This window comes from Catharus ustulatus, chromosome 6 (assembly GCF_009819885.2).
Source record: "Catharus ustulatus isolate bCatUst1 chromosome 6, bCatUst1.pri.v2, whole genome shotgun sequence".
Taxonomy (NCBI): domain Eukaryota; kingdom Metazoa; phylum Chordata; class Aves; order Passeriformes; family Turdidae; genus Catharus; species Catharus ustulatus.
The window spans coordinates 58,121,761-58,265,939 of NC_046226.1; the positions used below are offsets into that span (position 1 = coordinate 58,121,761).

A 144,179-nucleotide genomic window follows, 5' to 3' on the forward strand; every position below is an offset into this window, starting at 1 on the left:
GAGCCTCATGAGTTAAGAGTTAAATTTCTTCATAGCAGCTTTTATGGGTCCAAGTTTTGGGTTTGTGATAAGAACAGTGTTGATAACAGAGAGCTGTTTTAGATATCGCGTAGCAAGGAGTGCTTGCTCAGCGTGCAGGTCCGTTCTGCTCCGGTGGGTGCACAGGCAGCTTGGGAGGGGACACAGCCGGCACAGCTGAGGCCGTATCAAACATAATCACGCACCCTGTTCTCAGGCACACCTCCTAATTTTCGGGGCTGTCCCGCCCAGGCCAGGACCCCCCCGTCTCTCCCCTTCCCCCGGCTCTCCCCGCCCGGCCCGCCCCGCCCCCGCGGGCAGTGCGCATGCATGGGCCGGCCGCGCCGCCCTGAGTCACCGCTCCGCTCCGAGCCGCGCCCCGCAGCAGCGGCAACGCGGCCACCATGAACCGCTTGGGCAAGAAAGCCAATGAGACCCTCATCGAGATGGCTCTGTCGGCGGACGGTAGGAGAGGGCGGGGAGCGGGGGTCGCGGCTCTGTTCCGCCCTTGCCCTCCGGGGGTCGGCGGCGCTTCCTGCCCAGCCCGGACTCCGGGCCCGTGGTAGCGGCGCGGGTGGGAGGCAGCGGAGCGGAGCGTGGTGTGGTGTGGGAGGTCTGGGGGGCTCTGCTTCCTCCCCAGCGTCTGTAGGTCGGCGTCTCTGAGATGGGGCAGATCCCGGCTTGAATCCTGACCCCTCCTGCATTGAGCTTTTAATCCTTCGGCTTCCACTTGAGAAGAGCAAAAACCACTTTTCCATGAGCATGAGCCAACTATGATTAAGTCTTTATAATCCCCAAATAAACCTTTAAATAGGCTCTCATATCACCACCGAGAACAAAAGAACAGGAACAAAAACCGGAGAATCCGCTAGGTTTTTATCTGAAGAGGCACAGCAGATAGCAGGCGCCTCAGCAAACTTCAGGTGCCCGGAGCAGCGCTGGGATGGGCGCTGGCTCTTGGGGACAGGACACTCAGGCTGCCCTACAAGGAGACTCAGAGCAAACCGGCTCACCTCACTCTGCAAGGTGTGAGCAGCCTTCTTCCCCATCCCAGATGTGCTGGCACCCCTCAGCTTCGGATAGACCCTGCAGCAGGGGATTTCTGTCAGGGCCTTGCTTTTTTTGCAATAGCCATGTTGCAGTTTCCACTTCACGTCAGTATGGTATGTCGTTACTTATAATAAATGTGGTCATGTTAGGGTTTTGTAAAATAACATGAAGCAAGTGTGTGTTTATCAGCACCTCACCTAGCAACGTGAATCAACAGCCAGATGTAATAGAGCACATTGATATTTTCAGAATGTGACTGTATAGGTTTGTTTGTTTTTTTTTAAAAAAGGAAAATGCTGACCTAAAAAAAATAGTGGGAATAATGCTTTGCCATCAGTCCTGGAAGTGAAAAATCTTAAAGCAGGAAAGAACCACTAAGTGTTGTCTTCTCAGGTTGTCTGTTCTCCTTTACAGCTTGACTACACAGTCTCTTAGAAAAACGTATATAGTGCCATTTTAAACTGCTCGAGCACTAGTGGCAAATAATGATTTTCAAAATATTTGGCAGTCTTGTTTCAGAGAGGTATGATGGCACTATTGACCGGGAAATTATCCAAAATAAGCTGTTTATAGCGACAGCAAGGAGGGGTGTCCAGTTGTGGGGATGCAGGCATCTGCTGCAAGGGTCAGACAAAAGTTTACCCTCTCTGGGATGGCCTGGTGGAGCTGACAGTATTCTTAGGAAGCTGAGCAGAGGGATATTACAGCCTCTTGGCCAGTAATCCTGTTCCAAAGGGGATGTGAGAGACCTGAGTCATCGCCCATTCCGCTGCCTGGGAGCAATGAAAAATGCTGGGACTGAGCTACTCCCTCCATGGGTTGTTCTTCTGAAGTACCTTGAGACTAAAAAATATTTACAGAGCACACAAAATACTCCCATTTAGGGAATGATTCTATGAAGTCAGATTTCTAAACTTCATTCCACAGTTATTCAGTTTTCCCATGAGCCTTGTGGGGTTTTTATAGTCATAATAGTGAATAAAAGGAGACTTGAGGGGTTTCAGTGTCCAAGGATGTTAAGGAGGATTTGCCCTACAATAGCACATAACTCTCCATACAAAATCATGTTCAAATTCGGTTCAATTTTGTTAATTAACCTCTTTTCTGAAATAGAAACAAATTAAATATGGGACGAAGTAAGTAGGCTTTTTAAAGTTTATGTTAATTTGTTGCCTGAAAGTCTCTCAAGGTTAAGAAAACCCTGAAAAACTTCCTTAAATTATTGTTTAGAAAAGTTAACGATGTACATACACTGCCAGCAGGACTTCTTACAGATCTAAATACTTCTACAGACTATCTTAATAATAAACACAGATCTATAGACTTCTTGTAGACCTTTGTGGTTTTAAGGAAAAGACTCCTAAGGTTCTGGATGTCTAATATGTACAGGCAGGGCCTGTGTAAGTCCATAGGAACAAGGCAGGAGAGAACAATCTGCTACTTATTTTAAGACATGTTTGTATTTGGATAGTATGTGAGTATTGAATTCTGGTTTACTATTGCTTTTCATTAAACTTGAATGCTGGGGAATAGGTAATGGGGAGGCAAAACTATATACCAGCAGTAGAAAGTTTTGCTTGCTTGTTTAGAGCCTGTGTGCCAAAACTTTTACCTTGAAGGAAGCTTACTGCTTCCTGCTGAATTACATCTGTGTGAGGTAAAAATTCACATTTTTGTGTGTGTGATACTGCTTTCTGTAGGAAGGTGTGTGTAATTTACCCCAGATATTTAAGTCTAAGAAAACTGAACTTGCAAAATTGGGATGTAAATATCAGAGGAGGAAGACTGCAATATGTTGCTAGGATTATTTATGTATACATTCACTTCCAGTAACTTTTTTTGTCCCCAGCATGTTCATGCTACAGTAGCTGTGTTGTGGGATATATCCCAAGCCTGCCAGTTTTCTGGAAGCTTGCATTTGGCTCCATGCCATGATTTGAATTATGCTGGCCTTATACATACACAGCTCCTTTTCCAGAGCTTCCAGGAGCCTGGTTTGTGCTGAAAATGCTCTAAGTGGTCTAAATTCAATTCTTTCTTAGATTGGTTGCCATCTTGCTTGTTTCCCTCTGAGAAAAGTGGAAAAACATCAGGGAAAGCCAATGGCATGACTTGCAAACGGTGCTTGTGCCAGAGTGTTGCCATCTTGCAGCACCTCAGCATCCAGGGCCAAATCCTGCTGTCATTTAATAAACTGATGCTGCACTTATTTGAAGAGAATTCATGGCAGTAACGTAAAATACAGGCCTCTGTTCAAAACTACATCTGTCTCTAACTCTGTCGCAGTGTATGTAGTAATTTCTGATCTATTTGTGGAAACGTTGAATGGGATATCATGTTCCCACAGGCTAAACCAAAGGGTTTGTTAAGAGGAAAGCTGTTCAAAAGTTTGTTCTTAGGGAATAAAATAAAAGCTCTATAAAATTTAGACATAGTTCATAATATAAAAGGCAGGGGAGAAAATGCTCTCTTAGCCCAACCAGTGTCTGGTTTCTGAGTGGAATTTCTTTATTGGCTGCCATGCATTACTGTGGGCACACAGTATAAATACAGGTTGGTTATTGGAAGTTAAACCTTTTTGTAACAGAAAACTCCCATTTGTAGGGAACCTGCTTTTGGGAACTCATTCCAACAACTTGTGTCATATCACTGTATAACTGTGATGCTTTTAATGTGAAAAATGAAAACATCAAGCCCATTCCACTGCAGCTGTTAAATACGGATTTTTCTCCAAAGACTGTCAGTTTTTTTAAAAAATTGCTCTTGGACAGCATTTTCACTTTAGGTGAGAACCCTGCAAGTGAGATTAAACTCACTGTCTGCAGTTCAGTGAGTAGCAAAGGAAGGATTAAGTCCCTTGCACGCCATTTAAATCCAGTAGCAATTACGTGGGATATTCAGGCCACGTTTTGGGAAGCTGGGAAATACAGCTGGATTCACAGAATCGTTAAGGTTGAAAAAGACCTCTAAGGTCCTTCAGCTGCAAAACTGGGTGATGGTCCTGCCATCACAGCTGAAGGTGTTTTAGTCCCTTTGTAACTAAGGGCTTACAATTGCACCCTCTTGTTCAGAATATGAAAGAAAATGCTCTGCAGCTGTCTCTCCCTCACAGCAGTTCCTGGAGGAATGGTTTGGCTCAGCTGAGGGGCAGAGGTTCTGGATTGTGGATGCCAAATAAAGCCATCAGAATCTCTTGTGGTGTAAGGCAGAGTGATGTTCTCTCAGTGGTTCCCTCTCCAACAGTTTGTTGCTAAGGCATTGCCTGGTGTGCTATGCTGTTCTGAGGTGCTCCCTGTGGAAATAAACAGATAACTGTACTATAAAATGAAAGTGCACTTTAACCTATACGTACAAAGACTTAATAATTACTGTGATACGAGGAAACACTAGGATAAGATAAAAGGGCACTGATGAAAATGTCCTTTCTTAACCATGCTTGAGAACTGTTGCAATATAATTTGTAAAAAAAAAAAAACAAACCCAAACAAATAAGCAAAAAAACCCCACTGAGCAACGAAATACCATTGTCTTCATATTTTGTATCTTTAAACCAGTGAGTTGCATATGCACATGGAGGAGACAAATAGTCATCTAACCTAAACATGTCATTAAGAAGTTATAGGTAATGTAAAAATGTGATAAGATGTTTAGAGACAAGGTAATATTGCAGTGAACTTTTGCACTAGTTTTTATTGCGATCTGGGGATTGAACCAAAAAGCAGTGTAATTACCAGGTTGTATTTTCTTATCTAGCAGTAATTTTATTGTATTTGGTGATAGCTTTCCACGTGCATATGTGTATAAATGCAGAAAGTGGAAAGAAGGTTCTAGTGTTGTACTGCTAGGGATAGGTCTTGCAATTGTAATATAGTTATGGAAGGATTTACAGTTATTTGTTATACTATTACTTGTTTACAGTTAAATGTGCTAAAGCTGAATAACATTTCAGGAATTATTTTAGGTTAAACATTGTGTGTATGGTTACACATTGTGTAATATTGTGTATTTTATTGTAACAGCTGTAACATTTTGTGTTTGATTAAACACTGTGTGAGGGAGGAGCTGAGTCTGTTGGGATTTATTTGCCTGGATTTTACTATATAAATGTATGTTTTTCATTGAAACCTAAAGCTGTTAAAGCTGTGGTGTTCATGCCTTTGTTCACCCAGGAGAACCAGTAGACGTGGTGAAGTTCCAAACACTTTTTTTAGGAAGTGAGTATATCTTTGCATGAAGGGCAGAATCCCAAGGGATTCCTGTCTTCTTCACTAGGCTCACATGGGTAAATATGAAATTTGAGGCCTTTGGCAAGGTAGCAGAAACTCCAACAAACCATGTGGTAGGACTCATGATGCAGATGGTTGTCCTTTCATTTTCTGTGCTAGCCCTAAATTAGAAAGGGCCCTCTGGCTTGTTATTCACAGGAGTTGTCCTAACTGTTGGGTAGGAAATCATAAGTCTATGTTTGCACAATTTGTAGTGCTAGAAATATACCATGCCTACAAGTAATGGCTAGCAGATGTGGTTTTGGACCACTTGGTTCTTCAAACCACTTTGCCTACTTCAATTCTTTTAGTTGAGTGGTGCTTACAGAAAAAAGTTTAGGCAATAGAAGCCATGGCCCATTGCCCTGACCATTTTCTTGATTGACAGGAACAGTTTCTATTTAGGAACAGTACAGGAATTCCAAAGTTGTTCCATCATTTTTAAAGTAACTTGGACAAAAATGCTAATTATTGCAATTCTTGTAAATCTTGCAAATCTTGCGTTTGTTTATAAAATGTCTTCCTATACTGGTATGTTTTTATGTTGTTCAATGTGAGAAAATTAAATACTCAGTGAATACAGTGGCAAAATTTCCAATGGTACATTTTATTGGAAGCATTACCAAAAAGTATTGAGTGAGGTAGATGATAAAGAACCAGAAGGAATAAAAATTTGCAGATTAAATTGACCATCTGAAGTTAAATGTCTGGATAAAATGAAACTGAGGAATACCACCAGAGGACAGTAAATTTGAGATGATTAATTTTAAAAAAATTGTTTCCTAGCTTATGTATCCCTTTTCATTTACAGCATCTATAGAAGATCTCTCATACAAGGTCAGGAATGTAATGTGTGTGCAATGAATGAATAGTGCATTAGGCCCTCCACTACTTTTGGGCACTTGTGTATTGCAGATGTGGAAATAAATTGGAAACTGTTGCCTAAGGGTTTACATCAGCGATTTCACTGGAAGTTGGAGAAATACATTAATGAATGATGCTTTGAGGTAAATCTCTGGGCACACTAGGAAAGCGGGTCTGTGCTTCACACTTCTTGAAGTGCTCATGGTTCCATTGACTGTGATAAAAAACATTCCCACAGTTCCTCTATCTTACCTTGAAGGAGAGGTGAGAGCACCTGGCACTTTCATGTATGTGCAAGGCCATTGCTGGAGTTGTTTGCCTGCCTCTGCAGTCAGATAGTGCTGATAACATCTGTCCCCAAATATATAAATACTCTTAAGGGCAAACAAACACAGCACTAGTGCTCCATGAGTTGTCAGAACTCCTGCAGTCTGGTGTTTCTACCACCCTGTTCTGCTGAGATTTCTTTATCATTCTAGTCCCTCTTACTTGCATGCACGTAAATGCTGTACAGTTCAAAAATACCTGACTTTATCCAACTATTCCTAGTCTGGGGTTTCTTTTTTAATTGCATTTGAACTTATTAATCAGTTTATGTGTATCATTCTGCAGAACAATGATACCTGGAAGGTCTGAATGCTCACAGCATGCTTTGAGTGCTGATACCTAAAATACAGCGATGGCTGTTGCTTGAATTGCTTTAAAATGCTGTGCTCATTGGTTTTTTTGCTAAACCAAATTTGCACAACTTCTCGTTTTATTTAAAGTACTCCCTTTTTTGCTATCCTGGTGGCTTTTAATCTAAAGCAGAGAGGTGGCTTTGTGGTTCTTTAAAAGGGAGGCAGCTGAGGGTAAACGTCCCGGTGTGGTTTAAAATGCCCAGTTACTATACTAGAGATTTGGACTAGGATTGCATGTCTTTTCCAAATGCTAAATGATATTTTCTTACTGTTAGGAACAGATTTCCAAATATTTATGCCTATGTAAAAGAGTTATTTTTCTGATGTGTTGATAAATAACTGTTCTCTGGAAGTACCTCTTTAATAGTAAAACACATGAAGAAAATTAATACATCAGTGAAGCAGCCTATACTCGAATGCAATCTTCTTCTTTTTAAGGGACTAAGAAAATCTTTTTAAATATTGCCAGTAGATTTGCTTGGATTCGCTGACAATGTTTTCGTTGTTAAATAGTTCTAAATCTTTAGAAGCATCTCTGTGTGTGCGTGAATCACCACTTCAGACATCATCTTAAGATTGAACCTTTGGCTGAGCAGCACAGTTATTACTCTTCAGACGATGCCATCTGGAGTAATAACCTTATTTTGCTTTCTCACGAGTCAGCTATGTGGGTCTCCAGTTCCCAGTGGTAATTCCATCCAGCTCTGGAGGATATGCTCAGTATGTGCATAAACTTGGTTGATAAGTCGTTGTAAAGCTGCTTTCCTTAGATATGGAAGCATTTGCAGTAGTCATTATGGTGCTTGCTTGGAAGAAGTGGATTTCTCTTTCCTGTTGACCAGGCCAGGTGATCGAATAATGTCAGGGAGTTTGTTAAGATGGTAACTTCAAGACATCTAGGGATAACATTTTCTTTCATAGCATGTTAAAGATGAATGTTGGGAATTTGCTTCATAGTACAAAGTAGCTACTTCATAACAACTGCAGTGTAAGTTTCAGGATTTGTTAGGATTTTTGTTGGTTTGTTTGTTTTCATTTTACCTGGACTGTCAAAGTTTTGCTCTGGAGATAGGCATGTGTGTTAACTAATATGCCAATATATCAAACATATATGGAACAGTGTCAGTGGCCTGCAAACTCCTTGCTTGGTTTTGTTGGCTGAAAAGGATGCTGCTGTTGTGTCTGAGAAAATTGTGGAAATAATTGAAAGCAGTATTTTGGAAACAATACCGAAATAGCAGAATCAGTAGTAATGCTGTCTTACTGCTGCTAAACAATGCAGTTTATCAACACCCTCATGAGAATCCTATCTGTGGCTTTTCCATTGGAATAGCTCTATCAGAGGTCTTAGGTGTGCAAATGCAGATGATTTTCTAGTTTTAGTTGCAAAACAAATTTTGATCCCTGGAAATGTCTCTTCACCTGCCACCTGATCTTGGAAGCATCTCATGTGTAAATGTTTTTTAGTGGTATAAACTGTCTGTCAGTTTGTACTTGGTGCGGATGAATCAGAGTTACAGAAGCTGGGAAAAAAGAAAACTTGAAAAGCCTTCTCTTACTCTGTTTTCTGATGCAGAGTTGCTCTGCACACCAGCTGCACATGCCCAGCTGTACCTCAAGTACAGCATCATCAGCCAAGCTTTTTTCTTTGCTGTCTCCCAGCAGACTTGGATTTACTGAGGATGCTGAAGTAAAAGGATTGTTGTCTTCCAGGGAAATTGCAGATTAGGTACAGTTAAAGGGGCTGGAACATCCATGGCTGTGACTATGCTTGTAATTAAAAAAACCAAGGATTTTATCAATGGCTTTCAAAGATGAGTAGCACAGTCCAACTACATCTGTATGGCTAAAATCCCTTCTCTCCCTAGCAAGGCAGACTTCTCCATGCTGTTTTGAAGACCAGGCTCCAGTGTCCTCCAGATTGTACTTCTTCTCTATCTAGGAGAATGCTGGAAGCTGAAACCATTCTTCAAAGTGCACCAATGGTTGAGTGAGAAGTTGTGTGGTTAGGTCTGTCCTGGGCTTTTACTTGCCTGGTCAAGGCACCACTCTGTGGCCAGGACATGACCTGTGATAAGCTGTATTTCTCCTGGAGAATGTGCAGTTCCTTTTTTGATGCAGCTTGGCTTGCTGCAGCTGTTACCAGAAAACAGGGTCAATGGGAGGCCTTGGTTTGCAATGCCGTTGTTACTTTTTTGGAGCAGCACTGAACACATGTACTTTTGCATTTTCCTAACTCATCAGTTTTGCCACAAACAGAAAAAATGATTCCAGCACTTCAAACAAATTTGAACTATTATAGAATTTCTGATTGTTTAATTACACAAGAAGCCATTTTTATGCTTGTTACAGAAATTGTAAGATTACAATAATGAAAGTACCTTTTATTGTGAGTAAACTATTTATATTTTAAGAAATTAAATCGATCTTGATTATATTCTTCAGTACTGAATGTTAATTTGTGTTGTGGGCTACTGTTGTTCTCATCATTTGGGTCTGTAATTGAAGTAGAAATGGTCTGTAATTCTTGGGGGTGGCATACCAAAAGTTTCTAAGTAGGTTGCCCTGTGGTTGGGTGTAGTTTGGGACAGCATATGTTGTCTTACACTGCAGAATTATAGGCCATACAAAGCTTGCTTATTTACAGCAACATGCACACTGCCAAGGCACATGTGTTTAAGGAGTTACAAATAGCTGTGTGAAGAATTGTAAGGCTGTTGAAGACACCAGTTACATTGGGAAAGAGGCATTTCTTTCAGCTAGGATATGTGCACTCCCATGAAAGCCAGTGATTTGAACAAACAGTAAAATGATAAATTTCTGAAATAATTTAGTGAGCTTTAATAGTCATAGAGTTTTGTACTGGAGTTAATTTTGAACAAAAAACATTTCAAAGAGTTTCTGCAATTTTTACAAACAAATTTTATGATAAAGGGCCACTAAATTTAGCATTAAGTGTCTTTGTTGTTCTTGGCATGCAGATATTTCTAGATCTGTTTATATACATAAAAGTATGTAGTGCTGGAGAACAAGGGCATACCCTTAAATATGGAATTTTATCAGAGTATTATTGTTTTACTCCATTTTAGATATTAAGCAGTAATTAAATGAAGAATTTTTAAGGCATTTTCTTGGCTGGTAGAAACTATTATGGTCCTCCCTGCTGCTGATAAGGAAAAGTGGCATCCTTGTTTGTGTTGTTGAATAAGGTGCCTGGACAAAAAGGTGAATGTTGGTGTTCCAAGAGGAGCCTGCACCATTTTCTGTCTAACTCACAGCCTCTGGTATCCAGGGCTTATTCTTTTGCTTTATATAGCAGCTGTATTTTGTAATGGATAGAGAGAATTAGGAAATGGGTTCATGTTAAAGTGAATTATACTTCTGGTTCTTACTGAAGTGTTTTCTCCTTTTAAAGATGACATTGCAATTCTCACCAAGTTCAAGCCATCATCCTCAGAAGGTACTGTAACTAACCCATGTTTTACCTTCCTCCCCTTTGTCTGTTTGCTCTGTCCTTTCTTTTTTTTCCTTTTTGCTGGGAGCCTCTTGGTAATCACACTTCAGTTAATGTGAGTCATTGGTATTGCATATGAGCCAGGCCTTTTGCAATGGGATTTGCAAGTCAATTGTTGGCTATCTGTTGGCAGCTGTCCTCGTTGAGATCTAATTGTGTATTTACATTCATGGTGCTTGGTGCATTTCTGGGATGGGGCCTCTTTACACCTTCCTACATGATTCTCGTGTACCTTGCTTGTGCTGCTCATGTTCAGAAATCTGATTACATGTTTTACAAGGAGTGAACATACTGAGTATAATGTATGTTTTGCATTCTCTTTTTACCTCCTCATGTGCTACTCTAGAGTTATTCAGGTTTATTTCAGTGGAACAGAGATAGCAAGAGGATTTCCTTCCACAAGTTGCATAAGTAATCAGCTATGGTACTAGGAAAGCATTTAAAATGTGGAACTCTGAATTATATTTGTTCTGAGGTTAGACTTTCACAATTAGAGAGGGGATAAAATCCAGAAAAACCCCACACAAAGGCAATTAGAGGCCATTGAATCAGTTCAAGTTCCCTCAGCAATAGAAAATAGAATGTTCCTGCTACAAGGACAAAGTGCCACACTGTTCCTGGCCTGGAACAGAAGAGTTGTGTGACAAAATGTTTGGGCTTTCTGCTCTTGGGCCCTGGTGGTACCTTTGGCCAAGTCTGCAGTACCCATTCTGAATAGAGACACCATTTTTAGGGGCATGGTCTAGATTTTGATCATGTGTTTTCAAATCTACTTATCCTTTTCCACTGGTGGTGGAGTGATTTAGATGCCTGATTGAAGAGACTGATCTACCTAATCTCTAGAGAGATGGTTGTTTACAAAAACCTTCTTGGAGCAGGAGCCTAACTTAGGAGCTTCAGAACTGTTCTCCAGAGGAAACTGGTGATAGTTTTAATTTAGAGGCAAAAACCCAGCCACTACCTTGATCCAGTTTAAGATTATGAAGGTACTAAATAGGATTTTCCCTTTAGCATTAACATTTTAGTAACAGTGTCTTTAGTGAAATGACTGTCTGTGGGAAAGTCATGATGGAGTTCACTACTGTTAAAATGAAGGCATATTTTTTTGTTTGGTTTATCATTGTTGTTGTTTTGGAGCTGTTTTTTTGGGAGGATTGTTTGCTTGCTTTTTGAACAAGAAGTTAATTACTTAAGGTCATATTACTATTCTTGATTCTGTTGTCATATCTCCATTACATGGGCATTTGGAATCTTGAGATTATACATCATTGACTCCTTAGCAAAAAACCACACCCCAGTTTGATTTTGAGCAAACACTTCCAGAGGTAATTGAACTTTCATAACCGAGGCAGCAAAGCTCTGAGTATGAAACCCTCTTAGACCTAGCAGATATTTGATACAAGAAAGCTAAGTGATGACACCAGATTTTTTTTCTGTCACAGTTAAAAATACGTTTCTGTGAATGCAAGGTTACACCAAGGTAGTACAGACTGAGTATATTGTGTCTAACAGCATTTCTTCCCCTCTGAAGAGCCATTCTGGAAGATTTTATGTATTATGAGTATTATTTTCCATCCTCTACTTGTTCATAGTTCCATGCCTTCAAGGTCCACATCATTTTTGGATACAACAATATTTTTAAAAATGGGATGTATTTATATGAATCTCTTTTTCAATGTTCTGCAGGGGAAGAATGCAATGGACCTGAAACTATTTCAACTGCAGGATCAGAAATCCCAAGCAGCTCTGAGGTAAGGTGTTAATTAATGTACTACTTGGTAGGAAAGAAGAAGAATGGTTGTTGTGAAAAAGACAATTAGTTTTCAAAACCAGTATTTCTTCTAGATTGTCTTATACCTCCTTTTTATCCGTATAAAAATTTTCTTCCTGCATTGTTTTGAAAGCACAAAACCATGAATATGAGGCTCAGAAGAGACTTAGCAGTGCTAGTGCTACAACAGACTAGTGAGTAGTGTTAGAAAACAGTATGAGCTTAATGGTGTTTCTTGTATCAGTCTTGAAATGAAAATCACACGATCTTTAAATGTTTTGACAATTGGAAAAACATACTGTTTCTGCACAAACCAAACGTTTTGTTTTGTGCTGTGTATCATGTTGCTGGCTTGCTGGGAAATCAAGAGTTCCACTGCTCCAGGAACCTTGTGACAGTGCAGCAAGATTCACGAGAAAGCAAATGAAGATTTGAGTTACTAGAGTACCTCTTTATATGCAACATGAAAAGCATCATCAGCTATAAATTTTTTCACAGTATCTCATTGCTTAATATGTACAATACACAGTGTCTTGAAGAAGTAGCAGTGTGTGTCCACTTGAGAAACTGGTTCAAAATTAGTAGAAAATACATGATCTTTACATTGGTATTTTATTGTATTGTTGTTTATTGTTGTTGCATGCTTAGAGGAAGATAGAAAGTTTTAGATAGGAAGAGAAACATCTGGTCTGTCACTATAGGGTCTCATACTGGCCGTGAGCACTGATCAGACATTGTTGAATTGAGTGTTGAAAAACTGCAGCTGTTCTGCTGAGCTTCTTAAAAGTAAAACATCCTCAGTGTCTTCTGAGGACCAAATCTGGAGATGGTCACACAAAGACAGAACTCAGAAGGACTTCCTAGATTACACAACTCTTTGTGTTCTTAGAGTGTACAGCCATATCATCCCAATGTTTTCATAAATTTACCAGTTCCATTTTAAAACTTGTTCACCCTATTTATTCCCTTCTGAATCTGTGGTAGGAGTTGTAATCATCTTTTTCTCCAGGAGAATTTTCAGTGAACAACCATATCAAATGCTTCACTGAACAATGGCCATCATACCATGATAAGCTGATTCTGAGCTACTTACCAGAGTCTCTGAATGGATGGGGATGACCCATTTCACCAAAACTTGGAAGAAGTCACTTCATGACTTAGGACATATGATAAGGCAGGAAGCATGGGAGAAAGAGTGCAATGTGTGTCATGTATGTAGAAATAGGATTGGAACCTTGTTTGAAGGATGAAAGATTCACAATGGGGTGGGAAAGGAGGAGATTTTGATTTTCAGCATGTTCATGTCTGGGAAAAATATATCTGGTTATCCTCTCAAAAATCTCTCCTTGGTAACTTCATGCAGCCTTTTCTCTTGTTTTCTACTTACATGTTTCCTTGCATAAGTATTTTTGTTTTACTTTGTTATTAAATATCACAAAGTATTGTCATATAAGCAATATCAGTAAGTAGTTGATAAATTGGGGGTTTTGTTTTGTTGTTTTCATTACTCCCTCTGAGACAGCTTGTTTGGCCTTAGTTGGTTTCTGCAGACCAGGTGGTTATCTGATGTTTGCTTACATTTCAGTTAGTACTTTTCTGTGCTTTGCCCTCTCCTACCCAATCAACCCTAACACATTCTCATTATTTGATTTTTGCTTTCTGTGCATTAGTCAGACATAAAGTTACAGAGTTACTCTTGATCTTGTTCACACTTATCAGCCATGACAGACTTAGTTCTTGATGATTAATGTTCTAGAATTCAGTTTAAGTCTGTATTTAAAAGTTTTTCTATTAATTAATTGCAATAGTAAGATAGCTCCTAATATTTATCGGATTTTTTTTATATAATGCTAATCTTCTGTTTTCATGTGCTGTCACAACTTCAGTTTTCTTCTGTATAAACTGGAAGAATTTCTTTTCCCTCAGTTCTTTGCTAGGCTGCCTTAACATCCTTGATGCATTCCTGTATGAATTCATCAGGATCTTCTATCCCAGCATGGTTTCTCCTCCTTTCACCAAGGCCTTTCTGAGCTCAGATCAATATGCTTTGTTCTTGTTTTGACAGGTAGCACATATCTCTATTAAATGATTTTACCTGCATAATAGGTTGGTAATTTTCTTGTCACTTAAAAATGTTTCTGCAGTTAAAAACTATGAAGGTTTAGAATTCCTAAACAAATTTAAGTCAAGAAATTTAAAACAGAAATGGAATTCATTTAAAAAAACACTGGGAAAGAGTTGAATGAACTTACATTCAGATCACTACTTCATTTTGCTCAGGCTGTCTTTTCTTTTGGGAGAGAAAAAACATAACATCCCCCAAGACTATGCTCCTGTTCAGCAGCACAGAGAAGAAGCTAAGGCCTTATTGTTGATTTAGCAACAGAGGAGGGAAAAAGTAAATCTAGATTTAATATGGAGAACGGAAACATTGCCCATCCATAATTCAGTGGGAGCTTGGGTTTTCTTCTTCCTTCTGTAATTTGCAAAGGAATATGTGATTTGCATATAAGGAACGATGCAAGAAAAACAAATAGTGAAGAACAGTCTGTAGTGAAGCCTGCCAGCATATTGTTGGATGAAGTCCAGGACTCAAAAAGCATTAGAGCACCAATCAGTGATGCATTGGGTCCTTCATGATTTTGCATTCTTGCATGTATCACCCTGGATTTTTTTATGTTTTTTTTTAACTTCTTCTTCTTGAGTCTCTGTATTTTTCTTATTCTTTAATATCCCACAGGAACAAAAGAAATATGATCTTGGACTTGGAGTTCATCAGCTTTTCATATTCCAATACTTATAGCATAAGTAATTTCTAGATGCTTTGTCATGCAGGAAGGCAAGAAGATGTTTTCCACAAACAGCAGCCTGGAGAAGGGGGAGAAAAATTTATATAATGGGGGTATTTTCAAATAAGTGCTGCAATGGGAACTGCTTCAAATTATGGCCTTGTTAAATCAGTTATACAAAGACAACCACTTCTGTTAGGGATGGGCAACTGACTTGAGTGAATCCCTGCATAGAATCTATCTGAATCAGTCTTTATGGAGTTCTTGTTCCAAGAAATACATAAATGCTTCTGGAAGTCCTTTCAAGAAAATTGGAAAATGAATTAAATAGAACCTGAGAATGGTTTCTTCCTCTGTGCTTTCTATTTGTGCAGAGAGCACACTAGAAAAATATACAATGGTGTGTCTGCTCGGGGATTGCAATTAGATGTTCAGGTTACTTAAGTAAATGAAGATGAAACACACTGACAAAATAGAGTTCCTGTGCCTAAGAGGAAAAAAGATCACTCAATCATTTCAAGATTGGAGGAAAGGTTAAAAAATTGAGTTTGTATTACATTTTCTAATAGTAAGAGTTCAGGCCATTCAGATGGGATAAATGTAAAATTAGTACAACTTTTGTGCAAAATGGAATCACCAGTTTATCAAGATCTGTAGAGGTCCAGCTATACAGAGGACTATTTTTTATTCCAATTAAGAAATAATTTGAAATGTTTGCTTGGTGTGCATGTGGACTCCACCTCATAAAAGGCAGGTGGCCGTACTGCTTTCTGAGTAAGGCTGCAGGAACTGTGCCCTATTCTACCTGTAAGGAGTGTCTTGGTTTAGGGCAAATTTGGGAGGAAACCTCCGAATGGGGCCCTCAACTAGTTCAGGGAAGAGTGGAGAGAAGTGGAAAGAAACCTGTTTATTTAACAGGCAAAGCACTTCCCAGCACAAAAATGAACAACACCAAACAACAAAACCTCTCTCCGCTCTGACGAGATGACAAATTGAGCAGAGTCCCTTCCGTGGGTGCAGCCCGGCTCACTCAGGCTGTTCTCAGTCCCTTCCGTGGGCGCTGGGAAATGCCCCAGGCCAGGCCTGGTGTGCCACAGTGTGAGCTCCCGGTGCTCCTCTGGGCTTTTCAGTCCAGAGCAGGTTCAAACACTTCCAAGAAAAAGGGGAAAAAAACCCCACAGTCCAGGAGCCCCCTTTTTGCCTCAGCTACCCAGAAAAAACTAACTAAACGCAAAGAATAGTTTCTCCTGCCAGCCACTGCAGCCAGCACAGTCTGTGTGAAGGATGCAGGGAAGCAAGTGCAGTCTCTGATAACGACTCTGCACCGTTTCCTTTTCCACTTCACTCCTGGAAGCAGTCTTAAAGCTGCAGAATTTAATATTCAACACCAGCAGATGATTTGGGGATACAGGCATCATAAAGTCACCCCAAGACAACGGAGATAGGAATTTATTTTGCGCAGTTATACATTAAATTTTTACCTTTCTCTTAATTTCACATCAGTGAAATGCTGAAAGTTCCTGTTAATCATGATTTTCCATAACGTAACTTGATCATAAGAAAATCTGTGAGCAAGCTATCTTTAGTAAAGCCAGGTTAGCAGAATTAAATTGGCAAATTTATTAAAGCAATGGATTTTACCACAATTATGGCTTGATTCATAGGTTGTTCTCTTTTTTTAGAGCAGCAGATACTGAAGGTGTTACAAATTAATTGGTTGGGGATTTTTTCTGAAGGAACATGTTGTGCATTACTTTTCGTGCTTGTTCATTTCGCAGTTCAGAGGGGTGGATCTTCAAGTAGAGAAACATGAAATGCCATTGTTAATATTGCAAAGATAGACAAAGTTGATTTCAAAATCTAGAAAGAAGCACAAAAAGACTTCTTCCAAGTCTAACAAAAGCACGGGGGCTATTTTTGGGAGATCCAGAGTGCATTAAAGACTAAAGAGGGTGGATTCCAGAGTAAGAGGGACCAGCCCAACACTGCTGCCATCACTGCCAACCTTCTTGGTTTTCATCTCAACAAAGTTGGATTGAGTTGATTGTTGTTTTGCATGTCATATGTTACCTGTGCTGGAGCCCCTTTGTGCTGTACACAGACTTTGGCATATCATGAAAAAGCAGTGTGTATCTATTAGAGTATTTGAAATGTGCAGGACAAGGTGTGAGCACCCGTTTAAAAATAGTTAATCCTAATGACTTGAGCTAATTAATTTCTGACAGTTGTACTGAACAGAGTAAGATCCCATGAGTAACAGGAAAGCATTTAACAGAATGCACAGGAATGTACAAAGGCCTCTTTTACTAGCTGTGCGTCATCACCTCAGACCTTTGTGTTTCACTACATGTAGTAAAATTTTGTCTCTGAGTGAAGCAGTGTGGGCAATGAGGACCCGTGGGTGGCTAAAACCTGTATTTGCATCTAACCATGGAGGAGGTGGTGAGCAGTGGGTGGGAGGAGTATGGGGTGGAGAGACTGGATAAAAGCAGATGGAAGGGTGCCAGTGTGGATGGGAGGAATGTGTACAATGGAGAAGTCAGGAGCCGCAGGGCAGCACTGAAAAAAGCAAGACCGTTTCATTGGTGTTTAGTTTGTACAGTACTTTCCATGGCAAGTATTTACGGTGTATAATTGGAGAAAAACTTTCCACATAAATGTCTCAGCCCTTGATTCTCTACTAAAAGTGCAACTTTTTCCAGTAGCATCAGTGACAGGAGGATTAGACCTCTAAATCCAGTTCAGACTATCGTATAGTAAGAGCACAGTGCAGGTATTTATATTTGCATTATTTCTCAGGGGGTTCCTTGCAAAAAAACAGATCGATCTTTTTGTTTATTTTACTGCATTCTGAAAAGGACGTTATTGATTTACTTAGATAAGCAAATAACTCAGACATGGCATCATTATAAAAGAATGTAAAGATGTGTGTATGTATCACCTGATGTGTAACCAGAACAGGAATGGACCTCAGTGGTTTCTCTCAAGAAGAGTTGTAATGAAAGTGAAAAATTATTTTAAAAATAATAAACTGTACTTTATGAAAATTGGGTTTGGGGTAATAAACTTTCTGAAATTTTACTACTCTAAACCAGTAAATGATACTATAATAATAAAATGCTGTTGGTATTCTGTTTCTATTGAAAGTTAATTTAATTCCACAGAGAACTATTGTGTTTTTATAATGGACTTGCACTGATTGGTTGCACTGTTAAAATCTGTCTGTGGTTTGTGTTCAAAGCACACAAAAACAAGACAAAACAAAAGTGTGATAAGTTATTGACTAATTAGATACTGAGAAACATTATTCATTCCAATAGCAGCACCTGATCTCAAAACCCATCACAGTGGTGGGCCAGGACCCCAGAGAGCTGATGGCCATGTGTGTAGGATGGCTGTGCTCTGCAGAGGCCTCTCTCTTGCTGTTCCTATCATACCTGTGTGCAGTCTGGCCTGAGGATGTTGCAGCAGCCTCCACACCAACATACAGGAAAACAGTGAGCGCCCAGGTCTTGTACAGTTAACATCAGGGTAGGGCATCATTGGGTGTGGATCAGAGCTGGAGACTGGGAAGCCCTCACTAGTCTCATTAGATGTAACTGCAATTACTGGTACCAATTTATCTTGTCTACACTGTGAGATTAAGGATTTGTCTCATTGCATTTTTTTCGTTCAGCGTACACTGTATAATTTCAGTTTGTAGTTAAAAAATAGCTAGGGAAGGGGAAACGCATTTTTTCTGAATGCACAGTCATCTATGCTGTGTACATTTTCTCTCTTGGGTATCAGAATAGATAAGAGTACTATAAACAGTTGTTCTTCACTAGTTTATAAATGGCAATCTGTACCAACTTGTTTAGACTATTTTTTCTAATGGAAATATTTAATTCTTATAAAAAATACATACTGTTTAACTCTTATCAAAAATTGTAATTATTAATGCTTAAAAGTCGGTATGGACCCGTGTAAAAGTTGCCAGTGTAGGCTAGAGACCAAGCTCCTCTGAGGAAGAAGAGGTTGGTTTAAACTCTGACTATCTCAACTGAAAATCCACCTATCACTCAGAAGGGCTTTTCAGCAACTTAAACCAGGAACTACACTGTTTCTTCTGAATTAGCCTTTGATTTTAATTCTGAGTTAGCCTTTGCATCATCGTTAATAACATTGTGTTTTTCCCGTGATGCCACTGGCAGGGCCTAAACAGCACTGAGACTACTTTACTCATCCCTGAACATCAAGTGGTAAGCAGTAAGAAGTATTCATGCTTCCTTGCATGAATTTGTGTGACGTCTTCTACAAAAGTATGCCAAAACATCCCTCACCGGAAAATTTTCCAGTTTCAAGAATGCCATCCTTCTAAAAACAATTTTTTCCAGTTGATAAAAATGAATGTGATTTTGCATTTATTCCTAGAGATGACTTAAAAGATAAATTGAAGTAAATCAAAAGGATAATAGATAAAATTGAAAAGTTGAGATTGGTGGAGAAAACTGGAAAGTTTGCTTTTTTATCATTGTTTTGGTTTGATGGGATATAGGATGTATTCTGACTCTGGTGTTATTAACAAATGTGGGATTCCTTTTTATCATGATGGCCTGTGGTCTCTGTGAGTCAGCATGATACTTTATAATGTTTTAAAGAGCAAGAAACAGATGTTGACATAATTTGAAATATGTTGCCTCTTTTTTTTTTTTTTAATTGTAGTAAATAATAAGGAAAGGCTCAGAATAGCCACTTACTGAAATTCACAGACAAGATAACTATATCAATTCTCAAATATATCAGAAAACTTAAAATTATCATTATTGTTTTATGGAGAAAAAGTACAAAAAGTCATTTGAAGTAACTGAAGAAGTACATGCTGAGGTGTATTAAAACTGTCTGCTTGCTTACCTTGAGCTCTGGTGTCTTCCTTGCTTCCTTTTGTCTTCTGGTGTCTAACACGTACGCTCTCCTAGCTTACTTTTTATTTTCCTTTGTTCTGTTCCTGTTTAATGTATTCATTTATCCAGAGAGGCTTTTTATGTGCATTTATATTTCAGCGCAATTATCTTGGTATCTTAAACTGCTTTGAAGTGCATGTTTTCAAGCTTTCAGATTTTAATGTGGTTCAGAATTGAAACATGGGCTAAGATGAAAGAAGCAGCTTGCAAGTTTTAGCTCTGGGAAATACATGGGATTTTGTGTTTCTTTGAATGGGAACCTTTGTATGCAACCTTATAGCCTGCATGAAGTATAACTGGAAATTGGGATGGGTGGTGCTAAGAGTGTTGTTAATACACACCTTTAAAGCGAGTGAGCTCTTCAGTTGTGTGGATTCCTTCAAAGAAGAATAATGACAAGAACATCATGGCAAGGGACTGGTAAAATGGGAACTGAGTGCATAAACCAGCAATATGCCATTTTGATTTTCAGGAAAATACTTGTATATTTATGTATGTTCTGTAAATGTATTTCCAGGAACATTTTAATTTTGGAAATACTTTTATATAATTTATATATGCATTTTTAAAGTTATGTTTGAGTTCGTATGTATGTATATATATATTCATATTTAGCATAGCAGCACTTAAAGCCATGTGTTTTTCCTGTAGCATGTTTTAATTCAGTGAAAAAGAGGAATATACAAATATTCCATGCAAACTGGGGCTCTGAGTGAAGGTGATAACTTTGTTTTTAAGCCGTGGTACATTTCCTACCCTTTCAGTTATGGAGACTTTTCTTGTATTTTGATTCAGCTTTCAAACCTTATATTTTTGTCCATTTTTGTGTTTGGAAAGTTTTTCTGCTGTGGATTGCTAATTCATAAATTACCTAGTTGCATTTTAATGTAGTTCTTTGGGGTTTTTACACTGTCTGTTTTACATCTAACTTTCTGTGTGATTATCAAAGTTAATAAAATAAATATTTGGTTTGTAGACTGTGTCTTTTAAGCCAGCAAAATGTTACAAATCAATTTAATATTGTAGTTTCAGGTAGTTTTTTTGCCTGGCAATGTAGGACTATGATAATGTAATTCCTTGATACGCTGATGGGGGATCCTAGAAACCATTCCATGGTATCAATGTAACCTCTTGTCATTCTATTTAGTCACAACCAGAGGTGCTTCCCTATACTGTAATTAATGAAGCTAATGGGTTCCTCTACCTCTACTTGGTATTGGTTGCTGCTTTGTAAATGAAAATGCTGCACTAGACCACCTTCCCACAAAAAAAAGGTACAAGATGCAGAAGGAGAAGGAGAAGGATGCTAAGATCTGAACCTGCATTCCCTGCTCTGTGAGGTTGGACACTTGGGAAAGCTTGTGGTCTGAGGCATTGAATTTGAGAAGGATGTTTCTGAACATAGGCCCTTTTCTGACTGAATGATAATCTGAAAAGTACTGCTCTAGGTTAAGTTTCCCTGTCTTTGAAGCACGGACATAGAGAAGCCTGGGATATTTAGTAGCAGGGTGTATTTGGAGGAAGCTCCATACCTACAAGGTGAGAGTTGTGCTAAGTGACCTGTAAGAATACATTTCCTGTTGGATGGATAACCAGAAATAGAAATCCCTCAGAGTCCCATAAAAACATACCGGATTAAATAATTCAGGTGTAATCCTTAAAACGTGTTTGCTTTTTGGGTACTGTGACACCACTAACCCTTCGGGGTAGCTGCCCACACTGCCCAAGGTCCACAGTCAGTGTGCCAGCAGGCAAATGAGGCCACAGAGATGTTTAGCACAGTGCCCATTGCTCAGTTCAGCCCACAGTCGTCCCTCTGAAGCACTCTCGGTGTCAGCGTTAGTGGTTGGTGCCACTTCCAGCAGCTGCTTTACCCTCTCCAGCTCCCCATGCCCGACTGTTTGCCTTGGCCCCAGAGAAGTGTCTCACAGGCACCTGTGCAGTGAGGCAGCCAAGCACTCCTGAGCAAGCATTCAGCAGTGCTGAAAGGCGAGTCTGGGTGGATCTGAATGTCGTGTGGGGCTGCCAGCCAGTATTTACACACCCAAACCAGGCTGGGCAGAACGGACCGTGGGCTCTTGCAGCCTTCATCTTGAGCTGTACTTTGTTTCCTTACTGAAATCTTGGTCTCTTCCACTCACCTGTCCTGTTGAGTCTATGTTTCCTGCTGCAGAGGATTGCTTTTGAGGTGAGGATTGCAATCCTAGGTACTTGGAGGGTTGTTTGCTTGGACATGGCCTCTGCTGGCTGTCTGGAGAGAAATCATGAAATACAGGATAACTAAAACTATTGCTATAATAGCATATGAAACCTGTAAGCTTGCACTTACACCACATGAAAAGAAAATTTCTTTCTTCATGATGGGCCATTACAGCGTTCAATTAGCACATCTGTCTGCAAGCTGAGTGGTCACAGTTCTGAGAAAGATAACTAGACTAATGAGGCTGGAAAACTATTACAGGGTAACAGGAGGACATTGCTTGTATTTTGAACAGCTGGATTTTGTAATTTGCTTTGTAGTTAATGGATTTATACAACTTTTTGAAAGCCCTGGTAAATGCTGAATGTTTGCAGTAACAAGGTTTCATAGAATCCTACAGTGAACTTGGATTGGAAGGGACCTCTGCATGGCTGACCGTCTCAAGGCAGGGCTGGCTTCAAATGCAGATCAGGTTGCACAATCAGTGAAGATCAGTCCTGGCCTATCTTAATCAGGCTGTGTGATCTCTGGGATGAAGATTATGCAGTCACTCTGTGCAATCTGTTTTACCCATTCCCACCCAGCCAGCCTCACATCCAGTAGGAATTTCTCCTGTTGTGACTTGTGGTTGTTGCTTCTTGAGTTTTCCCTGTACGCCTCAGGGCTCCATCTCTCTGTAGTTCCTCATTGGGTATAACTTAATTACTAAAAAGCTTCAACTTGCTGTCTGTACTGTGTGGGGAAGTGTTAATTTGGTTACTTGTATTGCAGGAGGAACACATTTCAGAATATTTTCGGTGATGAGGTGTAACTTCATTTAATATGGTTGTTGAGGATCATTAACTGCATTCGTGCAACTCTGGAAAAAACTGTTAAGAAATAAGATGCACAAATCCACAATGTTTAATGATCCACTGATAGAATCAATGCAAATTACAAACTTTTTATATATGTCAAACTTGTGTAAACCTTCATGAATGTGCAAGACTGATCTTGTTCTCCTTGTGAAATCCAAATGCAGAAAAATGGAAAGGAATAATTTATGGGTTTAATAAGCAGGCCTTTCACTATCTGCAATGAATAATCCTATGTATAGAAGGAGAAGGAAGTGATAAGTATTCCCCTTCTAAAAGCAGATCTGACAGTGACTTCTGTGTCTTCTTAAATTGATAGTTGGAACTTTTAATTACTGAGGATTCTGATACATCTTAGAAAACAACCAAATTTTGATGGCAATAAAGATAGAATAATTCTTCAATTGTATTAAATGATCTGATTATAACTATGCAACCCAAACAATGTGGGGTACTCCTTCGGCAGGAGGTTTTTTTTTTTTTTAAGTAAGTATTATTGTTTTATTTCTTCTTCATGTATATGAATTTAGTACCTAGAACAATTTCTGTGCTTATGAAGTCACTGGTTTTGTAAGTCAATGGTTTGGGCAATCGCTAACATTGCAGGTTGTTAGAATGCAACTTTGGGGTTCACTTACTGTAATGCTGAATAATTACAGTACTGTTGATTCTGTACAGATGTTAGTGTGGTTAAAACACGCATGCACTGTTTCAACTTGATTAACTTAGTATCTGAACTTGCAGTTTGCATGTAGTCACAATTACATTTGCAAAAAAAGACCTAAACCTGTAAATACAAAATAGAATAGAAAAATACTTTTTTCTTTTCTGTTACTGGATTCCATGATTTTTGTGAACCTTTTAATCATGCAAGATGATGTGCTGCATTTGGAAGCAAAAGCATTTCTGAGGTAGCTGTCCAGATTTCAGCCATACAAAGTAATATAATTGATCTTCTGTAAATATTTCTCAGTAAGATAAACAACAAAAAACTTAACAGAATTGCTGAAGAGGAAAGGCAAAGAACGGATGGCAGCATTTTGAGGAAATAATTTATTTTAGCTTTTTTTTTTTTTTTTGGTGCTGCATTGATTTGCAACAGTATTTTACAGCTCCCTAAGGGCTAAAATAGGAGCACAGGAATTCTCCTCAGTGCATGGCTGCTTCAAGTATCTGATTTCAGTGGTGACCAGTGTGTCTAATGAAGATGCATAAAGTTGTGCAACACTATGGAATAATAGGATTTTCAATAATTTTTATTTAATTTCAGCCTGTTAAACATATGACGTGTGTATTATTACTTGTAGTTTTGTCAACTCTGGAATTACATGGTTGCCATTTGTCTTTTTGTGTCCCAGTGGGTCTGACCAAACACAACTATAGCAGAAACATGCATGCAGTATGCATGAGCCAGTTTTGGTGTCTTTGCTCTACACTCAAAACCACTTTCTTACTGCTCTTTTTAAAATCTGCTTAAGTATCCAAATGATGGCAAGTAGTACTATAGGAGTCATTATCTGAAAACAATTTTTACTGTCCTAACAGATTCCAGCCCAGCTTTACCTTTAACCAAAAAGACATGATAGTCATATTATTTGTGGGCACTTGTGTTTTTCTGATGGTTGGAGGCCTTTCTTAGCTTTAAAGGATGTGGATTTCTCGCTTGCTGTATATGCTTGAAGCAGCTGGTTCTTGGAGAGAAACAGTGAGCCTGCTAACTACTTGTTGGTTATTCCAGCAGAGTGGAAGGAAGTTTAATCTGTTCCTGAAGCGACGTCTCAGGGTAAAGCAGTGATGAATGCTATTGCAAGTGGCTTGGATGCTGCAGTAATAACATGCTTCACTGTGTGATGCCTTTTGCTAACTGGGAGCAAGGTTCACAGTTACAAATACATATTCTATGTTTTCCCAGGGAGCACATGCATCCCTGCATGGTATGAGAGGGAAAAGACAGGGGCATAATACTCTCTTCTGTTCCTACTCTAATAAAATAAAACCCCAGTTCAACCCTACACAAATATACTTTTGCTGATAAGTGTGATTGAAAAAATAATACCAACCTTCCTCAGCACAGAGTTACATTTAAACCAGAATATTTGCTTTTATGGAAAGCACTTTGCTGTATGTCTTGTACGTGATTTGATAGAGCTGAATATTGATATGATAATAAATAATATTAATTAATGAGTTAACTTCCCCAGGAGTGTGGGGTTACAGACTTTAATTTGCCTGACATTAATTACTGTGGCCCAGTAGTTAAAAAAGGTGGATGTTGTTTCTAAGACATTCTGGCATGTTGGTATATTAAAATATGGCCTTTAATCGATCAATTGGAATACTAATTACCCTGTTACATTGATATATTTTATTAGGTACATTTTTTTTCCCCATGAAAAATATACTCAGTGTTGAAACATCACCCCTGTATTTTTGTGAGCTATTTCTGTATGTGATCATTGCTGGGACATAATGTCTCTCTGTTGTTTGATTTAGTGAATGTTGTTATGTAGAGGAAAATGCATGGAGTTTGCATTTTGCTACCTGCTTCAAGTATTCACAAGTATTGCTACACTAACATATGTATATTTATTTTTCACGTACCTGTTATTTACATGTAATGCTTGTGGACATATGCCATTAATTTTGAAAGTATTTAAACTAGATGTAGTCCTTGTTAAAACTTGCCCATATATGTCTTCAGCTGTAAAGAAGCTGAAGAACTGTGGCAATATGGGGAAAATGCTTTGTCTTCTGTTATATTTTAGAAAACCAGCAATGCTTGTTTTTTTATTCATATGCCTGTATTTTCTACAGATTGATAAAAGACATCAAAGCAAAGATTCTATATTCTTCAGGGATGGTGTCAGGAGAATTGATTTTGTTCTGTCCTATGTGGATGATCTTAATAAGGAATGGGAAAAAAAGTTGGTAAGTTTGTCTTTTTGAAGTCCTCTTAATTTTTATTTATAATAGGATGAATATCGATTACTAACTCTTTCAGATCACTCTTTCAGACTCATCTGGAATAGAATTTAGCTATGTGAAAAGCAATTCCATGTATGGAAATTTCTGTGTAATTTCTGTGTTTTTTGTCAGGACCCAATTTTATTAGCTTTTTATGTCTATGTTTATTGAATTGGTCACTCTTCATTACTTGGGCTGAGCAATATATTATACAATGGAGCAAAGTAATTAAAATTATTTTACTTCTTCATTTAACATTCTAGCTGAGAATTTGGAGAAATATTTGTAGATAATTGTATCTGTAAAGACTTTCAAATGAAGGAGGATTCTTCTAAATAAGCAAAGATCATCCAAACAAGATTTAATAATAACTATTTTTTCACACCCTTTGACTGTAGTAGGAGGAAAAATAGATTCTTAAGTCCAAGACTCAATGCCGCTTTCCATTAATACTTTTGAGACTCTCTTCTTAAAATATACTCTGTGTAACACAAATACAGCATGTCCTCCTGAAGCTTTTCCCTATGTTTGACTTACTGTCTACATTCTGACTTTCTGTACTCATTCTTTTAGAAGAATATTTAAAGTGGCTTTTATAAGAGCCTTCCCATGTAACAGAGCACAAGAACAAACTTTCTCTATAATGCAACTTAGTGATTCTCACTGAACTTACCAGCAAAACCCAGTTGCCTGAATGGTAATAATAGGTCAAATGGAATCAGTTAATGACACCTATTTGTTACATGCTCACACTGACACGTGAGTCTAACTTGGCTAACAGAAACTCAAGCTATATTAAAAAATCCAGTATGATGAGAGGCAGTCAAGACAACAAATTTTAAATTAAGCACAATATTTAAAAAATATAAGAATTTCAGGTTTTTTTCTCTGTATTTGCTACCTTCTTTCAGAGTCAGGAGAGCTTACAAACTAGTTTCTGCAATATATAACTCCAAAGTTTATTCATGATCAAAAGAATTGTAAAAAGGAGAGAGAGAGACCAAATAAAGTACAGTCTCAAGTAATCATTCTGAAAGATAAGGGTATCTGAAAAAAAATTAATTATACCAATGCTTATGGCAAAATCGTGATCAAAACTATTGGTCTTTGAAGCGAAGAACAGTTACAATCTATGTCTTGTCATATTGAGATATTTTGTAATTAAAAATTAAAATTTCCATTGGAAAAATACTGCAAGATTGGGCTGTTAAAAAAAAATGCATATAGCTTTCATTCTTTTATGAAGAAAATACTGTTTTCTTTAAGAACTTCTGCTCCCTGTCCTTGCATCCAAATGCAAGTGTTGAACACATCCCCTGCATCCTACTCCTATTACCTTAAAAAATCCAAAAAACTTGTCATGTCTCTGATACTTTTCCCAGATTAAGCATCTCAGTCTCCTTTGCTCAGCTAGTGACATTCCAAAGATTTTCTTGGGTGACCAGGTTATTTGATAGCTATGATACCATAGGTTGATATACAAGCATTCTTTTTCAAATTCATCCTGACTCTTTGTCAGGCTGTACTCCTAGCCAGATGCTTTCTTTCCCCCTGAAACAAAGTGCATTTGAAAAAGAAGGAAGAGAAGACCAGTCAATGTAGAGAGAAGAAAGATACCTATGCAAAATTTGTCAAAGCAAGTCTTAAACTTTTCCGTTATTCATACTTGAATTATTTTAAATGAGGGAAGAAATGAACACTATTTAGGTAGTGTTTCAAGTGGGAAGGAAAATGATTCAGATGTTCAGTCTAGTCACTCCCTCGTATTGTGTGCAGCAATTTCCTTTTCATTGCTTTATGGGTCATTAGGGGCTAGTCAGAATCTTTACCAGACCAGAATTCGTCCCTGGGTGTCATTATTGCTGAACAAGTCATGTGGGAAAAAGCCCAAGAGTTAGTAGCCAGTATTGTCTTTCCTCTTTGCGTTATAAATGCACTTCCTAGGAGAAACATCTCTGTCTTTCATAAGGCCTAAACATCCACATTAAGTCCTGTGAGATTTAATTCTGTGTATGTCTGTTCCTTGCAAAGGAGTTTATGGCCCCGTGGAGGAATGTCAGTAGCCCTGTAGATTAACTCTGTGCACATTGGACAGTCATGGAGATGCTAATTTGTTTTACACAGGTCCTGGGGCATCTGCATTTGCCCTATAATTATGTTCAGCATAGATCTTTATACAATTAGTACGTCATAAATTAGTGCAGACTTCTTAGCATAGAAGTACTGTGCCATTGTCTTTGTGGTGCCAAGATTTAGATATTGATGAACTGCAGCCTCTGAAATTTGTCTTGATGTACACTGTACTTGCTATTGTACAGTTATCATAGAAAGAAATGTTTCTTTCATGGTTGTACAATGATGCAGTGGAACAGCTAAGAATAGAAGTGTTCATATGAGGAGAATGACTATTGTGACAAAAGGTTTTGTTTCCTAGTCTCAAGGAAACAGCTTTATTCTGCATTTCTAAGAATGAGATAAATAACTTCTTTGTGTCTTTCAACATAGCCCTTATATATATGTAAGAGACAATCTGTTCATCTTCTCCCTTAGTTTCATGCAGAACAACTTTTAACTTTTTTTGATATTCCCAGATACATTCCAGCTTCAACACTGTTTTGAACTTGCCTTCTATAAGCTACAAGAATAGATCCAAATCACAAAGGTCTCTGAACAAAAGTTAAGATTACAGGTTTTTGAGACAGTATTGTTCCTTAAGGTCTCTAGCACATGCAGAAATACTTTACCACCGTGTGAAATGTATGTGAACATGAAAAAATAAATAGTATTTATAAAAATATCTAACAAAGTTGGTGGCTGCACCCCAGGTGTGCAGGAGTGGTTGAAAGCTGGGCTCAGTGTGAACTGGGACCTCTCTACACAGTTTTGCAGGAGTTTGGCCAATAGTTGGAGAAAAAATTGCAGCATATCCTGCATTGGAAGGGACTCAAAACAATCAACTCCAATGAGTCAGCAGTGCCCTGGCAGCAAGGAAGCCAACCCTGTCCTAGGGGAGCATCAGGCAGAGCATCACCAACCAGGCAAGGGAGGGGATTGTCCTGCTCTGCTCAGAGCTGGGGCAGTCTCACCTTGAGTTCTGTGTGTGATTTTGGGCACCACAATATAAAAAATTACAGAGGTTGAGAGACTGTCCAAAAGAGGGCCATGGGACTGGTGAGGGGCCTTGAGGGGAAGCCTTATGGAGGCTGAGGGCACTTGGTTTTTTCAGCCTGGGGGAGACTGAGAGGAAACCTCATTACAGTGTACAGTTTTCTTATGAGGGGAAGAAGAGGGAGGAGTACCAATCTCTTCTCTCTGAGACCTGTGAGTGACAGGATCAAAGGAATGGCATAAAACTGAGTCAGGGGAGGTTTAGGTTGGGTATTAGGAACTACAGGTTTTTTACCCAGAGGGTGGTTGGGCACTAGAATAGGCTCCCCAGGGCAGTGGTCACAGCACCAAACCTGACAGAGTTCAATAAGCATTTGGACAACAATTTCTGGTACATGGTGTGGCTCTTGGAGAGTCCTGTGCAGGGCCAGGAGTTCATAGAATTAGAGAGTCACAGAATATGCTGAGTCAGAAGGGACCAACCAGGAGTTGGACCTGCACTGTTACCCGTTATTGTATCAGCATTGTTATCACAATCGGGTTTGTAGAAGTTATCTCTCTTCCATAAGTACCTGATTATGCAGTGCTGCATTTGCATTGGGCATAACAGTACTGCTGGACTTTGGATCTTGCTTGCTTAATCTTAGTGGGATGGTTCATTACAGCCCAACACGTGTTAGATGATGAAGTTAGTCTCTCCTTATCCCACATTATATGGTGCATGTGATGACTTATAGAACTTCCCTTGTGCCTCTTTGACTGCAGAGTGACAGCTCTAGCAGAGTCAGAAATATATGCACCATGGATAGTTTATTAGGTTTGGGGCAGTAAGCTTAAAATTCTAACAAGTACACATTAAAAACAACCAGCTCTGGTCCAAGGATACGTTTTGTCCATTTTAAGCTTTTGAGGGCGACATGAAGGAATATCCAGTATTTGTCAAGAAAAGAGGGAGGAATTTTTGTTGTTATTGTGGCAGATTGATTTCCTATTAAAAATGTTTTTCCCATTAACTGGAAAGTACAGTACATTGCATGGAGGAGGGAGCTTATGGGAGAAGAGCAACATGGTATAAAAGCATAATTTCTATTAGAGCACTGCACTTCATCACACTAAGTGTATTGTAAGGAAAGATAAGTAAGATGGGGTCAGACTCTTTGGCTGTGTCTGATCCTGAGCTGCACAGCTAGAGAGCAGCTGGCTGATGTCTGGTGGCAAAGAACCCTCTAAGCTGGCTTGCTTGGTCCTCTTACAGTGTTTGCTGGAGAAAGGATGCACACCAGCATGCTTTGTTAGGACAAAAGGTAATCCAGAGTAGCATATAACTTTGGACACTAGGCTTGAATGTCAGCTTTTCTATAGCATCTTAACATACATTCTTAAATTACCTTTTGGTTGTGTTATTCTCTGAGTGTCATGTCAGCAAACCAGAGTTCTATAACATGTTTATACAGGTGCTTTTAGGCAGGTTTGTAGGAAAAATAGTGCATGGAATTGTTTTTGCCCCCAGCATGTACTAGAACTCAGGAGTTATCATATTCACAAGTTTGTACAGTCCAGTGTCTAATTTGTTATCTAGTAATATTTGGCAAAATCACATGTGACACATAAAAATGAGAGGCCACTAACACAGGAAAACGTTTGAGGGCTATGAAATCTGTTCTTCATTCTGCATTCATTTGTCTGAATAGGTTATACAAACTGAAGTGCAAAAATGGCAGTCTACTCCTCACAGACATGCAGGAAAAGAAAACTGGCTGAAAACGACAGTATTTTGGGTTTTTAAAGTATGTTTGAAAACTGTCACTTAAGACTTTCCAATAGAAGAAACAGTAGACAGTATGGCAGGGTTTAACCAGAAATAAGTTTGTTCATTTTAAAGAGGATAGGGCTCAATATTTGGCTTAATTTATTGTTATTCTGGCAGTTCTTCAGCAAATTTTATGTAATTAAGAGGAAATCAATACAGTCTCTCAATAGGAGCAAAAAGTATACAGAGAAGGAGAGGAAGAAGATGTTCTTACCTAACAATGCCACTTAGGAATTACTTTGCAAAAAGAAAAAAGAGTACAAGAAGAATGTAAAGCCAACTCAGGTCGTTCAACCTCCACACACTCCTCTAGGGTGGTTTGTTATCTCTGCATGAAGTCCATGCTGACTTTATGCAAGCTAAGCACGTGTGGTGACTTGTTGGTCTTATCAGTGATATTTGTAAAATACTGTTTGAATTGTCTGTAATCAGTACTTGAGTATCTGTATTGGGCATAATTGCATAACTAAATATACAAAATAAATAGATGAGGTAAACAGATGAGGCTGTAAGCAATGAGTCTTCCACGTGCTTCCAAAATTTTTCTTTTCATCTTTCTCTTGGAAATACAGCTAAACTTGAGCACACCCCACAAACCAGCCCCCTGAAGTCAGAAGTGCTGAAGACACAAAACATCAGTTCCTTCTCTGATGACCCAGATAGAACAGAACAAGCCTTTTTCTACCCAATGGGCGCCCTGGGGCTAGTCAGTACTTTCACTGGTGGGTTCCCATCACAAAGAAGTGAGAGAAGTGAAACACTGAGTCATCGGTGAGTGATACATTAGTTGTTAACTTCATCAGTTGCTAAAGTGTCTTTGTTTCTCTTCAGGAAAGGAGAAAAGAATTTGAGAGCAACCTGCAAAAGGCTGGTTTGGAGCTAGAAACAGAAGACAAGAAGGTAAAAAAAAAAGAAAAATTAGGACCAAAATAATAGACCTGGGAATTAATAAACCACTTTCTTTCTTTGAGAAAAATTATAAATTATCCTCATATATTTCAGTGGAGTGTGACTACTTTAGGAGAAACAAGGTTAATATGTTTATTTGAGTGCTTTTTCCAGATACATTGATGAAAATTGTGGAAGCAGAATAATTTTGATTTAAGAGGAAGCTTTTGCTTTCGTAATGAAAACACAGCCTTTGCTTTCATAACAAGAAGGCAAAGTAGCTGTGATTTGGTTTAAATCCATATAAATGGGAGGTATGCTTGCAGCTGATTTTAATCCCACCTAACAATGAGTAACAGGTTTGGAAGGCAGTGAGTGGATTAGTTATGCCCACTGGACATTGTAATTATGAGGAAGGACCCTGTAACAACTTGAGGATGTTTGATTAGTGGTGCTGTTTGGTGTAATAACTGGAGAACATACCATTTTGACTGATGCAGTCAGCGTCCCAGAGGCTGAGTAAAATAACTCTCAATGAAGTTCAGACTCTGTAACGTCAATAAGTAGGAAATCACTTGAGCAATATTTAAAATGCTTCTGATTGCCAACTTCTACTGTGAATGCAGAGCAACACTGCAAAAACATATATGTTATGTGAGGCCTATGACAAGGTTATTCTTCATATTTCCAGTGTAATGAGAATTTTCAGGCTGCAGTGCATGCGATTAATATAGTTTGAAAAGCCTTTGTGAGCTTTTAGTACTGCAAAGATTATTTTTATGAACAACCACTCGGATAAGCTTTTTAGTAAATAAATAAATATATATATATATACATATATATACACACAATTAAAGTCTTTCTATTCCCCCTCCTTCTTTGTTTTGAAATCCTTTAAAAATATGTAAAAGGCAATACATTTTATATGAAAAATATTCCCATAAATCTTGCAATAAAACACAGTTTGGTCTAATGTGTGATTTAACTTTTCTGGGGCAGGAATCTGAAGATGGCAAGATTTTTTTTGTGAAGATCCATGCACCGTGGGAGGTTCTGATCACATATGCGGAAGTGCTGAACATTAAAGTTCCCATCAAGGAAAATGACATTCCCCCCATGGTGGAGAACCCCCTGGACTGTGTGCTTTTCCCACTCAGGCTGCCCGAGAACGTGATGCACCCTGAACCGGATTATTTCACGGCACCATTCAGCAAGGACAAGCAAGAGCTGTTCCTCATTAACGATGAGAGCACTTTCTTCTCACCATCCATGAGAAACAGAATAGTACGTATATGAATTTGGCTACTTATGTGTACATGTAGATTTACACGGCCCCATCAGAATATTCATGCTATTGTGGTAACTGAGGTAAATACAGAGAGGCCTGGGTACCTTTGCATCTAGCCTAGAAATATAGAATAATTGTTGGAAGTGATCTTCTGGATGTCTATAAGGCAATTGTGCCCTCAGTGGTCTTATATGGGATAAGGCCTTCTGAAGAAATACTTTCTGCTTTTGCATGATGTTCCTGCAGATTATATGCAGTGCACATTCATTATAGATTTCTATTAAATGGCCTTAAAATAGGAAAGGTCTGAAATTCTCGTCCTTGATTCTCAGGTTAATTATATTCTTACACGTTGTCCATATGGAACAGAAGAAGGGAAGAAAAAATTTGGGATTAAGAGACTGCTAAACAATGGCACCTATACAGCTGCATATCCTCTTCATGATGTAAGTATTTCAGCTTTCTGCTCCCTTGAGCATTTCCCAGTGTTTGCACTCTTTTACCTGCTGTGACATTTGCTGTTCCAGGAGATACGAAAATAGACTCAAACCTTTCAATTTGTCCCAGTAATTGGTTCTGCTTTATAACACACAAGACATACTTGTCAGCTCTACTATTCGGCTTTTATGTGCTGAAATGTTTCTTCCTGTGGATGAGTGTTTAGAATATGTGTCAGTCAAATAATTTTTTAGAGACTTACTCCATCATATTCCTGTAATGTTGATGACACAGACCACGCAGTAGTACCTTGCTGCCTCCTTGTAGCAAGGAATAAATACTTACTGCTGCTGCATACATTCATCAGTGTGTGTGTGTATAGGGTGTGTACACACACATATTGTAGTTACACAGTGCACACTACATGCAGTTAGACAAAAACTCTTGGAATCACACCATTTTGGGACTGAAGTCAGGTGAGTTGCCTGAACCCTGCAGTTCAGTGTGTAATGGTGACTTGTCCATGTCCCGGTGAGCTTTGGGGTGCAAATACTGTAATACTGGACATGTGGTAAGGATAGTAAATACTGTGTTTAGTTTTACTGTAAGATCAGGTTTTTAATATGACACATGTGGATTTAGTCCTGAAATTCCATGGAGAAAACAAGAGAGAGATGGGTTAGAGTGTTTTACATGGGCTTTTTAACTTTAAATTTTTTTCCTCTTAAATGTTGTGTTTAATTTTTTGCTTAAATCTTAAATTCTCCCCATGTTTTTAGTGATTATTTCAGATGTTACTATGCTTTAGTGAACTTAAGTTGCTTTTTTAATATCTCTGAATTCTACCATAGGACATTTTTAAATACTGTATGTAGATTTATATTTTGAAATGTTTGAACATATTTTCATTAGAAAATAAATGAGTGAATTCCTCCAGTTTTCAGGAGGAAAGTTTGGCTGATTAGGATCTAGAATGCTAGTCTAAGCTGGGAAATACTTTATACTGTTGGGACTACCGAAACCAAAGACAGTAAAAAGCAAGAAACTCTTCTATACAACTATAACCAACTTTAAATGCTAAGAAATCTTATGAAAAAATTCTAAAACTTGTGAGACAGACTCAAAGATCTTTGTCTAAAAAATAATTATTTAATCTTTCAGAATATTTTCAAAATGCAAACTTTAGGTTGCTTAAACTTCTATTGGGTGCTTCCTATGTTCTCATGCTTTTCTTTGTGATGAGAGACATTCAGAAAAAAAGGAAAATCAGAATCACAAAATGAATAATTGACATAGCCAAGTATTTCTACAAACAGAGTTCTGTGGCACAGAATAAAATTACAAAAGCTGTCAGAAGCTGTGGTTATTTTACATTGTTTAATTTCTAGGAAAGTGATGAAGTTTCAAAATTTTCTTAGTATTTGACAGTTAAGCTATGTGACAATGACCAAGACCACAGTCTTGAGAGGGGTGCATCACCATTCCTGTTTGTCTCTTTCAATGTAGTATTTGAGCCTGTCGATGAGGTGTTTTCCCCTTACTCTGATTTGCTCGCAGTGCCAGTACTGGAAAAAGGCAAGCGACCCAAACTGTGACAGTGAGAGGTACACGCTCTACATGGAGTGGGCCCGCTTCTTGCGCTTCTACAAAGAACAGCCTTTGGACCTCATCAGGTGAAATACTGCCTGGGGGTTGTTATATTTCCTTGGTTTTCACTATAATACAGTGTATGTTCATTTGTACAGTAATTTCACAATTATAAGCCGCACCATTTTGACTAAAATTTTGGTCCGAACCTGAAGTGCGGCTTATAATCAGGTGCGGCTTATGTATAGACAAAGAACAAAAAGTTGCTGTTTTAGTTGGAAGGACAGATGTCTGCTGAGAAAGGCAGGAGCTTCTCTTTGAAATGGAGAATGTAAACCTCGTCCCTCCAAATTATTATAATTTTGAAATCAAGGGGCTTTCGGACAAAGATATGGGAATTAGGAATAACAGTTCTTTTCTAGGGAAATTAAAATAGAAATACAGTACTACAAAGAAACAAACTCCAAACCCTGACAAAGTCAGAGTACAACCTGACACCCCATCAGGCAGGGTGTTGGTAGCAGTCCCATTCCATGGTGGCTCCATCCTCCTGCAGTGACAGATGTGGCTCAGTTGGAGCAGTGCTCCTGTACAAGGTGCAGTTTCCCTCTGGAGGTCCAGTGGTGATGTGGAGAAATCCGGTTTTCCTCTGGAGTCCAGTGGAGAAAGGGGCTCCCTTAGTGTCCCAAAAACCTCTTGTTTTATCTTGGTTAGAAATGTTGGGCTCTTCCCCCTGGCTGGAGCAACTCCCAATGGGATGCAGTAATTTTATCAGTCCCACAGTGGGACTCAATGGCCATGAGCAGAAAATGACTGGCTGGAGGAAGGATGGGTTGTGAAAAGATAAAGAACAATGCCCTGCCTGGTTTCAATGGATGGCCCATTAGCAGAATATCTCCCGCAGAGATAAGGATCACTGCCCCCAGCCTCAACAGATGGTGATAGAACAGATACCTTTTATCACACTCAGTATTGTAACGTGCAGCTTATAATCAGGTGCGGCTTATGTATGGACAAAGAACGAAAAGTTGCTGACACCCGGAAGGGCGGCTTATAATCAGTGCGGCTTATAATCGTGAAATTACTGTAACTTGATCCTGCCAGGAAATCTTTGCCACTTTTAAGATCCAGTGAGAACTGGATATTAATTGGGCGCTACGTCCTGGGAGGACATGACACAGTTTTCTACTAAGAAGTGGAAAAATGCTTTATCTCAAATTAAACCTTGTTCTGTCTAGCCAGTTCCCTGGGGTCAGGTATATTACAGATAATTTAGCTGTGAAGAAACACATACATAGAATATCTCAGATTTTTTAATCAGTGTCTGCTAAAAGTGTTAAAGGGTTATTTGAAATGTTGAAATTTCAACACAGACTTGAAAAAATACTGACAAAATCAGTTTGGAAGTTTGCTTCTTAGTTCTAATCCCAAATTTAAACTCACTTAAGATCTCTTTGATTCAGCTGATGTGGTACAACAGAATGTTGCTTTGTTCACAGGTTGCAGTTCCTTGTTTGCAACACAAGTGGTTGTATTTCTGTGGGTTACCTGTTTGTTTTAACCATAGGGTCAGAATTGTTGTGCTGTTTCATTTGTGTAACTCCTTGGAAAAATGGGAAAGTAAATCCCCACTTACACTATCCCATAGACAAGAGATAAGAGTGATTTTAATGTTGGTTTCTGCTAGAAGGAAAAAAGGGACAAAAGATACCGTGTATCCTGATCATTCCCCTTGTTCGTGCAGCTTGAATAGCTTCTCATGGCCAGCTTCAGACCTCATTTTCCACAATACTTCAGTGCGTTTACTCTTCCATTAAAAAATAATTTTGCGAAGTATTTCACTTTTACTCTGGTCAGTTTGCTCTATCACAGTTTTAAATTTTGCTTTGTATTCCTCTTAATTGCATTTTCTTTTTTTTTATTCAGAAAGTACTATGGTGAGAAGATTGGAATCTATTTTGCCTGGCTAGGATTTTACACTGAGATGTTATTCCTTGCAGCAGTTGTTGGCTTAATCTGTTTTCTTTATGGATTGTTTACAATGGATGAAAATATGAGCAGGTAAGTGTAATGCTGAAAATCTCCTGGGCAACAGCTAAGCAATGTGAAAATTTTGTTCTTGCAAAAAAATTTATTCTTGTTGGTACTCAACAGATAACAAGCTTTTAAAGCTTGTCAGAGCAGACAAATTTTTTTCTTCAGCTGTCTTTATTGACTGAAAAGATGGTGGACCGCTAATGCAGAGCTTGTGACTATCAGTTAGTAAGACAGCTTATAGGTGAAAAGCAATATTTTGTTGGCCATAGCTTTCTGTATTGGAAAAGCTGCAATATATGAAGTCCTAAGAGTACTCTTTAGAGCTCTCAATTTTTTAAATTTATATATAAAGTGTTTATTGTTGCCTTAAGCTCATCTATTTAATCTCTCTTGCAGAGCAGTCTGACCTTTTTGTGTAGGTCATCATTTGTACTAACCAAAACCATGAGTAAAACAAATCAGCAGTGTTCTCCTATCAGAGAGGGATCCAGTATCTTAGAAACCACAGTTTGGTGGATTCTTTTAGTAAGCATAGTATTTGTTTTATCAGAAGTCCAAAGATTTATTGTATTCAGGGATTGGAGGTGGGGAGAGGAAGAGAGGGTTGACTTTTCTTTGCTCACTGTTTTCTGTAAGAAGGCTTCCATAAAATTTTGAGTTTTAAGCACAAAAAATGACTAGAAGTTGAAATTCTGATCTATTCTGTTGAATAACGTAATTTTGAGACTTGTATTTTAGCTAGGTTAAGAACTAATCTGGGAATACTGTTACACATATTAAGATTTCTCTGGATGCCGAAGGACTATCATAGGATTCTAAATTTTACCCACTGTCATTAAATTGAAGTAGCAAATTTTACTGCGGATATCAAAGTGGAGGTGGTCTCTCTGCTTTTAGAAAAGATGTTTTGATGTCATTGCTAACCTGATGAGAAACAGCATGGTTTACATGTTGCCTGAAAGCAGCGCATGTGCCGTGCAGCTCCTGACAGACTCCTGATTCATTGCTGGTAGAGCCAAAAAGTCCATATTGAGGAAATTATTAATTCTACTCCTTGTAGCAGCTGCATCATTCTTGGCTTGCCCTGACCAACCACTGGTGGACACCAGTGAATGTGACAAGATGTGGCATCTTTGCTGTGAAGCTGCAAATGTTGATTTTTGAACAAATGAAACCTCTATTTATTTTTTTTAATAAATTTCGTATAACAGCTTTTAAGATGCTGTGGAAACAGATACCTTACAATGTTTTCCTCCTTAGCAAAGAAATCTGTGACCCTGCAATTGGAGGAGAGATCATCATGTGCCCACTTTGTGACCGAGACTGTGAATACTGGAGACTAAACACCACCTGCGAGTCCTCACAGGTCTGTGTCTGGTTCTGCAGCCACTTGCCATTTTTGTTCATCCTGAAAACTGTCTTGGTACTGACCTCTTCCTGGCTATTCTGTTGCAGTATTCCCATTTGTTTGACAACGTGGCAACTCTTTTTTTTGCCATTTTCATGGGTATATGGGGTGAGTACCTTTGATAAGTTATATGTCAAAGTTATAAGCAGTGAGGAGATCTTGGCCAAGCTGCTGAGGGACACTGGAAATGGGAAGAAGGGGAATAATTGCTTCACCTTAGTATCCTGCCTCAGATGCTGAAGTGATGAACAAGTGAAAAGAATTTAAAGTTACAGAGGAATTAAGAAACCCAAACAGGCACCTAGGATACCATAAGAATATCATAAAAATTGTGTATTCTTAGCTGTTAACATTTTATTATTTCCTTAGTAACCAGAGAGGTCCAATCTTATGCAACCCATGTAAGAGTCCTCTCTGCTCAGCCCTACATATCATCAATGTCCCAGTGAGGAATTGGGGAGCTTTGTGTCCTTTCACTGGATGGATGGTGATCTGTACCACCACTAGTACACTGCCACTGTATTAGCTGTGCCTTTGGGATGAGAAAACTCATTGGGTTCTACTCCAGTGAACTTCATACATTGTAGTCTGTTTTGATGATGTAGAAATAGGTGGATTTCTGGCCTCTGTAATCATAGTTTCACACCAATGATACTTCTTTAGACTTTTAAGGATATTATGTTGAATACATGTTCTTTTCTTCAACTCTATGAAGTTCTAGAAATTCAGGATAGGATAGCTGTTATTTCCCTAAATACAGTTATCTAGTTTCATACTGTTTGTATGAAATATCATAATTAAATTTTTAACTTGTATTAGATATTTCATCAACTCACAAAGGTTCTTGTGTGCTAATAGAAAACCTGTGTATTTTTTATCAGAGGATCTAACCACTCACTTCTTTCGTATAGAATTATTTTTTAAAATCTAATAAGGTTTTTGTTGTATGGCTGTTTTGCTAAGCTTTTCTTGGTTTCTAAAAACTAGCATTTACATCACATGGATTAGTCATTCAGGAAGTACCAGCCAAAGAGTTTAGAACTGCAGAAGATAAGCTTTCCTGTGTTTGTCTAACCATAAAATGTCCCCAGTTCAAATAAGAACAATCAGATTACAAAATGTTTACATTTAAAGCTGTTAATAAAGGGCTCTTAAAATGTTATATAGTATTATAAATTTTATTGATGTTGATATATTGAATCAGTTCCCTCTAGTGTCTTAAAAAATTCTTAGACCAGCCCAACTGCTGATCATATGAAAATCATCAGACTTCCACTGTCTTTAAAACGACTGTGTGTCCTGGTTTAGGGCAAATTTGGGAGGTAACCTCTGAAGGGGTCCCTCCAGATAGCAAATTAAAGCAGCCCCTCCTCCCACCAGTTTGGGAGACATAAATATCCTTCGAGAAAAGTGGAAAAAACTGTTTATTTAACAACCAAAGTACTCAAGAACATAAAAAATGAATAATATTAAACAATGGAACATCTCGTTCTGAATAGATGGCAAATTCAGCGAGAGTCTTTTTTGTTGTGAGTAACTTGGCTCCCTCAGTCTCTTATCAGTCCTTCCTGCACTGGAAAATGCCACATCCCAGGCCCTGGTGAGCTCCCTGTGTTGTTCTGGGTTTTTGGTCCAGAGCAGGTTTGAACAGTTCCAAGAAAAACAAAAACCGAGGAACTTTCCTGCCTCAGTTAACTAAAAAAACTAACTAAAAGCAAATGAGAGTTTTTTCCTGCTCCCTGTCCGTACTGCAGACAGCACAGTCCATGAGAGAGAATGCTTAAGCTCTTATTTCTAGGTTTTGGAATACAGCCACCTCAGACATTTCACTCCTTCTCCTTCTCCTCCCCTTCACTCTCAAATCTAGTTTTAAAGGCAACAAAGCTTATTTCTGGGCTAAACAGATGAGTGGGGATACAATTTGGCATCATAAAGTCTCCCTAGGACACCACGATATCAAATAAGCATCAAAAAGCAACAGAAATGTTTGACCATATTACTTGAAAGCTGTTCTGCTTATTTGTTGTAATGGTTATTTATGTGTTACAGGTTTATACACAGCAATTAGTTGAATTATCAGGTTCTTTATCATGACTTATCATGTTGCTTTTTGCATACACAGAGCAGTTAATTGAACATGGTCACCATAACCTTGGAAATATCCATATCTTGTCTTGGCATCTTCCTTGTCAACCACTTCTGGAATTCAATTAGCTAACAAATAACTGGATTTGTATTGTGATCTTATCTGTGAACTATAGTAGGTAGTCAGTAAAAATAAATGAGTCACACTGTAGGGATAATAATAAACCACAGAAAAGAAGCCAGTACAGTGTTTTACTTGGTTCCTGAAATTGTTCACTTCTTCCTTGACTCTATTTTAACATTTGCAAATTGTAGTTACACTTTTCCTGGAGTTTTGGAAGAGGCGGCAAGCACGACTGAAATATGAATGGGACTTGGTTGATTTTGAAGAGGAACAGCAGCAGCTCCAGCTGAGGCCTGAGTATGAGGCAAAATGTACCCAAAAGAAGAGGAATCCTGTAACTCAGGTATGAACATGCTACGTTGACACATGTGCAAATACAGTGTGCTGAAAGTTTGTAACATGGAAATTTATATATTAAATCAGGAAAATAAGGGTGAGGTATATGGCTTTTACCCATTTTTACAGCATCTTTCACAATTTAGGGTATCAGTCTCTGAAACTTCATGCTTTAAAACCACTCTTTCTTATCCCTACACAACATACGAAGAAACAGTCACCGTGATCTAAAGTGATAAGTTGGTCTAGCTGTGATTCTGCTTCTGATACACAACCACTTTGTTTGGGGAGCACCAGAAAGATGAAGGTTGTCAAAGTCCTTTTTCTGAAATGTAATTGAGATACTATTAATACTTAACTCTGTTGAACACTCCATGTAAATATTAGATGTTAATTTAAATTTATTTTAGGTAGGAATTACTTGACAAATTTTAGGATCAGCTGATTGCTTTTCAACACAACATTTACCACACCTATTTGATGTATTTTAAGTCATCTTTTCCCTTTCATAGAATTGCATAAAAATAACCTATTGTCACTAGTCCTAAGTGTACTTAGATAACAGTCTTCAGAAAAGAAATAGAAGCTTAGCCAAGAAGAATCTTTCTTCTGTAAACAGTAGCTCTGTCTTTCAGGGCTTGTCTCGTTAATCATTAGAAAATCCGTATACTAATCTTATTTCTCATGAGAGAGAGTTTTCCCCCTTGCACATACTCAGCATTAATTCTGGTGTTGTAACTAGTGCTGTGTACCTTGCACAGGGCTCTTTGATAACCGTGCACTCTGTTTAAGAGTATAGCTCTGCTGAAGCATTAATTTCTGCATGTTCAGGAAAACAGCTTCAGGTAAATCAATTTTCATTAGTTAGCTCTACTAATTGAAAGCACACACCTGCCAGTTAGGTGTTATTTGCTGGTTTGCATCCCTGTGTATGCTCAGGCTCAAACTGTACCCTTTTCCAGGGCTGCACAGGGCCCAAACCCTGCCAGACTGCGGTTGTGCTGCAGCTTACAGAAAAAGCAGGACAAGGTCTGTCCAGCAAGCCCTTGTGTGCTCTGTGAGGGAGGATGATCATGTTAGGACAGGGCAATAGCAGGCTGACTGGTAGCAGTGGTTGTGTACAGCATGGGTCAAAACCTGTAGCCTGGTGAGGTGAATCAGCTGTACCAGAGCACAGCCAAAGGCTTAGGTGTGCTTGTATAGCTGTCCTGAGGGAGAAGGTTGTTCTCTCTCTAAATTAATCCAGATCCCTTAGGTGAAATAGGTTTTGTGAACTTTAGGAAGTAGAAATGGACTGTGATAGGCGTCTCTTATCTCAGTGTGAGATACTGCACTCTTCTGTACTTTATAAGTATGCATTAGCAATTTCAATAAAAATTCAATGACTATACAAGCCTTTATTTTATGACACTTCAATTTACTGTCTCAGTACTTTGTGAGAAGCTTTTTTGCAGTAGGGTTTATCAGTGATCCTTATCAGTACCCAATTATAGGCTGACTTGTACAGTAATAGTAGCTTAGTTTCCTTCTGTTAGAGCTTGTCCTATACTGAACACATGAAAGGCTAATGTTTTCAAATAAGCTAATTCTGTAGTAACTAGTAAGATCATGTGGGTACAGGACAATGACTTTCTTGTGTCCCACAGCTAGTTTTGCTTCACTCACTCAGAAAATTATTTCATCATTATTCATGTTTCAAAGTTTTAAGTGCACTGAAACTGAAATTGCTGATCTTGAGGCCATCATTAACATATTTGTTCATGGTGCTAAACTGGCCAACTAGATCATAGCTTAAATCTGGACTTTCTGATCACAGTAGAATTCTACTTTACATAAATAACGGATTCAAACTTGGGCTCTGTCATTGCACATTACATTTGGGATTGCAGCCATCTGTAGTATTCAGTGCCACTTAGCTCAAGAGGAGTCTAGGCATTCTACAGTGCCTTGTCCCTCTTTATCAAATTCAGGTTATTTTTCACTAGATCTTCTTCCACTGGCATTAGTTCATAAAGACAAGATTCTTTCATAAAACATGTACTCTGATATTTTAGGAACTATAATTGGTTGCACAAACTTTATGTGAGCATTGAAAATTGTTCGTGTGTTGTCTGGGGATACTGGCATTGCTGGTGCTGCAGCAGAGCCTGGCAGCTACATTAATAGCTATTTCTTCAACTACAAAAACAAAATAAAATTGAGGAGAGAGGAAAAATGCTCTCTGACTGGCGCATCCAAAGTTTTAAATAAACTTGGCATGAAGAACTTACGAAACTTGAGTCCGATTGAGGACTCAGAGCTGTTTGACTGCTAACCTGGCATTACAGTAATAGTTGTGACCTGACTCATCTCTGGAAGTTGGTCTTTTTCTTTAGCTACTGATTGATTTTGCAAAAGTTTAACCATTCTTTCCAGGTACTTTCTTGACTTGTAGCATTTTATGGCCACTTCTGTCCTGATCTTTTTGTCCTACCCGCCCTCGACCCCCCGCTTCCCCTCCCCACTCCCAGTACACTCAGAATTATGTCCTGTCTGCCATTTGAGAGAGGCAGGGTTCTGGATGGTTTCCCTTAGATGTGAGCACTGTTCACACAGCTGGTGAGAGCTCTGTGTGCTGCTTGATGTGGAGTAAGACCTGGGAATAACATGAGCTGTACTTGGCTGTTTCAGGAGATGGAGCCTTATTTGCCTTTAACCAGCCAGGCTGTGCGATTCTGCATCTCAGGAGCCACCGTGTTGTTCTGGGTGAGCATCTTTTTGAATCATAATTTTAACATGTATCAGAGATGCTGGTCATTGCCAATTATCATATTAACACAAATTGGTTTTAATCATGATGTTAACACATGTTTTCATTACTGTTCCGCAGATTTCATCCTGTCCTTCAAAGTGCACTTCAATTCTGATATTTTATTTTTTTTAAAGGCACTGGAAATTTGTCATTAATTAGTAATTTGATTGGACATTTTAGCATGGGGATAACTTCCTCTGTGACTTATTTGATGTTAACAGACATACTGAAAAATTGTAGTAAAGGCAAACAAAAAAACAGAATTCACAACAATGAATACAGAGTGAGTTTCAGAGTGGACAGTTTAATCTAACTTGTCTTTTCTATCTACTGTCTACACTCTTCTGCACTTTCTCAGATATTGGTATTAAATTGTCAGCTTTTCTTATGTTGTCAAATTTTGTTGGTTTTAATGTATATAACAAAGTATTTTGCCTGTCCACTTTTCATTTCAGTGCTGCAGAACTCATACCCACAAAGAATAAAATTTAAAAAAAAAAAAGGCATGATGGTTTGCATCTTGTTTTTAAAGCGGCATGCATATAGCTATTGTGTATAGCTATACTAAGCTGCAGGTGTATTTCAAATCTCCCTCCTTTCCTCAGGTGTCCTTGATCATAGCCAGCATGATAGCTGTGATTGTGTATCGCCTTGCAGTGTACGCTGCCTTCGCCAGCCTCATGGAGAACACTCAGACGCTGCAGCCCATCAGCGGCTTACTGACCCCTCAGCTGGCAACTTCTGTCACAGCCTCCTGCCTCAATTTTGTCATTATCATGATACTGAATTTCTTCTATGAGAGAATAGCCATCTGGATTACTGATATGGGTGAGCAGGGGTACTTGTAGGCAAAACTTGGAAGGAGTCGTTGAAGATTCCTTTGAAAATCATCAAGGTGTTCCATGCTGTTGTTCTCAGCTCACAGGCACAGTGGGAGCTCTGTAGTTTGCAGCAACTTGCAACAATGACTCAGGTTTATCCAGGTGATACTGAATATTTTCCCTGCATTTCAGTAGTTCTCATCACCTAGTTTCTCCTCATATAATGTTTGTTTATATTAGAACTAGTCTACAGAGACAGTCACAGAGCTGAACATAGTTAAAAATCATCTTGAGTCACCAAAACAAGATCAGACTGTCTTGAAGTAGCAGTATTTCAATTTAGAAATCCTGTAAATATATTTGAAAAATTAAATCACAGCTATCTTTACAAGAAAAAAAGACTAAGTAATCGTGACTGTTAGTCTGGGGAAAAGATGGGATGGGATAGTACATTTTCCATTTTTTTCTGAGCATTGTTTCCTCTAGCTCTGGCTGTACAGATCTGTAGTTACAAAGATGGAAGGCAGAGTTTGAGCAGGATGAGAAGCTGTGCCCAAGATGTGTTATTGTGGCAGCAGCCATTGATAGCAGTACCCTCGCTCCAGAACTGGAGGCCCAGAAAGAATGACTGTTTTTGTAGTATATTTTATGTTTGACTTCTCCTTGCATGCTGGAAATACCATTCCTGCACCTGGCCCAGGCTGTCAGCAGTGTCTGCCCAGACTTTGTTCACTCTTGAACTCCTTGAAATGGTTAGACCAGATTTGGTGTTCAGACAAAGTATAACCTGCCTCTGGTGCTCTGAACGTTGTGTACCTCACATCAATATCTAAAAGCTCACTGAAAATAAAAATGCTTTAGGGACCTGCAAGCTAATCAGACTGCCTCACCTGAGTTCTGCTTCCTCTGTCCTACATAGACTCTGATGTCAGGTTCCCAGTAAATGCCTCATGTTCTTCTGGCATGCAAACTTACACCAACATCAGTTTACTCAGTTATATGAAACAACTTTACAATAAGATAGATGAGTTCAATTCATCTGCCAGGTCCTGACCAATTCAGAGGGACTTGAATGTTTGCAGGGTATTTTCTTAGGCTACTTCCCAACTTGAATTGGTTATATGTTACCATTTAACAGGACATTTGACAATTATATGCGTAGGGCTTCCTGCTGCCTTCAAGAATATAAATGTGGCAGACAATGAGCAGCAAAATCCTAAGCAAAGGTCTGATCATGTACAGTAGCTCCAAGATGCTTGTACTGTCCCCTGTTCTGCCCATTATGAACCTTTCGGTGGCACATGGGCCGTGCAGTTTCTGCTGATTTTAATGATGTGCACATACAATATGTTGAGAAGAAATATTGTAACATACTTCTCTACCACAAAGAAAAAAAATAATCATGTGTTGCCAGCGATGAAATCTTCATACTACAGGAGATCCTTCTAGTTACTGTTTGAGATTCATCTCAGATCTCCTGAAATAGTGTAACACTGGGGATGGACAAGTGCTAATGGACAGGACAAAGAAGGGAAAACTAAATTTTATAGAAGTTTTAGATATTAATTTCCTTTGCCTTCCTACCTCAAATGTTGCATTTTAAAGTAAGGGTAGGGTGTCTGAAAGCAGGAACTACATCTGCTGAAATGTTTGTAGGTGTTCTTCTTTTCTATTTTATTTTCTTTAAGGTCACTGTGCATGATGAATATTTATGAATCTGTATCCTTTGAAAGGGAATAAAGGAACATAAAATTACTGTTTTCTGGTTTCACAGAGATCCCTAGAACTCACATGGAGTATGAGAACAGGCTCACTATGAAGATGTTTTTGTTCCAGTTTGTCAACTACTATTCATCCTGCTTCTACGTGGCCTTCTTCAAAGGGAAGTTTGTTGGTTACCCAGGTGCCTACACATACATGTTTAATCGCTGGCGAAATGAGGAGGTAAGATTTTCTTAATTAAGGTGGATTGTTCCCTGCAACCTACATAGTCGTAAATTTCCAAATGCAGGCTTGATCTGAAATGAGCTGGACCTCAGCTGGCTGTCCTGATGCTGAGGCTTCCAATGACTCTTCCTGCTATTGCTAGTCAGGGTAACACTAGCAGTGAAAATCTGTCAGTCAGAAATCATAAAACCTTTCTTGGTCCCAGCTCTCCTGAAATACAGTGGGTCTCACCATGGGTCTAAAAGAAAAATCTGGTGCTGAGAGCTCACTGAGTGCAAAAGATTCACCTTGCTGGAGCTGAGGGATGTGGGCTGCACGCAGGTCCTGCTGAAGCATCTCTGAATTATTCTGTCTTCATATGGTTGTTATGTTTTGGTGTGTGTTTTGTCTCACACTTGAAACATTTAAAGCCGTGCTGTAACAGCCTTCTTGAGAGTGGCTTAGCTGGCAGTCCATATGGAAATTAAGTATTGTCCTTACAAGTTTTAAGATCTCCTTTCTTGCATTTTTATAGTAGTAGAATATAGTTTATCTGGGTGATAGCCATTATTTGTGTCCATTAACACTCAGTTTGTCTCCACCAGTGTGATCCGGCAGGCTGCTTGATAGAACTGACGACACAGCTTACCATAGTCATGGCTGGCAAACAGATCTGGGGAAATATCCAAGAGGCTATTGTTCCGTAAGTTCTCTCTGACACTGAGGTGCCCATCTTATAGCCAGAGGAAATTGTTGGGAGATATGATTGCCATATGAGGAAGATAAGAAGAATTCTGTAAATTAAGCACAAATTCCGACACTTATTTCATAAAGACTTTCAACCTCTTTCATAAAAGCCACACTTGTAAAAGCATGTTGTATTAAGGAGTTTGTTCAGGTAAGGGGAGGGACTGCATTAGACCTGTAGTTTGCAAATAGAGATGGTGGGAGATGTGGTGGTTGGAAGCTGCTTGGGGCATAGTGATCATGAAATTACAGAGTTCTCAATATTTGGTGACATCAAGAGGAACATAAATAAGAACTTTTACATTAGACTTCCAGAGGGCAGACTTTGACCTATTTAGGAGACTTACTCAGAGAGTTCCTTGGGAAGCAGCCATTAGAAACAGAGGAGTCCAGGAAAGGTGGGCGTGCTTCAAAACAGATCTTGAGGGCACAGGAACAGACTGTCCCTGTGTACCAAAGATCGGTTGATGAGGCAAACATCCAGCATGAAGGAACTTAGAAATAAAAAGAGGATGTATCATCTTTGGAAGGAGGGTCAGTTCCATCAGGAAGTAAGGAGGTTGCTAGGGCATGTAGGAAAAAAATTAGGGAGACCAAAGCTCAGTTAAAATTAATCTGGCAACTTTTGTAAAGGATAATAAAAAATGTTTCTGCAAATGTATTAATGGCAAAAGGAAGGATAAGACCACACTTTGTTCTCTATTGGATGCGGGAGGGAACTAAGTAACTGCAGATGAGGAGAAGGCAGAAATGCTTAATGTCTTCTTTGCCTCAGTCTTTAGTGGGAAAATAGTTTGTCCTCAGGACAGCTGTCCTCCTGGGTTGGAAGATGGTGTCAGGGAGCATGGATTTGGGAGGAGGCAGTCAGAGAACTGCTGAGCTGCTTGGATGTTCATAAATCTACGGGACCAGATGGGAACCATCCCAGGCTGATGAGGGAGCTGGCAGGTGAGCTTGCAAAGCCTCTCTCCATCATTTACCAGCAGTCCTGGGACACTGGTGAGTTTTAGATGACTGGAAGCTGGCCAATGTGACACTCATTGATGAAAAGGGTAGGAAGGAGGATCCTGGTAATTATAGACCAGTTAGCCTGACCTCAGTACCCAGTAAGGTTATGGAGCAGTTTATATTGACAGGATGGTCAAGACCCAGCCAGCATGCATTTAGGAGTGGTAGGTCATGTTTGACCAACCTGATCTCCTTTTATGACCGAGGGACCTGCCTGGTGGATGCAGGAAAGGCTGTGGATGTTGTCTATTGGGACTTCAGCAAGGCCTTTGGCACTGTCTCCCACAGGAAAATCCTGGAAAACCATGGCAGCCCATGGCTTGGACAGGAGCACTCTGTGCTGGGTTAAGAACTGGCTGGATGGCTGGGCCCAGAGAGTGGTGCTGAATGGTGCTGCATCCAGCTGGGAATCTGTCACCAGTGGTGTCCCTCAGGGGTCAGTGCTGGGGTCTGTTCTGTTCAGCATTTTTACTGATGAGGGTATTGAGTCTTTATTAATAAATTTGTGGATGACACTAAGCTGGGAGCATGTGTTGATCTGCTGGAAGGTAGGAGGGCTCTGCAGAGAGACCTGGAACAGTTGGATGGATGGGCAAAATCCAATAGGATGACATTAATAACTCCAAGTTTCGAGTCCTGCATTTTGGCCACAATAACCTCTGCAGTGTTATAGGCTGGGGATGGTGTGGCTGGACAGTGCCCAGGCAGAAAGGGACCTGGGGGTGCTGGTTGACAGCCAACTGAGCATGAGCCAGCAGTGTGCCCTGGGGGCCAAGAAGGCCAATGGCATCCTGGCCTTTACCAGGAATGGTGTGGCCAGCAGGAGCAGGGAGGTCACTCTGCCCCTCTGCTCAGCACTGGTGAGGCCACACCTCGAGTGCTGTGTCCAGTTCTGGCCCCTCAGTTCAGGGAGGACCTTGAGTCACTTGAGCGTGTCCAGAGGAGGCAGCGAGGCTGGGGAGGGGCTGGGAACACAAACCCTGTGAGGAATGGCTGAGGGAGCTGGGATTGTTTAGCCTTGAGAATAAGTGACTTGGGGGTGACCTCATCACTCTACAGCTTCCTGAAAGGTGGTTGTAGTCAGATGGGGGTTGGCCTGTTTCACCAGTCAGAACGAGAGGACTGTCTTAAGCTGCACCAAGGGAAATATAGGTTGGATATTAGGAAAAAGATTTTTACAGAAAGATTGATGAAGTTTTGGAATTGTGTGCCCGGGGAGGTGGTGGAGTCATTGTCCCTGGATGTGTTTAAAAAAAGATCGGGTGTGGCACTTGGTGCCATGGTTTAGTTGAGGTATTAGGGCATGGGTTGGACTTGATCTTGAAGGTCTCTTCCAACCCTGTGATTCTGTGGTACTGATTTCACAGAATTTTCTGAGTTGGAAGGGATCCACCAGGATAGATCCAGCTCTTAAGTGAATGACCTGTACAGGGACTAAACCCACCAACTTGGTGTTATTAGCACCATGCTCTAACCAAGTGAACCAATCTGATCTGTTTCTCTCATGGTTAACTTTTTTCTGCATATGCAGCTGGATTTGTAACTGGTGGGGTCGCCGGAAAGCCAGAAATAATCCCGAAAATTTATACAGTCGCTGGGAGCAAGACCATGATCTGCAGACATTTGGACCCCTAGGCCTGTTCTATGAATATTTAGAAATGGGTAAGTTTAAAATTACACATTTGGAATTGAAGACAGGACACCTTGTACTGACACTTGGAAAAGAACACATTTTCTCAGTTAATTGTTGTGGGTTGATGCCATCACTTTCATCTGCATTTAGAGGACAATTAACTGCTGGAAATCATTAAATAGGTCAGCCCAATTAAAAAAAAAAAAAAAAGCTGTCTTTGCATCTTGAGCTGCTGGGAATTTCACAAAAACACTGCAAAGACTTTCTGTTTTCCTCATTTGAATGGGGAACATTATTCTCAGTGCAACCAGCTGCCTCTGTGTCTGTTCTTTTCTTGTTCCAAAGCATATTGTTAGCTGATTTCAGTGGAAGTTTTAAGTTTGGGATGAGTGCCAAATGTACTGCAGACATGAGATCTACAAACTGCCTAAAAGAGAATCCCTTCAGCTTTAGTCTTGCACTGATCAGTGCTTCAGTTCAGTCCATTAGACCAGCAGAGGGAGTGTGGGCAAGGGATATGGGTTTTCAAAGGCAACATGACCATGTCAGCATATAACAATAGTTCAGAAAACCTGAGAAACTGACACTAAAACTGAAGCCAAGCTAAATCTAAACGACATTTTAAAGAAGTTAATAGTTGGCTATTATAAGGATACATTTTGTTGAAAAATGAATCTTTGTATTGTTTTAGTTCTGCAGAAATAGCTTTCCATGTTCTAGAGATGCATAGTGTTACTATCTCTTCAATTTGATACAGGGCTGTGGTCTTCTGAAACTAATACACTCAGAACAAGCACTGTTGCCAGCCATGTCCTTGCAATTCCAGAATCAGAACTATGCTCCAACCTTGTCCCAGGGCTCCTAAACTACTAAGAATTTTGTAGCTTGTCTGAGGTGAAGATCTTACCACTGAAATCAGGGAATGTGACTGGTGTATGACTGAAATCAGAAATGACTGGTGTATGGGAATTTATTTTTATCCACTACCTAAACCAGACAAAATGTTCTGTCTCCTTTATTTGAAATATAGTGGCAGTAGTGGCTGTCTTCTGAGGATTATCACCTTCTGTACTGAAATACTTAATTTTGGTAACCACTGAAAGGATCATTTGTATATTTTATTTGCAGTTCTTAAACTAATGTCAAGACTCTCCAATGGAACTATTGCATATAGAATTGTTACGAGTGTTTTGATTAAATCAGTAGCAATAGGTGGAGGCAAGGTTGTGAGGTATGCACGTTGATAAGTAAAAGAAGAACAAGATAGTACAGACTGCCAGATAACTGGCCTGATAACAATTGAGAAATTTGATGGATGAATACATCTCAATGCCCTAGAGTTACACACAATTCATATGAGAACTGCAGCACCATGAAAGGATTGGTATCCAGCACTGCTGGCAGCATCATTTCACAGGACCCAAATGCCCATTCCTATGGGTGCTGCTAAATGGCAGCCTGAAGGGACTGGAGAAGTCTTGGGACTGGGCCTGATTGTCACTTAGCTCAGGCTAGGGCTGAAGATGACTTGTGCAGCCCGGCAGAACTTTGCCATTTGTCTGCTAGTGGTAGACCCCTCACTCTGAGGATACTTCTGGTAGGGCAGATTTTGACACTTTGGTTTTTTTTTCTTGCAGTCATTCAGTTTGGATTCATTACTCTCTTTGTGGCATCCTTTCCCCTGGCTCCCCTTCTTGCTCTGATGAATAATATCCTGGAGATTCGCGTAGACTCCTGGAAATTAACCACTCAGTATAGAAGACCTGTGGCTGCAAAAGCACATAGCATAGGGGTGTGGCAGGAAATCCTCAACGGGATGGCCATCCTGTCTGTTGTCACTAATGTAAGTACCTTAACTGTGCTACATCAACACTGATTCTGCCATGTATTTCGAATGTGGAGAATTAAAAACCAGCTGATACTTCTTCATCAACCCTGTATCACATTAACCTACAAAGATACTATCAAACCATTTAAGTGGTTTGGTTTGTCCATATGTTGACAGTGTGCAGCTCCCAATCCACATTTTATTTGCCATAATCTTTCATTCAGCTTTTTGTGTTTTTCAGCGCTTTAGAATGGCATAAGCTGGTATGAAGCTTAGTCTGATGAAGCACACTGATTGCCCAGAGGGAGCTGTATGGAACAGGATAGGTGGATTAATTCTATGGGTCAGATGCACTTTTGTCCTTGTCACTATGAGGGCTGTTCTGTGAGAATTGTGCTCTGCTTCTGGATGCCCCTGTAGGAGCAGTGACTCCAAGTGTTTTTTATAAGCTGGTAACTAAATGCTATGCCAGTATTTCATTGGAAACATACTGTAAAGCAAACTACTGAGCACAAGAGATGCCTCTTTTTAGTGTGTCTCAGGCAACAAACCCACTTGCAGGCACTGCCAAAGTAGCACGATACCTCAGCATCCTAAGTATTTCAGGCTTCCAGGCAAAATGTGCTGAGGCTGCAGTCAGCACCTTTTGGTAAAAGTGGATTAGTGCCCTAATGATGCTTCTCACCTGTTCTTAAAAGATTCTGGGTAATGCCAGAGTCACAGAACCACAACCCCTTTATAAATCTGCTCACAAATTTTGTGTACCACTTTCCTTATTTCTTTTTCCAATTTCTTTTCAGGCTTTTATTGTTGCATTCACATCAGATATGATCCCTCGTTTAGTTTACTACTATGCTTACTCTGAAAATGAAGACTCGCCAATGTCTGGATACATAAACAACAGTTTGTCAGTGTTTCAAATCTCAGATTTTCCTGAGAGAAATGAACCTAAGGAGAATCCAGAAAACTTTGTCATATGCAGGTTGGTGTAATAGTATTTTATCACTTTGTTTAGAACACAGCATAAAAAATCTATGCAGATCTAAGTAGTCCATTAGAAAATAAATTATGTCATTCTTATAATTCTGAAGTGTGAGAGGTAATATTTAGGCTATTGATGAGGTAATGCTTGAGGTGGTAAGAGATCAAGCCAATAACAATCACCTCAAAAAAAGTCACCACTATGAGTCTCATTGCTAACTTGCATTTTGGTTTTTTCTTCATTGGATTTTTTGTTTACTTCATTACATTATTGATTCTTTGAGCAAGGAAGGAAATCTATGTCCCTGAAATTGCAAACTTCAGCCTGTATTTTCAAAAATTTTTAGGCTGAATAAGTGGACAAGAAAGCAGAATAAAGGAAATGTTTAAATCTCAAAGCTGAAAATGAGATATAGTATTTAAAATCAATCCTTATTTTGATTGATTGGACCAAAAATCAGGTCTATCCTGCTTTCATTTAAAAAGTAGTCCTTTCTTGCTAGCAGGGGCATTGAAGATTCCCGAATAATTGCAAAAGAACTTTGGAAATGGTAAAATAAATTTATTGATTGGATGAAAAAAATCTTAAAGCAAACAAAACCCCCCCAAACCAACCCCAGCACTTTCAGAAACAGCTGCATTTGGTGGTGTATAACATGCATTCAAGTCTGTCCCTTCAGGAAACCGTGAAGATCTGTTCAGTCCATGATCTACTCATGTCTGTCACATTTATTCAGTAATACCTGTGATATGGATGTATCACATCCTGTCCTGTATTATCACCCATCACCCTGTCCTGTATTATTTGATCATTGCCTGAGAAACAAGTAACCTGTGTACCAAATTTCACGTCACACATCCTCATCTCTGCTGTGTTGCTGTGTGTGTGAGGGTGTTTAAGCAAACACAAAGATAGAAACAAATTGAGAGGCAACCTTTTTCTGCAAAAGGAAACAGACCGTTTAAAACAAGAAAAGGTTCCTTAAGTGACAGTTGTATTTGCTTGTAAGTGTCACTAAGCTTGTAGTCTGTCCCAGGCTGAATGTGACATTTCACCTTTGCATGTCTGTCATTCCAACAGGTACAGAGACTATCGATATCCTCCAGAACATGAGAAGAAATACTTACACACTATGCAGTTCTGGCACATTCTTGCTGCAAAACTGGCCTTTATAATTATTATGGAGGTATGTTTGCTACAAAGTTTTCTTCTGACATTGGTACCTTATGATTTCTCTAGATAGTTACTAATGTTACAGAAAATAGAATTACTGGGGGTATAAAATAATTCGTTCCCTAGGTAATACCAAGTACTCATGTCCTAAATGATTACTGTTACTGGGCCTTTTAACTTCAGTGAGCTGATCTCAGAGTATGAACAGTGAAAATGGCTGAGGAGACTGCAAATGTTGATCAGAATAATCAGCAAAATAAAAATTTCTTTATGCCAATGGAAGAGATGAAAGCCACCAGGACTAGCACTTCCACTCCTCTTGCCTTCATTAAAGAACTGTATCTGAGATGGATGTGTTCAATATCCAGACAGCATTTTGCAGTGATGCATATTGGTTAAAAACAGCTAAATCAATACTTTGGATAACTGGCACTCCAGTGTTAAGCCAGTGCTTTGTAAGTTATGAAGAGAAAAGGGAGTAAGTAGTTCAAGTATTCATCTCATGACTTTTCCTGCTGTGTTTCATCAGCTCTCAATAGCTAAGTGTTATCAGCACAGCTTTGTGAACTTTCTGACAAACCATACAGAGGATTTAAAAAGTGATGGTTGAAATTCAGGCCCTGACACTTTCCTCTTGGCTTTGCTAAGTCATTAACGTTTTAGAATTAAAAATTCTGCATAAAAAGAAGAGTTTTAATCTTCATGCATGTCATAGATACACATTAATTTAGTGCATATTGTTCCAGGACACCCAAATGAAATGTGTTTTATTGTGAACAAAAAGTAGCCTATTTGGTGTCAGATAAAACAAGAGGTGTTTCGTTTGGTAATGAGTTGTTACTTTTTTTTTTTAGCATGTTGTATTCATCGTCAAATTCTTTGTAGCATGGATGATCCCTGATGTTCCTGCAGATGTAAAAGCCAAAATTAAACGTGAAAAGTATTTAACACAAAAAATCCTACATGAGTATGAACTTGAAAAACTGAAGGAGAGACTGTGCCAAGGTGATAAAGGGGCCACAGAAAAAGAGTTCATCGCCACGGAAGGAAGAATGGAGCTATCCAGAGCAATGTAGCCAAAACCCAACTGTTTGGGATCTAGCTTGTTTTAGCTTTTTTTGTCTATGGTTTGCTCAGTATGCATCATGTTGAAAGCTGTAAGAGAGTTCAGCCCTTATGTTTCAGTCCAAAGATTTCAGAATTTTCTTAGAAGTTTTGCTGGGCTTTCAAGGTTTAGGAACTCTATCTGACGGTATGATTTCAACACTGGTTTTTATTTACCTATTACTTTTAATAGTAAATGTAATCTTGTAATCCTGAAATTTGGACTCCTGGTCTAGGGACTGTTAACCTCAAAGGGCTCGCAGGACATGATAAGGTCATTTACCACCAAGCCCTCTCCCTGTTGCTAATTGCAACATTCCAGGCTGTATCCCAGCTGACTGAAAAGGATACCACAGAGGACCACTGCTATGGAAAATGTTGAGAATTACTATTTTTATTATGTGATAATTTAAACACTCCTGATACAAAGGTTAAAGTTTGGGACTTTTTTTTATATTCACTACATCTTACGAAACATTGGTTTGAATTTCTATAGGTTTTGTAGAAGGAATTTATTTTTAAAGATTTATTGACTTAATTCCACTTGGAATTATTTATAGACACAAAATTCAGTTAATACATACTTAATGAAGGGGAAAAAAAGCCATAATTTATTTTCATAAAGGTACAAATTATGTAACAGTTTACTCTCTAAATGCAGATATTGTGGAATCACCTAATTGCAGTGGGTTTTGAAAAGATGTATGCGATTTGGAGAACAACAGTTACTTAATTTCTCATTCTTATAAAGTACCATTGGAAGATTGTTCCATGTCGGTTTTGGCCAAAGCTACTCATTCATTTGTTTCTGTGTTTGGATTCTCAGTGAATGCCAGCAAAGGGCTAAAGCTGTGTGTCTGTCCTTAATGCACACTATGGAGTGTGCCTGCACTCCATGGCAGTGGTTCAGGAGCTGGACCACTATACCCGTCAATTTAACTAAATGGTTTGGTCTTGGATTTTTATCCAAAATATGCCAAATAATCTATGTTTCTGCTGTTATTGTCCTTATACATAGTATGCTGAGTCTTGGGGGTTGTTCTGGTTTTGTTTTTCCCTTTTGAATCTTTGGGAAGGATTTGTTTTCTTTTTTGTTAGGTGGCTTTTCTGCAAAGTTACTGAGTTTATAAATATATAACTATTTGTATAAAGTAGCTTCCAGCTGTTCAAGAATGTGCCCTCATTTTCTAGTTTAAAGCAGGTAGGCATTTTTATGATTTTGCTGTATATTTAAAAATATCAATGCTTCCATGCTTAGTGCCTTGTTTCTTTGCATTTGGCAAGAGGTGTGAAAATGATCTCTGCAGGGCAGTGCCTATTTCCAAAATGAGTGCATCAGGATACTGTGAACCTGCAGACAGAACTGTTCAGTGTTACCAAACCATGCCTGCCTTGGCACACTTCTGTTTCAGTGCAATGTGGACTGTTGGAGAGAAGTTCATGCCTAGACTGCAGATTGTTCTAACACCAGATTATTGAGTTCTCTCATGCTGAATATACAAGGTAGACAAGATTAGAAAATTTTGCTCTATTTGCACTTTGAAAGTTATACTTCCTTGCAAGTATACATATAAGAATTGAGATTTGTATTCCCTATCAGCTGAATGATGTACTATTTACTAGTGCCACAACTTAGGGTATTTTGTTTTAGCAAACCTTGCCTGTGTCTTGGAGTACTTGGCAAGTAACCTTAATGTTGTAACAGTTTTAAATCAGTGCCCTGAGTGGAGCTGTTGTTGTTAGCAAAAGAATTAAGTGCCTACCTCGAGCAGTTTGGCTGCCAGTCAAGGAGCTGATGCCGATGTATATTTCTCATTACTGTAAGTTACCTTCATCCTCTAAGGTTGCTTGATCAATCAAGCACGTTGGCAATTTCTGTTCATGATGAACTGATCATGTTCTTGAATATTCAGATATATTTGAAGTAATGGATCTGTTGGAGGTATGCATGTGTAAATAAATTAGCTCTGCTGCTTAATGTGTAAGCCAAAGAAGACTATCAGCCATCAGGTGTAACCACATATCAAACACCACAATTTGCACAATGAAAGCACTGTGCTGCATCTTGCACATATACTGTTAATTAAACTGCTTAATTTAGATGTTGTGGGTTTGTTACTGTTTGCAATGCAAGCAGATGCTTCAAATGGAGAAATAATGAGATACAAAAGGTTCTGTGCAAAATGTACAACCTGACTGAAGCTGAAAACAGATTCGGAAATTCAGCATTAGATGCACTATTTCTGCTTATGGAAGATTAATTTCTTCAAGTAATAAAGTGTCCTAATAAGTTACCCTTGAAAAGATATCAGCAAAGTAGATGTGTTGTGAATGGACAATGCTATTTAAAAGCAAGATGGAGGAAAATAAGGAAATATATTTGTTTGGGATACAGCATTCATATGCAGACTTTTGAATATAAATTGATGTTTTGAGTCCTACTTTGTGCTTCATACAAACTTATTTTTTAAGATCACTTGCTATTTAATGCAGTACAGACAGATGTTTTGTATATGTTGTATCATAAAATAGAAAGGAAAAAAACCTGGGATCAGCTTATTTAGAAAAAAGTATATATGTATCTTAAAAACAAGTCATTACACTTCATAGCATTACTTCTTTGTATACAGAAACTGTTGAAAAGAGAATATGTTGTCATACTAAAAGCTGATATCGCATTAAAAAAATGCTCTTGAGACCTTTTTACATAATAGTTTACCTTTACTTGCCATTAAGCAGTATTTTGACTAAAGATATCAATATGGTTGGGTTTATAGTGATTCACACAAGTTTCCTGAAGTTCTTGAAAAGTGACAAAAGTAAGGAAGATGTACTGATTCTTACTGTTGGAATATTTCATTTTGATGTGAGTCAGTGTCTAAAAGTATCCTTTAAAAAAGGTAAATAAAGTTTCTGTGTTGCAATTATTGTAATTTAAGCAACAATAAATTGCCTCATTAGAAGTAGTTACACAAAACAAAATTGACCTTTCAAGTGTAATACAATCAGGGATTTTTAGATTTTTTTTCAATTAAAATTTAGGTTTTTTACCTTGGGAAGGTTTAGTGTGGTATGTTCTAAGCAAAGGACTGCAAAAGAAGAGTGCTACTATAAGACACTAACCTGGTTTTTCTAGAAAGTTCTTTTTTACTATGCTTTTACTTTTTAATGTAATGCTGTCAGTTTGAGGCAACAGAATGGACTGAAAATAGATGGAGTTTCTAACTATTCTACATGTACCACTTGTTTGACTTGTACTGTCTTGTAATCTGAGTGGTGTTTTTGTCTGCTAAGTATGTTGCTGATATATATGATACACTAATGTTGGAATAAATTTTTTAAACATTCTGTTAACATTTAATATGCGCATTTAATAAGATCTAAATCTAGCAAATAAAACTGTGTTCATTTTTAATGTGCTGTCAACTTGTGTGTGAAAATTCCAAGAATTGATAGAGGAGCTGAAGTACTAAAAGTCAAATGCCTGGAGAGCTTCCTGGAGGAGAATATTCATACAGATTTCTGCAACTCATGTATTTGTGTTCATACAGATCCATTTTCAGCCAGGCTGCTTTTCCCTGCGTTATCTGGAAATAGTTTTTATTCCTGCAATGCCAGAACCTGAGGTGACTTCTCAAGTTCTCAGTGGCACAGGCAGTTTCCACAGGCAGCATGAGGGGTTCACATACATGCACTTTAAATAGCTTTGAGTACATGTACTGGAAAAGATGGCAGGGCTGAAACATTCCCAAGGAACTGGTAAGTCTTACAATACATATTTTAATCTTTCTTAAAAGTCACTTCTGGGACCTGTGAAGGGCTTTGGATTAAATCATGGGGAATCTAGCTTGAAGTTTATGGCTTGCTCTCAATAGATGTTTATATCTCATCATGTCACCTTTCCTGTTGTATCACCTTGTCAGGACTCGGGGAACAGGGTCACCTGCCAGACTAGGTAGGTCATTTCCTTTTTAGCTTTGAAATTATAAACTAAGACACATGCAATTTAAGCAAATTAAAGAAAGGTGTAAGATGAATAAAATAATCTTCTCTGTACTAAAAAAGAAGAGATTAAAAAAAAGACCAAAACAAGCAAGGTGTAATTATATAATATGGTACCACTACTGTGCTTGTTACTGAGGTGAGATATGGTAATTAAGTAAGAAAAGGAAAAAGCATTAAAAAGGAGGAGAAATGCGTAGCAAAAGAAAGAGAGATGGAAAGAAAAGATGGAGGATATATCCTGTTGATATGCAGGATATGGGGAATATTAATATATTCAGTTGTGGATTGTCAGGTGCATTCAATCCCTCCACAAAGGCCTGTGGTAAATGGGTAATTTACATTTAAAGTTGAATTGGGGGTACAATGTCACCAAAAGCCAAGTATATTTTATGAAAAAAAGTAACATGGTAGCTTGTGAGAAGATGTTCACAAATTCTGGTACAAACCTGGCACTGTGCCTCATTAGGAATTTTAGCTGCCCATCAAAAGTCTGTCCTGGGATGACTTTGTGATGCTTGTATCCCCAATTATCTGTTCTGTTTGTGCTGGATATTAAGTTCTACAACTTTTAAGACTAGTTCCAAGAGTGAAGGGGGAGAGAGGAGGCACAGAGTTTGTTATCAGAGACTGCACTTGCTCCCCTGCATCCTTCACACAGACTGTGCTGGCTGCAGTGGACAGCAGGAGAGAGTTCTTTGCTTTTAGTTAGGTTTTGACTAGCTGAGGCAGAGAAGTTCCCTGGACTGTTGGGTTTTTTTTCTTTTTTCTTGGAATTGTCTGAACCTGCTCTGGAGTGAAAAACCCAGAAGAGCACCAGGAGCTCACACCTGTGGCACACCAGGCCTGGCCTGGGGCATTTCCCAGCGCCGGAGGGACTGAGAACAGCCTGAGTGAGCCGGGCTGCACCCACGGAAGGGACTCTGCTCAATTTGTCATCTATCAGAGCGGCGAGAGGTTTTGGTGTTGTTCATTTTTGTGCTGGGGAGTGCTTTGCCTGTTAAAGAAACAGGTTTTTTCCGCTTCTCTCTGAGGAAATGTTTTCCCAAGCTGGTTAGGGGAGGGGCCACTTGAATCTGTTTCCTAGAGGGACCCCATTCATTCAGAGGTTTCCTCCCAATTTTCCCCTAAACCAGACAAATACATTAATTGGCGCTCAAAATGTGGCTCAAGAAAGTGGGAAAAACATGTACTAATTGCATTTTGGTTGTACTTACTCTGTACTGGCATAAAGCAGTCAATAGCCATGATGCTTGAATTTGTGGTGTCTCTCAGGTTGGAGGCCTTCATGTATCTCTGGTCCCTAGGCTTTTTTGAGGTTTTTCTGGTGCCTAGGCTTATTTTCTTATTCAGAGATAGCTCCAGTAGTGTCCTTAACAAGTAGTTTTTACAGTAGAAGGGCAAAAATTAGAATAGTTACTGTGCTAGGCTCAGAGATAATTGTTTATAGAAAGTTTATAAAGGTACTGCAGTTTGTTCCATGTATGTATGGTTAATAGTTTCTTTGTCTTACCCTGTGTCTCAGTTCCAGTAGCATTTTTGGGGGGTTTATTAGTAATTGCACCTAGTTTGTTAAAGGCAGAGCAAGGGATGCGTCTTTTCAGCTTTTCTTTCTCCTTTGAATTTGTTACATCATTTTTTGAGAACGTTCAGTTTCTCCTGAATGTTAAAGAGACCACCTTCCTTGCTATTTAATCTGGTAAGCTTCCTCTATATGGTCTGCAGCTTGTCTAGAATGAGAGCTGAGATTTCCAGAAGAGCTGGTGAGACCCCTGACCCAGGTGTAGACTTAGGCATGGAAAATCCTAAGTGGTGTGGAGAATGGGAGAGAATTGGCCAAACCCTTAAGGAATTTTCTGATCTCCAGCCTGGGAATTTTCACATGAACAAATTCAGAACGCAGCTGAAGTAGGGAAATACTTGGAAGAGAAGTGCCATGATGATTCCAACGAGAAAAAGATCATTGCAGTAAGCTGGGCCCTGGCGTATGTTTATTGCACACTGCTATATACTGTAGGGCAGCAGACAGAGGCAGAGGGGCAGGGAGATAAATCAGCCAACACCCCAGTTACTCAGGTTGTTGCTAAACCAGACAGTCAAAGAGCCCAAGCCACTGTCAGTCGCCGTGGGAAAGAAGCACACAAGCAAAACTGATTGGCCAGTGGATGATGATGATCAGGGGAAGGATCCTCAAAGCAAAATCAGAAGTTAGTGCAACTGACACAAGATCAGAAGTCCCTATTGAGTCCTTTTCCCTGAAAGACCTTTGTGGCCTAAGAAAGGATTACACCCAACGACCTGGTGGATGTGTAGTTAGTTGGCTAGTCCAACTTTGGGACGCTGCAGGCAAGACTACAATTCTAGATGGTACTGAAGCGAGGCATTTGAGATCCTTGTCGCATGATCCAGTTATTGGGCAAGGAATGATGAGGGGGGCTAACCCTCACAGTCTTTGGGAACAGGTCCTGGAAAGTGTGGCACAAAGATGTCTGTGTGCAGATGATCTCTACATGCAGCAAACCCAGTGGAAGACCATGGAACAAGGGATTCAGTGCTTGAGAAGTGGCAGTGGCAGAGATTGTCTTTTCAGATGACCTAACAACTAAGAATCCAGACTTGGTACCATGATGTGGCGAAAACTTGTACAACTTGGGCCACAAGAATATGCTTCTACTTTAGCAATAATGAAGCAGGATGACAGGGAGGAGACCGTGCTCGATGTGGCGAAGAAGCTCCAACCGTATGTAGATGCCATGCATGGCCCAACACATGCCAGAATCGCAGCTGTGGTAACATGTCTGCAGAAATTAGAAAGTAAGATGGAGGAGAATGACAAGAAACTCAGGGAGGAGATTAGAGAGCACTTTATCCAAATGTTGGCAGTAGAGATCAAAAATCTGGTACCAAACGTAGACATTCCCCAGATGGGGAGAGAAGGTACACCCCACAAGATGAGCTGTGGTTTTTTTCTGAGTGATTGTGGAGAAAACATGAAGAGGTGGGATAGAAAATCCACTGCTACCATGGTCTGTTCCTGGAGCCTTTGGCAGAAGGTGGCTGGGCAGACTCGAGGTCAGCCACTAGGATTTTTAAGTCAAAGCTACAGAGGGTCAGAAGCCAACTACACTCCAACAGAAGGAAATTTAGCAGCCTATGAAGGAGTCCAAGCTGCCTCAGAAGTAATAGGCACTGAAATACAACTCCTCCTGGCACCCTGACTACCAGTGCTGGGGTGGATGTTCAAAGGAAAGGTTCCCTCTACCCACCATTCCACCAATGCCACATGGAGCAAGTGGATTGCCCTCATCACACAGCATGCCCTTGTTGGAAAATTGAATCGCCCTGGGATTTTGGAGATAATTACAAACTGGCCAGAAGGTGAAAATTTTGGTCTCGCCGATGATGAGGAGCAAGAACAAGTGAGCCGCGCTGAGGAAGCCCCACCGTATAACCAACTGCCAGCAGATGAAACATGCTGCGCTCTTTTCACCGATGGCTCCTGCCGCGTCGTGGGGATGAACCGGAAGTGGAAAGCAGCCGTATGGAGCCCCACACGACAGGTTGCACAAGCTACCGAAGGAGAAGGTGGATCAAGTCAATTTGCTGAACTCAAAGCTGTTCAGCTGGCCCTGGACATTGCTGAAAGAGAGAAGTGGCCAAAGCTCTACCTTTATACTGACTCGTGGATGGTAGCCAGTGCTCTGTGGGGTTGGTTGGAAAGGTGGAAAAAGGCAAACTGGCAACGTAAGAGAAAACCAATCTGGGCTGCTGACGAGTGAAAAAACATTGCCACCCGAGTAGAGAAACTGTCTGTGAAAGCCCATCGTGTAAATGCTCATGTCCCCAAGAGTCATGAGGAACACCAAAACAACAAGCAGGTAGATCAGGCTGCCAAGATAGAGGTGTCAAAGATAGACTTAGGTTGGCAACACAAGGGAGAATTGTTCCTGGCTCGATGGGCCCATGACGCCTCAGGTCACCAGGGCAGAGATGCCACGTATAAGTGGGCACAAGACCGAGGGGTGGATCTAACCATGGACAGTATCTCTCAAGTCATCCATGACTGTGAGATGTGCGCTGCCATCAAACAGGCCAAGTGGGTGAAGCCCCTCTGGTATGGTGGGCGTTGGTCCAAGTATAAGTACGGGGAGGCCTGGCAGATTGATTAAATCACACTGTCCCAGACACACCAAGGTAAGTTGGATGGTTGGAAACCTACCCTGTGCCTCACACTATGGCCCATAACACCATCCTGGGCCTGGAAAAGCAAGTCCTTTGGAGGCACGGTACCCCTGAGAGGATTGAGTCTGACACTGGGACTGATTTCAAGAACAACCTTATCAGCAGCTGAGCCAGAGAACATGGCATTGAGTGGGTGTACCACATCCCCTGCCACGTCCCAGTTGCAGGCAAAGTGGAGAGGTACAATGGACTGTTAAAAACCACCTTGAAAGCATTGGGTGGAGGATCTTCCAAGAACTGGGAGCATTATCTAGCAAGGCCACCTGGCTAGTTAACACCAAGGCTCCACCAACCAGAGTCCTTTCATTCAACAGATGGAGACAAAGTCCCAGTGATGCATGTCAGAGGTTTGTTAGGGAAGACAGTTTGGATGAATTCTGTCTCAAGTACAGACAAATCCATTCATGGGATTGTCTTTGCTCAGGGACCAGGTCGCACAAGGTGGATAATGCAGAAATATGTGTAACATCATTGCTGGGTAAGAACCGTATGTAAGTATCACTGATGGGTGTCACTGCCATTGTCTGTATATAGCTGTATACTGTATATATATACATGTAAGTACAATGTATGTGTTTGTAGAGTTAGAATATGTAAAAGTTTTGGTAGTAAGCTGACAATATGGGGATAAGGGGTGGAATGTACTGGGGTGACTTTATGGTGCTTATATCCCCAATTATCTGTTCTGTTTGTGCTGGATATTAAGTTCTGCAGCTTTAAGGCTGGTTCCAAGAGTGAAGAGGGGAGAGAAGAGGCACAGAGTTTGTTAGCAGAGACTGCACTTGCTCCCCTGCATCCTTCCCACGGACTGTGCTGGCTGCAGTGGATGGCAGGAGAGAGCTCTTCTTTGCCTTTAGTTATTGACTAGCTGAGGCAGAGAAGTTCCCTGGACTGTGGGGTTTTTTTTCTCTTTTCTTGGAATTGTTTGAACCTGCTCTGGAGTGAAAAGCCCAGAAGAGCACCGGGAGCTCACACCTGTGGCACACCAGGCCTGGCCTGGGGCATTTCCCAGCGCCGGAGGGACTGAGAACAGCCTGAGTGAGCCGGGCTGCACCCACGGAAGGGACTCTGCTGAATTTGTCGTCTATCAGAGCAGCGAGAGGTTTTGCTGTTTGGTGTTGTTCATTTTTGTGCTGGGGAGTGCACTTCTCTCTGAGGAAATGTTTTCCCAAGCTGGTTAGGGGAGGGGCCACTTGAATCTGTTTCCTAGAGGGACCCCATTCATTCAGAGGTTTCCTCCCAATTTCCCCCTAAACCAAGACATTTGTTCATTAAACTTGTGCACCAAAATTCAGTGGTTCTACTTTCTGAATCAGGAAAGTAGGTAAGGCATCTATATAATCTACCCAAAGAATCTTTCTAAAAATGAGTCCATGTTTATTCTATACAAAGAAAAGAAATTTTATGGAGTGCTGAAATAGAGGACATTTTTCCAACATTTGCATCTCAAATGATGTAAAATATGTTGTCTTACAGTAGTAGAAAAATAAGTAACCCATTCATCAGTGGATTAGTTGGAAAGAACAGCAAGATGTGGGAGAAACAATATGCCAGCTACAATTTGTTTGAGATGTGTAGACTCTGAAACAAGTAAAATCTTGTCTAAATGTTCCTCAATATATTAAAAATTAATTAAAAAACAGTTTCTGAAAATACTTAAATGTTTAGGACACGATGCTGGGAGACACGGGAGAGTGATCAGGGGTCCTAACATCTAGTGTGGCAAGAGATTGTATCCAGAGGGTGAAGGGAGCCCTCACAAAGGACTTATTTAAAAATCCTTCCTTCCCTAAACAGATAGAAAGAAGTAAAGGGGGAAAAAAGGATGATCATTACTATATGAAGCTTAACAAAATTATTCCCAGACTATATGAATTACTGTGTAACCTTATTAAGCCACAACTACTTTTTCTTGTCTGTCTGCCTTGTTTAGGGTGGTCACGACAATTCTTGCCTCGAAATCCTTAAAAAAGAGGTAGCTAAATTAAATCCCATTCTGGTTTTAAATAATCAGTTGCCTTAACACAACACTTGCATCATTCAGATGCAACTCAGGTTCTTTTTTAAGCAAGCGCTGAGAAATCTGCTGGGAGATGATGAGTAGGATGTGAAATTCAGCAGCCATATCAATTTTTGGAAGGTGCATACGCACATTCCCCTGCAATAATTAGTGACTATGCTTTCTCAGTCAGAAATTAGTCAGTCTGAACCATTTGATAAAGGTAGGGTTTTTAGAATTATTCTTTTCAACTCCATTTCTGCTGTGGTGAGAACAAATACAATTTCCTATAAGGCTACATTGGTAAGCTTCTTAATTCTGCAATAAATGCCAATTATTTGGTGCATATTTGATGCAGAAATGCACAAAATTCACAGTCATTCTGGAGCCTTATAGCTAAGCCTCTAACCTGAATAAGGATTGATACTGTTTAGCATAAGAAGACAATTATATCAGAACATTGTTCTTTTAGCAAAATTTATTAAAAGTATTTTTCATTAAAAACAAACATCTATAGCAACAGATTTTAACTGAAAAAGCTTTACATCATGGAAAATTTTCTAAATGGTTATTAAATATGTTTGGTAAATATTTTAAAATATTAAGAATGGAAGTTTTAATTTTTTTTTGTGATTATCAAAGGCAAAAAGTTTATTACTTCTTGCAATTCTGAGTCTTTCTTCTTGTTCTGCAAGACTGAATTACCAGTTACCACACTCAAGTTGCACTTCAGATACTTACATGTGTGAGTTGTTGTGTAACCATAGTATCAGATTAGATTGTGAACATAGTCATAATATAATATAACATAATATAACATAATATAACATAATATAACATAATATAACATAATATAACATAATATAACATAATATAACATAATATAACATAATATAACATAATATAACATAATATAACATAATATAACATAATATAACATAATATAATATAATATAATATAATATAATATAATATAATATAATATAATATAATATAATATAATATAATATAATATAACCTATTCGTATTACCTAGAGAATTAAACTCAGACTAATTAAGAAATAAAAATCTCAGGAAGTATAAGGTATTTAAATACTATCAAGAAAAAAAAAAGTTACTACTCATGCTTAGTTTGCTCAGTCTTCCCTTCTGATGCACAAAAAATTTATGAACTTGATTTTTCTACTAACAGAAGAGCAGCTACTAACAATAAAATGGAGTTACACTTTGGTCAAGTATTTATTATGGGTTTTAGAACTGGGCCCCAATGTTTAGCAATATTATCAACTATTTAGAATTACTTTGATCTTGAAAATTATGTTGTCCTATTTATATCCCTACAGCCTTTTGTGAAATAGCAAGGAATAAAATAAGAAAAAGCGTGGAGAAGAAGGTGATACAGCTGACGTGTACATCTGCCATCCCACTGGTGCTGAGAAAGGGACGTTCCTTCAAATGTTGGGATCTACAAACTGTTTGTTATCCTACTGCAGGGAAATAGGGTAGATAAAGCATGGAGCATTTTGAAAAAACAGTAATATGTGTGTAAAACAGAAATTGCCTTCAGTCCCTTCAAAAAAGCTCAGTGATGGTCTGCTCTCAGGCTGATAACCTGCCTGTGGTATGGGAAAGGAATTCCAGAACCTTAATAATTTGTGAGATTTCTTGCCAAAATGCTGGCACTGATGAGAAAGTCCTGTTGTATTTAAAGTCATATTCCTTGAGATTGGGTTCAATAAGAGAAGGATCCTCTTCTCTTTTTCCCTCATTGGTCATATTTTTCCATGTCCCTCCGGCTTTGTGAGTGGTCACCCGTCCTTTCAGTGAAGAAGGATTAATGAGGATCATTTTGAAATCTGTTAGAAGTGCTGGAGAGTACAGGGCAGACTTTTTAAAAACAAGCGGTAAATTTATGAAATCATTTGGAGAACACCACACAGGTGCACGGTACAACACATGAGTGAAGGAAAGATGCTCATGTAGATGGGCAAAGCATGTGCTGGATGAAGCACTTAGTTGTGATGTTAACCAGCTGCCAAAGTATATCTCAGTGACTTATGATGTGTCCTGATGATGGAGCACACACTGATCAGAGAGTGATTAATATTCTTGTCATAAATAGAAAGAAATGGGCAACCTGCCAAGGAAATTTGTCTATGAAAGCAGAAGACCATCTCAATGCACCAGGAGTGACTCAGTAACACGAGACTGATTTAACACATGGATTCAGTGAAGATCTTTATTTAAGAAAGATTCCTCCAGGGAAAGGTGTTTTCATAAGCCAGTGAGGCCTCATAGTAAAAAATAATTTGGAAGTAGACATGACTGACAGAATGGATTTTTAGGGACTACTTGCTTTCCAGCCATTCAGTTTGGAAATATGTATTTATTCAGAAATACATCTTTATTTCAGAGCTTTGATTATTCCTAATGATTTTTCCTAACAGAAAGCCAAAAAAAAAAAAAAAAAAGAAGCCTGATATTGTAAAGGCACTGAATCTAGCCTTTGTAATGCTTCTCATGTGTTCAGCACTTCGGAAGCCAGAATATTTCCACCAAAAAAAAGGAATATATAACATCATGGTAGGTGTGAATTGTGGATGAATTGGCAGTCACAGACCAATTGCTAGACACATCAAAACAAAACAAACTAGGGAAAACTAGTACCTAGAACTCAGTCTATCATGACAAAGGGAGAAGAAAAAAGTATGTGTACAAAAAACATTCAGATCACTAACAAAATTTAGGTTCTTTGTTCTAGAAATAACTATAGTGATTTTATTGGAATTATGTACAAAGTAAGACATACAGTGTGGAAATACAAGAAAATATTAAGTGAGAGAACAAGAAAACAAACAAATTTAACAACTTAGGTGTTGCAGACATTAATTACCTGGCTGCAGGCCCTGGGGTGTGAGATCTGGACATCTGGCAAACAGCAACAAAATTGTGCTCGCAATCTCCCTTTTCTCACACATTTATTCATCTTGATCTTTTCTTGCCTGTCACGATGGACATTTTTCATGGATAAAGCAGGTTTAATATCTAAGAAATACCTCAATCGGGCTTCAGAACAAACAAATGGTAAGAGAATTTTTTGAGAAACTGGCCTTACTTCTGAAAGGAGAGTACAGAGGATATGAAAATTCTGTGGAATCTTTCTCAGCTGGTAGAATGCCATGGGAACATTTAAATTAGTTCCATACAGATGGGCAAATCCTGAATTCCTTTCTGAATATTATGCAGAGATATGCCTCTTGCTCTACTAGGTAGGAATACAGCCCAGGCAGAGACTTTGGCATTTGTCTCTTTCCTCCTTCCAGCTGTTATTTTCCTAATAGATTGAGAAGTTTCTGTAGCACTTAAACAGAATAAATAGCATTGTCTTATAAGAGCTTTCTATCTGCACTTCAGTATTTGGCTTTGGCAAACAGAGTGGGATCCCTAGATCATACACCACAGCATACAGAGACAGCACTAATGGTAATACTGATAACTTCTCACAGCACACAGGGATAGCACTTCTGGTGCTTCTGATCACTTTTCCAGCTCTGGAAAGAAAAAAGCCAGTGAAGAACTGCCCATAAAAGAGTGTCCTTTGGGTAGAAAAGGGAAGTGACCAGCAAATCTTTGCCCAGGGAGGAGTCAGAAAGTGACTCAACGACAGAATGAGTTGTAACAATCAGGCATAATTCAGTAAAAGGCCGTGGTAAAGGCCCAGCAGATGTCAACTATTAAGATGAGGGCTGTTGGAAAGAAAACCAAAAGACAGAAATGCTTCTCCTGGCTTTCAGGATAAAAACACCAGCTTAAGAGACAGACAAGGAAACCCTGAGCCTGGAAAGGGAAGAAGATTCAGCACAAGTCTTTGGAACTGCTTGAGCTTCCAAGTCTTGCAAATGGGCCACTAAATATGTAATTAAAATTCACCTCCCCCACAGAAGAAACACTGGAATAGCTAAAGACATCAGAACTGGTCACACAGAGACTGAGTCATACAAAAATCAACAGACTTCCTCCAGGGGAATCATTTAGTTGATCTACCAGATCTGTGATGATTTATTTATAACAAACAATAAGAAAAAATAGATGTAAAATATTTACACTAAACCACCAGATTATAAAATGAAATGCGTACGAATCTGAGCTAAATACTGACATCTATAAAAGGTGTCTGAATCAAGAACTTGATATTTTTAGTTACATTTAAAGATCACAGGTATTTTTAAGTAGATAGGTTCAGTGCTTTGACCTGAAGTAATCTATCTATGTGACATCCTGATCCTCCCCTCCTCCGCTGTGGAACACAATGCATTGAGGTCATTAGCAATGCCCTAAAATAAAGCAGATATTTTCCTGTCATCTTAATCTTTGTGCTGCTATAATATTTCTGGGGGGGAAGGAACATCTTATGTATTACACATATCAACAAAAATAGTATTTCTGTATTTTGATTCCCATAAAATCTTTTACACTCTTTGGTTTTCCTTTGAAAGAACAAGAACACTTGGGACTTTTCTACATTCAAACCCATGGCCATGTTCTCCAATGAAGGTATCTAACTCTTCTGAAGTATTTGTAAAAGAGGCAAGACCTTGTGATTTGGAGAAGGCACACATATTGTCTCTCAAAAGATACAGCAATATCAAAGATATCTTCTGCTATTATTGAAACATGAGATCAACACAACCAAAAGCATTTAACACTGATGGGTTCAGTCCTATTTTCTAACAAAATAAGACTTAGACTTGTGTGTGTGTGTTCATTTCCTTTCATAATCATTTTTGAACCCATTTTGGTCCCATTTATCAGAAATATAAATGTGCAGAATTATGAGTTCCCTACCATTTTCAAAAAAATAATTTACCAAAAGCAGCGCTGTAAAGGAAAATAAAAAAGCACAATAAAGAAGAAGAAAAAGACATGCTGATGACATGACAGAAACGAAGTGTGCTAACAGGAAAGCATTGGAGAACATGCAAGGGAGGACCCAAGTTGTCATAGATCCTGACTAGGGCCTGAGGTAAGGAAAGGACAGTAGAAAACCAGGGTTACTGAGGACAGGAAGCCTCAGGGAGTCAGATGCATTCCTTAACAGCTGGACTCAATTACCTTAGAGGTCTTTTCCAGCCTTAATTGTTCTATGATTTTATGTTTCTGTGCTCACAGAAAAAGCAATATTTGATTTTATATTATGAATACAATGATGGGAGTATTTTAATTAAAATATTAGTAATTTAAAGATGTGCTAACATTGTTAACTTGGATTAGGATTCTCTGATGCAGATGCAAATATATGATATTAGAAACCTGCACAGATTTCATATTCTTCTATTTTGGATCCATGTTGGAGACAATGCTTTTATGCTAATTCCAAGAAAATTCAAGAGAATAAATGAATTACATTCAGTCTTGAATTCATGTGGTGGTTGTCAACTTGTCAAGAAATTAAACCAAGTATGAGATGAATGAAAGTCTCCCTCACATTTCTTTCTTGGGAAAGCACAACAATTACTTTCTACAGACTCCACTAATCCCAAACATCAACTAAACACATACTTCTCCTTATTTACTTTTTGGTACAAGGAGTTCTACTCATTGTCTCAATATCCCTCTACAGAGAAAACCTATGGCTTAGCACATAAAGTATGCAAGGGTCCACTAGTAAATTATATTTGTGGGTGTAGATTCTAATTACAGTTATATGTATGTCTTTCTCCTTAGAAAAACAACTTTATATGTAAAAGAATCTACATACATTCTTCCTACATGGGATTTACTGTGTTTTTGTGTTAATTTAGTCTATTGAAAAATCAAGATTTATCTTAAAGAAGAATAACTCCAAAAAAATGAAGCACATTAAAACTGAGTGACAAATTTAGATTGTAATATCAATCTCAGACCCAACATGGTAGTCCAGAACCTGCTCCACTACCTCAGACGTCAGTTTGCTGTTGTACTAAGCACAATTACTTTCCAAATATCTATTACAAGTTTTCCTGGGTTGTTTTCCCCCACCAGGAATAATTTCCTGATCAAATGATGTATCTGATGTTACTTTTGGGATCTTTTAAGTGTTCTTCTAGCAAATGAAAGCATGTAGTAGATTTAAGCCCGGTTCAGATCAGTGCAGCTTGTGATCTGAATTATTGGAAATCTCTCCCCAAACTTTTCTTAATGCATTTTAAAATAATTCTAAGGGAAAAGTCAACAGAAAATAAAGGACTACTCCGGTCTTATAAATTCTGCTTCTGATTTTCTAATTATTGCAATAAAAAGTCACCATAATATTGTCTTCAATTACTATATTTTTACAAGGTTTCTCATGCAATGAAAAGGGACTGGACTGTCACTAAGATCAAACTGACTCTTGCATAAAAACCTTTCTAAACTGTTAAACAATCCAGTGATGATCATCCTGGAATAATAATGTAATGACAGATTAATGACATTAATCATCAATCATCATCGTAATAAAAGATAAGATACTGTGCTGCAATTACAAATCCTTGGCTAAATTTTGTTATGGGTAATTGCAGCCCACTCACCAAGTGTTGCATAGTTGTCTTGGGTACTGAGAGAATTGTTACTGTGTCTGAGCCCCAGAGGTGGGTGCATTTCTGTCTGTGTAAAATGACAGATGGCTTCCAGTCCTTTGGGATCCTTTGCATGTAACTCATGGAACAGTACTGGAATTCAAAGGAACAGATGTTCATGTAATATGTGGGAAGAATATAAGCATCTCCATTTACTTTTAAGATAAATGTATTCAACGCTGTTAAATTTCTCCACAGATACCATTAAAAAAAAAAGTAATATCATTGCTTTCATGATTTAAAAGACATTTGCTGATGGGTGGATTTTTATTAGTTTGTTGGGGGTGAAAGGAAGGATGGAGAAAATAAATGAATCTTCTTGTAACATAACAGAAAAATTTCCAGCCATGGAGTAATCCTGTATGGTAACTATATGGTAAGCAAATCATCTAGTAATTTTTTTTTTTTCACAGTGAAATCTGCAATACCAATAGAACATAAAAATTAGCTGCAATTCTAATCATTTACCTAGTCCTTTTTCCTCTAGAGGGCTGAAGGAATAGCTTCAACATGAGCTAGATTATCTGATAATTAGGCACTAGGAATGAACACTAAGAATTTACATGGTTAGAAATAAAATACTCCTAAATTAAACAAACAAAACCCTGGAGTTTGTAGCATATCTTTAGAATATTTCATCACCTATGTTAGTGCAGAGATCCCTGAGCAAATTGCCACCAGTTTGGTTTAAAACCAGAAACTGCCTGAAAAAATGAATGCACAACTCCTGTACTCTATCATATTTCATTTCTTGTGCCTTTGAGGCTACTGACAAAGCAATTGTCCTGGTTTAGGGCAAATTTGATAGGAAACCTCCAATGTAATACCATCTTAGCAACTGAATAAGGGCATCTGAAAGAGTAGTCCAGTTTGCAAGCACTAAGCTGCCATATATGAAACTTGGTTGAAGCATTGGAAAAACTACCCAACTTTGCTTGGCAAAGTCCACAGCCACATTTATATTTCCTCTGTGGCCAGCTTCCTGCTAGATTTTTCTATTTGTTCCTGTGACCATGGCCCAAAGATCTGGATTTCTATTTCCAAAATGCACAATCTGGTTGAGAGCAACCATGTGAATGTGAAAGTTCTGCCTAGACAGAGGCATTCTTTAGCATGTTTCAGTCCAAGTATGTTCTCTTTCTGACACAAAAATAAGAGGGATAATTGTGTTGTTGTAGAAGTAGAGTCAAGATCTGATCCAACAGTTCAACTTCTGCCATGTTTGTTTTATGACATATAAACCTCAAATTTGGCCTGCAGTTCAAAAAATTCAAGATGTAAACATCACAAATTGTGAGGAAGCAGAAAGAAGTTATGTGAATATTGCACCAGATTGCAACTATTCCTTTTGACACCATTGTGCAATACGCTTCTCAGCAGGACATAATAACCGCATCGTGCTCACAACCTAGGTCTGGAGTTACAGACACAGCCCATTTCATGAAATACAGCTTTAGACACTGATGGATAGGCTTCCAAAAGGCAAAATTATCTATAAAGTGCTGTCAACCCAACTTCATATAGTTTTAACTTCATATAGTTTTAACTTAGATTCAGGAATCTTTATGGTTTGGCATGCAAAATTCAGCATAGACACATGTTTAATATGTCAACACGAGGACATTACATTGAAATTCTCAAAGTGATATATTGTGCAGTTTTTCAAGGAATTTGTCCAGCAGTGAATCATCATGACTATGGAGAATAAGACAAAAGCCCACCAAAGTTGTTCAGGAAGTGATCCTTGCAAGTTTTCCGGAAAAATGAGAAAATTCCTGGTTTAAGACGATCTTTTTGTCACATTTTTCTGCCTCTTAAGTCAAGATTTGTCACAAGATTTTATTTAAATATTTTCTTTTAATGATCAATTTTCTTTCAATAAACAGTTTACTAAAAAAGACTCTGCAAAGCTGTTGTTTCTTCCAGAAAGCCTTCTTTCTGGTGGCCTGGCAAGCACGATGATTATTTTGGCATTGCTGTGTGATTTTGCATTTCCATAGTACCAAAGAAGTAAAAAATTTCTTTGTTCTTCGGGTGACATCAAATTCCACTGGATTTAGTAGACAGCTCTATAAACCAGTAGTAATAGTTACATCATAATTCATAATTTTTGAGGTATGTTTATGTTATCCTCAGTACCAGAAGTCTGTATTACACACAGGGGTTTAATGGTATAGCTAAGATTTTAAGCACATAATTTTTTTCCTGAAGATGACAATGTATTATTGAGAGCAGTGTTTTGTCACCTCTCAGTAAACAGGAATAACAAAATGTCTTAGACTTTGTACGTATGATCATATGAAGTTAAAGTAGTACGTATATGCTTATTTTTCAAAATGGATCCTAAATATATGTTCATTTATAAATTCTGCTTGAGTGACACTTGAGAAAGAAAAAAAATCATTTTACAGTGAACCCACAGCAAAGATAAAATAAAAAATAGAAGTTAAATAATTACTTTTTTAAAGTCACTGGTATGTACCATGATGAAAATTTTAGCTTACTGTATAGTTTTCTTCAGAAAGACTAAAAGAGAAGGGATTTATATTGGTGTATTGACTTGAATTTCTCTAAAAGGGTTATATAATATTTAGGCACTATTCTGAGGGTCATTGTAGAAAATTTTGAGATTAGATACATATCAATAAGAAAAAATGAGCTAAGAACCACATCTGTAATCCTTCGCTCCAAAACAGATTAACTTCTTGAAATAACTCAGTTTGAAATTTTTAAAAATGAACTATTGATAAAAATAAAAGGGCAGGTAAAGATTCAATCCTTTAGCCTTCACATGAGTAAAAGTTAAAGAAAATCCAATTATGTGAAGAAAATTGTATTTAATTGCAAGATTTCAGTATGAAACAACAGGTTTTTGCACCATATCATCCCACAGATTTGTTGGAGCCATTTCAGAGCTGCACTTTTTACTTAGCAAGTTTTTGCTGAATCTCTTTCCTCCTGGTTAATACGTGAACATCTAGTAGTAATCATCTGGACTAGAATGTTCTGCATTACGTCCTGTTCCCCTTTACCACTGACACCAGTGGAAAGACCTCATTGGGATTTCACTGAAGTTTGAGTCCATTTTTGTGAGCTGTCTGTCTGTGACAGGTGTTTATTATAAAAAAAATTATCAATAACAATTTTGATTAATGTTATGTGTTGTTTCTTCTAGAAATTGCTTATTTTACCAAGGTTAAATACTTAATATATCATGTATAAAAAGCTGACAAGATTGTACGAATTTCGTGGAACTAATGAGATTAGCTGTCTACTGCTCTTATGTGAAGCCAAACCAGCTGATCTTGATCAGGACGTGACTCAGTAATATCTGGATGTATCATCTGATAGACATAAAATTTCTATTTCAGGTAGCTGCAGCAGCAGAGTGTATTCACTACAGGATTTTACTTTCCAATTGTACTTGCTACTTTGCATATTTTATGCAATTAAGGACTATCTAATTCTCCTCTACTAAGAGAGGCAACCAGGAATGTGCCATCTGGACTTTTCTTCTCCATTTTGGTGTGATATGATGAATTATTTCTCTTTCCCAAATCAATCATAATTTATTTATTAAATGCTATTATTTTGCTAAAAATACATTGCTACTAATTTGTAGCCATAGCATCAAAACCATGCCATGGCTGAGCTTTCTAATAAAAGGGCCAGAATTCCTTGCACAGCATAAATAAACAAAGCTCCCTTCCCTGGCAGACTTTACAGCCTCAAATTCCAGCTCAGAAAAGGGCTCAGTACCCTTCTGAAAGGCTCGAATTACAGAATCCAACCCCATTTAATGCATCCCTGCAAAACAATGTTCTGTTCCTGCTGCCTCTCAGAAAAATCTATTAATATGGGTTTCCTTTGAGCATCTGCAATGGCACAGCGGAGCCATGATACACTGGGAAGACGTGCTTATGTAACTGTGCAGCTTTTCTTCTTCTGGGAAAAATCCTTTCAGGTTTGTAATGGCAATGACAATGCTGCAAACCACATCCAATAGCTACCGTGATGTAGAAATCAGGGCTGTGCTATCATGCTAATTAGCAACATTTAAATTACATATGGTTTATTTATAATTTATTTTCTACTCTAGTACTTTGTAGTTCCTTCAGAATTTTGAAAGCAATTATTGAAATTCTACATGGGTAAGTCATTATGCGAATTTCAGTATTAAAATAATTGGTCTTGCAAAAATGTTCTTTGGCGCTGTAAAACTTCATTAACTCTCCAGCAGAGGGCAATATCTGAAAGAAATATTTCTATAAATCCAAACGGCTGTTGCTTTTAGGCTATTGCATCTACAACATATGTTTTCATCAGGGAATCTTCCTTTGAAAATACAGCTTGCATTTAGTTAACAAATGGGCAAGGGAAGGAGCTTAGTAATATTAGAAGGACTTGTTTAAAACACAAGTTATATATTTTTTAAAGTAGTATATTATAGAAACTTTAAGATTAAAATGAAATCTAAGAGAAATAAAATGGCTATGACTTTGAAAGAAATACAGAATTTTGCATCTTCAATTTTTTTCAAAGAGATAAAAGCTTATTATTATTGTTAGATTCTGAAAGGAAAAATAATTCTGTTAGAATACGCCCAGTTCATTCCAGGGCTGTAAGTACCACAAACCAAGTTGTGCGTTACAGTGGCCTACACAGAGGCATGAAAACAGAGGACAAAAAACAAAGATGGAAAATATTAAATGCTTTGGAGAAAGCAGTCACTAATGGATTCCTAACATTATCTGAAATAAGTTGTGTGGGCAAATGCGGATATAGAGGTAAATACACCTTCGGAACGGGTGTTGTCTGTTTATAGCGTTACAGCAGCATTATTGCGGCTGTGCCCGGTGTGCCCGGGAGCGAGACTGGCTGCACGAAGGCCGCGTCCTTTCCGCACACTGCACTCTACGGGAGCAGCGGCGCTCATCCGAGGCGCGGAGAGCGGCGGGCCGGGCTCGGAGGGCCGCGGGAGGCGCGGCGGGCGCGGCGCTGGCTGCGGTGCTGAAGGGGCGCAGCGCCCGGGGAGCGGCGCTGGCCGCGGTGCTGAAGGGGCGCAGCGCCCGGGGCGCGGCGCTGGCTGCGGTGCTGAAGGGGCGCAGCGCCCGGGGAGCGGCGCTGGCCGCGGTGCTGAAGGGGCGCAGCGCCCGGGGAGCGGCTCCGCGGCCGCACCTGGGGCAGCGCTGCGCGGGAGGGACCGCGGGCGGGGGCAGCGAGCGCGCCGAGCTCCGCGCCGCCCGTGCGTTCGGCCGGCGGCTCCGGGGACTTGGCAGCGTCTGCCCAGGGCGGCGAGCGCACCCCGCCCCCGCCAGCGCTGCAGCCGGGGACACGCAGAGCCGACGCTGCCTCGAAACGCTCCTGCACGGAAACCTCCGTCCCCGCCCTGCCGGGCATGGCTCTGCCTCCGCCCGCCGTTGCTGAACCCTGTGAGGCCGAGGAGAGTTTCTGACCGTGCCTGGCAACTCCGTGCTGCCGGGAACCCCGAGGGCTGCCTGCAGCGCGCTCCGACACCCCTCTCGCTGCCGCACACAGGCGCGCTCCCTCGCCCTTGCCCCCCCTCCCCGACTCCGCACGCCGTCTCAACCTCGCTCACACACACACGCGCGCACTCTTCCTCTCATTCTCCCTTTACCCGTAGGTGAACCGATAGCCACTGAATGAGGACGAAAAGTTAAGAGATTAAACCAATATGAACCATCGTTGCTCGTAGCAGTGCCGTATCCAGAGCAGAACATTATCCAGCGAGCATCCCCGCGGGAATGGAGTCGGTAAAACAAAGGATTTTGACTCCCGGCAAGGAGGGATTGAAGAATTTTGCTGGAAAATCGCTTGGTCAACTCTACAGGTAAGACAGATATCTCTTGTAGGCTTTTACTTCCCAGAAAAAAACTGGAAGCTTTTCTTTAGTGCCCGTTGCTGCAGGAGGTCGAATGCTTTGGGGAGGTTAGCGATGGCAGGGTCGGGAGCTGTTGCAATTCTGCTGGATGTAGTCTAGATCCTGGAAACTAGTACTGAAGCTGCTCAATATGGCACCCTCGTAACTTCTCTATCTGACTCGTAGATTGTGCCAGTAAAGATGTAGTAAAATATTACCCCACCTTTCTTCCACAAAAATAGGATCCCATCTTGAAAACATAATCAGGAGAGAGCAGCAACCTGTATTTTTGTTCCATCTTAATTTTGCAATGCACTCACAGGATCTTGCCCCCTGCCCTTAACAAATATATTTTTAAAAAATTCTGGTTTTGATTAGTCTTGTCCTTTGTGTAGTTCATCGTCAGATGAAGGTAAACATGAAGATGCATAAATAATTGATATCCTAACGATTTTTTTTTCTCCTGAAGCTGAAACATATAGAGGAATGTGTTTAATTATTTATCTACCTGCCTTTAGAAGCATCTGCTTGTCCTATAAATTATATACAGCTGCAATTGCTAAACTCAAAAGCATCACTCCTATATATTTCTGTGTGTAAAAAACATTGCTATCACCGTCGACCCTGTGCACAGAGATAAATAAGCCCAGATTCTTGCATACCTACGAAGGGCATGCACTAAAGTTCACACATCGTTCTCCATCCAATCTGGTGACTTTAGTGACCTCCACAACGTTTGAGTATAGTCTGTGAAATTCCGATAAATTTTCGATTGTACTGTCTGCTAGAAATTACTCCGAAATATTTGTTTTGGTATGGCGTGTGTTGTTAGTTTGGTTTAGGGTTTAGTTATTTGTTTGTTGTTGGGTTTTTTATGGTTTTTTGTTTTGGTTTTGGTTTTTGTTTGTTTGTTGGTGGTGGTGGTGTGTTGGTTTTTTTGGTTGTTTTTCCCGCCCCCCCCGAATTGCAGCTATAAAGTAACTGCGGATTTGTCTGCCATGGGTAGGTCACGTAAAAATCTTTTTTCCATACCTATGCGGCAGAGCTGGGCACAGACACCAGGCTGTTTCACAGCATGAGTCACAACTTCTGCTGCCATTTTAAGGGAAGGGGACATATCAGCGAAGTGATACAGACAAAATTAAGGCTTCCATTTTCATTAAGGCTTCCATTTTCATAGGAAGCGTACCATTAAGAAAAGCCAAAAGCAAAATTAAAGTCATCAACAATGCAATTGATTACCTACAGTTTTTTGCTATATTTAAATAATTTTCAATTGTTGAAAATTAATAATAATCAGAAAAAATAATCCAGAATAACTGCTTAAAATATAATTAAGGAAATAAACTTTTTTTCGTTCTTAAAGACTCTACAACATTTAAATAAAACCATTATCTCTGCTATTTGTAATCACACAGCGAATAATGGAGAAACGGTGCTTGTATTTTCCAGCAAAACTCCGTTTGAATTTACACCTCGACTAACAAATGCGTGATTTGTTAATCTTTTTCAGCTCACGGCAATTAAGTACTTTGTTTACTCTTCTTAGAATCGAAACAAGTTTCTTGCCTCTTACACATTGATTTCCAGTCTATTCCGAAGACAAGATGCTCATTCAGGGAGAAAACATTCCTACTCTTTATCCACACGAACGAATTTTGAACATAAACCCGAGGTGGTTTATTTTATTCACAACTTTAAGACATTTCTTAATGCCGCGATCTTTAAGCATGGAAATAATACGCCCAGAAAAGAAAAATCAGGAGAATTTCAGCTGAGTAGCTTTTGGAGAAAATCCCTGTTCTCCTGAACACGGATAACCTTTTAAGCCTTTTTCTGCTAATTGTTACCGCCCTATCAGCCGCATGAGTTAATCTGAAAGAGATGCTCCTCCGAATGAGAAAACGCTTCTACAGCAGAGGTGAGGGCAGTGGTTGTAGATTCCGGAGTGTCGGCAAATGGTCACGCATTTGCTTTTCAGGACGACATAATTGGTTAGCTTTTCTGGTTCTTAAATATCTCAGTGACTTCAGAAGAAGATTTAGGGATTCAGTATGGGACACTTGCTCTATAAAGCTGATTTTTCTTGCTACCGACACAGCATTTTAAAAGATTTTCCACAAAAACATAATAATAAAAAAAAATTAGAAGTTCTAAATAACCTTTTGTGATATTTTTCAGCTGATTGGAAATAGCTGCAAACAAACCTTTCCCTTTAGATTCCTTCAGATTGTTTTCTAGGAGACACGATTTTCAAGTAAAACAGAGAGTGAGGGCAAGGAGATAGCAGGTTTAACCTTCCCAGAACAGCTTTAAGGACTAAGTGATCACACACTCACAACGTGCAGCTGAGCACTGAGATCTTTGGGAAAGCCTTCTCCGGAGATGCAAATCCTCGGTCGTGTTTTCTTTCACTACATGTGACAGCCATTTTGCAAATCTAAAATAAATAGCAATATCGCCCTCTCCTCCTCCTCCTCCTCCTCGCTCCTCCTTCCCGTTTTTGTCTCTGAACATTTTTTTGTTCTCAGAACTAAAGCGAGGTGCACGCCTTGGTGTTTCTCATACAGCAAGGAGATGATAAAACCTCCAGAAGCCCGTTTCTGTTTCTGCGCCTCTTGGGCTGCCCAACATGGCGCCTCTGCAGTGGTTACAGATGATGTCTTCTTGATGCGTCCTACATATTTAAGCAGAAGTCTTTAATGATAGATGAGCAATTCTCAGCTAGAGCTCCTCCCTGGGCTGCTGCGGAGGGGTGGCGGGGGGAGTTGGGGATGACTAATCGTGACTCCCACAGGTCATTGCTGAAGAACAGTTGAAGGTGAATGGGAAGCAAGGAATAAATCCTCAAATCAATCTTCAAGCCAAAGGAGCGAGGGGAACGGGGAATTTAAGCCTCTAGCTCCCCGAAATAGTTGTGTCTTCAGACGGCCAGGCCTTGACTTTCCCTTCTTGTGTCGGGCAGAGTCCTAGAGAAGAGGCAGAAGCCCGGGGACACCATCGAGCTGACTGAAGATGGAAAGCCCATGGAAGTGCCCGAAAAGAAAGCCCCGTTGTGCGACTGTACCTGCTTCGGGCTGCCCCGGAGGTACATCATTGCCATCATGAGTGGACTGGGATTCTGCATTTCCTTCGGGATCCGATGTAACTTGGGAGTGGCCATCGTGGATATGGTCAATAACAGCACCATACACCGAGGAGGAAAAATTATTAAAGAGGTGGGAACCCTTCCCTCGTAAATCCCACATGCTCCCTGTAGAACTCGCAGTCAAACACCTCAACACAGGTGGGACGGGCTCTGAATGATTTCGCAGCATTTTCCCTCACCTGAGCCCCGATGCTCCCCAGTCCCGAGGCGGGCGGCCCCCCTCCCCCGGCCCGGCCCCGCCGCTGCCCTTCGAAGGACGGAAATCCCGTTCTTGGCGCAGAAACAATTTCTACCGATTATTTCTACTTTTCCGTTTCAGTTCCTAACCCTAATTTGCAGCATTATTGTGCGGACAATTCGCCCCCGCCCTGTCTTTTCCACTTGAAAAACGGAGATAGTTCCTAAAACAAACGTAGGGGATGGGAGAAGGGGTGCACCTCTCCTTAAAAGAGACGGAGAGGCTTTGCAGGAATGTTTGAAAAGACCAGGGCGAATTTGCTTTGACAAAAGGCGTTAAATTATAAGAGCCGTTTTAGAGCGAGATAAAGTGTGGTGCGAAAGATGTGACAAATGGAGTCTTAAACACCCAAAGGCACAGACAAACGCCTTGCGGCTTGCTGCCCTCACAGGCAAGAGGTGAGTGCGGGCTGTGCGTCCCCGCAGGGCTGTGTCTGAGCCGGGGTCCCGCGGCTCCCAGCGCTGCCCGGCTCTGCCCTGCCTGGCCCCGATCCGTGCCTCGGTCGAGCGGCTCAGGGCACACAGAGTTCCCCTACCCCTCTGGTTCTATTGCTGCTGCTGCGTTTGTTGTGCTGATCTAGCGGGCAGTCCGAGCGCTTGCCATGGGGGGCAGGGGCAGAGCCCAGAGCCGGCAGCGGAACCCCTTCTACTGCACTGCGGGTGAAAGCTCTGAAGTGGCACAATTACAGCCTTCCTCTTGTCTTTCTCTTTTTCTGTCCCGGTCCCTTGCATTGGAAGAAAGCGAAGTTTAATTGGGATCCTGAAACAGTTGGCATGATCCACGGCTCTTTTTTCTGGGGATATATAATCACCCAGATCCCCGGAGGGTACATCTCATCTCGGCTGGCAGCAAACAGGTAAAGCGCCTAAATAGCACCAGAGCCCGGTCCGAGCCCGAGCGGGGGGTGCGGGGCTGAGCTCCGACCATCGGGGCTCCCCTGCATCCCTCCAACTCAACCCCCGCTCAAAGGCAGCGCCTTGGGAAGGGAAGGACCGTTTGAGTGCGATCCGGGAACTCCACTGTGATGGTGCATTGCTCACCCTCCTTCAAGCAACGCCCTGGTTTTGTGGGGGATATCTCGTGTTGGTTTCCTTTTCCTTTAGACAGTCACTGAAGGAGGTTGTGGCAACGATACTCAAACAACACCTATTCAGAGACAAATTCAAAGATTCATTATTTCATCAAAGCTTGAGATATTTTTTTTTCCCTATGAGTGAATTAAAGTATTTCGTGATTTTTGTTTTAATGAAAAGGAAAACCGTCAGCAGGATTTTTTCATTAAAGCATAAATGAATTTAGAATGGTCGAAAAACATGTTTAAATGAGACTTCCACAATGAAAAGGAAGTGCAGATGGTCTGGGGACTTAAGGTCTCGTTTCTATGGTGTCTGGCAATTTTTCAAGCACCCAGGGTGCGATTCTACCTGTTAATTAGATCCACTGGGTATTCGAGACACATGAGGCTTTCACATTCATGCTTAATGCCACAGGCTCATCGTTTGCAGAGGCAACAAAGGTCCTAGTGCCACTCTTCAAACCGGTACCGCACTAAGTGCAAATGGATACTAAACTCAGCCACATATACCTTTAACTCTTCTCAGGAGTGGGCAATACTAAGGGTAGGCCTTAATGGGGTAGGGTAGGATGGGCAGAGAGGTTTAGCCTGACGAGCAAGATGGCTTATGAGTGCTTGAGACTGAGAGGAAGGAGAGAGTGTGGCTAAAAGCAAAAAATGGTCTCCTCAAGATAAAAAGCTTTTAGAAAGATCTATAGTAGAAATGAGTATTTACAAACGGACAGATGCTCTGTAAGTGAGAAAACACTAATATTCAGAATGTAAAAGGCTTTTTCAAATATCCATGAATAGCTATTAACAACTATTTGCAGCAAAGGACTATTTGTCTTTTCTCCCTCCTTTAATCATTTTTGCATCTTTACACACAGTCTGTAACTCCTCAGGATTAATTGGAGTTTTGGTAGAGTAAAGGCTGCAGAATCTGACCTAGAGAATCAAAAGCTGTCTTTATTCACCCAAACAACATCAGAAAAGCCATTTGAACCAATTCAGATGTAAAGTGATGCAACTACAGAGATTTGCAAGACAATGGTGGGGACATTGCCAGGAAAAGTCAGTAGTAGAAGCACACAAGTTGACAGGTTCGAATCAGATTTTTAACTTCTTCACAAACATTTACATTTGTGTCAATAGCTGAGGACTACTCCAGTTAAACTGGGCGTATTTTATCTACTTAGATATTATTCCTGTGGAAGCACTTTGTACCTCAGGTGTATTGTATCATTCCCAGGCATCTCTCTGCCTATATATTCTGTAGGAAACCCAGGTTGCTTGTTAATGCCCCAAGTGGTGTGATGAAACCCCTTATTTTCTTTTTGTTTTTTACAAACAAGTCAATGACTGTAATTGTCATAAATGTCTCGCTGAGTGGGATCTTCAGCCAAGTGGGACTAGAGACATATCACAAGCTTTCATCATGATGCTCTACTAAAGTAATCCATGTAATCCTAGAATGTTTATTTTTCTTTATCTAGTGAAATTAATGTATTTACGTCAATGACGTTGACCTTGGATTTTTGTGGATAATTGGACGCCTTCATATTAGTATGGGTGTTAAAAAATTAGAGATTGCTTTAGAGATCTTTAATTGCTTCTAAAATGACAGTATAAAGTGATGCCTAGTGAAAGAAACAGCAAGAACTATGTATTCAGGATACATGTATATGAAAGATTACTAGGAGATAATCTGGTTGTAAGTATGCAAGTAATTCCACTGGAAAAATCACTTGGTATAAGTGTATGCTTTAGTCCTCTGAAAAGAGATTACAAGAATCAATCAGCAATTGACAACCATACAAATTTTAAAAAGCTTAAACAGTAACAATAATGACTACCCACCACTCTTCCAAGCAGAGAAATTATGTGATAGGTTTTTTTCATTGGGTTTTAAATTCCTTTGTTTTAGCTATTGTGAAATATTTGCACTAGAGGGATAATCAAGAAAAATATTAGAGATAATCAAGTGTTAAGGACTGTTGCCATAGTGAATTTCAGGCTATGTGGTCCTGTAAGTAACACATGTTTTGGTTTTAATCTAGAAATTTAATAATTTAATTCAAATTAATATTCTCTGTTTCACATTCGTGCTACTTTGGCTGTCTGTGAATAAACTACCTGCTGTGCTGTCACACACATATGGAAAGGTGTGAAACTGTACTCAGTTTTATCACCTCATCTCAAGATAATTTGAATATCATTATATTTTAAACTTCCGATGCATCCTTTAAATATTCTTTATGTTGGAAATCTGTAACAAAACCCTTGCCCTACTAAAAGCAGTTCTAAAATGCTGTGGCAGTATTTCCTCACTGATTTCCTAAGTGAACTGTTTAAATATTTACTGTAAATCAGGAAAGATTCTTTGAAATTAATACAGCACTGTTAGATATTCAATTCCCTATGCAGTTATATATTTAAAATAGAAATTCCAGTTTTGACTGCATGTGCCAAGCATTTTTTTCAAAAGTAAATCTGCAATAATCACAGACTATTTTTTATAAAACAAAGCTGAGGCACCATTTTATCTCCTTTGTGTATACTCAAACATTAGAACCTGCTAGCATAAAGAGACACAAAGGGCAGAATAGAAGGCCAGTTTTCTAAAAATTAAGATCACCTATGGTAATGACATATATTTATTATCTGTCAAAGCTCAAATCCTGGCATTATTAACATTAAAAAATGTAACTACATGACTATACTACACTTCTCTACAATGTAATTATCTCTCATTTATGTTGGACTCTTAATCATTGTCATTCTAACCTGAATGAAATTATACAAATTAACATTTCACTTCAAATTAATCTTTGTTTCTCAAGTGCCATTCTTCTTGTTACTAAAGGCTAAATCCTTCTTCCCAGCAAGTAATCTGATAGGATTATTTGTGTGAATAAAATGAATGATATTTCAGACAACTGTCAGTGCATCTTGTGTCAGAGTCTCACAGATTTTCACTGAAACTGTCATTAGCATGTCAGGGAAATCAGAATCTCTCTAACTCAGCCTTAATGGCAACAAGAATAAAAATTTAAGGTAAAGTATGGATTTATAAATACAAACAGAAAAATGTCCCAGAAATTCACATCTTTACGTTTCTCTATTTTAAAAAAGAGACGTTTTTCCATTCTTTTAGTAGGTAGGCATGTTGTGTGTTTCCTGATTTGCAAATAATGATTAATTCACAGTGTGAGTAGGGGATTAGTGGATGATTAAACAAGTGCCAACTTCTGAACTTCTGAGGTCTTAAACTGACCTTGCATTGTGAGGGAAACCCCCCTAGAGCTACACTTGGCAACCCCACCTTTCATATTCAGTAAAAGATCCTGCAGATTGAGCTGGTGTCTGATCCCTGGCACTGATGTGGGGCTCATGTGTTTCCAGGCAAAGAAGCCAATATTGCACAAAAACCCCCAAGATGAATTTTGTCACCCTACTGCATTGCAGACTCTTTTAAGTACCAGTCTTTACAAGAAGGGGACTGGGGAAACTGGTGGCTGGTACTGCTGCTCCCTCTGCCATATGTTTCAGGGTCCTTCCATTTTTCTGCCATGAATGATGAAGCTGTTTTCACAATTTAATGATGCAACAAGGGATTTAGATGGGGGTTTTGCTTGATAAAAGGGGGCCTCAGATGTGTGACAAAAATTAATAATGTATCCAAGCCCTTATTATACTAGATTAGATGGCGGGAGGTCGACTTTTACATATTAATGCTTCATGAAGGGTTTATAATAGGATTTAGTATGAAGAGTACAGAGCACATCCCCCTCCTCCCATAAACACATATGAATGAAAATAATCTGCTTTATCTCTATTTAAGAAAGCCAGATAAAGCTGTTTTACTATGATTTCTGGCCACAGACTATTTTTAAAGGAAGTTTGGTTTTAAGCACTTCTCCTATGAAGCATGTTCAACCTAGGACTTGGGAGTAAGTGTTCATCTCTAATGGCAAAGGTAGATTATTCTCTCTGGTTTTTTGGGCAGCTGAGTTCATGTGCCACTCCAATATTCATGGCATAATCCCAGTTCTGTTAGCCTTGTGCTGTTTTGTGCAAATTAAGGGCCCAGTTCAGAAAAAAACCACTACATTCTGCCTGTCATTTAGGAAAACATAAATTGTCAGGATGAGCATTTCACAGGGATATGCTTACAGTAGAGGGTCAACAGAGTAATCAGGAAACTAGCCTGTACTAGACAAAAGTCAGATTGACTATATATGCCACAGAATAGCTAAATAGTGTCTCCCCATAATGGCCTCAGTTCCACTTAGTTGATTTGAAATGTGTAAACATAAGTAAAAGTTATCCCAAGAAGGGTTATCAGTGTAATTACAGACTGAAAAAGACAACTAGACTATGACAAATATTATCAGGAGTATTTAGCTTACAAAGGAGATGAACAAGTGAAATGATAGGTATATAATTTAAAAAAAAAATCATTACATGTAGTGTAAGTCTTCCAAATTAGTGGCTACTCATGGTTTTCAGTCAAGGAGGTGAGTATCAAAAACAGCTGAAAATGCATGGAGAACAGCTGAAAAAATGAAAAAAAAAAACACTATTCTCAAGCAAAAATAATATTTTTAGAGTTAGTAAAAGCATCGTTTATATTTACATACATTGGAAGGAGGTAAACCATCATTAGTGGTGTTTAAATTTTAGCTTTCAGGGCACCTCAGGCAAGAGTGTTATAGGCTAAACTGTTATTTTCTCTAGTACAGAGAAGCAGTTGTATAACACTCCGTTGACAAATGTGGAATTTTGGAACCAATTGAATACAGAAGGGAAGTAATCCTCAAGACAGAAAATGCAGAGAACCAAGTTTATCTTTGACAAAATTTTTCAGGACTAAATAAAAAATTTTCAGAACTTAGCCCTCCTTGTTGAGATATAAGAGTAGGGCTACGTTTGAAATTTGAGCTTATTTTTGCATTCCATCCTCCACTGACAAAAATTCTTTGAAATCATTATCTGTGTAAAATTCACTACACAGTTTATGGAAAATTGCACCAGATACTTTCAGAGAATCCTAGAATGGTTTGGGTTGGAAGAGAATTAAAGATGACTCAATTTGAATTTCCATGTCATGACACCCCTTTCAGAACAAGTTGATAAAGAAACTTATTTGTTAGGATTTTATCATCCAGATAGAATGCTGTCAGATAACTTTACTCAAACTTCTTTTCCAATCCTGAGTTTACACGAATCCTTGCTGCATTAGCAGTGGTAGCTAATAAATAAAAGTCTCTGAAACAAAACCAGGGATGCTTCTGACCATTAGTTGCAGGCACTCTGTGCAACAGGTATCTTTAATCACCTCTACTTGCTTTGTTACTTCACCCCAAAACAAGCTGTACACTGGGTTTGACACAACAAAATGTTATCTAGGTTGGTTGCATAAAAACACTAATGTCACAGTTTCACTTTTCTCTGAAGGAATCTGCCTTTGCTCTGAGCAGTCCTGACACAATCAGCTGTAACATGTGGCCCATGTATCAGAAAACATTCCAAAAAGCAGTATAGATGTCCAGCTTTTGAGCCCACCACCTAGTAGTTATTGTCCCAAATAACTCCACAAAGCATTTTAAAATTAATCCTTCAGATGATTCCTTTGATAAGAGTGCTATATATCTCTAAATCAACAGAGGCAGTTGAACCACAGCCTAAGCCTGTGTGTGTTGGTAAGGTGATTTGAATGAGATTGTCCTGGTTTGAAACATTGTCTAGCAGATAACACATTTAAAGACCAAGCTGTCTTAAAGCTAATGAGCTAGAAGGAATGAGTCAGAGCTTTATCTAGACATACAGATACCATGAGTTGTAAAATGAAACCACAGGTTGAGAGATTCCCCGGTTGAATTCAGACGGGAAAGAGAGAGGATTGGTAGAGTGAGCAAGTGAATGAAGAAAAAAAGCAGAGAAGGTGTAGAGGATTTGATTTGCTTAGTGATGCAAAAGATAGAAGATAGAATTGCAGTTGTGGAAACTGAAGAGATTAAAACCATTAAAATAAAAAAGCATGGGTAGAAGACATATACTAGATACATGAAGTAAAAAGTTGTAAAGGAAAAACCACTACTAAGTTGGGCAAATGTTTATAACTTCCCAGATGGAACTTGATCTGCTTATGAAAGGATAATGTAATGCGCTTGCTGGTAAGAACAACAATTTGAATTTAATGACCCAGGATTCTTTTACATTCAGCATCAATTCCAATGATGCTGTCTTCCAACAGTGCCCAAGTTTTTATAAAATACACATTGACATATCTAAAAATAGGTCAGCAAACAAGCAATGGAAGGTGCAGTCTGAAAATTGTTTGGAGTGCTGGTATGAGTCAGTGGCATCAGCGGGGTTTGAAGAAGGCAGAAAGCGAAAGGACTTTGCATTGCTGATACACATCAACTTAATATCTGCATGGCATTCACACCGGTGCTCCATCCAATCCCTTGTATCATCTGTTTTGCCAAATGTCTCAGGAATATTTTGGGATTTTTTGATCTTCCAACCTGGCAGATCAAACCATAGCAAATTCAGGTCATCAAAATATACATGTTCTGTGTCAAAGTCTTAGAAGGTCCTCATCACACCTAATATGGGTAGAGACAGGCTTTGTAAGGAGAGAAGTGTTAGGTGTCAGTTAACCCCTGAAATCTCTACATATTCAAAGAAGAATCTAAGTTTAAAAGTTGATTACAAACTGACATTGCCAGCAACATTTGCAGAAGAAAATCTTCTGAAAAGCTGCTGTAAGCCCACAGGTAGCCCGTCTTGCTTCTTCCTAGACATTACATTTTACTGGAAAGAAATGAAGCATTTAATACAGCACTGAGCCATGCAGCTCCTCTAAAACAAAAAATTATTTGGGTTGTATAAAAATATAACTTAAGAATGTCTATGTTGTGTTACCAGCCTTTGCAGGAGAAGGTGTGTCACAGATTAAAGACAGTAGGTAGAATCAAAGTAAAAAAATGCATTTTAGAAATCTTGAGCTGACAGAATAGTCTAAAAAGTCACATTCTGTGATACACATTCTGCTGCTCAGAGCTACTGCTGGACTAGGATTCTCCCAAACAAGTACTGTTCAAGAAAGAATAGCAAAGGAGAGTCAAAACCTAGCTTAAGATTTCATATGTTTCATAAAATAAGTTTTTGTTCGACATATTTCTTGTGATTTCTGTAAGGAAGATGGCAAACCAACTCACAAGCTTGAATCCAAATAAATTTCATTTATTTTATGGTGGCAGATTTTTTTCATCTAATCTTTAAACAAGGTTGGGAAAATTTCACAAGAATCCTTATGTTGTCAATCCTCTTTATTTTCTACCCTTACCTAACAAATTTGTCACTATGAGTAGGGAAAATGTTTTATCACTGCTTACAAATCAAGTATTTGGTCAATACACATACTTCATCCAATGAAAATAATGTTCTCTAGAATATGTTCAATATTCATATAAAAATGTCAAATGCAGAAGTTTTTCAGAAAAGAACATGGGTTACATTTTCCATAGGTTCCTGTTTAGAGTCAGAATTAACTAATTTGTAATATTTTGAATTTAATTTATTGTAGTGGTGCAAAATGCTTTTGCACACACCCTAGAGAACTAAAAAATAATCAAACTTTCCTATTCAGTAGATACATCTTCCATGAAATGATGATTGATGGCAATTTGGAGGGAAAAATTATTCCTAAAAAAAACTAGTCCTGATTAATTTTCTATGGAAGCCATTGAATACTTTGTATATTTTCATATTTTCAAATGTAAATCTGTTAAAATACACACGATGTTTTGTAGTTGTAAGTGACCAAGACTTACTGTTCTTTATTTATTTTGAATTTTAATGTATTTATGTTAATAATTCACTGACACAGCATATATTTACACATCTTAAAACTACAGCATTTTCCTGTTTAAATAAATATTTAAAAATCAGTTTTAAACATAAAGAGTTACTTTTAAATTTTTTAAAGGACAAATTTAGCTGAGGTACTTCATATGCTTTAGAAAAGACACATTTGTTATGTATAAGTTTGATTTTCTTGAGGTGACTTTACTTATTCAGAGAATAGAGACATTGATAATTGTGGAATTGTGGAATTTGTCAAATATATTTAAAATTGACATAAATAAAAATACAGGGGACTCAGATGAGGAGTTGATTCCGCCACATACACATTTATGAATTCATTGCAGCAATTTTCATTCCCAGTCACTAGGGTAAAAGGATGCCTCTAACCAGGACCCCTTACTTTCAGATATCCTATATGTAATGTTATATGTCATCCATCTGGCACTCAGCACTTGAAGTGCACTGTGCTCAGCTCACTTTTTGTGCTGACACTGCGTCCAGCTGAGTAACAATATCTGTGACACACTGCAGAATGCTCATGTAATGTGAATTGCCTGACAAAGGTAGATGACAGCAGTGCTGCTGCACAGATGCAGAGATCAGAAATCCAGAGATGAAAATAAAGAGAAATGTTCAAAAGAGAAAATTGAGCCAATTGACTTGAAGCCCAAATAGATTAATTTCACCTGCAACCTCATTCCATTCTAAGCACTTCTCCTGAGTTGTTATAGTAATTTTCTTTCTCTTCTCCCATCTAAAATATCTTGCATTCAAATATGATTTTGCTATTATTATGACTTATATTATAGGAGATTAAGTCACAGTTCATGACCATTGAGGCCAATACCAGCAAAACACTGAAGATCGATGTTAGATGCTGATTTTTGGGACTGAGTCTACTCAGTCTAGAAATGGAAATAGATAAGTAAAGCATAATTTTTTGTTTCAGGACTGCTTCTGGTCCACTTATGAGGACCAGAATTTATTGGGCTTTTGCCCCTCTCCTTGACATATTACTACATTTATTGTCTTCTTCTGTATATGGGTATTTTCTTCCAGATATAGTTGCACAGTTGCTGATTTTGAGTCAGAAATGAATTTTTTTTGCAAGTCTAGGGGCTGCTGTAGACATAGTATGACATTTTAATTCCATCCTAATGCAAGGGCCAAGAATTACGGCAGTACCATTGGTCTCACCTGCTTTATCTCTGTGATATTTCTCTGCAATTTTCCCAGAGTTTACCTTCAATCTGCCAAAGCTCATAGGTTTTGCCATGGCATTAAAATGTTTTTTTGGGGTTTGTAGTGTGCCCAGAATCAAATGGATTTTCAAGGATACTTGTGAATGAAAGTGCAGCCACATGGATTTCCTAGGTTGGCTCACTCCAGAGCCCAGCTGTGGAAACACAACTGAGGAAAGGTAGAACAGGGCATAGCAGCTTTAAATCTGTGTGTCCAATAAGGGCCACACCTCTCCATTCAGTGTGATATCAGAATATCTAGAGGGGAAACAAATACTTTTATAAAAATGCAGTGGGGTGTGGAGAGGAATGAGCACTCCTAAACAAGCTGGAAACTGTGTTTTGCAGGGAACTCTTGTCTGTCTGAGAATGAACATTAAACATCAAGGCTTACAACAATAGAACACCACACACATTCAATTTGCCATGAAAACATAAGAAATCTAAGCTTTCTAACCCATTGCTGGAGCTAACATTGTAGAAAAATTGAGAAAGATGTAAAAATTAAACCTAAAGGAACATAAATCACTAGCTTAATAGACAGAAAAAAATGTAAGCAGAAAAAAAAAGGATTATGCAATTTGAGGGTTTGATGTGTGAGTCAGCAAAATAGTTCAGAAATGCCCTAGGAACAATCAGAATGTTCCATCTCCCAATTAAATATATTCAAATGTGAGCTGAATTCAAATATATTTTGGTTGACTGTTGCTCAAAATAATTTTTACTTGATCTAAATAATAATAATAATAATGGTAATAATGGTATTAATGGTAATAATGGTAATAATGGTAATAATGGTAATAATAATAATAGTAATAATAATAATAAATATTGCTAAGTGAGATATTTAAAGCAATAAACCAGTAAGTTTTTACAAAAAACAGGACTGTATCACAATATTTTGTTTGGTAGAATTTAGTATTTGTGGAAATAAATGAAAGAAGATTAAAGAGCACAAAGGAGAAATACTTATGATATTTATCATTGCACGCATTTGCATTGAGAGATGTAAAGCAAATATAGAAATATTTATTTGCTCTTGATTAAGAGTTATAGAGGAAATGGAATCACTAAAGTAGCCATTCATGACATCACTTTCAATAGGGATTCACAAAAGTAATTTAAAAAGCCATTTCTTGCAAAAATCCTAATGTAACTATAACTTCTACTTTCAAATCCTTAGATTTTTTTTGGGAAATCATTCTTATCAACCACGGTTCAGAGAGAGAATTGACTCACAATTGATGCTGTGGAATTACTTCATCATCTTCACCCTGATATAACAGAATATTTTCCAGTATTTGTGTGTCTAAATAAAGGCAGGAAGAAGCATGTCTCTGATGATTCCTTCAGTTACATTTTCCTTTGTTTTATAGAAGGAACAGACTCAAGGAAACAGCTTCTCTTTAGTAAACATGAGAGCAAAAGCAATTCTGGGAAACCCAGCTTTCAACTGTGTGCAAATAGAAGCTGATTTCAGATACAGGATTAAAAAACTAGAGTAAATTTCCTTGAAGAAACAGTTAACTGCTGCAACAATTTTGTAAATCTCATCCTTAAAAAGAGATGGCATTTTTAAATATTATATCTTCATGTGATTTTAACAGGACAAGACACCATTGGAGTTTATGTGAACATAAGGGGGCATTAAATGGTGTGGAAATGAAGTGCATGTAGTTTTGGAGTAGAAACTTACACATAAAGAAATCAAGAGTAGAAGACAATTTAGGTCAAAATGGACCTCATAGTGCAACACAATCATGTGGCCAGTCAGTCCCAGCAAATGTATTGAACATGCTGACAAGTAAAGCCAGAAATATGCTGTACAGACAGCTAAATGCTCTTTAACTTGAGTTGGAGATCAAAGGGAACACAATGAGGAGACAAGATTAAGAGCTGTTTAGCAAAGCTTCCTTACCATGCCCTTTATTTTGTGTCAATGAAAAGTGGCACATATTCATTTTGCTATCTGAAGATTTGCTTCAGACTGTGATTCTAATACAGAATGTGGAATATTGTGTCTTTGAGGAGAATTTTCATCCATCTTCTTTAGCCAAAGTATCCTGCCTCTCTAGCCTAAGGTGTATTTCTCACTGACTTATGGAACTGTACCAGTTTCTGAAGAACACAAATGAAGGTCAAAGGTTTCTGTCAAATCAGTTCCACATCAGATACCATGATGTCATATGTCATCAGATTTATATTTACATTATATAGCTTTTTGCAAAAAAAGACACAATAATACTGAAGAAAAGGTTTCCTCCTACAAGAGGTGGATATTAATTGAATCAAAAATTCAGTCAAATCAGTGGAATTGAAAATGAGTCACCACTTCATACATTTATTTAGACTTTGTAATGTGCTTTATTTGAAGTTAGGATGCTGTGGAATCAAAATGAGCAATTTTCAGTGAGTAGCCTCTGAAAAAAACAAAGTAAGAATGATTTCTTTTCTACGGACATGTGTTTCCGTATTGAGTGACTTGTGTCTAAGAAAATCCCAGCTCTAAAATTCTTCCTGATGCTTTTGGTGTGTATGAAAGTGGATTTTCTTCTGCTTTGTAAGGAGTAAATGCATGGTGTCACTTTCTTACAATTAAAGCACATGAGAAACCATTTTAGAGACCATCACTTTTAGCAAACCATTTGGAGACGAGTTCTAATTTTATTTCCAGAGCGGGGAGAACTCAGATTTGGTTGAAATTAATGTGAAAATTAAAGTAAAGTGGGTGTTTATAGGGAAAGTAATATCTATAGCTGTGATTGCATAAGATATATTTTCTTAGGAAATTATGCTAAATAGATGAATACACCCATGCTTGGCCTGGGTCTTACGAGACAGATTATTACACTAGATGGAAGTAGACACTTACTCAGTCCAGTCAGTATATTCCCCATATAAAGAACCCAGGTTGGGTTTACTTATTTATCTATACTGATAGATGAGCGTAACTAGAACAAGTTAATTGAAACAATGCTGAAGTCATTTACTTTCGCTTTTTTCCCACCTTTGCAGAGTATTTGGTGCTGCTATACTGCTGACATCTTCCCTCAACATGCTAATACCATCTGCAGCCAGGGTGCACTACGGATGCGTCATCTTCGTTAGGATCTTGCAGGGCCTTGTAGAGGTATGGAAAATTTATAAAATAACTAGTAAATGTGAGAGATGTTTGTTAGCCTTTAACTAGCAATTGTAGCTTTGGAAGGAAGAGAGAAATTGTTTCAAATTGATTACTGATTTTGAGTATAAAGGATTTCAATGTATGAATTATAGCTTCTTGATTTTCCTTCAGCTATAAAATTTCACGGCAAAGTATTCTCTGGCTGAGAAGCCAGTGGGATATACATTTAGCACTGATGTTTCATTAAACTCCTATACTGCATAAGGCTTATACTGGTGTAATTCTCAACAGTTACTTGCTGGTCAGCATCACAGAATAAGTATATAATAAAAACCTAAGTCCTGACTATGCCATGTTTTTGTTGGAGTGAATAAGAGATCTGTCATAATTTAAAAGAGGAAAAAACTAACTGAGCCTCTTCCCCTTCCCCTTCCCCTTCCCCTTCCCCTTCCCCTTCCCCTTCCCCTTCCCCTTCCCCTTTTCATTGACGGCTGGTTCTTTGCTCCTAAGGCCCACAAAACTTTAACTGCTTTTAACCAGTGTAGTTTATAGCATTAAAAGATTCCAAAAAATCTGTGCAAAAAGTGCCTGAAATTTAGGTGACTGTCAACCAATTTCTTAAAGTGTATGTGTATAAATCTGGATCCCTTCCTGGAAAGTGATTTGCAGGCACAGAAAGGCATTTTGCACTGCAAAGATGAGAGGAAGAGAAGCAAGTGAATAATTAATTACACAATAAAATAGCTAGTGTAGACTCACATATCTCCAATACTGTTCAAAGGAATTGTGAGTGCAAAAGATTCCAAACACGATTTTTGAAGAAGGTTTATGATAAATAATGACAATCTTAAGGTTACATCTTTAAATATTTTAGAAAAACCTGGAAAAATACTGAAATTAGCAGAAAACTGGTTACAGGGTCTTCTTTCAAAACAGAAGTGATTTTACAATTTTCTGCATATTGAGGCTCATCCTGTCAATATTTGTGAAACCCTCAGTAAGTGCAAATGGTATTGATTTTTATACTTTTTGCAGAGGAAACAAAGTAACAGATTAGGAGAAAAGTGAATCTATATAACCCATATTATATATATATATATATATAAAATTTATATGCATATACCATAATTCTTAATCAGGAATTTGTGTAGAATTACTGTCCATTTCATGTAACATCTTCTAACATTTCAACACTGCAGTTTTCCTATTCCTAAGTTAATAGTTTTCCTATTCCTAAGTTAAAGGCTGGTTTTGAAGAGGGACCTGAAAGATAGCTGGTTTAAAATCAAGTCAAATAATATCATTCAACTATTTGCTTTACACGCTCAAGAAGTTTCATTAAAGACAGAGTGAAAAACTTCTCTTAAAAGTATATTTCTAAATGGTTATAGATCTTATTTTCTAGTTTTAGAGTAGTGGTACTTTAATCTGTATTTCCTAAATTATACTTTAAAGGTTCGATTTTAAAAATGAGGGTTGAATAAATCGGTCCTGCATTAGAAAGACTTCTGAGGGTCTGTGTTGTCATCCTTCCTTTGACTCCAGTTCTTGTGTACTTGCAGTTCTTTCCTGGAAGGGGAGGGGGAGCAAAAGGAGACATGTTATATTTGTTTCATGCAGTCTGTCTAATGATTTGGAGTGATACAAAAAACCCATTTCAAACTTGAATAGATATCGAGGTTTTTCTGTGGCTGTGCTCAGATTTTGCTATAAAAGTGCAAAGCATTCTCAACCTCTTGTTTATAGCAATGAAAAATAAAAACTCATGCAAAGACAATTAACTGAATGACTGACCAGCATTAGCTAACTTGTGGCACACCCATTCCCCAGGGGGTCACCTACCCTGCCTGCCACGGTATTTGGAGCAAGTGGGCCCCCCCATTAGAAAGAAGTAGGTTAGCAACCACTTCCTTTTGTGGTAAGTAACTCTATATTTTTGTCTTCCTTCCATTTGTAATGTACAAGTGTTTTGAAACTGATTTTTTCTTCCTTTTCATCCGCATGTCTTGTTTTGTAGGTTCCTATGCAGGAGCTGTCATTGCAATGCCTTTAGCTGGGATTCTAGTGCAATATACTGGGTGGTCTTCTGTGTTCTATGTGTATGGTACGCATTTCTGCTCATTTCACTCCAGTATTGTATGAACTTACCCTTTGCCCTTTGTAAAAGTGTGAAAGCTACTGTTAAGAGGACAAAAACCCCAGAGAAGTGGGACTTCTAAGCTAAAAATACAATCTAGATAAAAGGACAATGAAAGAACAGAATTTAAAGAGAAGAGTATATAAGGAAGCAACATGATTAAATAAGAAAAGATAGCTCATGTTGAAACCTTTGTCACTTTTAGCACAAGTAATGCAAATTTCTGTGCAGATCTATACTATCTCTGCTCACATTAACATCTCTCACACTGACAAAACTGCAAATTTAGAGTGTCTACCCTGAATAAGTTGTTCTGGTTTTTGTCTAAAGACCTACATAACTTTATTCACACCAGTTGTGTTAACCTAGGCTGACAGAAAAGTATGCCCCAAGGGAATTCATTCTGCATTATGTGAATTAAGTAGAAGCATTACAGAAATTTAATAAACTACTCAGGAAGTGCATTGCTATGTTGAAAAAATTGCCGGAGTCTTCTATTTTGCAGGTAAAAGATTTAGTGCAGTAATCAAACAGCAGCATCTTAAAGCTGAATGGTCCTTCATTTACAGTTTAGTGAAATCAAATGGAAGCTGCTTCATTGCATTGAATTGTACAAACTGATGTGAAGATCAGTGAATATTCACTTCCAGTGAAATCATTCTGTAAATGAAGCAAAGACTACTTCACTGTGCTATAGTTCTGCATGTATTTTGCACAAGCATTGTTCACAGGATTAAACTCTCTGTTGCACAGTTATTTCTACTGAGGGAACTCAGAAAAGAAGCACTGACAGCAATTGCCATATAAATTTGTTGTAATACTTCACAGATTTTTTCTTTCCATTCCAAAGGGAGCTTTGGTATAGTCTGGTACATGTTTTGGCTTTTGGTTTCATATGAGAGCCCTGCAAAGCATCCTACAATCACAGATGAAGAAAGGAGATACATAGAAGAAAGCATTGGAGAGAGTGCCAACCTCCTAGGTGCAATGGAAGTAAGAATATTACCCACACACTGGTTTCCAATGAGATATACCAGCACCTAAATACAGACAATAACAAAAAATCAAACATACCTTTAAGATCAAAAAGTGTATTTTGAACAATTTGAACAAATGTGTTCCTGGGGGATGGGAAGATCTTAAATCTGCTGGTGGACTTCTGGGTGGACACTGTTTTTGCACTAAGAAAACAGGTTCTAGCTCTTCTAGCAGACTCATGGAATTTATGCTTCTTTTTCTACTCCAAATTATAAACAAGAGGTACAGCTACATTTGAGACTTCAACTTTATTAGGATTTTTCTTATATTTTGAACTGAAAAAGTCAGTGTCCTTCCTATATAGTAATTTCTGGAAGGTTTTCCTCTTCCTAAAAGCGAACTGCAGGAAAAGCACTACTCAGTATGTCTTGAGGTCCCCAGAACATCAGAAAATAGCAATCCTTATTATTTTATGTTTTGTCTGTCAGAAAGAGTGCAAGTTGCAATGGACGCTGCTTTGAGATCCGTAAGAACATTTCCCATTATTGCAGTAATTTTGTTTGGGATATGTTATTAAGCCTCTCATAATCTTAGTGCTGTACTGGTTTAATTCTCAAGAACTGCTAAAAACCGTGTATGAACTCTGAATTTTCCAGCCACTTAACACTCCAATCGTGCTAACTAATAGTCATCTTATTTCTGTAACTGCTGAAAAGCTTTAGAGAAATTATTGCCATATTTGCTCACTCAAGAAAATTAAAAAAAAAAAAAATTAGGCCTCACTTCATCTGCTTAAATTTTTGCACCATCCATTCTCAGTAGACCCTCATTATGTTCTCTATTTGGTCAGAACACTGGTTCTTGATTGAACTCAGGAATTAAAAATGTTCATCTTTGTAAAAACTTTGTTTTGTTTTAAATAAGGAACTGAAAATATTAAAGAGTCATTTTTTTGATAGCTAACATTTTTAAATGTTATTGAGGGCCTGTCTCAGTTGATATTCAACAGCACTCAGTAGGGTTCTTGGCTTTGAAAATCTGTGAAATTAGTTACTTTGAAGAATGTCCATACAATTCTAATTTGGACTGTACAATTTCTGTCTATTTTTTATTGTGACTTTTTAATTAACATTTTTTTTAGTGATTATCTTGTATCAATAGTTCAGTTGCTTCTAAAATATTTAAGGTGAAATTCTTCACATACCATCAAGTTAGATTTTCTGGCTGGCTTCTCATTAATTAAGTCACTTAATTAATCCTTACCTCTCATTTAGGTGTAATTTAATAGGTATACAGGGAGTTGCACATTTATGGGCTGTTTTTCTTTGAAGAAAAGCCAGTACTCAAATCAACAGTAGACTGAATTCAGCCTGAATTCTTGCTGAAGTGATTTTCAAGCACTTATCTGGGTATGAATCCTGTGTTTGGATCAACACAGATGGCTAGAAGCCTGGGCTCGTGGACAGGTGCTGGGACTCAGCAGGATTGTCCATCTGTCTTTTTTTCTTTATGCAATGTATTGTAAAAATACACTAAAACAAACAAAAAATATATTGACCAAGCAGTTTCAGCTGAGGCTTGATTAAAAAAAACACAAAAAAACCAACAGAGTAGAATACTGCAATTAAGATTTAAATGCTAAAATACATTTGCAGTAAATCTGAAAGAAATTTTGTAGTCACAGTGTCAAATCTGACTGTTGTTTTACATACAGCAACACTGTCTTTTAAAGACATTATTATTATTATTCAGAGACATTATCATTTAAAATGTCATTTAAAGACATTATTATTTTGGTCTTATGTCCACATATGTTCATGTATCTAGTATGAGATAAAAGCTCTCATATGTGAGTGTTGTGATACAATTAAGTATCACAGAGTTCCTCCACTTGCACGTTTCATAGTAACATTTATATGCTGTACATATATGTACTTGTTGGACTATAGCTAAAAAAAGGGTAAGGAAAGGGAAGATGGATAGTTGATAATGATCAACATGGTAACTGAATCTCCCTTTTACGTTTCAGAAATACAAAACACCATGGAGAAAATTTTTTACATCTATGCCAGTCTATGCAATAATAGTTGCAAACTTCTGCAGAAGCTGGACTTTTTACTTGCTGCTAATTAGTCAGCCGGCTTACTTTGAGGAAGTGTTTGGATTTGAAATAAGCAAGGTATGTAAAAAGTATGTAAAGCTTTTATCTTAACTAAGTAAATGTCTGATCTACATTTGCAGTATTTATGAATAGGAAATAAAAGTGGTAAGCATCTTTATAATGGATTTACATCTTAAATCTTACTCATCCCGGTTCTTGTTTCCTTGACCAGCATGAATAAGTGAAGTAACAACTATGACAAAGGATAGGATAGAGAAAGGTGAAGGCAAGATGAGATTTAGTGATGATCTGCTTAGGGCTACACTGTAAGTTAAGTGCTCAAAACCAGATCATGCTTGGTATTAGAGAGGTGTCAGCAGACCCATTACACTCTGTCCCTGATCCCCCAGGGATTGCAGAATCTGACCAAAGCTGAATAGAAAGCAGTGACAAATGGATTTTTCCAGGTGCCTTTTTAAAAGCAGGGCCACTTTGTTCTAGGAAGGATAGTATAGTTTTTCACCTTTCTATAATATCCTTTAATCTGGTGAGAACTGCACCCCCTTTCTCATTTAACAAGGAAATTTAGATGGTGGCAAAATGTGAGGATGATTTAGGGTTCCATGTGATTCATATGAAGTTTGGATCAGAACAGTAAGGTAAATACATACGTACAATCTATTGGAACAGTCATCACAAAAGTACTATGTCTTATTTTGCTATGTCCATTTAGCACTTTGAATGTCACTGATGGATATTTAGTATTTTATCTTTCTCTACGTACGAAGTTTTCCAGACATACCTTTTGCCCTCATGCTCTTTGCAGTTTGGTCAAAAATCAAGGACAAATAGCCATTGTGCATGTGATGATGATTGATAGGGAATCTGTCTAGGCATGTGAGGCTTACTGCAAAGCTACACTAAAAACCAAAATAAATGTAACTATTCAGTTTTACATATTTGATGATGAATTTGCTGAAAATTCTGATGGGGGACGGTAAGTGATGGGAAGAAAGCTTTAGTTCAAATATAAACTATGAAAACAATCTGTAAACAGAAAGTGTCATGGTTTCAGAGTTTCTTAAAAATTCTCAGTGTACTTCATAAAATAAAATAAAATAAAATCTTCATTAGTTTTGTTCATTTCATAACCCAGACTTCTAGTTTTGAAACAGGGTGACATTAAAAAGATGTAATTAATTAGCTGCTGGATACTTAAGAAATGAAGAATTAAGATTTTCTTGGGGTTTATACTTTGCTAATTCTAACTTTAATTTTAGGTGGGTATCTTATCTGCTGTGCCGCATTTAGTGATGACAATTATTGTTCCTATTGGGGGACAAATTGCTGACTTTTTAAGAAGCAGGCAGATTGTTTCAACGACCAATGTGAGAAAGATAATGAACTGTGGAGGTAAGTCCTTCTATTTTATCTAAAAGTTTCTTGGAGGGATTTAATGTTCATATTGTACTCTGGATAGAATAAAGAAACAAACTGCACAGTTGTATGTTCTCAGGAGGCAATCCTTTCCACATTTTTTATGTAATGCAGGTGTTACTAAATAAAAGAAAGCACAGGTACTCCCATTCGCCATTTCCATATAGTTATTTGGTATTTGGAAAACCATTTAGACTGTTAAAGAAACAGATGAGCTTTTGGAGGGTAATTTGCCTACTTTTAACTACTTACTCAGTCTTAGCTCCTCATCTAAACACTCTCTGCACTAAGAGAGCCCAGACAACTCCCTGAGATTACAAACTTGACTTCTGAGACGTTAAAGCAAATTTAGCTGTGGTAAGGGCTGGAAAATTCACAAGCAGGTTAAATATATCTTCCCATGAGAGTTGGCTGGAATGACCTTACCACAACACAAGTATTTATTTTCATCTTAAAACTCACAGAAAGTAGCAATAAATTAGCACACAGAGAGTAAAATAATTATTATTTGAGAGAGGAAGAACATGTGGTTTTTAGGCATGAAAGAAATACCTGATTGTATCCCACTCTGAGGTAATGTTTTATTTGTGTTCCTATGAAATATCATGGCATCCTAAGACCTGCAGTATTTGAGAGGGAATTAAATTCGATGCCTGGTTTTATTTATTATTTCACCAGGTTTTGGTATGGAAGCAACTCTTCTTCTCGTGGTGGGATATTCACACAGCAAAGGAGTGGCTATTTCATTCTTAGTGCTTGCTGTAGGCTTTAGTGGATTTGCCATATCTGGTAAGATTACATTACTATTAACACTAAACTATTTTATCTTAAGAGACAGAACATCTAACTCTGCTTTTATTCATGGATAGTAATTAAAAAGCCCACTCACTTTGGAATTCCCAAAGGACATTATTTATGATCTTTACAAAGGAATGTACATTTGGTATTACAGCTTTTATATTAGATTATTTATTTTCAAATAATTCAATCTTTTCCATATTCATTGCAGCAAATTAGACTCTCTTCTCATTAAGATGTTAATGTAGTGTTAAAACACTACAAATTTTTCTTGAAATCAAACATAGAAGGCAAATGGACTGGTGTTACACAATAACACCTAAATTTACACATCTTTTTTAAATAGAAGTTGGTTTTTTTTCCCACTCTGTATTGGTTATTGTTTTGTTAATATTGTGTTATTTTATTAAATTTGGGGCCTGTTGCTATTATACTATTTTATTTTGGAGCCTAATTACTAGAATTTCTTTTCTGAATTGAAGTTCATCTATTCCCCTTTCTTGCTGATTCATCAACCCTTTGCCTTTTCCTTTCCCCTTCCCAAGCACAAGTCACCTGGCACTATGATTTTAGTATCCTCTCCCATGCTGGTTCCTTATGTCTCAAGCAGGTTCTTTCCCATTTTGTGCCAAACACCTAAAATCTAATCAAATCTGTGCTTAATCTCATGCATTCTGCAAGGTATCACTATTGTTTTGTACAATTTGGAAAGTGTATTGCACTTTCCCCAAGTTGACCATATCCTACTACCTGCCTTTCTGTATCCAAAAGTTTGGATTCTGTTTTCACTTATTTAAGTACTTATTTTGTGAAGAATTTGTTCTCTCTCTTTAGATTATTTAAGTAGTTACTGCATACATTTTCAACAGAGTTGTACTGCTGAAAATGCAAGAGAACATGGAAATATCTTTCAAAATTAATAAATAATTCTGTCATTGATAATGTCTTTTTTCTCTGGTTTACCACTGATGAATAGAAAAGAACTCCCTTCTGCTGGTCTATGTGGCAAAAAAGAAAAATGTGGGCAATAGGAAAGGAACATGTTACAAACTGGAAGAAGAAAAGACATATTATTTACAGCATGAAATGGTCATGTATGGGACTATGAAATACAAATTCTTTCCCAGCATATATATCTTCTGGGTTCTCTACTCCACGCAGACACTACTGGGAGATTTTCGGGTTTTCTTAAATGGTAATTTTGTGAGACAATTACCCTGGTATCCCTTTAAACTATTTTCTTAAAAGAAAATGAAAACACAGAGTCTCTGTAGGAATAATTAAGCATTATAAGTCTAATCAGGATAAAGAAATGCAATTAAGCAGTCCAAATATGTTATAGTAAAAATGTCATGTCACTTTTCTCATCTGAAGTACTGGTCTGCTCTTGGTGTGAACCCTCACTGACCTTTCTATTGCAGGATTCAATGTCAACCATTTAGACATTGCCCCAAGGTATGCTAGCATTTTAATGGGGATTTCTAATGGAGTCGGGACCTTGTCTGGAATGGTTTGCCCTATAATTGTTGGAGCAATGACAAAGAACAAGGTAAATGGAAATACAGTTTTCAAATCTTCCAGGTTGATACAATTGGTTTCAAGAGAAAGACCTTTCTATAATGCAACTTGCCAGGATATCCGTATTGGAGTCTGGGACTTTCATTCAGGGATGCAAATTTGAGGCATGCTTCACTATATGCCCATTAGGTTGATGCTTTTGTGGGCTGTTAAATTTTTCAAAGAAAGATGGATATAAATAATTCTAAAATGGACACTTAAATGCTTTAACTCTGCTATCATGACCTCAATCCCTAATTTAAATCTTCCAGCTCAGAAAAGTTAAGTAAATCTATGTGCTACTCTGATTTAGCAAATTTTTTTCTTTACAGACACGTGAAGAATGGCAGTATGTCTTCCTCATTGCTGCTTTAGTTCATTATGGAGGTGTGATATTCTATGGCATATTTGCTTCAGGAGAGAAACAGCCCTGGGCAGACCCTGAACAGACAAGTGAAGAGAAATGTGGCTTTATTCATGAAGATGAACTTGCTGAAGAGACAGGGGACATTACTCAGAATTATGTAAATTACGGTACCACCAAGTCTTATGGTGCTACAACCCAGGTGAATGGTGGCTGGCCAAATGGCTGGGAGAAAAAAGAGGAATTTGTACAAGAGGAAGTACAAGACTCATACAATTACAAGGAAAGAGATTATTCATAACAAACCTAAATATTTGGTATATTTTGTAGTGTTTGTGATTAAATTCATTGTGATTGTTTGCACAGAAAAAAAATGTGGTATAAACATGTAAACACATATCAGACAGGAAGGTCTTACTGTAAAAAAATACATCAAAGTGCAATCTGTATGAGTTGTGATGTTATCACTTTCATTAGGTTATATTTGTTCTATAAACATTAGAGTTTTAAGGGTTTACTGGTCAAAATTATAGAGGCAAGTAGGTACTTTAGAGTATACAAGAGCTAAAACTCATAATTAAAGATTAAAGCACAACTAAGCAACCAAGTTGGCACATCTAATGCTCTTTTTAGAAAGCCAAAATTACTTGATCATTTAAAATGCACTTATATATTTGTTACACTGTATTGAAAGAGATTGTGTTAAAGACACACATTTACTCAGTGCAATGTAGTAGTTGTGTGTTTAGTCTAGGACAAGAACTTTCTCAAAGAAGAAAGGCTGAGTCCTAGGCATTTACAAGGATTGATCCAGTTCCCTTAATGGTAATTGTATCAAGCCTAAAGAACAAATAGGGCATATTGTATGTTTATTGTGATTACATGCTGCAGGCTACTCTGTGATAAATATAGGAATTATTTAGGAGTTTTATACTGAATGTTTGGGCACAAATTCTTATTTCTATTCTTTACAGAATCTCATGAAATTATAGACATTGTCATGTTCTTCCCTGCATTTATCATCTAATATAAAAACAATGTAAAATATTAAGTCTGATTTTTCAGACAGCCTGGCAAATCCCTTTATCAAAAAACAAGCTTTATTATTCTATTCTTTACAGTATATTCTGAATTTGTACTGGTGTCTTTAGAAAGAGAAAGAAATCCCCAATGTAACATAGAAAAAAAGATAGTCTTTTACAAAATTCCAAAGATAATTTTACTATGAACAAATAGCCCTATGAAAAAGGATGCATTTGTTTTGCAGAATATTTTGAAACAAATAGAAAAAAAACAGAGAATAATTTAACCCTTATTCTTCCCTTAATAGCTTTCATATTTTTACACATCGTGCCACAGTTGTATACATAGATATGTTTATTGAAGGTACTGTAATTATAGAAAATGTTATTTTAGAAATCCCTGAAATAAAATATTTATTTGTCTTTCGCTCAAACCTAATAATAATGGACACTGAATAATACACACAATAAACCAAAGTGGTAAATAACTAGTGTTGGGTTGAAAGAAGCCAACAAGCATCATGCTTGTCTTTTTAGCATAACTCAACAGTGACTGCAACATTAGTGTACCAAGCAATAAGTGCAATGCATTATGAAGTGCATAATCTTCTAGATGATATATTTACCTTTATTTAGCTTGTTGTATATACTTGGGGTTGTTGGGATTGAACCAAACTGAACCAACTGAAGTTAGCAACACCAGACCACTGCTTAATACTCTAAAATGACAATGATCCATTTCTTAATTCAATCAAATTATTATTATTGTATGTAATAATCCATTCTGGATTCTTGGTCTGTTCATTGTATTGTGCTAGTGATTGGAAACCCTGCTACCGCAATATACAACTTGAGGATTGTTTTTTTCTCCTTTTTTTTAATGCAAATCATACCTTGACCTTAAGAAAAGAAGTATTTTGCTTTGTGCCTCAAAGTGATGTAAAACGTGACCATAGCTTTTGCTGTGTTTAATGAAAAAGATGTGGACTGTGTCACTTTTGTTGCTGCAAAAAGTGTTAATAAAACGCTCTATTTATCCTTTTATATAAAAAAGACCACTATAGTTTCTTGTAATTTTTAGACGTGTTTTAATATAGGAGACAAAGATTATAGTTAATGCAGAACAAATTCTTCTATCCACATGGAGAGAGTCTCACAGTTGGGACTGCAGCTCCATACCCAACTTTCTCCATACCCAACCTTTTACATTGTCTGTTCTTGCCTCCAACCATGTGCATGACTGGTTGGAGAGGCACCTGTCTCAAGACTGTCCTCTCAGAAGGATGGCTGGCATAGATGTGGAAGAGAAAGGAGCAGGAGGATCAGTGTGACAGATGCAGTGAACCTGGGAAAGACAGACTAATCTGTGTTAGTGGAAAAACTGGCGTAGATCAGCATTCTTTAAAGAAAATGAAAAGTTACACATTGCTGTTTGCAGAATTTTTTCCTTTCTTGATTGTGCAGCAAGGCTCCTTAACTGATACATGCTACTTTCCATCAATTTTTTAGATAAACCCCGCAGCGGTTTTTAAGAAACCCTGTATTTAAAATAAGTCTTTTTCTAAAAAAAATTTTGCTTTTCAATAATTTTCTTTCACCAAGTAGAATAATGCAGAAGCATCAAACTGAAAAAAGTCAAATCTTTTGATTTCAGACCTCTAACCAGAGCAGTAACAGCTCCAGTGCTTTTCACCAGTAGGCTGGTTGCCATGATATGCTGAGTCAGTTAACAGACTGTCTTGGAAAGTTAATACTAACTGTTTTGATGGACTGGTGTGACATTGCCATAGAAATTGCCTGAAGGATTCAGAAGTAGGATAAATGGGAGCTTCAAATTGCTGTTGTATTTATTGTGGTAAGTGGGCAGCTCAGAAAATACAAACTAAATAAAAATAAATTCTGCTAAATTTTCAGTCCAATCTTACAGGTTCTCTGTCTTGGAATTACTTCAGTAATTCCCTTTCATTAAATGTAGGTAGGGATTTTTTTCTTATTAGCTTGAGATCTTTGAATTATGTAGAACAAAGGAGAGACTTTAATTCAGCCATTAGACAGTGCACTGCTCAGCCAGCTACAACTCAGTGAGGACCAAACAATTGCCTGTGAATGGTACACTACTCAAGGAACCACCACATTATTTTTTTAGCTCTCTGCTTCTGCTTTGGCTCCCTCACTTCCTCTTTCAGTGGCAGACCAGAAAAACCCATTCTTCTGGGAAGAAGAAGGAGAAGGAGCATGATAAGTCTTAAGAGTTTTACTTCTTCACAGACTCCTATTCATGGGAAAATACAGGAAGCAATTATCAGGAACGTAACAGAGAAGGAAGAAGAGGGAAATGGAGAAAATAAGCAACAAGCAGCAACAAGCAGCAACAGCTGCGTCTGCTTCAGGAAAAAGGAGAGTTGAGGGGACATGACCCTTCATCTAAACCCCTGTATTTCTTCTTAGTAAATAGGTTTATGTTTTTCTCTTGCTACTTCATTTTTATAAAGTAGGATGGCTAAAATATACCTCTTCAGCCTCTTGTAAACTATGCCCTTTCTGCTCAGAGGTTTCTCTTCTGCTCAGGTTCAAAGACTTGCTCTGCAAGCCTGTTGCACATGTATGGTGTAGTGCTGCCCTTTTGGAAGTCTCAGAAGCTCGAATCATCTGTCAGTCAGACAATGTTCACATTTCACTTGATAGTTTTGTTTTGCCACCAGTTTCTCTTCTGTTCCCCATCTGGTACTCCCTGTTCACTTACTAAGTTGAAAAAAAAAAGAAAGTAATTTTTGCTCAGATTTTTATTTATTGCTTGTTTATCTTTTCAGCAAGGTAAGTAAAAGGAAGGGGCAGAATCCAGGCTCTGTTTAAATTGTCAGAAAAGCTTTGCATTTAGATGGGCTAGAATAATACCTCAGATGTTCACCTTCATGTCCTCAAATGATTCCATATAGACAGCATCAGTCAAATTGACAATTCTTAAAATATTTGAATCTCCCTCAGTGGGATGCCTTCTGCTAGCACGTACTCTTTGTTGCAGAGATAAAGCTGTCATAAAGAGTTCTTTGCTTTCAAAAATGATCATGAAATGCAACTGATCAAATTTTTTAAAAAAACTTTCCTAAGGGGAAAAGGAAAGCCTCAAGGTAAAGGTTGAATAAAAGTTACAAAAGAATATCTGCAAATACGAATGAAATTCTCTTTCAGCATGAAGCTAGGAATAGGAATGAGGGTGGAAGTCAGAATAAATGTCACAGTTCAAAGCTGTACCGTAAGAAAGATAACATCACAGTCTCAGTTGCTGCCTCTGAAAGATGAAATGTTTTGTTCCTTTCATGATAAGCTGTGAAGGAGTTTAAAGGCTAGTATAAGTCTAGATTAACTACTTAACAGCAGCAGCTTTTGTACTTATTTGGAATTTGTATGTGTCTTTCACATGAATAATTTTCACTGCACTGGGAGATTTAAGAGTAAAAAATCAAAGAATCTAGAACTATAGTCAGATTTTAATTAGATATCTATGGATATCCTCTCTATCCAGCTAGTGTGTGCCATGTTGCTACTCTAGCTTTGCTTAATGCCTCTTCACTCAGCTGTAACCCCAAGCACTGTAAAGAATGAAATGTATTATCTGTTTACTTATAAGCCACTACAGAAGCCTGTGTACTTAGTTATACTGAGTCAAGTGCTTAGACAGTATCTTCCATGTTTGGGAATTAATGTCACAAAATGGTTGTTGGCAAACATCTTCTTGGTAAAATTTTAACATTAGAAACATAATCCTCGCAATTTTTGTTTCAGATGAACACATTCTCCCAAACATAGGTAAGGTTTTAGAAAACAGTTCAAAATTCTGAGCAACGGTCTAACCTGTGATGGGCTCTTATCTATAGGAAAGTAGGCAGAGAATAAATATGAAACAGATGAAATGTCAGACATAAAATGTATGGATAAATTAGAAATTACAGGGAAAAGAAAGCATTGTAGGAAATTTTAGGAAAACCCTACTTTTGAGCTGACAAAATTCCTCACTTTTTCCCAGAGAATCATAGTATGGTTTGAAATGGAAGGGACAGTGAGTATGAAGTCCTAAATATCTGGTCACCCTCTCTTGAGGTTAAGGTGGGGCCAGAAGTGTGCTCAGAAGCTGATTGCCACATTCTGTGGCACATGGCTTTGCATCTAACATGTTTCTCTGCCAGGGCCACAGAGACATGTAGAGGCCTTAACTGCCCTGAGCTTTTTTGCACTTGCACTCCCAACAAAAATGATGCTTGGAAGCAGAAAAAGAGTTATGAGAAAGCATGTAAAGGAAAAGTATTGCATTGCTAGGATTGGAAGATTGCCATTTAATTAGAGTCTGTAATGCATAATCAATTGAATTCGCCAACACTGACTAGATGCCACCAATGGCCCTGCACTGAAAGAGTTTGTGAGGAGAACATGATAATTTTCTTCAAGGAAAACATCAGAACAATCAACAAAACAGTTTTCAGTTTTAATCTAGAAAGTTCCAATGTTATTTTCTTTTTTGTAAGTGTTGCTTTGTGGAATTAAAATTGAATCAAATAAAGAAAAGGTCAACTTTCTTCTCAGCTGTGGTTTTCTGTGGAGTTTTGTCTGGTCATAGGGTCAATACAGCATAGTTTACTCTGCATAGATGAAACATCAAATTAAATGTGATGTATAATACATATAATATGTGTGTGTATTTATATTTATATTTATATTTATATTTATATTTATATTTATATTTATATTTATATTTATATTTATATTTATATTTATATTTATATTTATATTTATATTTATATTTATATTTATATTTATATTTATATTTATATTTATATTTATATTTATATTTATCTGATGTATGCATGTATAACAGATGCTGGTTGACACATACAAGTCTCACACAGAAAACCACAAGGTAGCACTGTAAAGTGAAGACTGACCATCTAAGTCTGCTTCTGGAATCCTGAAGGTGATGGTTCACAGTGGCTTTTTGTTGACTGCAAGTGTGATGGGACTATGAAGAAGTGGATTGGCTGTGCTTTGTGAGACAGTATTGTCCATTGCATGAACATGAAAATATTGTTGATATATGCCCTTTAATAACAAAAATATAATAATAATCTCAGTCAAAAAAAGACCTAATACATATAACATGTCTATATACATTCTCCAAAAACTTTTTGGCTCATTTTAAACAACTTGAAAATGAAATACATAAAAAAAATATATATATTATAAATATTCTTTCCAAATATGTATTTCAGAAAACATACTTTTGATTTTTTTTCCATATACCTCAATAATATTTACCCAATTACAACCATTTCTCACTCATTTTTATATAGTGAAGACATTCAATTTTTGAAAACATGGAAATTAAAATCTAAGAAATCAGAATTTCATTTTTAGGCAAATTCTTTTAAAGGACATTTTTGTGCGTCTATGTCTGTGCTTCATATGAGTTAAAAAACAATAGGTATTTTTCTAAAAAACATTTTCTAGTTAATTTATTTTCTTGCCTTAGAATATTTTTATTAGCTTAGAAACTTGCTCATACAATGCAGATTTACACAACAGTAATTTACTGTTTATATCACTAAATGCAAATACTCCACATTTTATTTAGAATAGAATCCTTTGATCCATCAGTGGTTTATTTTTCCCTGTGCCTTAATTTAATTTGAGAGGACACAAAACTACTTAACAGAAAACATACAAGCTGAAATAATTTTTGTTGAGATAGCAGGACTATTTAACATTTAACTCTTGGGCCTCATTAAGATCAATTCCCTAACTGATACTTCAATACACAGACTGTGACACTTTGGAGAATCAAGTGATATTCCTCTATCAAAATATGAGTTCTGCTCCTTATGGAGGCAATGTATTTTGAAGACACTGATGTCACTGCAATGAAGACAAACCAGGTTCCTCAAAATTGCCACTGTTACACCAGTGACTAAACACTGATAGCTAACAGGCACTCTGCAAGCATTAAAATTCTGTTCTGAAACTGTCACCACCAGGTAGGAGATTCTCTACTGTGCTTCTGCCCACTAGATTTCACTCTATGTTCCCTTTTAAGAGAACAGAAGAAATAGAGAGAAGGCCCTTACTATATTTTCCTCAAATTCAAAGCTCCTGGCATTTGTTAATTCTCTGTTAGAATGAAAGCTTTAACCCTTCAAGGGTCAGCTTGAGAGTACTCCTGGGCTATGGCTGTGGCTGCAGTGAATCAGAGCCTCAGACATCAATCTCTCGTATTCCAAAAAATGTACAAATCCTTCTGTCGCTGGATTGATCTTTTATAATCTCCTATCTCTACTACTTACTCAGCCTGAGTTGGTAAGAGCATTCGAAGCAAAGAAAAAAGTTTACATGACACAGAGCAAAAGAGGGGAAGGTATGGCTCTTGGTCACCAAGGGAAGTGTCTATCTTCACCTGTCATGGTGCTCAAATGACAGATGTTCCAGATGTTTTGGTTCCAGTATCAGTTAGGTAATACACCTTAATGCTCACCTAAATTTCTGTCAGCTGTGAAAAAGCCATAAATCCCATAAACAATTAAACAGCTTAGAAAAATATCAGAAAAGAAGCCTCCTGGTTTGAATAACAAGTGAATCTGGAGGCACTGATTGGAAATGTTTATTTTATATTTTGTTATTGATTAATTCAATCTTGTAAATACATCACTTTCAATTATGCCATGTAAAAAAAACCAGTGAATTATATACAATTTTTTTAACAGCAGCATATTTGTGGCATGGCTTAACCATTCCCTGTGGAATTCCTTCTTTCATTTCAAGCAGCTTTGGCTTTCTTTCCTCTACAATGAAATCACATACCATGTGATTCTTCATGGAATAATCTCACAAAAATCTCACAAAGAAATGCAGAAAAAGGAAGGTATGAGAAAGAATGAGACAGAAAAGAATACTCCAGCTGACTAAGGGAAGAGATTTAAAGGTCAGTGTCAAAACAGGCTGCAAAACCAAACATCAGAGAAGACAATAAAATCAATTAGCAAAATTGTATTGCTGATGTTTGAAAGTTAACTATCTTAATAACAGGGTATAAACCTGTCCCATATTCAAACACTTCTGGGAAACTTCATTCACTTCCAAAATAAAAGGCCTGTGTAATTTTTATTAGAAATTTAAATTTCTTTAAAAACCGTTTTTTGATGAGCATAGATGACAGTTTGTATGGACAAAAAGTGTTTACAGAGTAGCTTGAAGCTTGATGTCACATTGTGTGGCTTTGCTTTTGTTGCCTGATTAGACAGTGCAGGAACTGCCCTGTGACATCTAAGATGAAATGATGTGGATCTCCTGGGAAAAAATACTGGAGTCCATCTTTTCGTGGATGATGAGTAGATGTTGGAACTTCAGAGTTCCAACACATCTGTTATGTGTGACCATTAATTTGCAATTAATGACAAATTCAGGAAGAAATAGAGATTAATTAGTGATCTGCTTTTAGGCACTAATAAGAACAAATTTACAGTTAATCTCTAAAGCAGTTTTTATCTTGTTGCAATAAAGAAAACCAAATTTAATTAAACCTCTGTTTTTCTTGTGATTAATAGAATAGATGACAAAAAATCAGCATCATATTCCTAATAAGACATTTATGAATGGACACTTTGATTTGCAGATATCATTCTCCTCAGTCTGTATCTGTAGAAAGAACAGAGATTGTCAGTAACAACTTTGACAGTCAGCAGGGTTTGCGGTAAGTTTTGTAATATCCTTATATTACATTTGCTGTAACTAAAATGCCTTACTAAGAAAATGCAGGCACACTTTACCATTAGGATTTGATCTGATGCTTTGACTAACCTCTAACAAGCCACACTATAAAGTAAGCAATTCTAGACTTTACAAGGGATCGTCTTTCAGCTGGATCCTCTCTTACTAACCTTCATGGCCCCTGGAGGTGTTTAAGAAAAGGCTGGATGTGGCACTTAGTTCCATGGTCTAGCTGACATGGTGGTGTTTGGTAACAGGCTGAACTTGATGATCTCAGAAATCTTTTCCAACCTAATTGATTCTAAAAGCAGCATATTTTAGGTAATCCTCCACTCTGATACGACACCAAAAATGTGACATAATCTGTATATTAAATAGAAGAAATTAAAATGTCTACATGAAATAGCAGTTCTAATTTCAATTTTTGAAACTCTTAATTCTATGTAAATTCACCTTATGCGTTTTGCATTAACATTCACAGTTACCTCACTATTTAGTGCTGCTGAATTTATTATAACTTAACAGAAAATCAGAAAGTTATCTCTCCTTTTTCCCTTGAGGCTTTAAAAGAAGTTAAAGTCTGCAGACAGAAAAATAAACACACCTTGTAATTCCTTCTGTCTTCTGCTGCCACCAGATGATGCTCAGACCTCAAACTGAGCATGTGCAACAAAGAGTCACTGGAAATTCTGGTTGCTACTCTGTATGCTTGGTGTGTGTGTGAAGACTGAAGATTGCAAAGACGAGTGCTAGCAGTCAAGAAACATCAGAATTAAAATTTGCATGTACAACATTGATTCTTTTTCCACATATATTATGAAAAAATGCACAATGAATTAATATATTTTTTCATGACATCTCCATGTCACTCAGTACACAAAGCAAAAACATAAACTAATGAATATGTTTTCTTCTTGTTCAGCATCACCACCCCATTTAAATCCTAATTTGAAGACAGAATGATTATTTTCCTTGATTGTCCTTGATTGCAGCTCAGCATTACTCATCACTACAGTATCCTAGTGCTTCAGACATCGATCTCCATTTCCTCAGTACCTACACAACGGAGAACTTTGATGGCATATTTAGTAAAAACAACATCAAAGCACAAAAATTATAATAAGCTTTTAGGGCACTTATTTGATAATTTTAATTGTGATTTTTAAGAGCTATTTGTGATAAATAAAATTACTGAAGTTTACAATATAACCCCCATATCAGCTGCAGTTAAAAATGCTCTATTGCCATTATTCAGATGCACCATATGACCACAATCAGACTGTATCTTCTCTGTCATCTCAGAAATAAGAAGTGCAGTTATTTAATATCTATAAGAATTTTTGCTTCTGTTTTTTTAATAGCTTATTAATTTTCAGTCTGAGAATTTTGGAATAAGAGCAAAAGGAAATCACTTAATGGGGTAGCATTCAACAGTCTCAAGTGAAACATCATCCCCTTTCCCTAGTAACTTGCTAACAATCCTCTGCCTCAGTCAAAACATTTGTCAATTAATGGAACAAGTTGCTTTTTTTTCATCTACATGAACTGTTTTATGTGTAATCAATTAGCCAATGATCTGTATGAGAACAGCAGTGCCCAGTTCCCAGCTTATGTCCCTTGAATCACGACCTGACAGCCTAAATCTGCAAAGTGCAATTACCAACCCACATCTATTATCTCAGCTTCATTTGATTCCTTAATTCAGAGAATCATTTGGACAGCAAAATTGTTGTCCCTCATCAATCCATATGCCAATCCTTCCTGCAGTTGGTAAGAGTAGCCATAATGGTCTACATCACCCATGGAATCTTTTTCACAGGGATTCCTCAGGAGCTAGAACACTGTACACAGACAAATATTTGTTCCTTTGAGTTCAATGAAGTGGAGCATCTTTTTCAAAATTTCAGTAGACAAATGTAAGGATTGTATATGCTGCTCTCAAGCCCAAATATTTCAATGCATACTTTCAAAAATATTATGGTTTTAAGTAATACACATTGATTAAACTGTCTAAATGAGTAATTATCAGTTTCTGAAAGGTTAACTTCTTATTCTGTGAAAGAATATTTTCATTTTGTCATTTATGTTACAGAAACAGGCAAAACAGGATGGGGATATATTGATAGAAACAAAGCAGTAGGATTGCAAAGAGATAGTCATTCAACTTTGTTAGGGCAGCTCTACTGTATTCAGGTGATTCAGGCCAGGACAAAAAATATAAGTGCCCCATGTGCATGTCATTTCAATTTTGGAAGATTCTGTTTAAGCACATTTTTCAATGAGTTAACACACAATGAATAAAAAGTCAGGCAAAAAAAACAAGTAAAAAATCAATTTAAAAATGCATATCATGAAACTTCTGAACTACTTTAAAAAGAACTTCTGTCTTCAAATATTTGGATTTTTTTCCTAACTATTTACTTAAAAATCAAAACTTGTATATACATTATAGCAAATATAGAGAAAAACCCCTTGAACAGAGAATCATGTGCAGTTTAGTCTAAAAAGAGGCAACTCCACAAGGAGCCACTAGAGTATAAGAAATTTCACTTATTTTTAAATTCATGAGAGATACAGTTACTCAAATTCAGGCAATGAATTATGAATGGTTCTGAGCAAAGGCAGAAAACTGTACATACTGTACAACTGACAAAGAACAGTTCAACACCCAAATACTGAGAAAAATACTGAATATAAAAAAAATAGTAACTGAGAATACAAAAACATTTTTCTATCTCATAGTTACCAATCTATTGGTGAAGCATGCAGTTTTAAGGTGTTGTCCTTTGTTTAGATAAAAAATGAAATGTTTGCAGGAGGCATGAATTATATAATCTATCTTTCTCTGGTATTTCTGAGTTGCCTGCCCATCTTTTAGCTAACAATATTTCTTTTTTTCAAACAACTGTTTTTAAAGAGAAAATTTGGCTACTAGCTCCATTTTCTGAGCATGCATAAACTAGCAGCATGGCTACTATATAGGATAATATCCAAAAAGAGCTGGCAACATGATGCGCCAAGCTCTCCAAAGTCTAGTTGTATACTTCTGGCTACTCATACTGTTGCATACTTTGACTTGTGTGTCATATCCTTTATCTCTGATTCCTGAAGGTTGCCAATCTACTCACACTATGTCAAGTTGTTTAGATACAGAATCCTATACACTACAAACAGGCACCATGAGAGGGGGATTGGAAATAGATGATATTTAAGGGCCATTTCAACCCAAACCATTCTCTGGTTCTATGATGGGTGCTTGACAGGACAACTATTAAGATTTTCCTTTCAGCAAGATGAATTACTTTCAGCATTTTTGGATAGACTGCATTGGTATGAAGAGAAATATTTGTCTGACAAAACTTTTAAACAGAATTCAAGATCAAATATGGCAAGTGTGCTGAGTTTCATTTTTATTCTCTCATCGACACCTGTTTCCCCCTCTATCATAAAAGCTTATGAAACCAAATCTTTCTCCCTTTACTCTATTTCAAAATCTTTCTCTCAGGACTCTGGCATAAAAAGGCCTTGGAAATAGACAGCAAGCTATTTTTTAATGTTCACCACCAAAGTTAAGCATGCACATGTGACTTTTTATCTGTCCTGATAGTCATAGGCTCTGCTCATATGACAAATATGGCATTCAGAGGGGAAAGAGATAGTCACTGGAGCAGCGAGGGAGAACTAAGGATTCCTTACAAAAGATGTGCCTTCAAACCATGTATCTGCTACTATCACTCCCTTCACATGAGAATTCTAAAATATGTGGCATGTTTTATGGCAAGTTACCTTTTCAAAAATAAAATTATAATAATGGGAACCATCTAGCAGCTGCCACAAGGTTTGGAATATGAATACTGGTCCCAGTGGAGGCGATGAGAGGCCAAAGTACACGTGAAATGGGGAAATGTGAAAGGTTATTGGCTTGAGACAAGTATCTCCAAATTGTATCATGGAGATCTTCATGGATAAGCTATGCTGTTACATGTACATCACTGTTTTAGCTTTGGTTGGGTTCTCTTTAATATAAAAACAAGATTACATATTTATTATATGGTTGTTATGCCTGAAATAGCATTTAGCAATCTTTAGAAAAGGGGATGAAGCATAATAATAGAGAAAATGTCACTAGTATGTCATATGTCATGACCCTTAGATGAGCTCAGTAGGTCAGAGCATGGTATGAATAATACCAAGGCTGTGAGTTCAATCCCCATAGGAGCCATCCGCTTAAAAATTGAACTTGAAAAACCTTGTGTGTCCCTTCCAACCCAGAACATTCTGTTAATATTCTGTGAATATTTTGTATTTGGGAGTAGATTAATTACGCACGGAGGAAAACCTTTGGACCAACTTTATTTATTTTGTTCACAAACAATTTTTATATTTACCCAAAGCCTGTGCTGTTATAAAACCCTAATTTTTTTGCAGTAATCTTCACTTTTCAGGAGCAAATACTGAAAACAGTAATAATTAGCCTGCTAGTTCTACTGTATAGACAATCTGCAAATAGATGTGCACAGTCATTCCAGCAGCATCAGATATTGTTCAGAGAACCTGTGGAAACTTCTGGGAGCCACTGTCAAGGCTGGGAAATAGGATATACTGTGAGATCATCAGGAAACATTTCTATTATTTCATCACCTGATGAAGAACATACACAAAGCAGCCCATTTCTTACCTAGCTTGGCAGAACACAGCTCCTTTAGCAAGAGATGAAGAAAGCTGAGTACCTCTTGGCTCAGGTTGAGCCCCTTTCAGGATTACAACATACAGAATATGCTATCCTATAATTTTTAGTGGCAGCAACATACCACCTAAGGATTTATTCACCCCCAACACTGTACAAGGCAAAGTCTGCTACAATCTCACACAATGTGTCTTACTTGTTCTCTCAAAGATACCAGATACACAGTAAATATAAAGCAGAAATGTTCTTAAAAGAATATTTTAATTAAGCACTTGAGATTTGGGAAATAGATGAGGTAGAGATGCTTCTGAAATTTCAGTGTGTGTATCTTTCTGTACATGTATGATAAGATTTTTTTAAGGTTCCGTTGATACATTTTGCACTTATTTTGCACAAAAAAAGTTACAGAAGGACAACATTGCTAAAAGCTCTAAAGCTATTTCAAGTTCTGCTTTTTCAAATATTCAAACTCCTAACAAATTCACTATTTAAACAGTAATTTTAACACATTTTCCTTCTTTTTTGCAGTGTTTCACAATGATATTAAGTAGAAGCCTTTACATCCAGAGAAGCATGCTTTTATCACTCTGAATCTCCCAAGAGGACCTGCAGCACTGAGAGAGTGATCAATACTGCAGAAAGCATCAGACACATGTAACTTCCTTTTTCCTTTAAAGAATTAGCACATAGGGTATGTAATTTGATGCTCAAAAACTTCCCTCGAGGTCACCATCTAAAAAATCTTAATGGGAGGAGAAGATATGTATTAACAGACTAATAGTAATACCATTTTCACCAAATAAAATTCAGTGCAAGTTTGGAAAAAGAAATTAATATAAAGAAATACATAGTAGACACCCCTGCGCAGAGGCACTTACTGTGCACTGCCAGTAACTTCTGTCAAGATAGCTAATTTCATTACTGGAATTAACTCAAGAGAAAACTCAGTTGATTATGGTTTTATACAAGGAGTGACATCAGGTCATGACTAGTACTGGAAAATAATGCAGCCTTGTGGGCTCCTATAAATCTTGCAGGTGGCAGACTGTGATATTGACAAGGAGAAAGATTAGAAGCAAAAGATAATTTATTTTAAATTTCAGATTTATCTTTCCAAATTCAGGTGAGACACAATATTTTGGTTTTTTTTTTTTTTTGCCCTCTGCCTGTTTAGAATTTACATAGAGGCAATTGTTCTAGCTTCAGATGAGGCAACTATGGAACCAGTGAAATTTAAATTTATTAGAACAGTGTCTTTCAAGTAGAATATATGAAATGGTTACAATCTTCATATAAAATACCAGTGCAAGCACAAATCACTGTGAATGTAGCCTTTATCATCTTTTTTCCTTAAATTTTTTTCCTCAGTATTTTTCTCATATATTCAAAGGAATATGTGAGAAAAATGTAAGCAGTTCATATTTCTTTATACTGCTTTTCAGACATTTCTTGGGCATCTCTTCCATTATGCAAATTGCTGTCATGGGAAATGGCTGGTCATGTGGCATGCATTTTGGAGATAGGATGTGGAATATGCTGTGCTGGGAGACCATCAAAGGTACTGCTCCAACAATCTCAATTCTGTGACCATGCAGAATGGTCAATTCACTTGTCTGGGGAAGAGCAGTAAACAGAGAGGAAAGATGGGGCTTGAATACCTGATCTGAAATTTTTTCCGTTATGTCATCAAAGGTACGATTGTTCGTATGCTACCTGAGCGATCTCAAAGATATTTTCTTTCAAAGAGAAAAATTTCATTTCAAAGAGAAAAGAAAGCATTATGCTCTCTCACAGGTAGGAAAAGCCAAGTTCAGTAAACTACACACTGGAAGGACCAGGATGCATTTTTGTAGCAGGCTATGGGTGGAGCTAGGAACAGTACCCAGTCTCTAGCACTAAAGTACTACAGAACTATGGTTTTACAGAAGAATTAAAAATAGACTCACACTTGGATTTATTGGATTGAAGTTTGATTAATTTCAGCCCAACTTCGTTATTGATTCTCGTAGACTACTTGACCCATTAATGTCTGAAAACTGTGGTTCAGCTGCTGAGAAATACACCCTCTACACTCATTTCTGTAAATGTGAATGCTGTAACATCAGGCTGTGAGTGCTGAATATGTTCAGCAATTCGCAGGATTTAAAACTAGGTCTAAATAATTGGATGGGTAAAGTTATTTCTCTATCTCCCTTTTGGAGGTTCCCTTCCAAGGTATAGATTTATTTTTCCATTTATAAAATTTCTATTGTACTCTACTTCAAGCAAAGAATTGCAAGGAACAAGATTTTACTGAGCACTACAATAAACCACTTTGAGTTTCTTAGCTTTGTAGGTATGCAGTGAATGAGTAACAAATGCTCCTTAAAGGATCAGAACAATTGCCAGTGAATGAGATTACATGCACTGCCCTGTCTTGGTAGCACTCACACAAAGCAACCCTTGGAAGATATTAAAATTATATTATTAGGGGCATATACATTTCTAAATTCAACTATTATCTCCTATAAATCAATATCTGTATTTCAGGTTCTACACCTGAAAATGCAGCTTTTAGAAGAAAAATGTTTAGCAACCATGGTAATCCTATGTGAGAAAGTGCAATTTTACTTAATTTTCTGCATTTGTATTTCTCAAACAGAATTAAACATTAAATACGTATTTTCCTCAACGGGTGAATTCCTTTTCTGAGAAATATATTCATTCCTATAAAAATGTTACAGAAGAATACAGAAAGCCTAATAGTTTATCCTTGAGATTAATGAGCAAAAGACGTCTTCACTTTCCTAAATGCAAGCAAATATATTTCTCTGCGCTATGAATCACAAATACACAAGAAACCCATCTAATTTTGCAATAAAATGTGCCTACTTTGGATTTAATGTATAAAATAGAAACATTCTATCTTAAGACAACAGCAGTGAGTGACTTAGCTAGGCAAAGCAAGGGCAGTGGTAGCTTGTGTTGCCTCCAACTTTTGCAGCTTTTCTTGCCTTCTCATTGTGGTGTACAATAAAAAAATGCATACAAGTAGTTACCATGGTAATACCTGCATCATGCGATAGTCATAAACTGTTGCAGAGATACAGAGTATTTTCTTAAAGAAGCATGCATAGATACACACAGACAACAGATAATTTTTAGATAAATGTCCTTATACAGTACATCGTTAATTCAGTCAGGTGTGAAAAAGTTAGCAGAGAAAAAAATCATGTCACGACTTCTCAAGTTGTACAACTGAGACAGTGAAAACACATTTGCACATAACTAGTTCAGTGAGCAGAAATTATTCTTTAGATTTTAAAACTTTAGGACAGATTTTTTTTTCTTCAGCAGTGCAAAGAGTATCACATATACCTTGAAAATAAACATAACAAAAGATTATTGCCTTTGAAAAATAGGCCTGAAAGCACTTGACAGACATAGTAAGAAGGCATCTGCATGTGTTAAATTAAACTCATTCAGTCACAGAGAAATGCAGAATTAATCTGATTTGGAAAGTCTGGATTTTTTTTCAAATATTCAAGTAATAATGGTGATTTCCCAACACATTTTAGTCTTCAGTCACAAACTAAACACCCATGTCTGAAGAAAATATCCCAATTTTTCAAACAAAATGCAGCATTTCAACCTTAGGGATATGCCCTTGCTTCACTGAGAACAGAGCTCTTGTTACTTCCAAAACAGCTTGTCTTCACCTGTGAAGCAATCTTTTATTAGAAGACTCTCTCTCCGAACTTCTCATTTGGGTTGAACTGAGACAATGCCTGGTGTGTGACTGGGGAAGGACGTGAAAATAAAAAATGCTTCATTAAAAGATTTGCTTACATATGTGGGAATAGCAAGGAGAGAAGTTGAAGGAGGCCATATATTTATCTATGTCCCCACATTTCCTGCTTCACTAATGCAAATACTGAGCTTTTGCATTGCTCATAGCATGCAGAGCAGCAAAGTGCACTAGTCAGCCTTTTGCTGTTCTCTACAAAGAGCTAAGGCTGATATTCTTTTTCAAGCAGATGTTGGGAGAGAAAAATAAAGTAGGTCTAATTAGGGATAGAAGCTAACAGTATTTTATTCTGTGTATAAACAACTGTTCAAGGAATGGAGAACTTCAGCTTCTACCAGCATCTGAAGACAAGGAGGGTCATAAGCACTTCACAAATGCTTTTTCCAGTATTTGAAACATTTTTTTTGGCATATTTTCTTTGTCTATTTTCCATATCAGAGCAGGCCCCATTTCTCCCATTCATTGCCGTAAGGTACTTAGAGTTGCGAAACTGAGTCTCAGAAAAATGTCAAATATGATGAAAAAGAAAGAGGAAACATTATAAAAGAGAAGAAACTGGAAACAAGTTCTCCTATGGGTCACATTCTTGTAGGTTTGGCAAGTTCTTATATTTCATCCACTAAAAACCTACTACCACCTCAGCTGCTTCTGCTGCTGCCATTGCTGCTCTGGTGTGTGCCACCAGGGAATGGTCCATAAAAAGAACACCTCCTAAAGCACTGCATAATGTCACTGCCAGTTTGCAGTATGAAAAAACAGCTCTGCTCTTGAAAAACACCACTGGAGATTTACCCCTTTCTTTCTTTCTTTACCATTTACCAGATTGTGAGAGAAATTGAATATAGTTACTTTGATGAAGAAAATCCAAACTATTTATCATTACAATTAGATGTTCGAGGATAATTTTGAGGACATTAGAATACATAAGTTGATCAAAAACCTGAGAGTGTAAAAAAGATGAAGTCCTCCAATAAAAATTACAACACTGAGTTGTAACAACTACTTGACTAAGAGGAAATGACACTGCCATATCAGATATAATCAGTACTTCATTCTAGTTTCTTGAATGATAGACACAACTTACCAGAATAAAAATTATAGTTATGATTAAACATTCAGCTAGTGGGAAAGCGACCAAAAAAAAAAAAACAGGAGGCATGTCAGTAAGTTTAAAATACTTTTTGTTAAATTGGGTGTTGATTCTGGATGTTGATACACCTAGAGCAAAATTAAACCTTAAAATAATGGGAAAAAGTATCAGTCGGACTACTACTGAGATATATCATGGAATCTCCATTAAGACTTCAAAGATTAAAGATAACATAAGATTTTCAAATGAACCACAGTGATCCTTAAGGAACTAAAGGCTGTGGGGATAAAGTGGTTAAATATTTATGTTAGAAATGAGTGCAAATGGGATCCTCCATTCATCACCTACTGATGTATAGAAATATATTCAATCACTGTAGAAATCTGAAAATCTGTTTTATCTCAATATCCTTCTGCAGTAACACAAACCTGGGAAGTGTCTGAAGCCTGAAACACTGTAAGATAAGGACTAAAGTATAAACTCAATCACATTAATAAATTAGATAATCAGTTATCCAACTCTCTGAACAACAAGATCCTAAAACAACTTTCTGTATAGTTATTGAGGGGAAGAAACCTTAATATTTTTAAGATGAAGCTTGATCATGTAATGGAAGTGCGTATGCAATGTGTGTGAATAGCAAGAGAGTACAAAGTCACAAGTTTATCTCTAGTCCTTGCAACATGTGAAATTTCTTCTACAAGGAAAAATATATCTTTGGGAAATATTTTTAACACAGGCCTCTCAACATCACACCCACAACACGATGCTATTATTATTTTCTTTAGTAAGCTGGATTCTGTTATAGGAATTATAGTATTTGGTTTTCTTTTACAGTGAATTTCTAATGCAGAATTGCTAAGAATTAATCTTCAGACTGAATAGGGCTTGCTTCAAACGCTTCTGACTAAGTGATAATTAAAACTCGGTCTTCTAGTGCTTTGGAAGTAACATATATGTCTCTATTTGCATTTCAGGTCTATACCAAGTATGGTAACACCAGCCAACTTTCCATAACTGCTGATTCAGACTGGCAGGTACAACATTATCTGTTCTCTTTTTCGCCCATATGTTTTCTGGTTGCAGAAAAAAAAAAAAAATCAACCCAAACTTTTTTTCATCTCTAAATAACCAAATGCATCTTCTGGCTTGCAAGAATATGACAAAACTCTGTGAGGATCAAGATGAATCATGTAACCCACATGTATTTCAACAAACACATGGGTGTACACCAGAAAGTTTTACTGCTGTTAACTTCTAAAATTATCAGGTAAAAAATTATGTCACTTATTCCACAGAATTTTCAGTAACAAACTCTACTGAACAATGACTAAATTATTCTGAGATTTGAAAGATTGTAACTTGTCCTGGTTTGAGACAGGTATTTGCCAAGAAAGGCAGGGGCCTCTCCCTGAGATGGATAGTGCAAATCCCCCTGCCTCCAATTTATATACTTTGACTCCAACAATAAAGAAAATGAGCTCCTATGGAAGAGTAGAAAGAAGGCAAGAATATACAGTAATTCCCCGGTTCATACTCTTCTAGCTTCCAACCATTTTTGGCTTGGAAAATTCCCAAATCCTGCTGGTATTTATCTAATTGGTAATCATCAATTAATCTCTCTTCCAAATGCTTACTAGTCCCTTCTTGTCAAAATATATTTTGTCATCCAAGATGCCGTACAGCAAATAGTTTCACAGGCCTAACACAACCATAACTTTCCTCTTGCTTTTAATGTCTTGGGATTTTTTGTTTATTTGGGAAGTTTTGTTTGATAGGTTTTTGTCAGCCCTCCAACACTAATTTGATGGTCCTGATTTTCTTATGTTGGATGAGACAAATGACAGCTCACTATCCTACTCATGATTTTGAAGACTTCTGTCTTGATTAAGCTGCCTTAATTTCCACGTTGAAGATTTCTAGCCATCATTGTCTATGTGAGAGCCATTCCATTCTTTTGAATTCCTTATCTCTGAAAGTTTTCTTGTTCCAGTATATATTTTGTGAGGTCAAAGGATGATAACTGCCTATGACATTTCTGGTGTTGACTATACCGTGGATGTATTCAGTGTTTTAATGCAGTTTTCTTTCATTATCTTTTCCTATTCATGTGATTCCAAATGTTTGATTTTGTTTTTGACTTTGCTGAGCACTGGACCTAGCATGCATATTATGATTCCAATGCCTCGTTCCTAAATGATAACACTCATCATACTATATATGAATGTGGGACAATCTTCCCCTTATGTGCGACACTTTACACATAAACAAACTCAAAATCTCACATGCAGTTCATATATATGAATAATTTACTCCAGAGGTGAGAACCAGAAATAGTAACACATCAGTGTCACATGGGGAAGAGAGATCAGATTCCTAATATCTACTTAACTAAATAATTAAATTCTTATATTACTTATTGATTGGAAAAAAGCATATCTTACCCTTGTAAACTTAATGGTCTCACTGATCTGTAGGTTCTCTCTCTTGTCTCAAACATGTGCTGCCTCTTGCAGACCTCCATTAATTTTTAGTTGTTCAACACAGTGTGGGGCAGCTGAGGAAGTAGAGACTGACAATTTATTATTCTACAGTGTTTTACTCACTGATGACTGCAACCAGAAGGGAGGGAGGGAGAGAGGAACGGAAAGAGGAATGAGAAGTGGGAATCAGAGGTAGGGAGAAGAAAGGAAGGAAAGAAGGAAGGAGAGGGAGGAGAAGAAAGGAAGGAAGGAAGGAAGGAGAGGGAGGAGAAGGAAGGAAGGAAGGAAGGAAGGAAGGAAGGAAGGAAGGAAGGAAGGAAGGAAGGAAGGAAGGAAGGAAGGAAGGAAGGAAGGAAGGAAGGAAGGAAGGAAGGAAGGAAGGAAGGAAGGAAGGAAGGAAGGAAGGAAGGAAGGAAGGAAGGAAGGAAGGAAGGAAGGAAGGAAGGAAGGAAGGAAGGAAGGAAGGAAGGAAGGAAGGAAGGAAGGAAGGAAGGAAGGAAGGAAGGAAGGAAGGAAGGAAGGAAGGAAGGAAGGAAGGAAGGAAGGAAGGAAAGAAAGAAAGAAAGAAAGAAAGAAAGAAAGAAAGAAAGAAAGAAAGAAAGAAAGAAAGAAATGAAGAGGTAATCAGGGCTCTACTTGAAGTGACCTTTTGGTGCTTCTGGTTCTTCTCCCAGCTTTGCTAGCAGAGCAAGTGCCTCTGCCCCTGGCAACTTCTGGACCTGGGAATGCAGCCAGAGGCCTATCTCCTTTCACTTCAGGAGACAGGGTGTGGGCACATCAGCTTGAAAGGACAGCGGTTGTTTCACTGTTGCATTTCTTGGCTTCTTCAAGGCCCTGCCAACCCTCCAGCCTGTGCTAGAAGACACAAAGTTCCCATGCTGAAGGAAAGACGTGGGAAGCTTGAGGAAGGATGAGGGCAGCCCTGGGATTCCCCCTTTGCCCAAGAGGTTTCTGTAGCTGAAGCTGCTGACAAGGACCAGATTTGACAGTCCAGAATGGGTTTGTGCATGTTTTATTTTTTGGATCCTGCGTGGGACGTGGTAACTGGGTGCTGCAGAGGTTCGGGCAAGGCATCAGAAATGCCCGCCCCGCACCCAGGGGTGGCACAAGATGTCCTCCAGCTCCGGCCTGTCCGCGGGGTGCTTGGCCAAACACCAGCGGATCAGATCTTCACACGCTGGGGAGAGAAGGCAGAAAGCGCCGGTCAGTGGCAGAAGGCTCCTGCCCAGCAGCCCCCGGAGCCCGTGGGACCCGACCCAGTCTGTCCCGGGAGAGCGACACAGCGGGACACGGCCGCCTCCTTCAGCCACGCGTGCCGCACTGAGCCAAGCTAGGCTGCACGCTGCCGTCACCTGCCAAAGCCTGCCTTCTTGAGGCTGGATACCAACCTGGAGAGACCTGGTGCCCAAAGAAGAGCTGCCCCGACACGATGTCATGGTCCTTGCAGAAGGGGAGGTTCCCGCAGACCATGACGTACAGCAGCACGCCCAGGGACCAGATGGTTGCCGAATGGCCGTAGTAGCAGCCACAGGCGATCCACTCGGGTGGGCTGTACACGTGTGTTCCTAGGGGAGACAGGCAGTGCTGTCCAGGCGCAGCCGCTGCCTTGCAGAGCCTGGCGCCAGCCTCCTGGCTGAGGCAGGGGCTGCGCCGGCAGCCTCGACTTCCCCCGCAGGCCACCCCACGTCCCCCAGACAACTGGCCAAAGCCAAGAAACCATCCTGCAAGGCAAAGGAGGCCAGCGGAGCAGCCCACGGCCTTGCAGGCCAGGCAAGCCCAGGCGCCGGAGCCCGGCTGTTGAAGTCCCCTCTGTGTGGGCAGGGCTGGCAGCCGGCTCTGGGCACGGCATCTGCCCTGTGCCAAATGCATGGCAGCCGGCTGAAGGCTGCGCCGTGCAGCGCAGGAGGGAATGGGGCCGTGCAGTGCCTGGCACTGGGAGCAGGGCCCGGGCTCTGGGCTCACCGGCAAATTGTGTGTAGGGTCGCTCCTGGAGGAAGGTGCCGCAACCGAAGTCGATGAGCTTCAGGTCACCACTCTCCGGGTTCACGAGGAGGTTCTGGGGCTTGATGTCGCGGTGCAGGACGCCGCAGGCGGTGCAGTGCCGCACGGCCTCCAGCACCTGGCGGAAAAGCCAGCGCGCCATCTCCTCGCTCAGGACCTCGTGCTCCAGCAGGAGCTGCAGGAGATCCCGCGATGCCTCCGGACGCTCCATGACCAGTAGGAAGCTGTCAGGCAGCTCAAACCAGTCGAGGAGCTGGATGACGTAGTGGCAACCAGAGCCCACCTTCTCCATCAGCACGACCTCCATGGGCACACGGGTGCCGTCGGGCTGTGAGGAGAAGACAATGCCTCCAGCAGGCCTGATGCTGCCCTGTGGCTGCGCTGCCCCCTCCCTGCCTGGCATGGCCCAGTGCTCACCCCCGGGCAGCCTCCCTGCTGCTTGGGCTTCGTGCTTGGGAGGTGCCCCCTTCCCGGCCCCACCACCGGTCTCTGGCACCGCCAGGCCCGCCATGCCCCGGCTGGCACGCTGAGCCCACGCCCGCTCCCCCCGCCATCCCCCGCCTGCCACTGCCCAGGCCCCGGCCTTATCCCTGCCCGCCCCGGCCCTCTCTGTCCCGCTGGCCCCGCTCACGCACCAGCTCGTCCCACTGCAGGACGCTCTCCCGGGCCACGCGTTTGATGGCCACCTGCAAGCCATGGAGAGAGGGGGGTTGAGCTCAAGCCCGGCCCCTCCCCGCCCCTCCCCTCCTGCCACGCCCGGCCGTCGCGGCCACTCACCGGGCTCCCATCGGAGAGGCGCGTGCCCGAGAAAACGGTGCCGAAACCGCCGCTGCCCAGCTGCGGGCCCAGCTGGTACAGCTCCTGCAGCTGCTTCTTTTGCCCTGCGGCCAAGAGCCAGCCATCAGCCTTGCGTCCAGGGCCCCCCTCCCAAGTGCCCGCCAGTCAGGCGGGCCGAGCCGCCGCGGGCCGCCTTGCTCTCACCTGCTTCCTGCTGCGTGCCGGGCAGTGGCCGCTGCCTGTTAGTGTTCGAGCTGGCCAGCGGCACAGCTGGGGCAGGGCAGGGCCCAGAGATGGCTGCAGGAGCCGCTGAGCAGCGGAGCAGGACGGCACCGTTGCTGTCCCCGGCCTCGTGGTCTGCCCTCTGCTGCTGAGGACGGCCGGGGCTACAGCCCGAGGCTTCGCCCAGGGGGATCCCAGGAGCAGCTGTAAAGCAGACAGGGGTTTTTGAAGCAACCGGAGACCAGGTTGCTCTCAGGGGCCCTGGCCTGGGAATGCCCCTCGAGAGCCCCGGGAAAGCCTAAGACAGCTCCTGGGCAGATCTCACCTGCTATTAGAGAGCCCTTTGTGGTGGTCGAGGGCTCTCTTGGGGCAGCTTCCTGCAGATGGAGGAGACCCCTTGGTGTCTCGAGGGTCATCTCCACCTCCAGGCTGCGGCTGTTGCCAGCTGCCACACCCGGCACAGCATCCTGGCAGCTGTGGGCCGGCAACGACCGGCTCGAGGACGCTTGCTGCTCCGCCAGCTGCTCCTCACAAGGCTCCCCTGGCTCGGGCTGGGCTCCCGTTTGGCCTCCTGGGCCTTCCCTGACCACATCAATGGTCAGGGCTGCGCCCGTGGGTCCAAGGGAGCTGGGAGACCTGTCCCCGGGCTCTGCCCCTTCTGCAGGCTGACAGGTCTCCCCGAGCCTCTGCAGGGGATGGCGGCTGTCAGAGAGAGCAGAGGCTGGTGGCGGGATGGAGGGTCTCTGACAGCCTGAGGCCCCTGCATGGATGGCGGGTCTCCCCTGCTGTGCCATCCTTGCAAGGGCTGAGGCTCTCGCAGCAGAGGCGAGAGGCCTCTCACAGGGATGGGGGCCTCCTGTGGAGCCGGATGAGCCACAGCGGCCCAGGTGGCCTCGCTTCACCAGCTCCGCCAGTTCCCTCCACAAGGCCTGCCACATCCCTGAATAAAGCGGCGCACGTGCCCCATTGCGATCCCTGAGCAGCAGCATCAGATCCTGCAGCTCCTGGGCCACGGCCACCAGGGGGCCGCAGCTGCAGGGGCTGCCCAGGGGTCTCGCAGGAGCACGTGGCCGCTTGCGAGGCTTGGCCCGAGGCCTGAAGGAGCCGGGAGCCACCGGGGCTCCTGCCTTCCTCCGGGAGCCTCTGGGCCAGACCATGGGGCGCTTCCTGCGCTTTGTTGTTGACTGCCGCCTCCGTGGTTGCCAGTGGCCAAGGGCCCAGCACACAGCCACGGTGGCCAGCAGCAGGAAAAGCGCAATCATTGGGACGACACCGTCACTCATGGCTCCGGCACGTCCCATCTCGACTGCACTGGCGGCTGTGGCTGCTGGCCCGGGTTTTACAGCGGCAGCGCGGTGATGTCACAGTGCTGCGGCCAGGACATCACAGCCCCGGCTCATTCCAGCGTTCAGCCCCTTTGTGCCGTCACAGCCCCGCCCTGCCTCAGGGATCAGCGGAACCGGCTCATGGCTGAAGATGCACGTGGCCAGAGAAAGCCTGGAAGCAAGGAGCCTGGAAATAAGACTGGGAGCTCAGCCTGTGTCCTTTAGGATACTGCTGGGAATCCATAAAGCAGCCTGTTCTCAGGATTCTCAAGGACAAGAAAGGATAACAGTGACTAAACACCTGCTGGAGACGTGATGTTTTTCGTAAAAGCACGTTTTCAAGAGGTGTTGCCTTCCTCAGACCAATCAGATCATGTCTATCCTGGCTCCATGAACCATTGTATAAAAAGTGTAGTGTTTCTTTCAATAAAGGGCTTTTCCCCTCTCCATTACACGAAGGAACTTATTGTTGCATTCCTCACGCTGCTCGCGTAGCCCCAAAATGCGACAAGGCCGTTGGCAATGAATCGTTCCCTGGAGCAAGTGGCATATCAGGAGGAGCGCTGCTGCCAGCAGTGCCGAGCCCAGGGCTCCCAGGATGCTGCAGCGTTCCCAACTGGAAACACCCCAGCACTCTGTGCCTGAGCAGATCCTCCAGAGACAAAGGGAGTTGAAGTTTCTCTGTCTCTGGGGAGCTCTCCTGAGCTGGCTGTCGAGGGCAGGCAGAGAATTTTGCTAGCGGTTCACTGACCTCTGCAGTGCCTCTGCTCTAAATACATCAGGCTTTGCTAAGGAGCGCTCACGGTGCCCCCACTGCTCTGGTTTTCTCTGCCAGAAGGTTTCTTTCTTCCCAAGAGCTGGCCCGTGTTGCGTTTGCGTGGGAATGCTGTGCATCAAACATAGGGGTTGCTTTGCTTTCTGCTGAGCAGGGCTTGCTCTCTTCAAGGGCCTTGCAGTGTCCCTCGGTACAGTGCAATGTTTTCTACTGGGAAGGTGGAGCCTCAGAGAGGCTGCCTGCAACAGGAGCTGGACAGTGTTCAAGGAATCAAGTCGGTGTTTATTCAAAGGCCTTCAAAGGATACACCTTGGCCAGCACAAGAGCCTGGCCGTGGCTCTAGCCAAGATGGACGCAAGACGGACGACCCATCACAGGTTTTCACACTTTTGAAGTTTAGGTCCATTGCCATTCTCGGGGTTAATTGTCCAAACACAGCTTCAGCTTATGAAGTTCCCTCCTCCCAGATTGCTCTCTTCCCTTCGCCGCTGTTTACACTTTTGGGCCAGAAGCTGCAAGGGTGTCCTTGGTTCTCAGGCTGGAAAAGGACTGCTTTGTCCAAGAAAACTGCAACGAGAGCTTTAGATGAAGTCCAGAGTTACACACAAAGGCAGAACAAAACTTGAAAAGTATGAAAGCTAAAACTGAGGGCATCAAAGGGAGGGATGAATGTTGAAGATGGAGGCAAAGAAGGTATGAAACAGCTGTACCGTGTCTCTGTCCCTGTTTGTTGAGTGACCATCCACATCCTGCAAGGGGATGATGGTCTTTCTACAATGTTTTTTGCCATCAACGTGTTTTAAAACACCCTTTTGATTGTTCCCCCCCCTCTTTTTATTTCTGGTCGCCTGCATCTCCAGTTGAGCTTTCACCACACCAGTTTTCCCCCCCACAGTGGCAAATGGCAAGAAGCATCTGTGTGTTCTTCTCCTGACCTGGATTCCACAGGGCACACAGCTTCCTTTTGCATGCTTTTTCCCAGAGAAGTTGCCTGTTTAGGCAAGGCAGCCTTGTGCCTCACCTGCTTGGCTTGCGACATGTAGGAATGGCCGGCTCGTGTGCCCTCAGGAGGTGATGTTTCAAAAGAGAGCAGCACTGATGGAGCCCAGCACCTTCCAACACATTTTCCCCAGGGACCTTGCAACCTGAAGCCTTCTCTCCTCGTGGCCCAAGCTGAGGTTTTGCTGGCCCTTTTCCTCTTGTCAGAGGTGTGAACCTCGATGGATTTGTTGTCGCTGTGGCCGGGACGGCTGCCAATCCCCACTTGGCTCAGGGCACGTGGGGCTCAGGCAATGGCCTGGCTCTGGTGGGGGCTGAGCTGGTGAGTCCTGGGCTGGGGGGGAGCTCCCCCCTTACTGTGAGGAGGTGCCCAGGGGAGGAAGGAGGGTAAGGCATGAGCTGTGAGGCCTGCAAAGGAAGGAAGGAAGGAAGGAAGGAAGGAAGGAAGGAAGGAAGGAAGGAAGGAAGGAAGGAAGGAAGGAAGGAAGGAAGGAAGGAAGGAAGGAAGGAAGGAAGGAAGGAAGGAAGGAAGGAAGGAAGGAAGGAAGGAAGGAAGGAAGGAAGGAAGGAAGGAAGGAAGGAAGGAAGGAAGGAAGGAATGAAGGAAGGAATGAAGGAAGAAAGAAAGGAAGAGGTAATCAGGGCTCTACTTGAAGTGACCTTTTGGTGCTTCTGGTTCTTCTCCCAGCTTTGCTAGCAGAGCAAGTGCCTCTGCCCCTGGCAACTTCTGGCCCTGGGAATGCAGCCAGAGGCCTCTCTCCTTTCACTTCAGGAGACAGGGTGTGGGCACATCAGCTTGAAAGGACAGCGGTTGTTTCACTGTTGCATTTCTTGGCTTCTTCAAGGCCCTGCCAACCCTCCAGCCTGTGCTAGAAGACACAAAGTTCCCATGCTGAAGGAAAGACGTGGGAAGCTTGAGGAAGGCTGAGGGCAGCCCTGGGATTCCCCCTTTGCCCAAGAGGTTTCTGTAGCTGAAGCTGCTGACAAGGACCGGACTTGACAGGCCAGAATGGGTTTATGCATGTTTTATTTTTTGGGTCCTGCGTGGGACGTGGTAACTGGGTGCTGCAGAGGTTCTGGTAAGGCATCAGAAACGCCCGCCCCGCACCCAAGGGTGGCACAAGATGTCCTCCAGCTCCGGCCTGTCCGCGGGGTGCTTGGCCAAACACCAGCGGATCAGATCTTCACACGCTGGGGAGAGAAGGCAGAAAGCGCCGGTCAGTGGCAGAAGGCTCCTGCCCAGCAGCCCCCGGAGCCCGTGGGACCCGACCCAGTCTGTCCCGGGAGAGCGGCACAGCGGGACACGGCCGCCTCCTTCAGCCACGCGTGCCGCACTGAGCCAAGCTAGGCTGCACGCTGCCGTCACCTGCCAAAGCCTGCCTTCTTGAGGCTGGATACCAACCTGGAGAGACCTGGTGCCCAAAGAAGAGCTGCCCCGACACGATGTCATGGTCCTTGCAGAAGGGGAGGTTCCCGCAGACCATGACGTACAGCAGCACGCCCAGGGACCAGATGGTTGCCGAATGGCCGTAGTAGCAGCCACAGGCGATCCACTCGGGTGGGCTGTACACGTGTGTTCCTAGGGGAGACAGGCGGTGCTGTCCAGGCGCAGCCGCTGCCTTGCAGAGCCTGGCGCCAGCCTCCTGGCTGAGGCAGGGGCTGTGCCGGCGACCTGGACTTCTCCCGCAGGCCACCCCACGTCCCCCAGACAACTGGCCAAAGCCAAGAAACCATCCTGCAAGGCAAAGGAGGCCAGCGGAGCAGCCCACAGCCTTGCAGGCCAGGCAAGCCCAGGCGCCGGAGCCCGGCTTTTGCAGTCCCCTCTGTGTGGGCAGGGCCGGCAGCCGGCTCTGGGCACGGCATCTGCCCTGTGCCAAATGCACGGCAGCCGGCAGTCGGCTGAAGGCCGCGCCGTGCAGCGCAGGAGGGAATGGGGCCGTGCAGTGCCTGGCACTGGGAGCAGGGCCCGGGCTCTGGGCTCACCGGCAAATTGTGTGTAGGGTCGCTCCTGGAGGAAGGTGCCGCAACCGAAGTCGATGAGCTTCAGGTCGCCACTCTCCGGGTTCACGAGGAGGTTCTGGGGCTTGATGTCGCGGTGCAGGACGCCGCAGGCGGTGCAGTGCCGCACGGCCTCCAGCACCTGGCGGAAAAGCCAGCGCGCCATCTCCTCGCTCAGGACCTCGTGCTCCAGCAGGAGCTGCAGGAGATCCCGCGATGCCTCCGGACGCTCCATGACCAGTAGGAAGCTGTCAGGCAGCTCAAACCAGTCGAGGAGCTGGATGACGTAGTGGCAACCAGAGCCCACCTTCTCCATCAGCACGACCTCCATGGGCACACGGGTGCCGTCGGGCTGTGAGGAGAAGACAATGCCTCCAGCAGGCCTGATGTTGCCCTGTGGCTGTGCTGCCCCCTCCCTGCCTGGCATGGCCCAGTGCTCACCCCCGGGCAGCCTCCCTCCTGCTTGGGCTTTGTGCTTGGGAGGTGCCCCCTGCCCGGCCCCACCACCGGTCTCTGGCACCGCCAGGCCCGCCATGCCCCGGCTGGCACGCTGAGCCCACGCCCGCTCCCCCCGCCATCCTCCGCCTGCCACTGCCCAGGCCCCGGCCTTATCCCTGCCCGCCCCGGCCCTCTCTGTCCCGCTGGCCCCGCTCACGCACCAGCTCGTCCCACTGCAGGACGCTCTCCCGGGCCACGCGTTTGATGGCCACCTGCAAGCCATGGAGAGAGGGGGGTTGAGCTCAAGCCCGGCCCCTCCCCGCCCCTGCCCCTCCTGCCACGCCCGGCCATTGCGGCCACTCACCGGGCTCCCATCGGAGAGGCGCGTGCCCGAGAAAACGGTGCCGAAGCCACCGCTGCCCAGCTGCGGGCCCAGCTGGTACAGCTCCTGCAGCTGCTTCTTTTGCCCTGCGGCCAAGAGCCAGCCATCAGCCATGCGTCCAGGGCCCCCCTCCCAATTGCACGCCAGTCAGGCGGGCCGAGCCGCCGCGGGCCACTTTGCTCTCACCTGCTTCCTGCTGCGTGCCGGGCAGTGGCCGCTCCCTGTTAGTGTTCGAGCTGGCCAGCGGCACAGCTGGGGCAGGGCCGGGCCCAGAGATGGCTGCAGGAGCCGCTGAGCAGCGGAGCAGGACGGCACCGTAGCTGTCCCCGGCCTCGTGGTCTGCCCTCTGCTGCTGAGGACGGCCGGGGCTACAGCCCGAGGCTTCGCCCAGGGGGATCCCAGGAGCAGCTGTAAAGCAGACAGGGGTTTTTGAAGCAACCAGAGACCAGGTTGCTCTCAGGGGCCCTGGCCTGGGAATGCCCCTCGAGAGCCCCGGGGGAGCCTCAGGCATCTCCTGGGCAGATCTCACCTGCTATTAGAGAGCCCTTTGTGGTGGTCGAGGGCTCTCTTGGGGCAGCTTCCTGCAGATGGAGGAGACCCCTTGGTGTCTCGAGGGTCATCTCCACCTCCAGGCTGCGGCTGTTGCCAGCTGCCACACCCGGCACAGCATCCTGGCAGCTGTGGGCCGGCAACGGCCGGCTCCAGGACGCTTGCTGCTCCGCCAGCTGCTCCTCACAAGGCTCCCCTGGCTCGGGCTGGGCTCCCATTTGGCCTCCTGGGCCTTCCCTGACCACATCAACGGTCAGGGCTGCGCCCGTGAGTCCAAGGGAGCTGGGAGACCTGTCCCCGGGCTCTGCCCCTTCCGCAGACTGACAGGTCTCCCCGAGCCTCTGCAGGGGATGGCGGCTGTCAGAGAGAGCAGAGGCTGGTGGCGGGATGGAGGGTCTCTGACAGCCTGAGGCCCCTGCATGGATGGCGGGTCTCCCCTGCTGTGCCATCCTTGCAAGGGCTGAGGCTCTCGCAGCAGAGGCGAGAGGCCTCTCACAGGGATGGGGGCCTCCTGTGGAGCCGGATGAGCCACAGCGGCCCAGGTGGCCTCGCTTCACCAGCTCCGCCAGTTCCCTCCACAAGGCCTGCCACATCCCTGAATAAAGCGGCGCACGTGCTCCATTGCGATCCCTGAGCAGCAGCATCAGATCCTGCAGCTCCTGGGCCACGGCCACCAGGGGGCCGCAGCTGCAGGGGCTGCCCAGGGGGCTCGCAGGAGCACGTGGCCGCTTCCGAGGCTTGGCCCGAGGCCTGGAGGAACCGGGAGCCACCGGGGCTCCAGCCTTCCTCCGGGAGCCTCTGGGCCAGACCATGGGGCGCTTCCTGCGCTTTGGCGTTGTTGTCTGCCGCCTCCGTGGTTGCCAGTGGCCAAGGGCCCAGCACACAGCCACGGTGGCCAGCAGCAGGAAAAGCGCAATCATTGGGACGACACCGTCACTCATGGCTCCGGCACGTCCCATCTCGACTGCACTGGCAGCTGTGGCTGCTGGCCCGGGTTTTACAGCGGCAGCGCGGTGATGTCACAGTGCTGCGGCCAGGACATCACAGCCCCGGCCCATTCCAGCGTTCAGCCCCTTTGTGCCGTCACAGCCCCGCCCTGCCTCAGGGATCAGCGGAACCGGCTCATGGCTGAAGATGCACGTGGCCAGAGAAAGCCTGGAAGCAAGGAGCCTGGAAATAAGACTGGGAGCTCAGCCTGTGTCCTTTAGGATACTGCTGGGAATCCATAAAGCAGCCTGTTCTCAGGATTCTCAAGGACAAGAAAGGATAACAGTGACTAAACACCTGCTGGAGACGTGATGTTTTTCGTAAAAGCACGTTTTCAAGAGGTGTTGCCTTCCTCAGACCAATCAGATCATGTCTATCCTGGCTCCATGAACCATTGTATAAAATGTGCAGTGTTTCTTTCAATAAAGGGCTTTTCCCCTCTCCATTACACGAAGGAACTTATTGTTGCATTCCTCACGCCGCTCGCGTAGCCCCAAAATGCGACAAGGCCGTTGGCAATGAATCGTTCCCTGGAGCAAGTGGCATATCAGGAGGAGCGCTGCTGCCAGCAGTGCCGAGCCCAGGGCTCCCAGGATGCTGCAGCGTTCCCAACTGGAAACACCCCAGCACTCTGTGCCTGAGCAGATCCTCCAGAGACAAAGGGAGTTGAAGTTTCTCTGTCTCTGGGGAGCTCTCCTGAGCTGGCTGTCGAGGGCAGGCAGAGAATTTTGCTAGCGGTTCACTGACCTCTGCAGTGCCTCTGCTCTAAATACATCAGGCTTTGCTAAGGAGCGCTCACGGTGCCCGCACTGCTCTGGTTTTCTCTGCCAGAAGGTTTCTTTCTTCCCAAGAGCTGGCCCGTGTTGCGTTTGCGTGGGAATGCTGTGCATCAAACATAGGGGTTGCTTTGCTTTCTGCTGAGCAGGGCTTATCCTCTTCAAGGGCCTTGCAGTGTCCCTTGGTAGAGTGCAATGTTTTCTACTGGGAAGGTGGAGCCTCAGAGAGGCTGCCTGCAACAGGAGCTGGACAGTGTTCAAGGAATCAAGTCGGTGTTTATTCAAAGGCCTTCAAAGGATACACCTTGGCCAGCACAAGAGCCTGGCCGTGGCTCTAGCCAAGATGGACGCAAGATGGACGACCCATCACAGGTTTTCACACTTTTGAAGTTTAGGTCCATTGCCATTCTCGGGGTTAATTGTCCAAACACAGCTTCAGCTTATGAAGTTCCCTCCTCCCAGATTGCTTTCTTCCCTTCGCCGCTGTTTACACTTTTGGGCCAGAAGCTGCAAGGGTGTCCTTGGTTCTCAGGCTGGAAAAGGACTGCTTTGTCCAAGAAAACTGCAACGAGAGCTTTAGATGAAGTCCAGAGTTACACACAAAGGCAGAACAAAACTTGAAAAGTATGAAAGCTAAAACTGAAGGCATCAAAGGGAGGGATGAATGTTGAAGATGGAGGCAAAGAAGGTATGAAACAGCTGTACCGTGTCTCTGTCCCTGTTTGTTGAGTGACCATCCACACCCTGCAAGGGGATGATGGTCTTTCTACAATGTCTTTTGCCATCAACGTGTTTTAAAACACCCTTTTGATTGTTCCCCCCCTCTTTTTATTTCTGGTCGCCTGCATCTCCAGTTGAGCTTTCACCACACCAGTTTTCCCCCCACAGTGGCAAATGGCAAGAAGCATCTGTGTGTTCTTCTCCTGACCTGGATTCCACAGGGCACACAGCTTCCTTTTGCATGCTTTTTCCCAGAGAAGTTGCCTGTTTAGGCAAGGCAGCCTTGTGCCTCACCTGCTTGGCTTGCGACATGTAGGAATGGCCGGCTCGTGTGCCCTCAGGAGGTGATGTTTGAAAAGAGAGCAGCACTGATGGAGCCCAGCACCTTCCAACACATTTTCCCCAGGGACCTTGCAACCTGAAGCCTTCTCTCCTCGTGGCCCAAGCTGAGGCTTTGCTGGCCCTTTTCCTCTTGTCAGAGGTGTGAACCTCGATGGATTTGTTGTCGCTGTGGCCGGGACGGCTGCCAATCCCCACTTGGCTCAGGGCACGTGGGGCTCAGGCAATGGCCTGGCTCTGGTGGGGGTTGAGCAGGTGAGTCCTGGGCTGGATGGGGGAGCTCCCCCCTTACTGTGAGGAGGCTCCCAGGGGAGGAAGGAGGGTAAGGCATGAGCTGTGAGGCCTGCAAAGAAAGGAAGGAAGGAAGGAAGGAAGGAAGGAAGGAAGGAAGGAAGGAAGGAAGGAAGGAAGGAAGGAAGGAAGGAAGGAAGGAAGGAAGGAAGGAAGGAAGGAAGGAAGGAAGGAAGGAAGGAAGGAAGGAAGGAAGGAAGGAAGGAAGGAAGGAAGGAAGGAAGGAAGGAAGGAAGGAAGTGAAGTCTATAGCCCACATTAGTCCTTGTACTACTGAGTTATTATATAAATTTTGGAGCACCTGCTTCTGCTCTCTTCTGAAAGATGATTGGTCTCAAGTTAGGGGAAAATAAATTGAAATGCTTGATTCCCATGGAGAGCTTGGGACTGGACTGAGAGAAGTAATGGATCAGTGTCAACTTTTTAATTCCCAGAAAGGAGATGAGTTCAAGCTCTTTCTTTCTTATAGTGATTTCCTCTTGGCGTTTTGCAGTTCCGTGGTCAGTACTTCTGCCTTTGCATCACATATCGTCACTGAGCCTAACTTTTTTTTTATATTGTACCAGTCTGAAAAGACTTTGTGATTTCCACAAACTGGGAAAGCAAACAAGTTAGGATCTGCTAAATTGGCATTACAAGACCCAAGGTCCCCGTGTCACTGCAGTCTCTAAGTGAACTGAATATAGAATGGCTTTCTGTTGTACGTAGAAGTCAAAGTTATTAGATTCCTATTAAATAGAAATAAAAAGGCTCATTATTTTTGAAATTTTTTTTTTCATGGCACTTAAATTGCTAAATGAAATAAATCTTGGCACAACAGACGAAGCCATAATAAGTATTTTAATATGTGGTGCTTTAGGTACATCCACAGCAGATCATTCAGTCTCCCATATGTGAGCTTATCATAGCAAGGCTTTTATTAATCTTTCATTTCTGTGTGGATTTTATGCTTTCTTTGGGATATGATTTATTTTACACTGTATGTACAATACTTAGTGTAGTGGGGATCCTAATCACAGTTCCAGGCTGTAGCAACTTTGGCAATGAAATAACCACCATTTAATTTATAAATTAGGGTTTTTTTCATTAGTATCTACTTTTATGATGTTTTTTTCTGTCTTACAGAGAGAAAAATACCTTTAAGATTGTGATATTTCTGCATACCTCTGGTAGTATGCCTACCTCAAATATTTTCTTCCCTAAATGGGAAGAAGAATCATGAATAAGATTAGCAGTCCCCCAAGGTGCTTTAAAAATCCAGGCCTTTGGCATTTATATGTTCATTTGCAACTTAAATAAAAAGGAAACAGTCAAATACCCTGTGTAACTCTGAAAACTGTATCTTGAGATTTATGATAATTTATAAAAAGCTGAAAAGGAAATTGTTTCCCCAACAATGCTATCATTATTTATCTGTGTATTTAGCCATACTTTCATTTTACGGCAAAAAAATAAAAGTTCTGGTAAGCCTACTGACTTTATAATTTAGTCAAATTCCTGTCATATATGGGACTGCTTTCATGAGTGGTAGAACTACTTTTGCTCAGCTGTGTGTTATGCCTGGTGTGCTAAGCTATAATGCATGCTAAAAGCTTTTTTTAGATATTTAAAATAGTTCATTATTACTAACAGTTACACACAACCAGATTTAGTTAAAGAAATATGGCTGGATTTAAATATCACAGACCCTCCAAAGACTTAAAAATAATAAATTCTTTAGGGGTTTCTGGAGTTTTTAAGTCTGTTTCTGCAGTACAGAAATCAGATGTGGATTATAAACAGGAAACAGTGCCCCAATAGCTTACAGGATTATTTTGCATCATGAGATTGTGCAATTCAATGTGTACGCTGCATAGCATAGTGCCTAAATCTGCTCTTCTACATGTCCTCATTAGTTTTATCATTATTTAGTACCTCAAAACTTAAAGAAAACTATTGCAAATTTTTTTGGGCTATAGCATACTTTAATGAGATGTATAGTATTGTTATATTCTGTGCAACACAGAAAAGTTTTCACACAGGCCAAGTTTACCTTCGGCTCCAAAGATGTAGAGGCCTTCTGGAAATGAACCAGGGAAGTTCTGCTAAGTGAGGGGTTACTACTTTTGAGAACCCTCCCCAAATTAAGGATGGTTTTATTTTATTAGTGCGATGTTTGAGCATACAGAATCAGAGGATCCAGAATTTAATTTTTAATCTTTAGCATTGACAAAGCATTAGTGAAGCCTCAAAAATTGAGTGCTTACAGGAAAAAAAATTTTTAAATTGCGATTCAAATATTAGTTTAATCAGCTGTTTACCTTTGCTGAGGCTTTTCACTTTTAACTTTCTGGTCCATAATGATGCCATTACATTATGCTGTTCAGCTTTCTTCTAGATGTATGAGGACTTGTAATTGGTATTTTATTTTCAACAGAGGTTTGAGATTCTCACAGAACTGTCTGAATTAGGAGGCTTGTTCTTCAGTAAAACTGCTAAGCATGGTTCCACCTTCACTAAAATGCTGACAGTTCAAATGAAGGTGTTCAACTCAGTGCTGCCTCTTGCAGTTTCCCAAGGTGCTCAGGCCATGCTATTCACATTAGGGTTCCACCTCTTAGTGACCCTGAGATTAGAACTGAACTTCATTCAGTTTGGGTGTTCACAGAGCTGAGTACAGAGCCTGTGATGTATTATCACATCTGCCTCCTGGATGTCTGATATGCAGTAAGGACTAGTAAAACGTTTTTGCAGTGAGAAAGTTCATTATTTGTTAATGAATTAGAGTTATACACAGATGCATCATTTTTCTAAAGGCCGAATTTTCTGTCTTCTGTGTAGCATTCATAGTGTTCCACCTGCTCAGAAAAGAACAACCTTCTTTGGTCTACAGCCTCACTGGACTGGTATGCTAAGAAGTCAATAAAAGCCTGTTTTGTTGGGTTGCAATTTCCACTCTCCAGGGAGAATGAGAAAAAAAAGACCATTAAGGCAGTAACACATCACATAGAGTCTTGATAATGCTTTCAAAAGTACTGTCACATGAGGTAGTTGTAAGATCCGTGTTACGTTATATTAGATGGTTGTTTGTTGTTTGCCAGGACCAGGTTCAGAAAAACAGACAAACAAACAAACCCACTAAGTGATGATATCTTGAAATATATTAAAATAACAAGACAGACTCAGCAATCTGAAGACAATCATTGTATAGCCTCATGGTGGTCTTGTAGTCAGTCCTTGCACAACTTCATCTTGCTAACACAAATAAAGGCAGGCAACCTAAGGAAACTTTTGCCTCAATGTGCAAAGAAAGTACTAAAAACATACACATTTATTAACTTGTTTGACCACACCTATGATTTCATGCTACTTACTACAAACATTAAACATATATAAGGAGAATAAAAATGTATGAATTTGTACACATTGCATATTCATACAGCTAAAAAAAAGAGATTTGTGGTTCAACATGATGGTAACACATTTCTTTAAAAGAAAAACAAAAATAATTTTTTACAAAACTATAAATAGTAGCCAATTCTAAAATTAAAAGGCAAATAAATATTAAGCAACATTTTTGTAGTCGAAAATTTTAAAATTAGGGTTTTTTTAATTAGGCAGAGAGATTTTGACAATATTTACTTATCCTAATTTTCCTGCTTTTATGTGGGCAGGGTAGGTACATCCCCTCCTCTAAATTTCTTGATGCTGGCAAGCTTTGCTCATTTGTCAGAATGCTCTCTGCCCCACTTGGTTTCACAGTAGCTGTGAAACTGGTCTCCAAAGCCTATGCACACTGCAGATATTTATGCATATAAAGGGATGGAAGCAGGTCTGGCTGTTCCCATCTGGAGCTCTAAATGTGGAGCATTAGACTCACTCTGGCCCACAGGGGACATTCACACCAGTGTAATAAGGTTTCCTATACATCTTGTTAAGCCAGCATTAGACTGAAAAATGCCAGTTTTCATCCCCATGTCACCATCTCCTGAGCCCTAAGCTTGTCCTAAGATATCATAAAATACTTGCTTCCACCTGTTTCTACCAGTATCCCCTAGAGTTTACCATGAATTTAATTGCCTGCCAGGTTTTATGTCTGCCTAAACTACAAGACTTTTAAATAATTTATGTCTTAATTACTGTTCATCATTTTTTAACTAGAAGGCTCAATTCCATTCACACAAAAGAAAATTCATGGGATTCATTCTGGGGAAATACTTTCAAGGAGCCATATAAAAACGGCGAGTGTGATCATGGTTTTGAAAAATGAACTTAAACTTACACAAATAAAATTTCATGAAAACATTATTCATTCCCTTCTTATATGGATCACATTAATTTTGGCACAGATTCTATTAAATAATTTAATGTGAAACGTAATACCTCAGATTTCTGGGAGAGCTTATGTATTGATCATCTAATTCAGGGCTACCATTCTGCTTGCAATTTATATTCTTTTTTCCCAAGCAGCAGGATTAAACCCAACTAATGTTTCAATCAATCTCTGCTAACACAACCCCAGGCTATCAAATTCATCTAAGATAATTTAGAGCAGAAGCTTGCAATGCCTCTGAGCCACAGCTCAGAATTAAACTTCTCTTTCTGGAAGGGATTTTCAGTGTTTTTTTCAATACTACGGTATTTTCAGGAATAAATAAGTAATGTTTAAAGTTGTTCTATGATTTGTGGCAAGGCATGTTAGGGAGAGAGGAAATCATTCTAATGGAGTGTTGTAAGTTTCTTGAGTTCAACAAGTTAACAGAAGACACATGTCTGGAATGATTTTACTGTTAGCATTTTGCCTGAGAAATATACACAAAGGAAAAAGAGAAGATGAAATTACTGGACAAGGGTAGACTAAAGGTTTTTTGAAGTTTTACTGTTGCTACCAGGAATAGCTGTAACTCTTTTACAGGTTTCTGGTACTTTTGTTAAGCATATCCTGGTGATTACACTAAAAAATCTGATTGGGTATCCATGCACGATTGCTTCTCCACATTTGCCCAACTGGGTCTATTTAAGAGAATAGCGGCCAAGAATTCCAATGGTCTGTGCAACCAGAAGCTCTAAAAAATTAATTCCTATTGCATTTGAAAAATATATGCTTTTGTGGACAGAATTAGGTTCTGCAGGAGACATTTGTTTATTCAAACATTTACTTAAGAAAACAAAACTGTTAGAAGTTGACCACTTCAGAGAAAAGAACAGAAAACACTGCTCACACATATATTCATATAACTTTACTTAAATGAGTAGTACAAATTTACAAGTAAATTTGGCAGTATATGGATGTCTTTCTTATGTCTGCGTGCTGGATCTGACTCACCAATGTAGTTCAATACTGATCTCCAATTCCTTCTTTCCCTGGAAGTCCTTCAGGCACAACCTATCTGGCCTTCAGGGTCTCAAAATGCCACCTTCCTGGACAGAACAGGTGCTTATAGAAACATTGAATGAGAATGCTTTGACACATGTATTAATGAAAATAATTACATATTTGCTATTGAATGCCCTGGTGCACATGCATTGCATGCTAGTGCCTGTGTGCCTTAGGCCACATAACAAACACCTTGTAGGTGTGTAACTGGGGAAAGGAGAATACATGGGTCTTCATTATTTTCAGAACAGACTATTGGCATTTTCTCATACTCAAAAGATTGTGTAGAACTGGAACAGATGGGGGGAAAAGACAAAAATCTTAATGTCACTCCACTCAGTGGTGGAATTATAAGTTATATAGGAGACAAAAATTTCCTATTTGATTTTCTGTACAACTTTTGGAGCAAAGGTGCTACATCCCACTCCCCCCAAAAAACCAAAGCAAAAAAGCCCAGCACAATCAAAGACTGAATATTCAGATTATGAATTTCTCAGTTGCCTACATTTAGCTTGTTTTACTTAATACCTATCACATCTGAGCTTGGCTACCCTACTTAGGCAGCGTGGTTAAGTTTTTCATCTAATACTGAAAAAGGTGGCAAAGTTTTCTGAGCCAATTTTCTTCCCCAGCCTTGTCTAAAGGCCTAGCAGATATTCTGTTTTTCCCTTCAGCAGAGGCAACATATGGAAATAATACAGGGCAGATATCAGTCCAAGCCATTTTTATGCTCTTTGAAACCTGACTGTTCAGGCACTAGAAGTATTTCTTGACATAATCGCTCTCAGCTACTATGGTCTTGTTAAAGCAGCCAGTTGCTTACAGCCCAGACAGAGCAAATACAGTGACCCACATTCTCTTTGGCCTGGTAGATCGATCTCTCCCCCATCCCCAGTCAAAGCGTATCATGTCTCTATGAGAATCTGCAAGGAACCAGCATTGAGCCACTGATGGCAGCTTAATCCAGTGCAGTGTCTGGGCACTGGGCGACACTGAATTCTTTTAAAAATGGCTAAAATCTTTCCACGTGTCTCAGAGAAACATACACATGTCAAAGGCACAGACTCCCCCATCTTCTGCCCAAGCTTGGTAGTATTCTGCCTGCAGAAGGTATTTTGCATGATTTCGAGCATATACTGGGATAGCTGGGGCAATCCTTGAAGACAGAGAAAGAATTTTAAACTAGTTCATGTATACATATCTTTGCTCTCATCATTAAAATTAAAAGGAAATATGTTTATTGTCAAATTGCCTCAAATACAAGATTTTTGCTTCCATCATGTTTTTGGTTCAAAATCAGATAATTGTATTCACTACTGAAGGTACTGAGGTAGATTCATGAAAGGAATTACTATATGCAACCTGCTTAGCAATTTGCTTTGCCAAATGTTTCATCCCAATAATTTTCATATCAACAAGGGAAATTCAGAGGATGTTGCTATAATAAATTATTTTTCCTGAGGGAGATTAAAGTCCTCTGACAGTGCCCCATGTGTTGTAATAACTGTGGGCTATAGCAGTTTCATCATGCTGTGGTATCCCTTGTTGATTTATTACCTAGCTAATGGTCTTTAGAGGGGAGACTTGTTAATAATTTTAATTCACTCCACACTCAGT

At 39.9% G+C, this 144,179-nt stretch overlaps 3 protein-coding genes across 6 annotated transcripts; 2 read left to right on the forward strand and 1 right to left on the reverse strand.

Moving 5' to 3' along the window:
* Positions 1–353: 353 nt before the first annotated feature.
* ANO5 (anoctamin 5) lies at positions 354–58,449 on the forward strand. Of its 4 annotated transcripts, XM_033062915.1 has the most exons (22): positions 354–483; positions 10,293–10,337; positions 12,078–12,142; positions 19,145–19,192; positions 25,763–25,876; positions 31,662–31,730; positions 32,718–33,002; positions 33,339–33,452; positions 35,002–35,117; positions 36,958–37,092; positions 38,329–38,434; positions 38,524–38,584; positions 40,877–41,028; positions 43,692–43,766; positions 44,418–44,640; positions 46,408–46,577; positions 47,165–47,262; positions 49,846–49,976; positions 51,585–51,790; positions 52,576–52,757; positions 53,838–53,943; positions 54,785–58,449. In XM_033062915.1, the coding sequence occupies exons 1-22, from the start codon at positions 423–425 to the stop codon at positions 55,004–55,006; spliced, it is 2,784 nt and encodes a 927-aa protein (XP_032918806.1). In that variant the 5' UTR covers positions 354–422; the 3' UTR covers positions 55,007–58,449. The 4 variants fall into 4 exon arrangements, with proteins under 4 accessions (XP_032918806.1, XP_032918808.1, XP_032918807.1 ...); XM_033062917.1 differs by lacking the exon at positions 19,145–19,192; XM_033062916.1 differs by lacking the exon at positions 10,293–10,337.
* An 18,732-nt stretch (positions 58,450–77,181) lies between these two features.
* SLC17A6 (solute carrier family 17 member 6) lies at positions 77,182–105,886 on the forward strand. Its single transcript, XM_033061854.2, has 12 exons — positions 77,182–77,724; positions 80,720–80,972; positions 81,878–81,996; positions 94,329–94,443; positions 96,268–96,355; positions 96,455–96,541; positions 97,425–97,567; positions 99,582–99,731; positions 100,934–101,066; positions 101,769–101,879; positions 103,310–103,437; positions 103,778–105,886. Exons 1-12 carry the CDS (start codon positions 77,639–77,641, stop codon positions 104,108–104,110), a joined length of 1,746 nt encoding a protein of 581 aa, XP_032917745.1. The 5' UTR covers positions 77,182–77,638; the 3' UTR covers positions 104,111–105,886.
* A 19,814-nt stretch (positions 105,887–125,700) lies between these two features.
* Positions 125,701–127,358, reverse strand: LOC116997738 (serine/threonine-protein kinase pim-1-like). The gene is made up of 3 exons (XM_033062816.1): positions 126,590–127,358; positions 126,016–126,192; positions 125,701–125,804 (listed from the first exon to the last, which is right to left on the reverse strand). The coding sequence occupies exons 1-3, from the start codon at positions 127,323–127,325 to the stop codon at positions 125,701–125,703; spliced, it is 1,017 nt and encodes a 338-aa protein (XP_032918707.1). The 5' UTR covers positions 127,326–127,358.
* Between the last annotated feature and the right edge of the window lie 16,821 nt (positions 127,359–144,179).

Bases quoted from the DNA above. Each gene is read 5' to 3' on its own strand.
- LOC116997738 (XM_033062816.1), bottom strand. From the start codon at position 127,325: ATGGCTTGCAGGTGGCCATCAAACGCGTGGCCCGGGAGAGCGTCCTGC. The intron at 126,193-126,589 runs GTGAGCCCAGAG...TGTCTCCCCTAG, and splicing joins ACCCTACACACAATTTGCCG to GAACACACGTGTACAGCCCA. The intron at 125,805-126,015 runs GTTGGTATCCAG...TTCTCTCCCCAG, and splicing joins TGGGCACCAGGTCTCTCCAG to CGTGTGAAGATCTGATCCGC.
- SLC17A6 (XM_033061854.2), top strand. From the start codon at position 77,639: ATGGAGTCGGTAAAACAAAGGATTTTGACTCCCGGCAAGGAGGGATTG. The intron at 94,444-96,267 runs GTATGGAAAATT...CCCATTCCCCAG, and splicing joins TCTTGCAGGGCCTTGTAGAG to GGGGTCACCTACCCTGCCTG. The intron at 96,356-96,454 runs GTAAGTAACTCT...CTTGTTTTGTAG, and splicing joins AGCAACCACTTCCTTTTGTG to GTTCCTATGCAGGAGCTGTC.
- ANO5 (XM_033062915.1), top strand. From the start codon at position 423: ATGAACCGCTTGGGCAAGAAAGCCAATGAGACCCTCATCGAGATGGCT. The intron at 38,585-40,876 runs GTGAGTACCTTT...TGCAAATTGTAG, and splicing joins CATTTTCATGGGTATATGGG to TTACACTTTTCCTGGAGTTT. The intron at 44,641-46,407 runs GTGAGCAGGGGT...CTGGTTTCACAG, and splicing joins CATCTGGATTACTGATATGG to AGATCCCTAGAACTCACATG.